This window comes from Eucalyptus grandis, chromosome 6 (genome assembly GCF_016545825.1).
Source record: "Eucalyptus grandis isolate ANBG69807.140 chromosome 6, ASM1654582v1, whole genome shotgun sequence".
Classification (NCBI taxonomy): domain Eukaryota; kingdom Viridiplantae; phylum Streptophyta; class Magnoliopsida; order Myrtales; family Myrtaceae; genus Eucalyptus; species Eucalyptus grandis.
The window spans coordinates 45,150,074-45,268,786 of NC_052617.1; the positions used below are offsets into that span (position 1 = coordinate 45,150,074).

At 39.9% G+C, this 118,713-nt stretch overlaps 10 protein-coding genes, 1 non-coding gene and 1 pseudogene across 18 annotated transcripts; 7 read left to right on the forward strand and 5 right to left on the reverse strand.

Moving 5' to 3' along the window:
- Positions 1 to 528: 528 nt before the first annotated feature.
- On the reverse strand, positions 529 to 4,421 carry LOC104450195 ((-)-germacrene D synthase). The gene is made up of 7 exons (XM_010064644.3): positions 3,928 to 4,421; positions 3,234 to 3,513; positions 2,516 to 2,891; positions 2,084 to 2,302; positions 1,596 to 1,734; positions 1,178 to 1,429; positions 529 to 1,071 (listed from the first exon to the last, which is right to left on the reverse strand). Exons 1-7 carry the CDS (start codon positions 4,066 to 4,068, stop codon positions 754 to 756), a joined length of 1,725 nt encoding a protein of 574 aa, XP_010062946.2. The 5' UTR covers positions 4,069 to 4,421; the 3' UTR covers positions 529 to 753.
- A 14,859-nt stretch (positions 4,422 to 19,280) lies between these two features.
- On the reverse strand, positions 19,281 to 24,116 carry LOC104450196 (annotated as a pseudogene).
- Positions 24,117 to 26,305: 2,189 nt separating this feature from the next.
- On the reverse strand, positions 26,306 to 29,822 carry LOC104450197 (scarecrow-like protein 21). The gene is made up of 2 exons (XM_010064646.3): positions 29,611 to 29,822; positions 26,306 to 28,464 (listed from the first exon to the last, which is right to left on the reverse strand). The coding sequence occupies exon 2, from the start codon at positions 28,323 to 28,325 to the stop codon at positions 26,607 to 26,609; it is 1,719 nt and encodes a 572-aa protein (XP_010062948.1). The 5' UTR covers positions 28,326 to 28,464; positions 29,611 to 29,822; the 3' UTR covers positions 26,306 to 26,606.
- Positions 29,823 to 44,462: 14,640 nt separating this feature from the next.
- LOC104450198 (calcium/calmodulin-regulated receptor-like kinase 1) lies at positions 44,463 to 50,051 on the forward strand. 2 transcript variants are annotated; one of them, XM_010064647.3, is made up of 8 exons: positions 44,463 to 44,880; positions 45,756 to 46,123; positions 46,696 to 46,849; positions 47,557 to 47,683; positions 48,325 to 48,410; positions 48,538 to 48,609; positions 48,832 to 49,035; positions 49,410 to 50,051. In XM_010064647.3, the coding sequence occupies exons 2-8, from the start codon at positions 45,810 to 45,812 to the stop codon at positions 49,743 to 49,745; spliced, it is 1,293 nt and encodes a 430-aa protein (XP_010062949.2). In that variant the 5' UTR covers positions 44,463 to 44,880; positions 45,756 to 45,809; the 3' UTR covers positions 49,746 to 50,051. The 2 variants fall into 2 exon arrangements, with proteins under 2 accessions (XP_010062949.2, XP_010062950.2); XM_010064648.3 differs by lacking the exon at positions 44,463 to 44,880 and adding an exon at positions 44,934 to 45,171 and having other exon boundaries at positions 49,410 to 49,745.
- A 1,655-nt stretch (positions 50,052 to 51,706) lies between these two features.
- Positions 51,707 to 54,460, forward strand: LOC104450199 (50S ribosomal protein L24, chloroplastic). The gene is made up of 4 exons (XM_010064649.3): positions 51,707 to 51,917; positions 53,312 to 53,350; positions 53,517 to 53,747; positions 54,005 to 54,460. Exons 1-4 carry the CDS (start codon positions 51,813 to 51,815, stop codon positions 54,203 to 54,205), a joined length of 576 nt encoding a protein of 191 aa, XP_010062951.2. The 5' UTR covers positions 51,707 to 51,812; the 3' UTR covers positions 54,206 to 54,460.
- A 2,063-nt stretch (positions 54,461 to 56,523) lies between these two features.
- LOC104450200 (putative anthocyanidin reductase) lies at positions 56,524 to 59,873 on the forward strand. Of its 2 annotated transcripts, none has more exons than XM_010064650.3 (6): positions 56,524 to 56,811; positions 57,492 to 57,653; positions 57,767 to 57,984; positions 58,095 to 58,254; positions 59,196 to 59,406; positions 59,492 to 59,873. In XM_010064650.3, the coding sequence occupies exons 1-6, from the start codon at positions 56,679 to 56,681 to the stop codon at positions 59,646 to 59,648; spliced, it is 1,041 nt and encodes a 346-aa protein (XP_010062952.1). In that variant the 5' UTR covers positions 56,524 to 56,678; the 3' UTR covers positions 59,649 to 59,873. The 2 variants fall into 2 exon arrangements, with proteins under 2 accessions (XP_010062952.1, XP_039170758.1); XM_039314824.1 differs by having other exon boundaries at positions 58,113 to 58,254.
- A 3,319-nt stretch (positions 59,874 to 63,192) lies between these two features.
- LOC104450201 lies at positions 63,193 to 65,775 on the reverse strand. The gene is made up of 2 exons (XM_010064653.3): positions 64,689 to 65,775; positions 63,193 to 64,125 (listed from the first exon to the last, which is right to left on the reverse strand). Exons 1-2 carry the CDS (start codon positions 65,350 to 65,352, stop codon positions 63,491 to 63,493), a joined length of 1,299 nt encoding a protein of 432 aa, XP_010062955.2. The 5' UTR covers positions 65,353 to 65,775; the 3' UTR covers positions 63,193 to 63,490.
- Positions 65,776 to 69,411: 3,636 nt separating this feature from the next.
- Positions 69,412 to 69,484, forward strand: TRNAA-AGC. The gene has a single exon. It is a non-coding gene; the product is annotated as a tRNA-Ala (tRNA).
- A 4,742-nt stretch (positions 69,485 to 74,226) lies between these two features.
- Positions 74,227 to 80,503, forward strand: LOC104450202 (kinesin-like protein KIN-14N). Of its 5 annotated transcripts, none has more exons than XM_039315482.1 (18): positions 74,267 to 74,383; positions 74,480 to 74,562; positions 74,689 to 74,946; positions 75,551 to 75,695; positions 75,790 to 75,899; positions 75,978 to 76,097; positions 76,199 to 76,402; positions 76,871 to 77,080; positions 77,170 to 77,244; positions 77,373 to 77,519; positions 77,603 to 77,738; positions 77,843 to 77,952; positions 78,207 to 78,368; positions 78,459 to 78,673; positions 79,013 to 79,094; positions 79,224 to 79,328; positions 79,422 to 79,526; positions 79,978 to 80,503. In XM_039315482.1, exons 3-18 carry the CDS (start codon positions 74,752 to 74,754, stop codon positions 80,155 to 80,157), a joined length of 2,301 nt encoding a protein of 766 aa, XP_039171416.1. In that variant the 5' UTR covers positions 74,267 to 74,383; positions 74,480 to 74,562; positions 74,689 to 74,751; the 3' UTR covers positions 80,158 to 80,503. The 5 variants fall into 5 exon arrangements, with proteins under 5 accessions (XP_010062956.1, XP_039171416.1, XP_039171417.1 ...); XM_039315483.1 differs by having other exon boundaries at positions 74,480 to 74,546; XM_039315481.1 differs by having other exon boundaries at positions 74,480 to 74,542.
- A 3,247-nt stretch (positions 80,504 to 83,750) lies between these two features.
- LOC104450203 (transcription factor ILR3-like) lies at positions 83,751 to 86,776 on the forward strand. Its single transcript, XM_010064658.3, has 5 exons — positions 83,751 to 84,067; positions 85,254 to 85,316; positions 85,697 to 85,774; positions 85,935 to 86,097; positions 86,291 to 86,776. The coding sequence occupies exons 1-5, from the start codon at positions 83,925 to 83,927 to the stop codon at positions 86,555 to 86,557; spliced, it is 714 nt and encodes a 237-aa protein (XP_010062960.1). The 5' UTR covers positions 83,751 to 83,924; the 3' UTR covers positions 86,558 to 86,776.
- Positions 86,777 to 91,561: 4,785 nt separating this feature from the next.
- LOC104450204 (transcription factor ILR3) lies at positions 91,562 to 94,809 on the forward strand. 2 transcript variants are annotated; one of them, XM_010064659.2, is made up of 5 exons: positions 91,564 to 91,855; positions 93,159 to 93,221; positions 93,720 to 93,797; positions 93,957 to 94,119; positions 94,321 to 94,809. In XM_010064659.2, exons 1-5 carry the CDS (start codon positions 91,707 to 91,709, stop codon positions 94,585 to 94,587), a joined length of 720 nt encoding a protein of 239 aa, XP_010062961.1. In that variant the 5' UTR covers positions 91,564 to 91,706; the 3' UTR covers positions 94,588 to 94,809. The 2 variants fall into 2 exon arrangements, with proteins under 2 accessions (XP_010062962.1, XP_010062961.1); XM_010064660.2 differs by lacking the exon at positions 93,720 to 93,797 and having other exon boundaries at positions 91,562 to 91,855.
- A 5,023-nt stretch (positions 94,810 to 99,832) lies between these two features.
- Positions 99,833 to 106,735, reverse strand: LOC104450205 (autophagy-related protein 18f). The gene is made up of 8 exons (XM_010064662.3): positions 105,844 to 106,735; positions 103,336 to 103,785; positions 102,828 to 103,256; positions 102,440 to 102,676; positions 101,410 to 102,234; positions 101,119 to 101,285; positions 100,550 to 100,894; positions 99,833 to 100,134 (listed from the first exon to the last, which is right to left on the reverse strand). Exons 1-7 carry the CDS (start codon positions 106,123 to 106,125, stop codon positions 100,552 to 100,554), a joined length of 2,733 nt encoding a protein of 910 aa, XP_010062964.2. The 5' UTR covers positions 106,126 to 106,735; the 3' UTR covers positions 99,833 to 100,134; positions 100,550 to 100,551.
- Positions 106,736 to 118,713: the final 11,978 nt, after the last annotated feature.

Below are 118,713 nucleotides of genomic sequence, written 5' to 3' on the forward strand. Positions count from 1 at the left end.
ATCACAAGTGAGCTTTTTTTAGTCACGTTCAATCAAGGATATTTTGTCTCTTGCTACCCGGAAAATGGAAATGAGTCAGAAATAAACCAAACATAAAATCAGATTGACCTGGATTTATCGGATTGAAGTGAAGTTTTACTCTCGAAAACATTTCTTTGGCGATAGGAAGAACCGTCTTGTGGAATTTTTGGGTCTTAGTTGACACCTTATAAACGGAACCGGCTTTTTTGCACTTACTAATCAATGGAAAGGGAGCATGTGATGTCACGTGCCGAATTCGGTACAATCGGATATGGGAGATGGAATTTTGGCTTGGACATCCAAATAGGAAAATACAGAAATAGAGTATAAGATGTGGACTGAGACAAAAGAAATTACAGAAGGTTCACTGAGACAACTATGAAATTCCAAGGGGCAGACATATTAGAATTAACCCAATTGCTTGTTGTGCCAATGAGAATAGTGAGAACGTGCATTAGATATTGTAATTTATGCTGGGCACAGTGTACTGAGACCGTTATAAGGATATGACAAATAAAATATCTTTGATATTGATAGAGAAAATGAACCACTCATATTATAGCACATCAATATATTCCATCATCACATTTTTCACTGACTCCTCTTGTTTTATTTTATTCGAAATCCACTAGAATAAAAGGGGCTCTCGGGCCAGAAAAGAGCAGTGACCGTGTGTTAACCACAATTCAAATTGTTCGGAAATGTCTGACGCGATCGATGATGGCTAGGTTATTAAACTTCATCTTTCAACACATCACATTGGCATGGATTGACGAGTAGACAAGTGACAAACTCCTTGAAATTGGTTCCAGCATTAACGAAGTTATCTGTTTCATCTTCATATACCGCATGAATGGCTCCTGCAAGATTGATAATTCGCATGAGGAGTACCATGGGAATGGCAGTCGGACGGCGCAGCTCTTGGTTAATGTCCTTCCATGCATCAGCCACTTGTTTACGGAGTTCCTTCTTTGCCTCTTCCTCTGTGACTTTGTATTGCTTCATGAAACACTCCACTGAAGATGCCACATGACCTCTCTCTTGCTCAAACTACAAAAAAATATATATCATCGAAATTATTTTTTCTCCTATTGATAAAACCTGCGGACAAAATTTAGATAAGATGATGTTGTTCACTGGTATAGCTTTTGTATACCTTGTGTCCAGCAATGTCGTTCATAAGCCGACCAATTACTTGCGAAGCCTTCACTATCTTAGGGTCGCTAAATAATAACCAGTCAAAAACATCTTTGGTTACAATATCTCCCATCCCCAGAAACGATGCCACCAATGCCAATTGATTACCAAAGGTTGTTAATGCGATGGGCATGTACTCCTCCATCGTCGGTACGTGACTATGGTGGAACCATTTGGCTTCGGCCAAGTACGCTCTCACTTGAATTTTCATCTAAGAATTCATTATCCAATGTAAACTACATCAATATTCAAGCTTTAATGTTTTTGGTGGACTTAGATACATGATAGTCTCTCATCCTTATCCAAAAGCTCAATGTTTTGTTTCAAGTGGATAGAGTAAAAATCACATGTGATTGATGTAATGTCAAATGGCTTACCGCTTCTTTTGCATAGAAGAGGCAGTATGATCTTCCTTTTCTAGTCAACTCGTAGCCAATTTCATCATAAAAATTAAGAAGTATCTTATAAATCACTTGCATGCACTCTGGCAATCCTTCTTTGGCATCGAGATCCCACCTGAGTTCAAGTTTAGAAAATATAAAACTTGATCCTAATAAATAGTTGGTCAAATTAAAATAAGTAAGTTTAGAATCGGTAATGTAACGGCCTAGGCCCCACTGTGTAATATTGTCCGCTTTAAACACTAAGTCCTCACGGCTTTAAAACGCGTTAGAGGGACCCAAGCCTTTATAAACTAGCCCAAGACTACCCCCCTAAGTGATGTGGAACTAGAGAGGGACCCCTTCCCCTTCCCTGTGCACATCTGGGGACCGAGGCGCAAACGCACCATCATCCCTCCTCCCCGCGCACCGTCGCTTGTGCTATCACAGGTAAATTGAGAAAACCCTCCGAGCGCCAATTGTACCTTTCAATTGCTTCTGTGAAGAGTTCTAATTCTTCAATTGTGCCATAGACATCATAGATGTCGTCGAGAATGGTCAGAATGGCCATCATTTTGGTTAATATTCCTCTAGAGATCTCGTACTCCGGCTCAAAATGAACTCCTAAATTCCAGATATACAGCTCCCCAAGCCTGTCTCTAGCAAATGGGAACTCCCTCTCTATATCTATATCCTTCCACCACCTACAATTTATCAACAAATCTCATTTAAGGGAAACACATCAATGATGGAATTATAGAAAGTAACTTCAAACCAATGATCCAAAGAGATTAACAGTCCTTGACAAGTACAATTATTTTTAGTTCAAGATAAATTGTGATTACATTAATCAGTTTACGACAATTTGATGTTTTTAGAACATTTAGCTACTTCAAACATGCTATCATCAAGTTAACCTGGCAAGGTTGCCAAGTTCCTTCCGGTGTTGCTCTTGCAATGAGTTGAAATCAAGCTTAGCCAAGGAGAGCAGGACTTCATTATGCGAAGGCTCCTCTTGGTAGAATTGAATGTAACGCCTTGCCTCTAGCCTTGGTAGACCCTTTTGGATTGGCTGATGTAGGGCATGACTCACTTGTTTTTCAAGATTAGGCTCACTTTTTCTTTTATCAATTGATTCAAGGTGAGTTATAGTAAAAGTGAGTGCATCGTTCAAAATATCCTCGCCATGATAACTTAGATGGCAAGCTTCATATAGACTTAGCAACCCCTGCACATCGGCAATGATTGATTTGCTGAAATTCCCTTCGTTGTCCTTAAACCTGTTAAAGATTTCTGTATGGCCAAATGGAATATGTGATAAAGATGCTATCATGAGATGCTGTGCAAAGCACCATGTTCAATTTCTAGATCAATTGGAAACAATGGAAAAGTGACATACAAAACCAGGGAATTAGAAGAAGGGACTTCTCACCTTTAAAAATGAGAAAATCTAAAGAACTTGAAATATGAGAATTATATACGGAAATGGGTTAATAAAAAAAATCAACATTAGAGTAAACTAAACATGTCAGTGATATTATTTCTTCACTCTAATCAATCAAATGGATTATCAAGCTAGTGTATGCAATATAATTTCCTCAACTCATTGATCAAGGAAATTGGAACATTACATACCACATGAAACATTGTAACCTTGTTGTCGTAATAAGCGAAAGAGAAGAGCAATAGTGTGTAGGTTGTTGTTGTTATCCTCACAGTGAAACGCGAAATAGCTTCTATGGATTTGTTCCAACTGCTCATCTATCTCATGTTCAAAATGGTCGGCAAGTCCCAAGCGTTGGATCCGATCAATCAAGTTCAACTTCTGTGATGGCTTATCCATAGCACCTGTCAACATCTTCCTCACTTCTCCTTTCAATCTCTTAATTTGTTCCTCTACTATGCCCTCAGAACTCTACGATCAATATAAAATTGAAAGTCCAACAAAAAAAAATTAGAGGAAATTGACATAAACTGAGTAAGAATGCAAGAAACATATTAGGTTGCCTATGACCCGTTCGACCATGATAAATATGAACTGAAATTGCCTAAAGATTATCCCATTAAGACTAGTTCTATTAACAGTAGAGAAGTTCTTTCTACATTTGTTAAGTCATATGTGAATCCAATAAGGTTCGCATAGAAATTTTGAATCATGTAAGGATCAACACTCGCATGGGGTTTCCAATAAACTAGAACTTTTTTTTTCTTATCAAATGCTGCGAGATGATCCTCAATAGTCCAAGATTATTTTTTACACTCTTAGTGGATATAATAACTAAAGAGTTTTCCGAAAGCAATCCAAGATAAAGAGTAACTTAAATGCTACCGTAGAGGTGGAGTCGGAAGCATATTTCAGAAAGTAATCCGTCCATATGGTTGGATGAAAAATTGCTGATCGGCGTTCAGCGACTGGGCTTGTTTCTTCGGCAGGAGAAGGAAAAGGGACTCCTGAAATCGGAAGAGACATTTCTTTTTTGCTATTTTCTAGATCTAGGTGTATGGAAGGATATAGCTGAAGAATTCTGGAGGGAGGGCAGAGGCTTTTCTGGGAATTTCTAAACGTTATGGATGGTTATTTATAGGCTATAGCATATAAGGAGCCGTAAAAGCAATAGTTAATCTGTTGAAGCATCTTCTTCTCGTGTATATAATATTCGTGATGACCGTCGTGTGCAGAGGACATTAGAATATGTCTCGAATTTCTGATCGTGGGATGAAACCGATCTGACAATAATTATGGACGCAAGACTACCGGTCAAGATTTGTGGGCGGAAATGCAATGGTGGCCTGTCAATTGCCATGACCATGACGCCACTCAATTGCCATGACCATGACGCCACTCCATCATGTGTAACTAGACTATGGAAAGAAAATAAGGAGAGGCCGTGATGGTCTTGACTAAAAGAGACATAGTTTCGTTCAGCTGAAGAAAGGGAACATAGATGTAAGGGGACCAAACCCACACCAAGACCAAACCGTGACGCAATGACGCCACTCCATGATGTGTAACTCCACTATGGAAAGAAAATAAAAAGAGAGCGTGATGGTCTTGACTAAAAGAGACATAGCTTCGTTCAGCTGAAGAAAGGGAACATGAATGTAATGATGGCAATTATTCAGCTGAAGAAATGGAACATGAATGTAATGATGGCAATCCATGATAGGGAACAATAGGGAAGAATACAATGTCCTTCACGATCTGTTGGGAAAGGTTAGCCAAATGCGAACCGATGCCTCTGCCGCACGTGGATTCATTTAATAACCTAATACCACCAAAAACCATATATCAATATCTATAACAAATGTACTCCAAATTAATTTTTGTGTCCCAAGAACTATTTAATTGATACACCCGTGCCACATTTATCTTTAACTAATATAAAAAACCCCAAACCAATATATCTCCCATATTTATCATAAATCGATATACTTGCACCACATTTATCCCAAATTGAGGTAAATCTGAGATTTTTTTTAAGTAAATGTGACACTTTGGAATGAATGTGGTACAGGTGAATTAGTTTAGGATTTTTTAAGATATAAATTTATTTTGGGATAAATGTGACCATGCATACCAATTCAGGAGTTTTTGTGACACAAAAAGTAATTTTACGTAAATGGAGTATGAATATATCAGTTTAGAGTTTTTGGCAGTGTTAACCCTTCTATAATTGTAGAAGGTACAAAGCTCTCAAATCTTGGTTGAAGTGTCTTCGTGCACCAAAGAAGAGGGCGGTATCTGTGAGCATTCTTCACGTGAGTTTATTTTGTTTGTTGCAATTACACTTGAGTGATTTAACCAATTTAATCTTATGTTAAGATTTCTACAATTCATTTTGTGAGATGGAAAGATTATTTCCAAGAGAACTATGAGGGCTAAACACTGTGTGAGATATTAGATGTAATTTGAGGCTAGAAAACATTGAAAGTATTCGAATTACTCGAGTATAGTTGTAATATTTGTGATATCACTTCGTCAATAGTAAAATTCTGTGTTGCTCTCCTCATGGACATAAGTCACAACAAACGAACCACATAATTTTGATATCCAATTTATTTCCTCATTCCGTGCATTTTATTCAACCACTTCTTATAGTTACGATAGAGTGAATCTAGATAACATCATTTAATTTCAAGGTCCGATTGATGCATCATGTCATTAAGGTGCTCATGAATGCGGCCATGGAAATAGGGGCAGCTCTCTTAAGAATTTAACCTGACTATGGTGCGGACTGTCATGTTTGTTGCTTCTCCACTATTCCTTTTGCAAGATGAGGCTCTGCTCTTTTTTTCTTTTTTCTTTTTATGGTGCCCAACATAATAGAGAAAATCTTAAGTGCGATGTCGGGGTGGTGGGTCCTCCGCTAGCGTCGCTCCAGGGTTTATCCGGCTACCGGCTGTACAGGGTTCCTGGGTATCAAAAAAAAAAAAAAACATAATAGAGAAAGAGTTTAACCTTTGATCGTGCCCCATTCATTGTGCGAGACGTGGAACAAACGTGAAGACGATGGCATGGACTGATGGCATTTCCGCTACAAAAACCTTTGATTAAAAATATGAAATCATTTATTTTAAATTAACAACCTTCTCTAGGCAAAACATAACACATGATAAGATGAAGTCTTGTTAGGTGTAATAGGATATTTATATTGTGAAATCGATTAAAGGGATGATAAATTGAAGTCAATTTTGTTGGTTAGTTTGATGAAAAAAACAATAAATTGAAGAGAGAGAATGTTATTCCAATTAGTAAATTGAAAAAATAAATGAGTATCTTAGTCAAAATGGGGGCAAATAGGGTCTCTTCACTTAAATTGCCTTTTCTTTATTATATAATTTTACTTCTGTTGGGTTGGCGCGTGCGTGTTACTGTAACTACACGATTAACTAAAAAAGTTCTTTTCTGTTGTTATTTTATTTTACTAGAGACTTAGTTTCGCGAAATTTTTTAATTCATTCCACGCTCATCATGTCGCATGATCTCCTCCATCATCCGATTGGGACGTCAACTTTCTAAAGATAAAAAATTGATCTCTTCCATCATTCGGAATTTTGGGTCGTTTCTAATTCTGACGTTGAACCAAAGCCAACATAGAAAATTGATAAAAAGTAACATATTAAATTGGTTTTTAAATGACCTTAAAAAGTACTAGTTTGTCTCACATGTAATGGTTAAAAACCTATCAGTATTTTTTATACAAATTAATACATACTCGATCTTTACTCTATATAGTATATATCCAATCATGCTACAAAGTATTTACATTGCACTACTTATACCGAATGTGTCGTCAATTTCCAGTTACAACCTATGTGTTAGCATCAAATATGTGTTTGTGACAAGAAGCAAAAATTTATACTAATTTGCATCGAATACGAACCAAAAATCTCACGTTAATTTTTGGTCTGTTAGAAGAAAATTTTCATCGCCACAGGGTTAACCGCCTGATGACAAAAAGCAAATTAAACAATTTGTCTCCTTAAATTACATTTTTTTTTTTGTTGATCATGGAACTACCGTACAGCCAGCAGCCGGCGGCATAAACCAGGGGAAGCACTAGCGCGAGGACCCACCTCCCACGACACTCCACTTTAGTTGCACAATGGGAGCACGAAGTCTCAAACCCCTCCCCTCCCAGATGAGGGGGCAGGGCGCGAACCAGCACGTCCACCGCGGGGTGGGTTTAAATTACAGTTACTAGCAACAGAACTTACTTTTGTCGGCTTAGATGTCATGCCCCAATCCTCGAGCGCGCATCCATCCCTTACCTAGTTGATTTATAGCGACGTCCTAGGACGCATCGCTGACCATTTCATTTTAATACATATGCGGAAGCATATAAAATAATCCCCAGATAATAAAATAATGAGATAGAAAAGTAGGAACAAAGTTTACACAAAAGTCATTTTTATAAACACACAGGTTTATACACGGAAGCCTACGAAAAGGAATCGGCTTTCAACAAAAGAGAAATGTCCTAAGACTAACTAGTCGGACATGCTCGCTGATTCTCCAAGCTTCACCTTCTAAACTTTGGTCCTCAGGCCTCCACTACTGTCAACTAAGGGCTTGAAAATGGTTATACAATAACCACCGAGACAACATCTCAGTAAATTCTACCCCATAAAACCCAATTAAAAAACCAATATGCCCTAAAGACTGCCTAAGCATAACACGGGTCAGAGGACTTACATTTTCTTCTATTCCTGCCTGCAAGTCAGTATATATATCAAATATACACAAACACATAAATTCACCCAATCAGATCGAAATATCGATCTATCAACTTAGTCGATTACATGTCACCACGATTTTCCCCTGGTTGGTACATTTAATACTATCTATAAGGTCTTATTAATTCAGGACTGCTCGTCCAAAGCTGATAATATAGTATATTATACATATGCTCGCCCGAAGCTGATAGATTAGGGTCTCCAGACCATCATAGTATATTATATATACTCGCCCAAAGCTAATAATATTTGCTCATCCAAAGCTAATAAATATATTGCTCTCCTAAAGCTAATAATTTATGGCCCCTAGGCCAAAATAATATACCACTTTCACCACACAATCAATTTCTCTTTTTTTATCTTTCCCGATAAAAATAGCCGTGTGTGAGTACACGGTCGGCCTTAGCCAAAATATCATAATTTCACTTCCATAAATCTCACCATTTTATATGGTTCACCAAAATACTTTTGGCATTGTAAACCAACGCTCAGTTATTTTTCAATCAATTACCAAAATTGATTTATTTAGGAATAAAATCCTAAAATCACCTTTAATTTAATTCAACACAAATTAAAGCTCAAATAAATAAACAAACTACATCATGATATTCAGCATAAAATTCCGGTCGTCGACTAACCTAGCCTAATTTCCGAAAAATAAATAATTAATTAAATAATTACATAAAATATTAAATAAATGCCATAAATCCAACTTAGGCCCGTTATAGCCTAATTGGAAGCCGAGACGAGCCCGGAAAATTCCGAGACTCATTCAATAATTAATAGCGCAAGTCTACTTGCTAATTACACTAACCTTTTGCCTAACATGCATTGATAAAGCACTAATTTAATTACTCTACTCTAATCTATCCACATAATCATACTTAATTCAATCTAAACAACCCATAAGTATCATTAGTCTACTAATTAGGGATTAGTAAGCAAAACTCACTGGATTAACTAATGGGTCGAATCAAACCGACGGGAACGTCGCGGGGGTCAATTCTCCTCAAAGCGGGCCTAGGTTTCGAGACCCGAAAACACCTTAAAACGGGCTGAACAGTACCTCTGAAACCCACTTCCTTGCTTGATGTTCACTGCTGGTGGAGGGCTAGTTCGGGGTCGGTTGAGGCATGCAGGGGCCGGTGAAGTTGTAGGGGGTGGTCACGGATCCAGACAGGACTCCGGTGACTTTGGCTGGCTCCGGCGACGGCCCACGGTGGACTAAACATCCATAGCAGCCTGTTGGATGCACGGCTAGGTGGCGACAACGGCGTGAGGGAAGCAGAGCAGCAACGGCACGACAGCGAGGTGACACGAGGCGAGGACAACGTGTGACGGTCACAGTGTGAAGGGGCGGCTGTCTGGCGTGGCTGAGGGGCTCCAGTCTGCTTCTCTTGGCTTGCTGGTGTGCGAAATGGAGGGGAAAGGAGAAGCAAGGCTGTCGCACAGTAAGGGAAAGAGAGAGGAAGGAGAGAGAGGGAAGAGGGGACCACATAGCCTTGGTTTTCTTCTCCCTTGTCTCCCATTTTTCATCCACAGCCAAGCAACCTTCCTTGGCTCTCCTTAGACCACCAAAGCACTTCTCATAACCTTTGAAACGGTCCAAAACCATAGGGGATGGAGGGACGTACGAATTTGCACGGGTTCTCCCCAAATTGGTCACTTACCGATTCTCAATTCAACTCAATTCGACTTCAATAAATCCCAATGTCAAGTCCTCGATCAAATCGATATTTTTCCTCGCCAATAGATCCATCTTGCATTCCAATTTCGTGATCAAAAACGGTTCTGGCCTTTTTCTGAATAAAAACGGCCCTAGGGTGACTTTTTTCCAAAAAGTCTCAAATTGCAAAAAAATCTTCTGAAACTGAGTCAATATTCTTAGAATTTATTGTGACATGACAGAATCTTCAATTTTTGAAATCAAACTTGAATTCGTGGTTAATTTCACTCATGCGCATTTTTAGCGTAACCTAAGCTACCGAGTAAGTTTCATAAATTTTTAGTGCAAATGACCCATGATCGATTTTCTTCGAGCCACAATGAACCCACTCGACACATTGGCGACTCTCGATTGTCATGAAAATCTCAATGATTCAAATACGGACACAGGGTACCAAAATGATAGATAAATCAGTCTAGTGTCGATAAACGAGAATTTTCTAATTTAATGGTGTCACCCACGATTAGCCACATATCTCAGTCAAACAGACCTATCTTTGATTTCAAATCGATTTTATACTGTGCCGTAATGGCCTCTAAAGATGAGCACGGTCGAGAAGTCAATTCCTAGTCGAATTCTCAAGTCTATTGCCTTAAAATTTCTTAATGGCTTCTCTAGATAGTCTAGTTATCTCAAGAGTAATCAGCTCTAAGAACAGCCATATAGGCATGTCGATTAAATACCCGATTTATTCACTAGAAAACAGGACTGAAAATCTTGGATGTCACATTAGACATGCCCAAAAGTAACGGAAACAATGATTTTTGTCGCCTTTGGATAAAAAATTAAAAAAAATTAAAAAAAAAAATTAAAAAAGTTCACTAGGTTGTTGCTTTATGGTAGACCAATGAATACAAATTCTAAGATTTCTCATTTTAGGATCGATCAGAGGGAACCCAACCTTAACTTCCTCACGTTAGGTCATAGCCAAAGGCAAAATTGATTTTTGTTGCTTTAGGTCTACCCCAAGACGACAAAGTTTTAATTATGTCACTTAGGCCTATACCTAACGCAACAAAACCATGATCTTGTCGCGTTAGATCTCAACTAAGACAACAGAATTTCATATTTGTTGCCGTAGATCCAAAACTGGACAATTTGTCACATTTGGTCGACCCTAAGGCAACAAAATTCTTAGACATGTCATTTTGTTTTGTTTTTACAATTTGAAAGCAAATGTTTACCTTGCCAAATGAACAAAAGTATGCAGATTTCATTTATGAAATCAAGTTGGTAAATATGTCTTCATTAACAAATTATATGAATATAATACCACAAAATATAACCAAATTTTGACCAAGTTGATTGAAACATTTTACCTATACGTATAATTTTAGTAGAAATTGAAAATAAGGATCATTTATCTATCAATTTCAATTTCGCAGAAAAAATCAAGCGAGGCTCATTATTTGGTTGTATAATTTCTAATTAAACTCTTTTAAACAACTCCTCAAGAAATTGTCCCATTCATCTATATGAAATAATAAATGGAAAAGGAAAGAAACTGAAGAAGAATAAAGAGTAGTTGGGTAAATCAAAATACAATTTTGGCCCATAAGGTAAATCAATTACGTGGCCACGTGTCAACATGGGATGAACAACAATATGAATGGAAATAATTAGTAAAAGGAGGGCTTGATGAGTGACATTTTCGCGATTTTTATTAGCTAGGACTAGTTTAGCAATCTTCTCCAATCTCTACCCAACAGCATAAAAAGAAATATAACTTAGTTAGTGTTTCCTTAATTAAAACACATGTCAAAGTTAGTATTCCTCGGTCATCGATTTATTCTTATCATATAAGGAGTATCGCTGTGACTTGCATTCACGGTCCGGTGCGGAGCAAGGTATGTTGGATTTCATCTAATTTTATGCATTAGTTTAGCTTTATTATATAGCTTTTTAAATGTATGTCATTCATTTCTTTTTTTTTTCTTTTTTTCTTTTTTATCTATCATACTCTAACTTTCAATTTACTCTCTAACTTTTGTCTTACCTCTTTACAGAGCGTAAGAGTAGAACTTTACATCTAAAATGAAATGTCCTCACCTCTAGTCCTTCCTGAGAAAGTGGAGAATCGAACTTCCCACCTCCTCCTTTCATATGGGAAGGGTGGCCACTAAGACAATCCCCGTGATTAAATGTATGTCATTCAATCATTAAATCTTAGGTTGTTTTGACTATTTGCTTGCATTATCCTAGATGTATTAGGAGCCCAAAGGTCAGTTCCTTAATATCGTCTCATGCATTATTCGTTATTTTAATGTTTTTTTTTTTATGAACGTGATTGATTGAATTGAATTGCGCGTATATTTTAGGAACAATTTAATAACCATTATTGCACGTCACACGAGGCATACATATCTATTGTTTAGGGCACAATCATCCTTTGTTATTTAGGGCAAATGCATGTTTGCTTTTAGAATGCATATCAATTTAGGATAATCCATAGTTCTCACTAAACAAAAACCAAATAAAAAATGTCATTAGAATCACAAAGATCGCATGCAAGTTTAAAGTTAATTAGTCTCATAATATGCATGTCATAAATTGGACATCATTTAGAGAGTCATGTGATTTAAAGTCAAGGCTTTATAAAAATCACATCATGTAAATTAATCAATAATTGCATTATATGCATTTGCATTACCCGCATTGCATTTAGTTCACAAAGTACTTCATCATAGAATATGTTCCTGATCTCCCATAGGTTATTCATATATGCTAAATAAATCCACATAAACAGCATATTATTAATTTGCATATTATGGGCATTCTAATGTAAACAAGTCCCTACATAAACTGCATTTAAATTAGCCTAGCGCTGAATGGGTTTAAGCAGGACATCAGAACTTAATTAAATATTTTGGAATAAGCCCGCAAGAGCATGAAATTCGGCCATATCCTTAACTCTCTCTTTATACTGCCGAAAATTTCACATGAGATGCGCGTCATAGATGTCATCAATAATGGAAGTCATGGCAATCACTTTTGGTCAGTAATCTTCTAGTGAGGATGAACTCTAGCTTGAAATATACTCCCAGAATCCAGAAGTAGCACTCCACAAGGCTGTCTATCGCAAATGGAAAGTTCATCGCAACATCCAATTCCTTTCACCACCCGTAAATTATTTACCAAATCTAATTAATGTTAGGCACTTCATTTGTCATATGGACCGACGAATTCCATATGACTCAGTTCCCTTTGAAATATGTAATTGAGGTGTAGCCACAATCTACAGATGGAGAACAGTTTGCGCCACAAAGACAACATAGGAAAAAGGGGAAGAAGAGTTGGGAAATATGAAAAGTTTGCACTCCATTCAAGAGTTGTAATTGAATAGCTCAGGCATGACGTACCCTGACTGTGGTGCCTACCGACAGAGCTAATCCATATTGGTGATTGCTCCTGCACAACCCGCTCTGCAAGAAGAGGTTCATTCTGCTTTCGTTCGTTATATGGAAGACATTCATTTTATCTACCATCAATTATGTCCACTGTGACATCAATATCCCCTAAATTCTTTTTTATGTTACGAGTAGCCCCAAACTTATATCAATTTGATCAACTTCGCCTAGTATATCTTTACCCCAAATTTTGCCTAATGCAACACCGATACATCAATTTTTCCACATCACTATTATCCACGAACATATATTTCAAAAAATGATCTTGGTTACTGAAATCCGGATGATCTTTTTCTATAAATCATCCAAGCTAGTCGTAATCCATGTCAGAATTTTAACGATTAGAGGGTATTTTTGTCACACTAATACAAATTTGAGATGTTTAGTGACATCAAAAAAAGGTTTGAGATATCGATGTTGCATGGGATATAGTTTATGACTTTCTATGATATTTGTGTGTATATTCCAAGAGAGGATATTTATTGTCATTACAAGAACTAATCTTATCATTCAAGGTGTGTCACTAGATTAAATATATCATGACTTTTATCGACATGAATGAATAAAATCTCCAGCAAGTCTCATTTTGAGGCTATTCTCGAGAGGGAGATCGTCCCGCATTGATTTGGTCTGGTGTTGAAAACCCTTTTACATGCTGATAATTCTTTTGAATTCCTTGTAGCCTTGAGGGCTCGGCTTTAGAACTGCCTATCGGAATGGATAATTGATAAGACGAACTCCCTTTTGGTGGAAGTTTATACGTGGGCGTGAGATAAAGTATTTCCTCGGACCATGTGAAGTTTACATTTATGCACAGCACGATTGTCGTCCCTGAGAAGGGTATCCATCCGGAATTTGAGCGTATCGATAAGTCCAGCTCGAGTGCAGTGACAGCGCATTGGGAAGGATAATCTGAAACAAACGAGCTCGGATCATCCACTAGTTTCTGCCCTTTACTAGTTCATGGTCAGAATAGCTACCGACCTTCGTGGTGTCCGAGGTCGCTTCAGTGGTCCCCTTCCATGTTCGAGAAGGGTTCTATCATGCAGTGGGGTCCCCGTCTGGAATAAAACCGGCGCATGTGGAATAATTTCAGAACTTGTAAATGACCGACGCGACATGGGTGATGCTTTGTAATATTTTAATATTTTTAATTCTTTTCTTTTATTTTTATTCTTTTTTTTCAACTTTAGATCAGCAAGGTGGTTAACCGGCCCTCGCTTCCCAAACCAATTGAGAGTTGTCGTCCAAAGTTAAAGAAAAAACATGGAAAGAAAGAAAAGAAAAATAATACTAATAATAAAATTCTAGAAAATTTTTAAAAGTTACAAAATTATCCAAAATTAATATTAATCGTGTCACGTAAAATGATTAGCATTGACTAGATGGCTATGTCAACAATTTTCAGCCTAAATTGGCAAATCTTAAAAAGATCTTGGACTAAATTGACACAACTAAAAGGTTTTGAATTGAATTGGCCCCTAAGTTTAGGATATTTTTAACAATTTTTCCAAATCTAAAAAAGCATTTTTAGGAAGTTTTTAAAAATATCCTTTTGATTTAAAAGCTAAATCTCGCAAAGATCACGCTTTTAATTGTAAAATAATTATCGTTATGTTCATTGTCGGTGTAAAAAGGTTTTTACATATTCATGATTGGATGAATGACATGTGGATGAATTTAGTATAAAATTGTCATTGTCACTATTAATACGATGTATTCACTAAAAAACTGTCTTGTGATGAATTATACCTTTGGTCCCCCCGCATATTTGTTATAGATTTGTCGTGATTATTTCCCCCTTTCCCTTCAACTTGATTTGTGCCATGTTTCTACCTTGAAATTATGTAGCTATATTGCTGCACCTGTCCCCTCAAGATGGCATTTCTGCCGCACCAGGGGCACACATTACCGTCAGTTTATCACTAACGATCCCACCATTGAGCGCGAGTGGTGGGCAGAGTTTTGGATAGAATCCTCCCATATGCTTCGATGAGAATTTGCCAAGTGGCAACGCGGCTAGGTTTTTTGAGTGGGAGGACTTTAGGCGGGGACTTGCAGAAACCTGGGGAGACGTTCGTTTCCTTTTTTGTTTCCCCTTTTTTGAGATACTAACCAAAGCGAGTGAACATACGAAGAGGAAGAAGAAGATGATGTGGCTTGGCTACCATTATTGTTTTCTTTTTTGCAAGGGAAAAGATAGAGCTATGAGTGGCCATTTATAGACATTAGATTGGAAGAATTACCAAAAAAGTTATAAATCTATTGTATTTATGACTAATTCAGTCATAAACATTTCAATTATGTCAATCTAGATATGGACATTTTTACATTTTATCAATAAAGTCCATCTAACCAATATTGATTGGAAATTGTTGATGTAGATGTTAACCATCCTAGTAATATTGCCGATACTAACATGGACAAGATTTATTAATTCTTTAATTTTTTTAACCTTTTTTTTCTATTTTTCTTTTCTTTCTTTTTTCTTTTTCCTTCTCCCTCTATTAGTTGCTAGGCCTCGGCGATAGCCAACAATTAGCCAAATGCAACTACCGGCAAGGGTCGTGCACGCTGAAGGCCAACGAGGCTCAACCTCTCCGGTCATAGCTTGTCATTGGTTGCCAACCATTACCGAAGCCCAATGACCAACAAAAGAAGAAAGAAAAAAGGAAAAAGAATATAAATATGGAAGTTTAGGTGTATATTGTCCCCAAATAAAAGAAAATCAATAACTTCAAAAAAAAATATGCGAATATTAATATCTTGTATGCTTTGAACTTCTAATTATTTTAGGATTTTATAATCAGTTAGCACAAAATTGTGAAAAGAATACCACAATAAAGTTCTATCATAATGATACTTAAAGCATCCAAATAAAGAATCCAATCGAAGGGAAGAGAGTGGGTTTATCATGGGAAAATCGATTCAAGGGTGCGTTTGTTTCACAGAAAACTCAATGATAAAGGAAAATATCTTCCGAGAAAGCATTTTCCAAGAATACGGTTTATTTTCCTTTGTTTGGTGATGTATAATTGAAAATGTATTTTGCCGTTTGGATCCCATTAAAAAATAATTTCACACTTCATCACAGGAATTTTTTTTCCAGGCTGGCTTACAAAGGGTGAGCTCCAGCTATCGCCAGAGGCGTCGAGCTCGCCAGCTAGCCGCTAGAGGCTACGAGCTCGCCCAATCTGGTGAGGCTTGAGCCTCATCACTGGAGGCCATGAGCTCACCCAATTTAGCGAGGCTTGAGGCTCATCGGCCTTGGGCAAGCTCAAGCCTTGTTGTCGAAGGCCAGGAGATTACTCAATTTGGCAAGACCAGAGCTCACTAGCCGTGCTTGTGGCCGGTGACAGAAGAAGAAGCAAAAAGAAAAATAAGCAAATTTGAATTTTTTATTTTTATTTTTAAAATGTTTTCCAAATTTTAATTTTAAAAAAATCAAATTCATTTTTTAAAAATACATTTTTATAAGAATAATTGTTTGTAAACCAAGCATCAAATTTAAACTTTGGTAGATTTGGAAAACGTTTTCCGGTCCTTTTAAAGAGAAAATCATTTTCCTGAATTTAATCTTTGTTCGGAAAAGATTTTCCGTTAACTTGAAAAATGTTTTCTGTTTACTCATTTTCCTGAGCAATCCAAATGCTAGAAAATGAGGAAAAAAATTTCCCTGAAAATGTATTCCACGAAAACAAACGCACCCCAAGAATCCAATTGAAAACCACCCACTAAAAAGCATTTAGAAAGCTAGATTTTTGTATAATGCATCACAAATACATTGTTGTTAACTTATTATTGTCTAGGTTGATATTAGATCCAATACACTTTAATTTAAAACTTAAGAAACTTTGTCACTAATGATTATGGTTAACACGACGTAATTTTCTCATCTATTTTCAGCTTGATAGTAGTTTGCTAAATTAATACATCTGGACTTCATTTGTAGAAGAATAGAGCCCTGATCACTTGATTATGGTTAACTTCTCGATCCCCAGCCCTATGTTGCTGTCTGCTCAATGCAAAATCGTCACCGTCACTCGTCAACGACTCCCACTCTAGCTCGTCGCCCAACCAGGGGAGAGGGCTGGCCTCGCCAGATCTTGTTTGGGCGAGGCCAACACTCGCCTGGGCAAGGGCAAGCCCCGGTGAGGGCTCCCCTCACCCAAGCAACCCTCGTCGCGCCGCACCTGGGTGAGGGCTCCCCTCGCCGAGGCTCCTCCTCGCCCGGCCGAACCTCGCCTGTGGCGAGCAAGGCCAGCCAGCTGACTATGGCTGGTGGCTGGGCCAAGAAAGCCAAAAAAAAAAAGAGTAAAAAAAATAGAAAAAATAATAAAATTTCAAAAAATTATTTAAAAAATATTTAAAATTGTCCACATCAGCTCTGGCAATCCTACGTAGCACCACTAGCATCCACGTCAGCATTTTCTGGCCAAAATTGGCCGGATAAACTGAATTGACAAGAAGTGAAAAAGTTTAGGATTCAATTGGCAAAATTAAAAGATTTATGACTAAATTGGCAAAAATGTAATAGATTTAGGACTTTTTGGATAATTTTCCCTTCAAGGTGTGTCACTAGATTAAATATATCATGACTTTCTTCGACATGAATGAATAAAATCTCCAGCAAGTCTCATTTTGAGGCTATTCTCGAGAGGGTGATCGTCCCACATTGATTTGGTCTGGTGTTTTTTTTTTTTTTGGTCGAAGATTTGGTCTAGTGTTGAAAACCCTTTTACATGCTGATAATTCTTTTGAATTCCTTTTAGCCTTGAGGGCTCGGCTTTAGAACTGCTTATCGGAATGGATAATTAATAAGACGAACTCCCTTTTGGTGGAAGTTTATACGTGGGCGTGAGATAAAGTATTTCCTCGGACCATGTAAAGTTTACATTTATGCACAGCACGATTGTCGTCCCTGAGAAGGGTATCCAATCCGGAATTTGAGCGTATCGATAAGTCCAGCTCGAGTGAAGTGGCGGCGCATTGGGAAGGATAATCTGAAACAAACGAGCTCGGATAATCCACTAGTTTCTGCCCTTTACTAGTTCATTTCATGTTCGAGAAGGGTTCTATCATGCAGTGGGGTCCCTGTCTGGAATAATACCGGCGCATGTGGAATAATTTCAGAACTTGTAAATGACCGACGCGACATAGGTGATGCTTTGTAATATTTTAATATTTTTAATTCTTTTCTTTTATTTTTACTTTTTTTCAACTCTAGACCAGCAAGGTGGTCACCCGGCCCTCGCCCAAATCCAAGCAAGGGCCAGGACACACTCACCCGTGGTCAACAAGGGCCATCACTCACTCGCCCAAATCAAGTGAGAGTTGTCATCTAGAGTTAAAGAAAAAAAAAGGAAGGAAAGAAAAGAAAAATAATACTAATAATAAAATTCTAGAAAAATTTAACAAATTACAAAATAGTCCAAAATTAGTATCAATTATGTCATGTAAAACGGTCAGCGCTGACTAGACTGCCACGTTAACAATTTTAAGCCTAAATTTTAAAATTTTAAAAAGATCTTGGACTAAATTGATACAACTAAAAGGTTTTGAATTGAATTGGTTGCTAGGTTTAGGATATTTTTGACAATTTTCCCAAATCTAAAAAAGCATTTTTAGGAAGTGTTTAAAAATAACCTTTTGATTTAAAAGCTAAATCTCACAAAGATCGCGCTTTTAATTGTAAAATATTATTATTATGTTTATTGTCGGTGTAAAAAGGTCTTTACATATTCATGATTGGATGAATGACATGTGGATGAATTTTTTACAGATTTGTCGTGATTATTTCCCCCTTTCCCTTCAACTTGATTTGTGCCATGTTTCTACATTGAAATTATGGGCTATATTGCTGCACGTGTCCCCTCAAGAGGAAATAGGAAAAAAATCGATGGAAATAAGAGTTGAATTGTGAAATATTTGGCATGAAATCAAGATTTTCTTGTCAAATGATACGACGCTCAACTTTAAATCGAGCAGGAGTTTTTTTTTTTTTTTTTGGTTGCAAATCGCGTGGCTGAAATTATTTTGGGAAAACACACCTTGTTCGGCGTAAAGAAAGAAAACAAAACTGCAATGAGCTGGGAATCATTTCAAAGTGGAAGTGAAGGGCTTTCCATGTTGTGGCTTGGAAAACTCTTCGGTGTAATCATCTGTAACTATTATGGATATATAATAGAATTTCACGAGCGGAGACAAATATGATCAAACTTGATATTGATTCTTTTATAAATGCAATGAATGCAAATCTCGTGTGCGTCGAAAAAAGAAATATGGAGAGGGAGGAGTGAGGAGAGGAGGAAATGACGAAGAAAATGGACGAGAAACTTTATTAAAGAAAAACTAATTAAGCTCGATCTTCACATGGGTAAGGGATAAATCAGCAGAGAAGCGACATAATTTTTTAGCTTGGTCCCGGCATTGGTGTAGTTATCTTCATCCGTATATAACACATCAATCACTCGTGTAAGATTGAGAATTAGCGTCAGAAGTCGCGCTGGGATGGCAGTCGGAGCAAGACACTCTTCGTTGACGTCCTTCCACGCTTCGACCACTCGTCTCCATAGTTCTTCCTTTGCTTCTTGTTCCGTGACGCCGTGTTGATGGACAAAACACTCCACAGCCGATGCCACGTGCCCTCTCTTCTGCTCGAACTGTGAGTTTGTATAATGACCAACAAATATCAAACGAAAAGATTCATTTAACTGGCAATGCGCCCGCATGGGCAAATTACACGGAATATACTCTTCTTGGTAACACACCTGGTGAGAGACGATGTCATCCATGAGCCGACAAATCGTGGTCGAGGCCTTCACCATCTTGGGGCCACTGAGCAACCAGTCGAAAGCATCTTGTGTCGCCAGATCTCCCATTCCCACAAATGAAGTGGTGGCTAGCATTTCATAGGCAGAGGTCACTAATGCAACGGCCATGTACTCCTCCATCGTCGGTACGTGACCTTGATGGAACCATTTGGCTTCAGTAAACTATGCCCTCACAAGGTTTTTCATCTAAGGAAGAGAGAACAAGAGAATCCAACGCGTTTTAGTGGCTCCTTTCTGCATCCTCATTTCACATCCATACAAAACCACTTGCCCGAAATGAAAAAACTTTGTAAATGCAACTTGGACAGATTTCTTCTCACTTTTTTTTTTTCTTTTTTTTTAGTTTCTCTTTGGTTCTTTTCTTGAGTCAACATGGTAATTAGTTTATATGATTGCCTAATACACAAGATAATTCAGTCAAGAATGACGTCTCTTCAATGGACAACTACTAGGAAAAAAATGTGATATGAGCGAGTTTGATAGTCGGTTACATAATCGAATTCTCATACAATGGAGATGCTAATAAAAATCTTATATTTTCACTGCCGGACTGAGTAAAAATCAGTTGAATGGATGCAATATGTAAAGCTCTTACTGCTTCTTTCGCATGGTAGAGCCCGTATGATGTTCCATTCTCGGCTATTGCTTTCTCAATATCATCATAAACATCAAGAAGGGCCTTGTAGCATACTTGCATGTACTTTGGCAGTCCATCTATAGCATCAATGCTCCACCTGAAATCATGTTGGAAAGTTGTAGATGAGTATATGGATACCATTGAGAGCTCATATTTCTTTTTCTGGGGGGAAAATTATCAAAAATTTATAAACCTATTGTAATTATGCTAATTTAGTCCTAAACTTCTTTTTTATTTTTTTTTGGTCAATTCAATCCTAAATTTTTGTTTTTGTCAATTTAGTCCTAAACATTTTGTAATTATGTACATTCGATCCATCCGGTCAATTTTGAGTAGCTAGCGCTAACATGGAGGCTATCCATTCACGTAGACATTAATGTGAACAATTTTTAATAATTTTATTTTTTTATTAAATTTCTTTTCTTTTCTTTTCTTTTTTTTTTTTTTTTTTCCTCCTTCTTCCTTCTTCTTTTGGTAGCCGACCAGAGGTAAGAGCTAGCAAGGTCAGCCTCTCAACCCAATGGCAAGGCTCACCTCACTGGCCACTAATGAGGGCGAGCCTCGCCTAATGACAGCAAGGCCACCCCCACCTGATCTGGCAAGGCTCGTGCTCACCATGGCTGGCCAAGGCCTCGCCAAATTTGACGAGGCTCAACCTCACCCAGCCATGGCGAGGGTCAACCTCACTAGTGGCCGACAATGGCAAGCCTCACCAATGTCTAACGAAGCGACCTCATTGGCTCTCACTAACCAGCCAAAGGAAAAAGGAAATAGGAGGAAAAAAATTAATAAAATTAATAAAAAAATCAGAAAAAATAAAAATATGAAAAAATTATTCACACCAGCACCAATCAACCAAAATTAGGTGGATTGACTAAATTATACAACAATTTTAGGACTTAATTGACAAAAAAAAATTATCACTAAATTGACATAATTGCAATAGGTTTAGGACCTTTATCTAGATGAGCAAGACCTCAGTTATTATCTTTCCATAGCTCCAGTAAAGAGTTCTAATTCTTCCAATGTGCCATAGACATCATAGATGTCATCAATAATGGAAGTCATGGCAATCACTTTCGTCATAAATTTTCTAGCAAGGACGAACTCTGGCTCAAAATATACTCCTAGAATCCAGAAATAGCACTCCACAACCCTGTCTCTCGCGAATGGAAAGTTCCTCGCAACATCTAATTCCTTCCACCACCTGCAAATTATTTGCCAAATTTAATGAATGTGAGGCTTTTCATTTGTCACATTAAGTTTGTTAGATAATATGGACCGACTATTCCTATGACTGAGTTCTCTTTGAAATGTAATTGAAGATTTAACTACAATCTATAGATGGAGAAGAGTTTACGCCCTAGAGACAACATAAAAAAGGGGAAGAAGAGTTGGGAACTATGAAAATTATGCACTTCAATTAAGAGTTGTAATTGAGGCTAGTGAATTTGCCTTGACTTGTTATTAAGAAGTTGACCTTGCGATATGGCCAAGTTCCTTCTGGTGTTGTTCTTGCATCAAGTTGAAATCTAGCTTGGCCAAAGAGAGTAGCACTTCATTGTGGGAAGGCTCTTCTTGGTAGATTGGAATATATTGCATTGCTTCTAGTCTTGGCAAACCCTTGTAAATTGGCTGCTTTAGGGCTTGACTCACTTGCTTTGCCAGAGTGGGGCTCACTTGATTTTTGTCAATTGATTCAAGGTGAGTTACAGTAAAAGAAAGTGCTCCGTCCAAGACATCTTCTCCATGAACCCTTAGATGGCAAGCTTCATAAAGACTCAAGATTCCTAGTATATCAGCGGTGAGTGATTCTCTGAAGTTCCCATCACTGTCCTTGAACTTTTCAAACATCTCTGTTTCGCCAAACAAAATCCGAGAAAAAAGCAATTAGCTAGATACTGAAAGATTTTCTTGGTCATCATTTTTACGGAGCTTATTGTATAGATCCACAAATGTTTCTCCTCGAATTTGAATGGATAGAAAGGGGTTTCTCTTATTAGATTCATTATGAAAAGTTTGGAGGAAAAAAAAAACGGTGAAGAATCTAATCTAAGTCAACTAAAAGCTTATTTGGTAACATATCAACGGTGCCTGATTTTATATTTTTGTTCTTCGGAATAAAAAAAAGAATAAAAATTCGTTTAATAACATTTTTATTATCGAGAACAAATTTGTTTGGAACATAATCAAAAAATAAAAACAAAGAAAGTTGTTTCTTTTTTCTCAGGAACCACTATGGAATCAAGCCAAAACAAATTTTCTTTTTCTCTTTTCTTTTCTTTCTTTTTCTCTTCCTCTTCTTCTTCCTCTAGCTAGTCACGGGCCATGGCGATGGCCGATGACTAGCCAAACAAGGTCTAGCGAGCCTCACCTTGGCCAAGCAAGGCTTCGCCTTGCAAGATATGGCAAGGCCAACCTCACGGTGGCTAGGCGAGGGTCGACCTCACCAGCTCTCGTTTGGCCAAAAGAAGAAGAAGAGAAGGAAAAAGAAACAAATATATATATATATATATATAATAAAATTATTTAAAAATAGAATAAATTCTAAGTCACAAAAAACTTTAAGGATCATATTAAACACATTTCTATTCCAAAAATAGAAAGTTTTTGTAATTATCAAATGTTTTTGAATGCTCATAAACTCTTCAAGAAACAGAATAAATAAATAAAACTATTTTTGAGTAAAAATTGTTCCCAGAAAATGATTATCAAACGTATACCCTAAACGTCTATACATTAATTAGTACTCCGATTCTCTTATTTATATTCTCTTGGTAGACATACACCAATTAAATGGACTATTCACAAATGATTCATGAACATACCACATGAAATCCCGTAGCCGCGTTGTCGAAGCAACCGGAAGAGAAGAGCAACCATGTGAAGGTCATTGTGGTCATGATCACCATCATTAAGTTCGAAATAGCTCTCGTGAATTTGTTCTAGTTGCTCCTCTATCACACCTTGAAAATGGTAGGCGATTCCCAGCCGTTGGATTTGATCGATCAACTCCAGTTTCTGCGAAGTCGGCACGATAGCGGCCACCATCTTCCGCACCTCCTCTTTCAACTCCTCGATTTGTTCTTCTACGCCGTGGAAGTTCTGATGAAATGCATGAACCACACACCGCGCACGAGTTACGAGTTTTTCGCCTTTTTATTGTTCCAAAGTAGACAAATGCACGAATGGCTCGTAGCATTAGGCACCTCTGAATAATGCCAGTCATCGCCGGACTCGAGGGTCCATAAAATAAAGCAAAACGTTGAAGTAGAAAAGCAAGGAAAAATGATTCTCGATGATCCATGCAAACGCTATCACTATTCACACGAAACGCGAGGGCTCTGATATTGCAGAAGCAACATGGTTGATTTAAGCCAATTAGTAAAGTTGCTACCGTGGAGCATGAGTCGGAAGCATATCTGAGGAAGTAGTCCCCCCATATGCTAGGATGATAACTCGCCGACTGGCGTTCGGCCACAGGGCTGGCTGCTTTAGCAGAAGGACGAGATGGGATTGCTGAGATCTGAAGAGACATTTCTTTTTCCCTGGTACTGGATTTAGGTGTCTGACCAAAAGATGGAGAGCACTAGAGGGTGGAGGCCTCTTCTGGGAGAGTTAAAACCTTGTTGAAGGGTATATATAGGCCATGGCATCTTACGTTCGAAAGCTCGAGAGAACAAGGAACAGGAACACGTTTTTTTTCTCCGAAACGCGTTCTCTACTGTTCTCGGACTAGTTTTGTGGATAAATTTAATTTCAAGGTCTGATTGACATATTATTCCCATGACTGTGGTGGTGCCTATTGTCGGAGCTAATGCATGGCAGTGATTGCTCCCTCCCCCACCCGTTTTGGCAAGAATTTCGTTCGAAAGCTCGAGAGAACAAGGAACAGGAACGCGTTTTTTTCTCCGAAACGTGATCTCTACGGTTCTCGGACTAGTTTTGTGGATAAAATTTAATTTCGAGGTCTGATTGACATATTATTCCCATGACTGTGGTGGTGCCTATAGTCGGAGCTAATGCGTGGCAGTGATTGCTCCGTCCCCCACCCGTTTTGGCAGGAAGAGGCTCGCTCTGCTTCCGTTTGTTTTACGGAAGACATTTGTTTCGCACGTTGATCGTGTGCGCGGACTGATGGCATTTCTGCTGCGCCGGGGGTGCAGATTACCGTCAGTTCATCACTAACGGTCCCACCATTGAGGCGCGAGTGGTCGGCAGAGTTTTGGATACAATCCTCCCATATGCTCCGATGAGAATTTGCCAAGCGGCGACGCGGCTAGGGATTTTGAGTGGGAGGACTTTAGGAGGGGAAGTTGCAGAAACCTGGGGAGACGTTCGTTTCCTTTTTTGTTTCCCCTTTCTTGAGATACTGACCAAAGCGAGTGACCATACGAAGAGGAAGAAGAAGATGATGTGGCTTGGCTACCATTTCCTGTTTTCTTTTTTGCAAGGGAAAAGATAGAGCTATGAGTGGTAATTTATAGACATTAGATTGGAAGAACTACCAAAAAAAGTTATAAATCTATTGCATTTATGACTAATCCAGTCATAAACATTTCAATTACGTTAATTTAGACGTAGACATTTTCACATTTTGTTAATAAAATCCATCCAACCAATATTGGCTAGAAATTGCCGATGTAGATGTTAGCCATCTTGGTAGTACTATTGATACTAACATGGACAAACTTTATTAATTATTAAAAAAATTTAACCTTTTTTTCTCTATTTTTCTTTTCTTTCTTTTTTCTTTTTCCTTCTCCCTCTATTAGTCGCTAGGCCTCGGCGATAGCCAACAATTAGCCAAATGCAACTACCGGCAAGGGTCGTGCGTGTTGAAGGCCAACAAGGCTCAAACTCTCCAGTCATAGCTTGTCATTGGTTGCCAGCCATCATCAAAGCCCAATGACCAACAAAAGAAAGAAAGGAAAAAGGAAAAAGAATATAAATATGGAAGTTTAGGTTAATATTGTTCCCAAATAAAAGAAAATCAATAACTTCAAAAAAAATATGAATGTTAATAGCTATTATGCTTTGAACTTCTAATTATTTTAGGATTTTATAATCAGTTAGCACAAAATTGTGAAAAGAATACCAGAATAAAGTTCTATCCTAATGATACTGAAAGCATCCAGATAAAGAATCCAATCGAAGGGAAGAAAGTGGATTTACCATGGGAAAATCAATTCAAGAATCCAATTGAAAACCACCCACTAAAAGGCATTTAGAAAGCTAGATTTATGTATAATGCATTACAAATACATTGTTGTTAACTTATTATTGTCTAGGTTGATATTAGATCCAATGCACTTTAATTTAAAACTCAAGAAACTTTGTCACTAATGATTATGATTAACACGACGTAATTTTCTCATCTATTTTCAGCTTGATAGTAGTTTGCTAAATTAATACATCTGGACTTCATTTGTAGAAGAATAGAGCCCTGATCACTTGACACGCGGTATGGTAGAATTCTTTGGAAATAAATGTCTTACCGCTTACCGGTTGAATTGACGAATACAAGGACCGAGTGCAATTGTATAAGGAATTTCACTGATCGAAAGATACGAATTATTTCAGAACCTCTGTGCGTCAACTTACATCCTGCTCATTCCGGATGTCCTGAACCCGATAATTACGATGTACAAAACCAAAAACCTTTCTCTACACTTGCCGCAAGCTTGGTCGAATATGTGCTCATATACAAACGTGAGTTTGATCAGCTCATTCTGGTTGAGTTTGTAAAATTAGGGGGGGAAACAGAAGAAACAACTCATTGAAGTATATAATCCAGCAGGAAACAATGAGCTCTTCTGACATTAGAACTTCATCACTTTGCACATCATTTGAAATTGCGCCTCCTCGCGATAAAACCTAATTATAGAATTAATGAAACTCATTTATACAACGATGTATACTGTGAAGTAAAGTGGATCCAAAAGATCACACATGAACAACAGGTAGCTAAACTAAAGAATGAACAAACAGAAAAGATACAATAGCCATCTGGAAGTTAGAACATGAATACGCCAGGGCAATCTATTGGATCACATGGTGAGGACGATCTGCGACTCCATACTATGTAAATCCAATAACTCCTATTACTACCGAAAGATGTTCAGTTTTCCAGTTTTTCTCCATGAATATTCAAACTCTGGCCCATTCTCAGTACCATGCAGAAGCAGAAACCAGGAATCTGTCTTTCCAGCCCAGAAGCATCCCACCATCCTTCTCTACCAACGTATAATTCTCGGAGTAGTACCTCAGCAGGTTCCTTATGACTGAATTAACATAACTACTTAGAGGGTATTGCCTAAACCCTGCCATCGTCAATCTAGACTTCCACTTACCAAACAGCTCATGCCGCTCCACCCTTTCCTTCCCCTCACATGCGATGATGTTCACAATGTCCCTTGCCAAACAGTGCTGCTCCACGTTTATCCTCTCCTTCCTGTCTCTGGGCAGGGTCACGTCAATGGACTCAAACATTGCCAAGTAGTAGTCGAGGGTCTCCACAAACCTTGTCAGGAACGGTGTAGTGTTCGTGTTCGACTCCTGCTCGATCAATGTGATCACTTTCGGAGAAAGCGATTTCACCATCCTTAGTAGCCCATCCCTTGGATTGGTGATGTCAACACTCTCGTCTGGCGTGTGGTGTAGCTGGAGTGGGAAGTTCACTGCGAGAGCTTCCCCCGGCCTGACATCAAGCATGTCACGAGTAACATCTGGGGCAAACTCCGGCAAACCGTTGAACTCCACCGGGATCTTAAATTTCTCAGAGATCACCGCCAACCTTCCTGCAACTGCTTCCAATCCGGCCCCACGAGCGTACCTGTTGACCGGGTCATCAATCCCTGTAATCCGCACATAAGGGGGCCCGCTAGGTCTTGCAGCAAGCGCTTGAAGGAGAGTGGTCCACTGGGTGCCCTGAGCAATTTGGAAGTCTATGATGTGTATCCGATCCTCATTTTTGCATGCTTCGGCAATGGCTCCATTCGCCGCCATGTACCCAAACTTCAAGTAGGGGCAGATCTCATACAGAATGTGCATGTAGGAAAGCAAGTCTTTGCCTTCAGGCTCTCTGCATCGAAGGGTATGGTAGATGTTAGAACCCGATTCCTCTTTCCTGGCCACAAGTCCTTCTATCATGTAGGCACCAAGACGCTGTATAGGTTCTCCACTGATGGATACAGCCCTCCTGGCTTTTTCAATCAACTTCTCAAATTTGTGCATATCGTTATCAGAAAGAGATTTCGCGCAGGCAATCAGCAGCTGCTTCAAATCACCTGGAGGAACATCTTGAACCAACAATTCTTCAATGGCTTCTTTATGTTTCTCTGCATGAACGCTTTTACCTGATTGGCTCTGAATGAAAGCAACAGAATCCTCAGGACAACTAAATTGTGAACCACGGGGATTTTGATCCCATACATGTTCCCCAATAGAAGTATCTGTGACACGCACTTCTTGTCCATCATCCATTAAGACGTCCTCTAGCTCCTGTAAAGTATAAGCTGTGTTCTGTGAATGATGCTCATTTTGCAGTGAGGTGGGCCTGCCAGAACATGAAAGTAAGCTGTCTCTACACCCGTCTTGTGACGGGCTTGACCTTTGGAAACCACTGGTGGTCTCAAGTGAAGAGTTGTAAGAAGAGCTAACTCCTGAATAATTGTCTGTAGAACTGTACTGCTCCTGATTATCACTTAACACGGTGAGTGTCTCGCAATCAAAGTTTGTCGAAAAGGGTGAGATAGGAGATTCCCTGATTTCAAACTTCGAATGCCCAAATAACCTGTTGGGAAGAGATGGAACAGTTGGATGAGAAGATGTGAAAGATAAGCCAGCACCTGTCTCACTGTATCTGTATAGTGGGTGTGATTCCATGCTTTAGCAGTACCATAAGCTTTCTTATCAGAAAACTCTCAATTAGCCCGTAATAGATTGCAATAGGACATGCATCCCCTGGGCTTTCCAATAGCTAGTAGAGTTTTAACAGTGGCTCAAGATGAATAAATATAACCCCCTGCAATTACATGAAGAAGCTAGTTAAGTCTCATGGTCATTGAGATGTACAGAGGCACCACGGATAAAGGATTATGTTCTCGAGTTGCAAAATAAAGAGGATCGAGAACAGAAGATCCAAGCTTCATGAAACGCACATGACAAAAGGAAGACCAAAAAAGCCAAAAAGAATACAACAGATGGGATTTGCCCCCATTGAATCTCATGTATCAACATGCACACACAGATAGCTATCCAAAAATCATGGTAGCATCAGTATCAGACACACCACCCCAACAGAGAATATCGGCATCAGACTTTTTGAGATTGTTATACAGATGAAATGCCACTGTCTTAAGAAATCAAAACTGATAAGAAAGCTTATGATTCTGCTAAAGCATGTCAATTCTTGCATCTCAACTCTTTGTCAGACAAAACCCGCGAAGCAAGCTTGCCAGGTGGATTACAAGCTCTAGGAAAAAACATCCTTGGCTCCATAAACTCTCATTCCTTATAACTCCACATGTGCTACTCTTCTCATTGTTCATTGTGAAGATCACTATTTTGTCCAAAGAAACTAAAAAATCCAGATCCCATCCATTATCACGGCATCTCCATGCTTTATACAACCAAAAACAAAGAAAAAGCCTCACTTCTTTTCGCTTAAAAAGAAGTTTTTAAATCTGCGGGAAAATTCACGGAACAGAAGCACCTCAATGACTCAATTCGAACGTGGTTCAAGAAAAAAACTTTGACATCTTAAACTCTAGGAAGCTTGACCATACATCATACCATTAGGAGCGTCTCGATATAACAGTAAGAAACCAACGGGTCAGTGGCTAAAGAAGAAGAACAATGAAAGGAAACCCATTCAAATATCCTCAAACACCTGTGCGGCAGTATCAGGAGAGGAGCAGCAGCGTACCAGAACAACGGCCTCGTCATTCATTCTTCGACCCCAGTACTTTAATCAAACCCAACTCAAAACCCGGAAAAATCTCCGACCCAAAAGGAACACGACGGGGCTCGACAGCGAAGGTGGCTATATCTCCTCAGTTTTATTCTTTTTTTAAAATTCCCTACGGCCCAAAACATCAAACGCGACACGAACTCCATCGCATGTAGACCGACCTTAAGGGCAGCACGAAGAAGAACAGGGATTGATTACCTCGGTGCACACGACGCCTCTGGAGTCAAAAATGGAGGAACTCTGACCCCCCCTTCCTACTCCTCCGTAGCGAAGTCCGACTGGGATTGCTCTTCCGTCCCTGTGTTTTTCACGCGATGCGACTTGGAATTTGTCCTGCCACGAACGAGAATCGAAACACTGCGAAGCTCCCAGCCGGTCGTTTATATAGAGAAGGCAGAGGGAGAGGGAGGGGAAGACGACGGGTGGATTTTTTTCTTTTTCCTGTACGGAGGGAGTAACGGTAACGGCGACGCTGGTCGGAGCGACGGGGACTGTGTCTTAACGGCTGGGACGCGCCGACCAGACACGGCGCCCCCCATCCGGAGCGACAGAGGTGCGAATGCGGAACGTTCCGCGCGCCTTCTTGCATGAGAAACACGCGCTTTGATTTTTTCCTTTTTCTTCTTTTAGTCTCTTTCTAAGATGAAAAATTGGATTTGCAATTGCAAATTACATTAGTTTTTTTTTTTCTAAAAGACCATGTGATGAAAAAGAAGGTCCCTACATTTAATAAAGACTTCATATTTCAATTCCATAAGGGAGCTTTCCCATTATTGTCGACCTAATAATATGTTTTTTTTTTTAATATGATATGCTAAGCGTTATCCACCTCCTTTCGTAACATTCAAGAATGTTAGTTAGGGTCAACAAGATTTTTTACCAGGACTGTACCTCTATCAAATTCCTTTTTAAATCCAGATTCCCTCAAAATAACATAGACAAAAGTTCAATTATATTCACATAGGGTTAGTACAAATAAAAATATATATATGCGCGTGCGTGCGCGCACATATATACGTCTTTAATTCATTATGCCAATTAGAGAAACGAGTCAATGATAAAATGTCAATTAATATCATTGGCATTTTGAATTTTTTTTTTTTTTTTGGTGCTGGAGAAACCGCTTTGGCCGACAGTCGCCAGGTAAACTCTCAGGTGATGTTAGCCCAGGACTCACCACCAGGGGCACCACACATAATACACCTAATGGTCTGCCAGCCTCTCTACAACTTGCGTTGCAGGGACTTCGAACACTTGACATTTCCCTTCAAAGACAGGAGCCTACCTAGCAGAGCCATCACGGCCGATGGTGGCATTTTGAAATTGTTGATTACGACTTAACGAATGATTTTTCCACCACTCTCCACTTACCAATTGTCTGTGAAAAGTCGAATCGTATTAAGGTTTTGATTCGTTAGTTATTGTAGCAAAAAGAACAAAAGCATAGATGGTAGGACCCACTCACGACAAAAGACTTCATATTATAATCTAGAAGGGAGATTTCCCATTTTTATCGACCTAATATATTTTTTTAATATGATATACTCGGCATTATCCACTTTATTTTATAAATTCAAGCCTGTTGACTAGGACTAACAATGTGGGCTATGGTTTTTGACTAGGACCGGCATATAAAGCACCTTTGACTCATAATGAAGACTAACCAAATGAGTTATATGGATGGAATGTTAGTCAATATCATTGATATTTGGAAAGTGTCGGTTAAAAGTAACAACTAATTTTTCCACCGTCCTCGGTTCATTAGTTGTTTTCTTCAACAAGTCGAATTGTATTAAGGTTTCAATTTGTTCACTATTGTAGGGAAAAGAACCAAGCATAGATGGTCGGATCCTCTTCGTGCCAATAAATTGTCAAATTGATATAACATGATTCAAAAGGGGAGGTCCAGTTAGAATGATCCTCTTTGCAATTAGCCACTGATATTTTGTTAAATACAAATTGAGAAATCATGTCAATTTTTATGAATATTCAACTTGAATTTTCTAATTCTAGACTTTTAGAAAGAGAAACACTGCAAGAAATCACCCATCGGTGGGCTGCTAAGTTGGTTGGGCTTTGGGCACTTCACCGCAGAGGTCTAAGATCGAAACTCCGCAGTTGTTAACACGTCTTAAGTGGGGGGTCATGGTGGTTGCCGATTAACGCAAGCAAAAAGCGAGCTTTAGCTTAAAGTACTTATTTGAAGTATTTTTTCAATCCAATCACTGAAAAAAGTTGTGCACGCGACCGTTGAGATTATGGAAATCCCAAGTCTTACATAAGACTACAATATCTCATTGAATGCCGAATGCATCATTACTAAAAAGCCATGGAATTTCCTATTTCAACACATCACTATAATGGTTTTGAAAAGCCTATATATCCACATATTTTTGAATAAGTGAAAAGATACAGTGATGTTTGATCAGATTTCTCATTCCAACATAAATGAGAAAAACTCACGAATTTAAAGCACGTAAAATTTAAAAATCATGTCATCTTCGTTGAGGATGTGATTAAGTTAGACTCCAAAGTTATTTTCTGCATAAAACTCTTCTTCTGTTTTCTTTTCTTTTCCTTTTTGTGTGTGTTCATCAAGACAATGAAGGAAAGGCTGACGCGGGACAGAGAAAGAGAACCGAGCGTCACTGGCCAAAAGTGGAGGCGGAGGCGCGCCTGTCGTTTGGGTTCGGCCTGTCTCCAGCCGAGCGGGACGCGGACGGTCACGTGACGCGAGCGTGAGCGAGGCCGGTCAGATTTGACCGGGGCCAAGACGGTGAGAGACGCGAAATGCGACGCCACGTGGCAATCGGGAATCTCGTACCTTTTGACTCCTTTGACCTTACGTGGCACGCGTATGTACCTCCAACCCCAAAAAGGCATACGTATCCTTCAAGATTTATTTAAAGAAAAAAGTGCGGTTGGGCCCTTCCCAATAAAAAAAAGGGGAACTGAATAGAGGAAAGAGGATTATTCTCTTAAAAGGGTCGTGAAACAGACGTGTAAAGATCGGTTTCACATTACCTAACCGGCCGTGCAAGTAAAGAGTCCATTGGATTCCCAGAACACCCAGGGAGGACCAATCCCATCGTCTCGAAAGTTAACAATTCGTGCTTCTCCTAATCAGGAACGATATTCGAATTATGTCTTATTTTACATTATCCCTTATCATGTCAATGAACGCGATCAACATCGACATCATCACAGTTGGCAAAACGAAGGCCGCAAGAACTTCACTTCAAATCAGTCTTTATTGCATTTGTGCCCCACGGAATGGTTTCCACACACCTTTCTTAAACACCTCACGAGAGTCTCCATGAAGCAACCCCTCATCTTCACACTCCGTTTACACCCAAGAAAATGACTAACTTTTTTTCTTTTTTCTTTTGTTATTATTGACAGGTGATGGACTTAATCGATGAGAGCAAAATTTGGTAAACAATATAAGCCATCGATAAAAAGACTTGTCAACAACTTGATGAGTAATGATATTTTTGGATATTTAAGCTCTTTCATATAAGTGTTGACAACTTGAAAACTCTTGGTGGCCTATTAGTTATCGACGACAAACATCAGTTATCTGAAATGAAGTCATTAACATCAACATCCACATCATCATAGCGGGCAACATGAGGGCAGCAAGAGCATCGCTTCCAATCAGCTTTTCTGCGCATTTTGTGCCCCACAAAATGGTTTCCACACACCTTTCTTGAACACATTGCCATAGAGTCTCCATGAAGCGACTCCTCGTCTTTACACTCCTTTTACACCCAAGAAAATGACTATTTTTTTTTTTTTTTTTTGTTATTATTGACAGGTGATGAACTTAATGAATGAGAGCAAAATTTGGTAAACAATAGAAGCCATTGGTAAAAAGACTTGTCGACAACTCAATGAGTAGCAATATTTTCGAATATTTAAGCTCTTCCATGTAAGTGTCGACAACTCAAGAGTCTTGATGGCCAATAAGTTATCGACAACAAACTCAGTTATCTGGAATGAAGTCATTAACATCAACATCCACATCATCATAGCAGGCAAAATGAAGGCAGCAAGAGCATCGCTTCCAATCAGTTTTTCTCCGCATTTTGTGCCCCACAAAATGGTTTCCACACACCTTTCTTGAACACATTGCCATAGAGTCTCCATGAAGCGACTCCTCTTCTTTACACTCCTTTTACACCCAATAAAATGACTAAATTTTTTTTTTTTTTTTTGTTATTATTGACATGTGATGAACTTAATGAATGAGAGCAAAATTTGGTAAACAATAGAAGCCATTGGTAAAAGACTTGTCGACAACTCAATGAGTAGCAATATTTTCGAATATTTAAGCTCTTTCATGTAAGTGTCGACAACTCGAAGAGTCTTGATGGCCAATAAGTTATCGACAACAAACTCAGTTATCTGGAATGAAGTCATTAACATCAACATCCACATCATCATAGCAGGCAAAATGAAGGCAGCAAGAGCATCGCTTCCAATCAGTTTTTCTCCGCATTTTGGGCCCCACAAAATGGTTTCCACACACCTTTCTTGAACACATTGCGATAGAGTCTCCATGAAGCGACTCCTCTTCTTTACACTCCTTTTACACCCAATAAAATGACTAAATTTTTTTTTTTTTTTTTTTGTTATTATTGACAGGTGATGAACTTAATGAATGAGAGCAAAATTTGGTAAACAATAGAAGCCATTGGTAAAAAGACTTGTCGACAACTCAATGAGTAGCAATATTTTCGAATATTTAAGCTCTTTCATGTAAGTGTCGACAACTCGAAGAGTCTTGATGGCCAATAAGTTATCGACAACAAACTCAGTTATCTGGAATGAAGTCATTAACATCAACATCCACATCATCATAGCAGGCAAAATGAAGGCAGCAAGAGCATCGCTTCCAATCAGTTTTTCTCCGCATTTTGTGCCCCACAAAATGGTTTCCACACACCTTTCTTGAACACATTGCCATAGAGTCTCCATGAAGCGACTCCTCTTCTTTACACTCCTTTTACACCCAATAAAATGACTAAATTTTTTTTTTTTTGTTATTATTGACAGGTGATGAACTTAATGAATGAGAGCAAAATTTGGTAAACAATAGAAGCCATTGGTAAAAAGACTTGTCGACAACTCAATGAGTAGCAATATTTTCGAATATTTAAGCTCTTTCATGTAAGTGTCGACAACTCGAAGAGTCTTGATGGCCAATAAGTTATCGACAACAAACTCGCTTATCTGGAATGAAGTCATTAACATCAACATCCACATCATCATAGCAGGCAAAATGAAGGCAGCAAGAGCATCGCTTCCAATCAGTTTTCTCCGCATTTTGGGCCCCACAAAATGGTTTCCACACACCTTTCTTGAACACATTGCGATAGAGTCTCCATGAAGCGACTCCTCTTCTTTACACTCCTTTTACACCCAATAAAATGACTAAATTTTTTTTTTTTTTTTTTTTTTGTTATTATTGACAGGTGATGAACTTAATGAATGAGAGCAAAATTTGGTAAACAATAGAAGCCATTGGTAAAAAGACTTGTCGACAACTCAATGAGTAGCAATATTTTCGAATATTTAAGCTCTTTCATGTAAGTGTCGACAACTCGAAGAGTCTTGATGGCCAATAAGTTATCGACAACAAACTCAATTATCTCGAAATGAAGTCATTAACATCAACATCCACATCATCATAGCAGTGCAAAATGAAGGCAGCAAGAGCATCGCTTCCAATCAGTTTTTCTCCGCATTTTGTGCCCCACAAAATGGTTTCCACACACCTTTCTTGAACACATTGCCATAGAGTCTCCATGAAGCGACTCTCTTCTTTACACTCCTTTTACACCCAATAAAATGACTAAATTTTTTTTTTTTTTTGTTATTATTGACAGGTGATGAACTTAATGAATGAGAGCAAAATTTGGTAAACAATAGAAGCCATTGGTAAAAAGACTTGTCGACAACTCAATGAGTAGCAATATTTTCGAATATTTAAGCTCTTTCATGTAAGTGTCGACAACTCAAGAGTCTTGATGGCCAATAAGTTATCGACAACAAACTCAGTTATCGGAATGAAGTCATTAACATCAACATCCACATCATCATAGCAGGCAAAATGAAGGCAGCAAGAGCATCGCTTCCAATCAGTTTTTCTCCGCATTTTGTGCCCCACAAAATGGTTTCCACACACCTTTCTTGAACACATTGCGATAGAGTCTCCATGAAGCGACTCCTCTTTACACTCCTTTTACACCCAATAAAATGACTAAATTTTTTTTTTTTTTTGTTATTATTGACAGGTGATGAACTTAATGAATGAGAGCAAAATTTGGTAAACAATAGAAGCCATTGGTAAAAAGACTCGTCGACAACTCAATGAGTAGCAATATTTTCGAATATTTAAGCTCTTTCATGTAAGTGTCGACAACTCGAAGAGTCTTGATGGCCAATAAGTTATCGACAACAAACTCAGTTATCTGGAATGAAGTCATCCACATCAACATCGACATGTAATTACCTAGTAATGATATTTTCGATTCTTGTGGATAATTGTTGTAGTCACTTCTTGTAATCTCAAATGGGATGAGGGAGTTATTCATCTGAATTTAGTAATAGCCTAGAGATGGGAAGACATAGCGACGTGAAGATATGTATACGAAAGGTCCATAGATGTGAAGATATGGCTAAAACTACTCAAGAGCTGCTTATAGTGTCATGAACACTATAAATAGTAGCGTTTGTTTGCAGTAGAACCCCGATGTTAAAATGTTTAAATAATAAACACACGTTCACTTAATATCTTAAGCTTTTAAAATAATTGACAGTGATCTCACAAAATCTCATATGATATCAAGACAGGAAGTCTTGAGTTCAAATATTTTCAATCCCCCTTTACCTCCCTAATTAAATATGTCAACGCTTAATACTAGGCAAAAAAATCAGACTAAGCGTGTCTTCAATTCAATTTTAACATTTATCGTTGCTATAGTTTTTGGATGTTTTGTTGTCGATAAAATTCCGATGTTGTACCTTTATATCGCATATTTTAACATCAATTATATTCTATTGAAGTGTATCTATTAGTTTGCTTGTGTTGTGTGCTTGTAATATTTTCTGTCCAAAACCACCGTAGAACCTGTCTCCTTTAATAAAAATTGAGAATGGATCTGGATAAAAACATTTTGTTATCAAGGCAAATTACAACGAGACATTTTTTTTGGCACCCCTAGTGGGATTAGTGTGGCCGATTTGAGGAAGTATAATGCCGAGAACAATGAATTACAACCTTGAGACATTCGATTATTCCATATCAATCCAACCAAATACGATGGCTTTTGTGTATATTTTTCCAACTCTTAGTTAATTGAACAGTGGAAATAATTTAGGCTAAGTAATCCCACCACATGGAGGATTTTACGAAGACCTAAAAATCCTATCTACCTTGATTCTAGAGAGCAGGAAGCTCAAGCCTATCGACCTATTTACCCTGAACCTAGGGGCAAGATGGGCAAGTGTGTCAACTTGTGAATCCCGATCAAGTGGTTGAACTCGTATCGCAACAATTAGATCCCGATAGAGGAATAGTCAGGCCAATAAATAGGAAGTCACGTCATGATTAGCTTGACACTATATCTTACCCAAGTGAGAACTCAAAACTCCTAAACTTGATGTATTCACTTCGCTAGCAAAGATGACCAACCGACCAGTAAACACATTCGTCAATTTATTGCCCTATGTGGAGAAGTAGGAACAAATAAATTTCCAAGACTTAGGTTGTTCTTTTATCTTTATCAAAAGCTACCTTTACTTGGTATACAAATTTATCTCCTAATTCAATTCATACGTGGACTAAGATGGACAAATAATTTCATTCTTAATTTAATAGAATGATAGCTAAGGTATTGTTTGTTGAATTTATCAATATGACAATGAATCAATCGATCAATTAGTTACATGATTCAAGAAAGCTAGGAATAGATGCCTAAATTCACTTTTAGATAAAGAAATCATGTATCCGGTTTTCAATGAATTGAAATTTAGTAAAAAAAAATCGAAGACCAAAGTCATATCAATTTATTTCAATTGGCAATGAGAATATCTTAGTATAAACAACTACTAAAGGATAAAGATAGAGGCCACGTGAAGACTTTATACAAAACATGGCTTTCGTGGGTCACACAACCCTAGCAAGGCTATCACGGCAAGATGTGGCTCGCTGGCAGCCACATTTGGCCTTGCCAGAGGCTTGTTGGTGACATCGCATGTGGTAGGGACATTTTTAAGAATTGTAAAAGTTCAATGAGGACAAAATTAGAAGAGAAAAAAAGTATTTGCATCCCAAAAATGCTCAGAGCACACATACGTTGAGCTAAAGGCCATTAGAGGCTAATTGCATCTCCTCAAAATCCTAGAAAAGAAAAAAAAATTGGTATATGTCATTTATATTTACCGGGCAACTCAATCTTTAAGGCCCCAAATTAATTAAAAGGATTATATTGAAATTTCACGTAAAAATTTAGAACTAAATTGGTGAGATTTAAAAGTTGCTGACTTAAATTGATTTTCACACGATAAGGTACAATGTGCTAATTTTTCCAGACTACTCAGAGTTGAAGAACGCTAGTTCCGATGTGTGCTGACATCAAGCAATTGCCCGGTCAACCAAACGGCGAAAGATCCAGCTAGATCTTTACATCGTACACACAAAGGTACGGAAACACACGTGCGAACACGTTCAACGTTCGCGATTAATTTTTCATATCGGGGTGGGGTCATCGAAATGATAAGGTTTCCATTCCGTCGCCAGCCCACTTTTGCGATCGCGGAAGGCCGACGGTCAAAGCCCGGGAGGGGCCTATTCATGTCTCCATGTATCTCCCTCGGTTTTCCCTTCCTTACCCTCTCGTCTCCCACGGAAAAGCCACGGGAAATCGACCGATGGGATGGCGTTCTCATTCCGGCGTTCCCATTTCGGAAGTTCGCCCACGTGCGATTATCAAAAGCGGGACGGGACCCGAGCAGTGCCAGTCCAGTCCAGGTGGCTTCGCTTCGGCGGATTCACATTAAGAAAAATAGAGTCGGTCGGGCCGGCAGGGCGGGCGGGGTCAAACGTTCGCCCTCTTTGATTTCGACGCTACCGCAATTTGATTTGACCCACCCCCGATTGTTTGAATGCAAAAGGGCGGTTGGAGGTCTATTTTAATGTTTTTTTATTCGACCTTCTTCTCCACGAAACCATTAATGTCGTTGACTCGGACTTACCATCCACGAACGAGTATTGCATGCGTGCCAAGTCTCGCGCCGGAAAAATCGAAGTTCTACGATATGGGCTCTCATCTTTCTCGTTGAAAAAAAAAAAAAAAAAAGGATTTTTTGTGCTCTTTCTATGTCAAAAACCTATGAAAGTGTTATTGGGTTCATAATTGGTCGTCACGTTCGGTTTGTTTTTGCTAAAAATGAATATTAAATAATTAATCGATAAAATAAATGTTTATATGATTTTCGTGAATTATAAGAATATATTTCGTCCATTCATTTTTTAAATCCATGTGAGGTAGTTGTGATTAAGAAAAGTATCTTTCAAAATCATTCAATTTCGGCCAAACCAATGCACCCTTATACTTATATGACGAATCATCTTCCTTATATGAAGCCGAACCGCCATTTTCTCATGATAGTGGCTCTTACGTGTTATGATGGAAAGCTCCATAGCCACAACTTGACATGGCCTTTTTGTGTACAATATGCAAAAGGGCTTGGTAGAGATTAAGGGTGTAGCCTTTCGAGCCCTTTGTAATTCAACCACGGCCCATTTAAAGGACTCAGCAGGGATCTTCGTCAAGCCTCTTCCAGGCATGGCCCCTCTTAACACATGGTCAACATCCCAACGTTTCTCCAGATCCATTCCCTCGTTCCGTTCCGAGCACCTTTTCAAACTAGATGGACCTTTTCTTTCCGTCACAAAAAAAAAAAAAAATGGAAACGGAACCCATTTCGAAGCCAACGGCACATCAGGTTTCGGTCTAGCTAAGCGGTACAAGATTGATTGATCACGAGGATCTGTTGCTGCTCACGTTCGCGGAATACCGTGCCGCGATTCAAGCAGATAACTCGATAAGACGGTCATGTGCTGGTTAAAAGAGGCCAGGGGCACGGTGGAGGGTGGGTCTCCAGCAGAGGCATTCTATTCAATGCGCCAACATGCGACCAGATCAGAATTGAGGAATCGAAAGAGCACATGAGACCACCATGTGCATCGTCACATGCCCCCCTGGACCACCCCGGGAGGTGGTAGATCAAAGGTGAGGAGCCAGTCTTGCTTCAAGGGACACCCACCCATGATGATCGATCTCCCCCCCTCAAAAAAGTTATTAATGTCTTCACCTACAAGTTAGCTCCCAAACGGGACCCCAATCTCAACCATCGACTGGCCGGTACTTGACCGGTGGGGGGTCATTGATCCAACCTTTACGAATTCATTCCAATGCAAACGTGCGTGCGGTCATCTCGCTTTTCGGGTTCGCCCACAAAATTTCTACCTACACTAGTCTTTCCATTCAATCCTGCAATCACATGGATCAACGTGTTAAGTCGGTGGAATAATCGAAAAGAGATCATGTGTCTATAAATTGGAAATGTGTTATAAGAGATATTTTTATATTAAGATCCATTTGCTTCTTAGGCGGGCTTACTGGTGCTCCACTCTTGCCTTCCATTGCGGATCGCATCGACAAAACCAACCAAAAAAGGATAAGAAAAAGAGAAAGAAGAAGAAAAAAGAAAAAGACAACCTAAGAAAATTGATGGAACACTTGCAATGGAGGGGGCTAAATGCGATGGTGGCCCGAAATGACGTCGTGGGAAGGCACGACTAGATATAATATCGACTGTATGAATGGAGGGGGAGGGGTCCACTTTTTAATTTGGGGTTTTTTCTTTTTTTGGGTCGAAATTTTTTTCTTAATTTGGGGTTGACTCCACCAGAGAATGAATGTCTGGACGGCGGTCTGCGTCGGTAGTTTATTCCACACGCCGCACCTCTCCTCCAGTCTCCCGCCGAGACAATAAAAAGGACCCATCCTGCCTCAACTCTGACTTTTCTTTAATTCCAGTTCGCTCCCCGACTCCAAATCTTTACAATTTAGTCCCCCTGCGCCATTTTGGACCTTCGACTCTAGTTCACATTTACCTTTGGTCTCGACAACTATTTAATATTTACACCATGACCCTAATCGGGACAATAGTAAAAATATCGATTTTGAAAGTCGGAGACTAAAGTGACCATCCAAATATGCATAGAGGTCTTGCAGGAATCGGTCTTCGATGTATTGCTCTAATTTTAAGTTTACTTTTCATAAATAACCATAATTTTCAACCACTGATCTTTTATTTTACAAGTTTTCTTATCTACTAGCCAGGGTTCTCCACTAGCGGCGCATGGGGCCAATTGGCTGGATTTCGAGGACGAATTTTCGCGACGCTTTTTTGAAGAAAAGGCGTTCCCAATTAGACCGTTTGAGAAATAATTTAAAAGGCCGGAAAGCTCGTGCTTTACCCCGAGTGGGGAGTTTTTACGAGGAAAGTGGGGTTAATCTCACCCGCCCCCTTCTTCCTTTTTCCCTCTTTTATTTCCATCCTCTTTTATTATTTTATCTTATTTTTCATTTATATTGATCGAATGCCCTAATTTTCGCCTTTCTTTTTGGTACATAGGTCAAAATAACCGGCTCCTAATTCGAATAAACCACCCTCCCCCACCTTTTTCAGCTTTTGCTCCATGCGATTTTCAAGATATTCCAAAATAGGGCAGTTCAATTGGTTACTCGTGTATAAAAATTTCGAAAGATTAGATTTTCTTACAACCATATATGGTTGCACGAGATATTGAATTTTTTAGAAACAATGACGTTATTGATGTCAACCGCAATTCACGAAAACCGTCGAAAGTGCCTTTAAAATTAATCATATGGAATGATAATTAGATGATTTGGGATTTTTGAATTTTTCCATCTCACTCACAAAAAAAAAATATATGAATGGACTTGAGATTATCTCTACGATTAGAGGTAGATACACTTCAATGATTACCTAGTGTTTAGTGAAGACTAATCGATAGTGTGTGAAGATGATAGAGTGCCGATTATGATAATAGGAGATATGTAAATATATTGTTTGTTCTAGGTCCACTACCTATCGTGACCTCCATCGCCTAAAATAGGGAAGAGTGGTCGCTCTTTCGGTTAATTTTCTCTCATCTATCGAATGCAAAAGTGTACATGATGGAAATGTCATTTAATAAATAAATATACCATGTCCTTTTAAGGGTTTCGCAACGTTCGATGCAATCACAGTACAAAAATACATTTTGCATCGAGCACGATCCTACGCATTCACGAAATTCTGCCATTGTTGCTCGTGCAATTTAATACCGAATATATAAAATCATAAAAGAGCATGTAGAATTTTTCTTGTCCCGGATGATTATCTTCTTTGAGAGGTTTTCATTTTACCAGTCAATCTTTGAAAGGTCAACTTCACGTCAAGATCTCGCCACGATATCCCTTCTTGTTGTTTATCCACTCGGACCTCATCACAAAAGTGTATTTGTTATTAGAAAAATATCACAATGAAAAAAAAAAATCTGAAAAATCATTTTCCTTTTTCCTCAAAAAACATTTCTTGTTTTCAAGTTTAAAAAAGTATGCATATTTTCTTCGACGGTGTATGAATTTCTCTCGATTGGTCATTTTCAACAAACTTATATGCGTGAAAATCAGAAAATCAATTCGCAAAAGCGTGTTTCACTCAAAGGAACACACCCGAAGATTATCATTCTTTTGTCCGCATCTCAAGCTCCATAAGTTTATCAAATCTCAAAGTAATAATTGGGGAAATGCAGTCCCACGTTATCTCTCATCTTATAATAATCATAGATAATGCAAAGATATCCCCAGTCAAACTGTGTTGGACAAGGAGGTTTTGAATCTTGAGGTATCTCGTGCGTTCGTATCCTACCAGCACGAGATCGATGTCGACATATGTACGCTCTAGATATCGATCGAATCCTCATCAAAGAGAGAGATTATCATTACAAACTATAATCAAAATTTCCCAAGTCGTTTTCCACGGTGCGTCATCCGTTTTGGGTGGTCTCGCCATAAATCTCCAAGCTTGTTCACTTAAACAATCTCTTCATTAATCTACTCATTTATGGGATTAGGTGGGCGTTCGGTTGACGGTCGCTTGCAACCCCACCTCCGATTTTTTTTTTTTTTTCCTTCCCCCTTTCTTACCTATCTGAGCTTCCCAACATCGACGGCTGCGGATTCACCACAATCCCGCTTTCTGCCAGGAGCTGTCGTGCTTTGCTCCTTAATTTACCAGAAACGATATTCGCGAGCGTTCTTAATGCTCGATCAGAATCCCCACGCACGCTGCCAACTACTTCAATTGGCAATGAAGTGGAGTGGATTAATGTTTGGAAAGGAAGAGCCTCTTTTTGACCATGATTTTGTCACCATGATGATAAGGAGGGTTTGGTGTTCCTGACCTTATGTTGGGTTTTGAGAAAGATTCAGAGCTTAATCGTGGAGTTGGGATTTCAATTGATGTAAGATGAGGACGGGCGATAGCTACTCCTTTCCTATTTTTGGAGAATATACTCTCGAGATATAGTATCATGATGCCGACCCTGATCGGCTTCCAAGTCGATGAATTCAAAGCATTTGCTAGATTTAGTAGAAAAAGAAAGGCATAGCTTCATTTAATTTCCCAAGCGAGGCTGATCTCATCTAGCATTAGAGTCAATAGGGCTTTGCCTTTTGTGCCTACCCTGGGTAGCTCAACTTTACACCAGCCCCAAAAATGGAATTCCCATCTACTAAGAAGTCTCGCCTCCCTATGAGTTCACGAAATTGGGGGTTAATGTCGCTTTCGGCTCATATCCCAAATTAAATGCCAAGCCTCCATGGACGATAGACAGACGATTTTTCTTGTTAGCTGTTAGCGCCTCATTTTGCGTGGTAAATGCCCAGGATGCACAACTTGATCTCGCTAATTATAGAAACTAATCAATTCCATAACACGTCGTATAAAACGTATTATAATATAAAAAGTATTGCGTTACATAAATACTTTAAAATCATTAAAAACATTTAGATTTATTCATTTGCAATCTAGGGTTCACCGACCCCATTAGGTTGAATTTGGGGTCTATTTTTTAGTTGCAACATTTTATATATATTTTGGAAAGAGTCGTCTATTTATATTAAATCATCCTGAAAATAGTTTTCGAGCTACAGTAGCACAAATTCAATTCAGTGCTCCAGTTGTACAGCTGCAAAAACATAAAAGGGACCACCCAACTTGAAAAAATAAAAAAGGAAAAGAGGCGCAAAATTCAAAAAATACCGAAGCACGGATCCCCAAAATTCCCAACAAATCAAAGAGGACTCAGGCGTCAAACCCGGAAAAGATGAATGGCAATTTGGGGAGAGCGAACGAACATTTCCTCCGGCGCGCTCCATACCGTACGGGGGAAGTTCGTACGGCGACGGGACCATACGGAACGCCGAGCGAGCAGGCCTGAGCCGAACCGGATTTGCATCCGGTCCAAAAGGCATGAGACGATGGAGATGAGATTCGCATTTCGATACTTAAGATAAAATGTCAAGGAGCCTCTCGTCATGATAGTTACGTATATTTGTCAAATCTCCAAGGATGCATAACACGAAAAAGCGAGAGGCTTGTGACCTAAAACTGTTCGTGCCAACCATCGTACTTTGCAACCCTTCAAATGATGTCTCAATATCCATGATAAGTACTGAATTAAAGGTTGGTTTTAGATTGCGACAACTATAAAGTTGGTCTTGGAGATAGATTAAATGTACGGAACGTTGATTTACGGTATGAATTTTTCATACGATCATGGCTTCGCCCATTTCTGTCATGTACCGATATCTCTCCGGTTCTTTTTTTAATTTTCTTTTCTTTTTTTCGGGAGGAAATGTTGATTTTAGTTAATTTTTTAATATCGCCAGCGCCCCTGCACTGCACGGGAGAGAGAGAGAGAGAGAGCAGCTTTTAACTTCGATTTCCCGTCTCCGTCTCTGCAAATGGCCTCGCGTGCTTTTGCAGCCCGGAACAGATCGAGGCCGTCGCCGCCGCCGTCGTCGCCGCCGTCTTCACCGTCGCACGCGCGCGGGCGCGCTCTCGAGTGTCCCTCACGCCTCGCCCCGTAGCCGATTCCTTCCTCCGGTTCGAGCGCTTCGAATCTCTCGCCTCCTCCCCAAGCTCCAGCCCGTCGCTCTCATCGATCCCTTGCCGGCTCTGCCTCTGCCTCTCTCTGTCTCTCTCTCTCTCTCTCTCTCTCTCCGCGACGTCATCTTTCCAAGGGGAAGGAGAGAGGAAGCGAGGCACGCGAGCGAGGAGCGAGCCGTTTCGGTCCGGGGGCGATACTTGTGCCGGCAGGTAAAATTCCGGAGTTTACTTTCAGTTACCTCTAGCGGTCGCCATTACGCTTCGCCTCCAGTGTGCGTGCGTGCGCGCCTTTGCTTTTGCTTCGCTTCGGCTCTTGGGTTTCCGGCCTCGCTTTAAGGCGCCTTCGATCTGGGAGCCTGCATCGGCGAGATTGCGAGCCCCGCGCGTTGCGGTTTTCCACTTCCCCGAGAGGCTCCTGAGGCTTCGCATGCGTTCGCGGCTCTAGTTCTGCGCGCATTCTCGTCTTCTTCGTCGGCCAATCGGAGGATTCGTCGCCTTGCGGTTGGTCCTCTCGTTCTCTTTCTCCGGCGCTAGCATTTTTGCAGAATTGAAGTGAAGTAAAATGTGGAGACGTCTTTATTCAAATTTTTGCCCCGTCTTTTTTTGGGGGTTCAGGCTGAGCAGATCGCAATGTTTTAAAAATTTAAGGTTGAACGAATGGAGCAAGAGTCTCTAATAGTGGATCTTATGTGAGTTAAAGCTTGTTCGGTTTCTTCGAAAAGACGAATCTGCGATGCAGCTTCTGCGAAGTTTACGAGCGCAGGAGTACCAAAAAGAAAAAAAACGTTAACGTCCCTGCAAAAGTCCCCTTTCGCGATGAGGAAGTTGTGCTAAGTTTTGTTCTCTTCCCAGCCGGAGAAAAGACTTTTTCTCGCCGAGTTCTAGATGGTGCCTCGTTCATCTCGCGGTCGAATTGCCTGTTGACTTTTTGTTTGGTGGCTCTTTGGTGGCTGGGAAAAATTCCCAATTATATTTCTGCGGTTTGACCTCTGAATTGTTGAACCCACGACTTATATGAAGAGACTGTGAATGCAAAGGTTTGACCTGACTTTGCTAAGAGCTCGAACGCCGTTTTTTTTTTGCAGCCAATGGATTGGAGACCCGAATAGGATTCGTCGAAGCACCAGAGAGGCGAGGAGATGAATGCGAAGTCATCCGGGTTGATCATCGGGCTTTCGGTAGGGGTTGTGATTGGAGTGCTTTTGGCTATCTTGGCACTCTTTTGCATTAGATACCAGAGGAAGCGGTCTCAGATAGGGAACAGCAGTTCCAGGAGGGCTGCAACTATCCCAATTCGAGCGAATGGTGCTGATGCTTGTACCATACTATCGGACTCGACAATTGGTCCCGAATCACCCGTGAAATCTGGACGCAATGGCATGTCCATGTGGCTTGATGGATTTAAGAAGAGTAACATGGTGTCTTTCTCTGGAATACCCGAGTATTCTTACAAGTATGTTGGGTTTAATATTTTGGTTGAAATTTCTTAAGTAGTTTTGGAGTATGTGTGCACGTAAGGAATTTGATGTCTTTTGCTATTTAAACTTTGTAATAACAAGACAAGACAGTAGATTCTGCAAGTTAGCTCTTTAGCAGTTATAAGCTGAAGCATGATTATCTTTCTACTCAATTCAACTCTTGCTCCTGCACATGGTGGAGATATTAAGAATGTAATGTTTTGAGATTTATAGAGTTCCACTGAAATTCTTTTATATATAACTCTGGTGCTATGGTTGTCCTGCTGCTTTTACTTGTTTACACATGATGTGCCTGATATTATCATCTGATCATCTAATTCTTCTTCTGGACTCGTGGGTTTACCTGCATGTCTTCGCTTGCAGCTCTCCTTTGTTGGGGCTTGTAAAAATGATTGATACTCCCGCTTCATATAGGAAATATTACACCTCAATAAATCTTCACGCTGAACTGTAGTTCATACCATGGAAAATGACCTTTCTGAATACAGTGGTTCATTGTGCTTTTTGGCCTTTTCGTGGCTGAGGTTGCTTTATGATGCTACTACAGAGACCTGCAGAAAGCAACCTGCAATTTCACAACACTCATTGGGCAAGGAGCCTTTGGTCCTGTTTACAAAGCTCAAATGTCAACTGGAGAGACAGTTGCAGTCAAAGTGCTTGCCACTGATTCCAAGCAAGGGGAGAAAGAATTCCAGACAGAGGTAGGGATTATACATGTTTATGCCCTTTAAACTTGGCACTTTACAACTGAAACTGCTTTGACCTCTGTGTCACTCACACCAGCAGATATGTTACTCTCTTGTTCTCTGGTGGACATGTTATAACTTGCATCTTGAGATGTAATAGATTGCTAATAGATTGCTTGCTACTTAATTACATGTTCAGTAAAATGGGTTCACAAAAGAAAAACCCGCTGGAGTGAGGTAGACAGATCTGGACAAAAGACAAGTGAGATAGACAGTTTGGTGCAGTTACGGGCTTTGGGTATTGTGTCACACATTCCCACCTTTAATATTTTATTCTCAAGAAATAAAGTAATACTTCTTTTCCCATCCTAAATAGGGAGCCCTCTTCAAAATCCTGCAACAACTAGATTTGAATCATCTATTTATTGTCTACACTCTTTAAGCTTCATTTGATGTTTGGAGCATGAATTTGACTAGAATTGTCGACTTAAGAAATCATATTGTTGGCAAGATTCAGTCAAGATACAATTTTTTTAACCAACCAAATTTGTAGATATACCTTGTCAGATGTTATATAAGTTTTAGCTTTTGCTGATGCTTGTCCTGCTGGAATCACCAATATGGATGGCCACATAAGTCTTCAACCTTTCTCTTTGATCTACCTCTTGCTCTAAGTAATATTGACATCTTGACCTGCGCCTATATGGGCATTTCTTTTGCAGGTTAAGTTATTGGGAAGGTTGCATCATAGGAACCTTGTGAATTTGGTTGGTTATTGCGCAGAAAAGGGCCAGCATATGCTTGTATATGTCTACATGAGTAAAGGCAGCTTGGCCTCTCACCTGTATGGTAAGCTTAAACTCTACTTCCTGCTGGAGGAGATTACATATCTAGAGAGCATTATTTAAATGAATGAAATGCATGCTAGAAAACTGGACTTCAGTACATGACAAGCATGTTCATAAGCTATAAAATTTCCCCGAGTATGTCTGAGTGTTTATGAAAAGTTGGGCAGTCTAGCAGTAAATCGATTCATTGCCATAGGTTCAGTGGTGAGGAGGCTCTGGGTGAGAATGTAAGAGACAGTTGTTCCTTCCTATATGACTGTTTCACATAAAGGCCTAACCGTGAATAAGCCTGTAAACTGCTATATGCTATTATTTTAGATGATTATGAATGGTTTGGCATTGGAGGGCAGTTCTTGGAATGATTTATTGATATGATTTGAGTGCTGGCCGCATGAATGATGAAGTACGATGATCTTTAGACCATCAATTATCTCACCTGACATGATATAGAAATTCCCCTTTTATGTGGTGTCAATTCTTTCCTGGAAAGAAGTTTTTGTGAGAAAGAGCATTCTGAAGGATACTGCATGATTTTCTTAGTTAAGTTACCCTTGTTAGGTAGAAGGAAAAATTAGTGCGTGATTCTACCATGGAGACTGCATTCTGCTGTATGATGTTGTAAGTAGCACATATTCTTTCCAGGTGATATTAAGGAATCACTGAGCTGGGACTTGAGGGTCTATATTGCCCTAGATGTGGCAAGGGGTCTGGAGTATCTTCATGATGGGGTAAGATTTTGCCTGTCACCCATGTTGTTTTTCCTTTCTAAATCTATTTCACTTTTAGTTTTGGTGCTTTTATGTGTTTTTTTGCATACTGTACTAAAATTTGGCCATTGTTATAATTTCATTTCAGGCAGTTCCTCCTGTAATCCACAGGGATATCAAGTCCTCCAATATTCTCTTGGACCAGACCATGAGAGCAAGGGTATATCTCATTTAAGATTCTAATTTACATGTTCTAACCGAGGGTAGACTAGGGCTGGATAAATATTGCCAATATTAGTTGCATTAGGGAATTAATCTTTTTATATGTTTGTTTCATTTCTTGAATGATTCTGAATTTGCTGCTTGCCGAAACCATGTCCATGTAGATATGCATGTCAATAACTCAATAAAATTGAATATTTGCTTATTCTGCTTCGATCAGGTTGCTGACTTTGGACTTTCAAGAGAGGAGATGGTAGACAAAAATGCTGCTAACATACGAGGAACTTTTGGATACCTTGATCCCGAGTATATTTCCACCAAGGCCTTCACAAAGAAAAGTGACGTTTATAGTTTTGGAGTTCTGTTATTTGAACTAATAGCTGGCAGAAATCCCCAACAGGGTCTCATGGAATATGTTGAGCTTGTGAGTTCTCTCTCTCTCTCTTTCTCTGACACTCTAGTTTCAGAATGGGAGAATAACATTTACCAATATAAAACTTCTGTCTTAAATTGACTGCTGAAGTGCTATGGAAAACAAAACATTTGTTGTTTTATGTATTTTTCACAAACCACAACACCTTCACCTCTCCATCACACGAGCCACTATTAAACGAAGAAGAGAAGTAGTGTTCTTTCATATTGCCTATATTTCCTGTATAAAAGAAGCTATGGGGTAATGATAATAGTCTCTCCTCGCATTTTTCTTCCTCGTGTGTCAAACATTCTGTATTTTCGTCAAGCTTGGTTTAGTATACGCCTTAATCTATTTCTTGTTCAACTATATGGTGCGATGCATAGGCGGCCATGAATTCTGAAGGAAAAGTTGGGTGGGAGGAAATTGTGGACTCTCGCTTGGAAGGGAAATTTGATCTGCAAGAGCTCAATGATGTGGCAGCTCTGGCATACAAATGCATCAATCGCATGCCAAGAAGACGACCTTCCATGAGAGACATTGTCCAGGTTTTGTCTCGGATCTTGAAGTTAAGGCACAGTAGAAATCATCACAGGAAGTCTCTCTCCGCCGCCACTGATGAAGCCACAATCGACATGGACCAACAAGAAAGTAAGACTCCAACCAGCAACCACCGGAGGGAGGAATCTGTGGACAGTACAGCCGACACGTTTGACGTCTAAATGAACAGTTGTGTCATTTGTTCATTTTTTTGTTTCTTTTTCTTTTTCATTTCTTTTGGTTTTGGTTTTGGCTTTGCTTTGTGACATCTATACAGTGGAAAAGAAGGTAGGAGGCAGGGCAGATATTCCCAATGCCGGCATTTTGCTTCTTCGAGTAGGTTTCGCAGCTAATGTCATGTAACATAGTCTGCTCATTCCATTTTCGATCCTCGATCTTTTTAACGAAGTGACCGCACCATCTGACTCTGTACATGGTCGTGCAAAGAGGGGACTGAATGTAAATGCCTTTATGTCCAGTTGTTAAAATGTTCCTTTTGCTATTCACGCGCTGTCTCTGTCCGAGAGGTGAACCTGAAGGGCGCGGTCCCTTCTGTTCCCCTTTCTGTTTGTGTTCTGGTAGTAGTCCGTTCGTGCATGCGGTAACGTGAGGAGCTTGCGGTTGTTGAAGCGGAATCAAATCATCTGGCGCGCTCTATTGAAGGTTTACCCGACATCTCATTTGATGATGGGAGGTGCCAAAATCTGGTGAGCATTCCTTTTCTCACTGCCTTATTTAACAGGGAATTGGGAGCAAATCGTGCGTCAATCACTGAGTCAGTATAAATTTAATCCCGGAACGACCGGGGAGAAATTTTCGTACGCATTCGGGGCATGTTTAGTTCTGAAAGACAATTTCAAGAGTACCTGGGACACTTGGGTAGCGCAAACGCATTCAGGGCATGTTTAGTACTTGGGACACTTGCGGCGATCCATAGGCAAAAATAAAAAATGAATAAATACAAAAAAGAAATTGTTGCGTTACTAAACGCATTTCTATTCTTTTTCTCTATTCCGGAATATAAATTTTTGTGTCCACTACCAAACGGTTCTTTTTACTCGAAATTGTTCTGAGCGAGAAATAAAAAGAATTATTTCTGAAAAAAACTCTTCCTAACGGAAAGAGTTGTCATGCGCAGCCTTGTTAACACGACTTTTATTTTTCGAATTCTGCCTGATGAGCAAAGGAAAGATTTTCCTAAGAAGTCGAAAGTGTAAGTTATCAATGTAGTGCTTTTTTGGCATCATCATCGTTATTATTATCTCATTAAATTTATTACAAAATAACTTAGCAATAGAAAATATTACCGGAGTATGTATCAAGTAATCAATGGGCCAAGGAAGAATTTTAGGAAGATCTATTTTCTTTCCTTCTTTGTATTTCCTTAAGTCGATTTTCCTTAGAAGTCGAAAGTGTAAGTTATCGGTGTAGTGCTTTGTTGGCATCATCATCGTTATTACTATTATTATCTCATTAAATTTATTACTAAATAACTTAGTAATAGAAAATATTACCCGGAGTATGTATCAAGTAATCAATGGGCCAAGAAAGAATTTTAGGAAGATCGATTTTCTTTCCTTCTTTATATTTCCTTAAATCGAAATATCATAATATTCTTTCTATTCATATAGATCGTATATACATTATTTATATATTTTAATGTTGCCGAAGTAAGTTACCACTTCAAATTCGAAGGGAGCCTTTTATTTTATATCATGCCCCTATGTTTTCAATTCTCTGTCCATCGTTCAGGCCCATTTCCTTAGAAAATTGCATGTCGTTATTCTAATAAGCATCTAAATTTCAAGAGATAATAATATAAATAATCTCTAAATTTTAGCTAAATATGCAATACAGTGCCTGAATTGTTAATTTATGTAATATGATTTATTGAATCTTAGTATATATTTACTTAATCCCTAAATTATATGAAAATGTTCATTATTTTTTTTCTGAATGTAAAAATCCATGCATCATTTACACATTCACTCATAATTCAGAACTATTAGGATTATGTTATACATTGGGTTAAAGTTCCGAAATTATTTGTATCATTTTTCCAAATTTCAAACGGCCAAAGAGCAGCAAATGCGTCGTCGTTTCGCAGCGCCCCCTCTCTCCATATTTATCCATATCGCCATCGTATCCTTCGCCAGAAGCAGGAGACTGAGCTTTCGCAACGCTTCTCAGTTTCAGACCAAATCATCAGCAGCAAAAACCGGGGAACAGCAAGCACGACGGCGGCGGCGATGGCCATGGCCTCTCTTCAGAGCTCACTGACTTCGCTCTCCATTTCCTCCAGCTCGTTCCTCGGCCAACGCCTTCCCCTATCCTTCCCACCCCCGCCGGTCTCCGTACGTTCCTCCTCCCCTAATCTCCGAGCCGTTTCCCAGAATTCCAAAAACTGCAATTTTGTTCAGTAGCTTAGGACCAAACTCAAACCCTAATTGCCTCTGCACGCCTTGACCCGCACATAGTTAATTCGGTGTTTTAGGTGGTGGATTGTTGAGGGCAGTAAACTGGATTTCGGGCGAATGCACAGTGAATTCTTATGAGCCTGATATTCGCCCATCCGCGTTATCTGTGTATATGATACGAGACCGACGGTTTTGTATCAGCTGTTTCGCTTGTTATATTATTCGAATCTCGATTATGCGAACTTTGGCTACTGAATCTAAGGCAATGCATGATTGTGTTCTCGTGGATTCAGCTGCAGAGTGAAAGTGATGACACCGAATTAGGAACCGTTGCCAGTGATTCTGTATGTCGGTAGTAATCATGTGACGGTAGTTTCTCCGATGTTGTTTGGAGATATATCGCCGAGGAAAGGTATCGGCGTGGCAGTGTGTGACTACTCATTGTCTACCTATGCAGCGAGAATAGAAAATGCAGGAAATTTCTTGTTCTGTGGTTGTGCGATTTAGATCGATGTGCTTTTGCAGTGTTTTCACTTGGCTAGCAGCTGCCTTATGTGGGTTTTGATGGATGGGCACCGCCTTTTAGTTGATTGAACTTCTTCTGTTGTTGAGCTGCATGGTCTTAAAAGCTGTTTGAAACTTGATAATTGATATATCTATTAGTTCATTCGTACCTGTTGAAATTGTCTCGGCAGATAATTTGATGTGAATCATCTTTAATTCGGTGGCTTTATCTGACTGCTTCAGTCTGAAATATGGCAGAGCCTATTTCCAATTTGGTATTACCAATAGGAGTAGTGAAGGGTCCATTTGGAAAATGGTGAGGTGAATCCTATATTTACTCCATTCTGCTCTCCTCCCTGGCCATAACTGGGTTCTGTTGTCTTGTTCTTGTTAGTATTCTGCAGGTGCTATATATACCATGCTTTATTGGAGTGAAAGAGGCCTCTTTTACCTTTAATTTTTTGTTTCAGATAAAAGTTAGTCGTTGGGACAGACATTCTGTAGGGGCAGCTAGGATTGGCACTTAGTAGTCGCTGCTTGCAATAAGTTCTTATAGAAAGTGAATCAAAGGTTGCACTCACGGTTACCATGAAACCACACATTCTTCTATTGGGGAGTGGACTCAGTATGATATATTCTGGTGTGTCTACTGATGAGCACCATGCTGACATTATGATGCTGGTCTGCAGACTCTTAAGCAGTATTTTAGCTGTTCTAAAAAAGAAATGCAGTAGTTTGTCTTGAATTCGTGTCTATTTTGTTCTGCTTACCCAACATGTCTAGAGGCATAACTCATTTCTATCCATTGGATCCCTTCCTCCGTGCAGGTCAATTCAGCAGACAAGCCGTGCCTCGTTGTTGCAAAAGTTAGCATTGCTTTTTCCTTTTCTTTTTTCTTTCTCTGACTGATCTCTCTCTCTCTCGGGTTTATTTCCTTTTAGAGTGCTGAAATTGAATTATGCTTACAAAAGGGAACTGCTTTTGCCATCAACTGAACTACATATCAACTGGTCTTTGTTTTCCCATTGGCAGCTTAAACATTGGGAGAGAAAAAAATGTAAGCCAAACAGCCTTCCTCTTTTGCATAAAATGCATGTCAAGGTAGGCGATACAGTGAAGGTAATAGCTGGACGTGATAAGGGAAAGATCGGGGAAATATCTAAGATCTTCAGGCACAATAGCACCGTGGTTGTCAAAGAGATAAACTTGAAGACAAAGCATGTGAAGAGCAGGGAAGAAGGTGAACCTGGGCAAATTGTCAAGGTAGTTCTCACTTAATCACTGAGAGTTGAGCTAGTTCCTTGAAGATACTGGACAATTACTTCGTGTCTATGGATAGAATCTTTTAGAGCTAAATATCAGTATTTTCCATTTACCCTACAGCCTTCTGGCGACTTTGATTGAGGAGTTTTATACTTAGAATGGCATCAATTATGTGTAATAGGAATGTCTACTTCTAATAAATTTCAAGTTGGTTTTTTGTTATGAGAACTAAATACTTGTCAAATTTTCTTATCCAGATCGAAGCGCCTATTCACAGCTCAAATGTGATGCTCTACTCGAAAGATCAAGAGGTGACAAGTCGGGTGGGTCACAAAGTGCTTGATGATGGAACAAGAGTCCGTTTCCTCATAAAAACCGGGGAGATCGTTGACAGTACAGAGAACTGGAAAAAATTGAAGGAGAGCAAGGAGAAAACTGAAGTAGCAGCAGCCTCATAGAAATGGTTCTGTGGCTCCATTAGACTGTAGTCTCTGGATCTCTTTATGTACATCATTCCTCTCTAGCAACTTCATCTGACCATTTTCGCAGAGTTGAAATTGTGCTCTTTCTTTCCACACCCTCATTCAGATGGTAGGATAGAAAAGCAAGTTTACTTATATTTAGACCAAAAGAAATGTGGGTCGTTTCACTTCTGGAAGATGAATGTCAGCGTTAAGATGCAAATTTTTGACAAGCTCTAGTTTTTTCATCTCCTTTAAACTGTTTCATTTATCCAATTTTGCAACCACGGTTCATCGGATTGGCCATGATGCCATTGCTGTTCTCCTGCGCGCTCATCGTGCTTATGTGATATGGTTCTTGAATTTCTTTTTTGGGTCCCCTTATTGAGAGCACGAGCTGACAGACCAGGGAAGATACTTGATGGAGTTTACGTGTATGTGGACAGCTCGTGTTTACATCACGTGAAGATCAGCCAACTCAGAACTTACTAAATGTCATCCTGCTTTCTGCTTTTTTAATTTAATTGGAGCCCCTTATGGCCTCTTTTTCGGAGTTTGCACTGCGGTTGGCTATTTTTAATGGTTTATAACCAGTTACCACAATTGTTCGACTGTTTCTAAGGAAAAGATCTGGTGCAACTCTCGTCCGCATGCCAACGAAAGTGATCTGTTAGTGAGGTCTGCAACTTGCAGTTAATATTGTAAGCTCTCTATTAGATATTTATGGGCGCATATTCTTGGAACATGCCTTGCTTCTGTCTCCTGTATTAAAACCCTAAAATATTTGCTTGACAAAAAACTATGAGCTTAGTTGCTGCTGGTATCACAGGAACGAAGGTAGATCGGAAAACGCCATAAACACGGATTCTCCAAACAACATTTGGTCTATTCTATCTGAGGAACATTGTTTGGATCAAATCCCTTCCTTCTTCCTTGATCAGTTGTCCTGTTCTTTTCCCACTAAAATGGAATGAAAATCAACGTTTGGAGATGTTGGATAGAACAGATGTTGTTCTGGGTGTGTTTAGTTTTGCTCACAGCGTGTGAAATTGCATCGATCTTGCATTTGGTTCCAGAAGCCTGGTGAACTTTGAGAGCACCTGGTCATAGCTGATTCCGAGACGTTCTTGCTTGTTCTGTTTACGTGAGCATTAGGTGGTTCTGACGCTTACGCTGCTCGAGAGTGTGCTTGCCGAGACTGTAGGATGGAAATGACCCCTCCATGACCCCTCCATGACCCCTCCATGGGATAATGTTGGAGACATTTCTCCACCCATGAACCCGAGTCACATCCCGAATTCGATGTCTGCGTCGTGGAGCGCAGGCAACTTTACTTGCATGACAAGACAGCATTTTCCTTCGAGAGAATGCAATGGATAAATCACTTGCGTAATTGGAAATTAAATTACTCGAGAGTGAAATGCGGGGCATGTGAAAACTCCCTCCACCAAGGTAGTCCGCCGTCGGGAATCAGGAAAATCAGCCGTGTAAATGCTGTTGTGTGATTAGAAGTTAGAACGCAATGTAAATCTCCTTGAAATTATAACAGATACACGAAATCAAGAAGGAACGATCATATACGTGTGTGTATGACGTGACATGTAAGGAAAAACCGATGCTTTTTTTGGAATAAAATGTCAAACACAACGCCATCAAAACATCTCACATTGATTATTTATGGAATTTATTTACTTTTCATATACATATGATCTTTTCCCCATAAATCTAACATTTTGAGTAAGACATTATTAAAAAAAAAAATCACACTCATTTTGAATATTTGTCAAGATAACTCAATGTCCAAAAAAGCAATAAAATAAATTTTAAGTAATTGAATGAAAACATGATTTAATATTTAATTACTTGAACACTCTCCCTCATGTGTAAAATAGACTTTGATTTATATAATTAGGGAGGCAAATATGAGTTGGAAATATTTGAATTTAGACTTTCTATTCTGATACCATATAAGAATTATACGGAATCATTATCAACTGTTTTAAAAATTAAAGTTTTCAGATGAAAATGTGATTTAATATTTAATTAGGCAATCGATATTTTTATGTCAGCATGTGCTGGCAACACAGTGCATCAGTCTCCCTTTGAATTGATATCTTTCACCTGTCAAGGTAAAGGTATAAATGTAAGGCACTCACAATTTTTTTATGTTTTGGTCGGTAAGGCACTCACATGGCTTGCATATGAAATAAATATATTACCATGTGACAGAGACAACCGTTATTAAAAGATTTCCCTTATTTGGCACAGTAAACATTTCCCTGCTATCTATATATATATAAATAAGGAGACGTGGCTGTCCATCTTTACTACTCAGAAACCAGACTTTCCATCCTTCCCCAGTTCCCTTAGCTATCGAGAGGAGCCAAGGGCCATCAATTTCGAAAGAGCTCCCTTTCTCAATTCTCATGTTTTGCAGAGAAGAGAAAGGAGGAAGAGAGACAGAACAGAGATGGAAGACGATAGCAAATATTCAACTGCACCGGCATACTGTGTCACCGGGGCGACCGGTTATGTCGGTTCTTGGTTGGTGAAGTCTCTCCTCCAACGCGGTTGCAAGGTCCATGCTGCGGTCCGCGACCCCGGTGTGTATCTCCATCCCTTTACCTCGTTTTTCCCTTCTCATCGGCAAATCCGAGTCGAGTTCGAACGCTTTGAGCCTATGGATTTTTTTTCTTATTTGCCTCCCCCCTCTTTTTTTTTTTTTTTTTTTGGCCTTCGATGCTCAACTTCCTCTAGTCGTGTTTCGGCTGTAGTTTGGTATTTCTGATAATTTGAGCAAAGTTGACGTGGGATTTTTTTTTTTTTTTTTTTGGGGGTCAAAAACTGAGATTGAGACGTCAGAAATTAATTTCATTTGCTAGAATGTGTAAAGTCTATTTGTTGATGACCTCCGCCCCCGGAGAGAGAGCGAACTGTATATATTGGTCTGGACGGGCTCGAACTTGGCCCATGGTACGTGAAGAGCCCAATCGGCCCAATTGGCCCATCGAGAGTAGAATTCCACCCCGGATTTTGGCGCTAAGGTCTGAGAACTCATCAAATTATTTTATTCTCACCAAAATTGTCCCATCTTGTTACATCCTAGGGAAGCAATCAAAGGATTAGCAGCAAGAATTACCATTGGCTTGGAAGTTGCTTTCACTGAAATGAAGAATGTCATGTTGCCCCCTGAGCTTCATTAGGGACTGTTCATTCTACTTTCGCTTATTTCAAAATTCGCCCTGATCACTTAGAAAAGCTTCCGGTTTTCCTCATCCTGCAGCTAAATCCTTGCGTCTGCTATTGACATGGAATGGCGGAGAGCGCTTGAAGTTGTTCCGAGCTAGTTTGCAGGATGACGGGAGCTACGATGAGGCCGTAAAGGGCTGCGACGGCGTCTTTCACGTCGCCGCCCCAATGCAATTCGACGTTCACGAGAGCACCGGTAGATTCTTTTATATTGTACAACTCAGTGGCAACTTTTTATGGTGACCATAGCGCAAGAAATCGTCGAATCCCATAAGAACTGCTTCCTTCTTTATTATTTTTTGTCAAAAGATGAATGCGTCCATTCGAACATCATCGATCCAGCGGTCCGGGGCACCGTGAACCTCCTGAAATCATGCCTGAAATCAAAATCAGTGAGGAGGGTGGTGTTCACATCTTCCGTCAGCACAATCACTGCCAAGGACAGTGCAGGGAATTGGAGAGATGTGGTCGATGAATCGTGCCTCACCCCAATCGATCATGTGTGGAAGACTAAAACCAGCGGATGGGTAGTTCCACTTTTCATTTGCCTTCAGTGTTCAAGAGCATACTAGTGATTTTCTTTTGATTTTTGGGTTAAAAGTGAGAAATTAGCAAATAGATGATGAGGTCGTGGCAGGTTTACGTGTTGTTAAAGCTCCTAACGGAGGAAGCAGCTTTCCAATTTGCAAGAGAGAAAGGGATTCACATTGTATCAGTGGTTTCCACCACGGTTGGAGGCCCATTCCTCACGTCTCCTGTTCCCTCCAGCATACGAGTTCTCTTGTCCCCAGTCACAGGTAGCCTTTTGCTAGTATATCTCCAGTTGATAATGATAACTTCGAGTTCATTATACATATCAAAATGGGTCTTAAACCCATTTTTAATTTGTATTTAATGAGCTGAATTAGTCATATTAAGTAAATGGATCATAAATGAATTTAGAAAGGTAAAATCTAAAATAAATCATAATTGAATGAGTGCACAACTTACTTAAGACTCAATCCACCTCTTTGACTCTCTCTCTCTCTCTCATTCAATCTCGCAATTGCTCATTCCATGCTTTGAACTCCATTTTAGTATGAGTCTTCCTAGACTAGGTCAGATATGAAAGTGTTTAGCAATATGGATTAGATTGTGTTGTATTAGGAGTGTGAGCACTAGAGTCGTACAAAACTGGTCGGTTTTGGATGGTCTCTGGTTCCTAAAATTTGGAGCTGACGATGATTGGTCCTATTCCATATGTGGGTTGGACTGATGGTTTTTCGTTCTTTTTTATTGCCAAAAGGCTGAAGAAGAGAACAAAAACAAAGTTCATAGATACACTAGCATTCTTCATGCGTGTTCCATCACCTGCGAAAGTTCAAAAACAACATCCTTTCCAATCCCTTGTTCGGTTCTAGTATTCTATTCCCTACCAGGAAATGGGAAAAAGAAAGAAAGAAATCACACCGGTTCTTGAACCCACTCGACAACAGGACTAGATCGGTTGATCCAGATTTAGGATTAGGTGGGTTGATCTTCAATTCCACAAACTAGGAGCCAACTATTTTGGTTAAGTTTTGGATTCGAAGATGAGAATTGTCCATCTTAGAAAGAATTACCCTTAATTTGGATTAATGTGGATCGGATCATTTTTAGCTTGACCCACCTGTTTGATAGGTCTAAAGTCCATTAGCATATGGACTTCATTCAATGAGCCACTTAACAAATGTAAAATTATGGTGATTATATTATGTAGATGAAGTCGACATGTTCCGAATATTATCTACCGTGAACTCTAGAATGGGATCGGTTGGTGTAGTCCACATTGAAGATGTATGCAATGCCCACATTTTCTTGATGGAGCGTGCCGAAGCAGAGGGCAGATACATATGCTGTGCTGAAAGCTGCCCCATGTCCAAGATGATCCGAAACCTTGCCAAAAATTATCCACAATCGAACATAACAAGGTAATTTTTCTGGATAATATACAGATGAAAATTGCATTGCTGCATGGACAATGTTCGCACATAAACCTCTTTTGCTCAATGTCAGGTTGGCGGATCAGGAGAATGAGTCGGTCCCAGCTGAGATTTCTTCAAAGAAATTGAGGGACTTGGGGTTCAGCTACAAGCATGGAGCAGAGGACATTATACGCGAAACCGTGACTGCCTGCATAGACTTTGGCTTTCTTCCTCCATTAGCAACTTAAAACTCGGTCTTCTGTCTTTCAATTTGTGAATCCAATGGGCTACAAAACTAAAAACTAATCGCCTGTGGCTGAAACGAAAAGGATGGAAGTTCTGGAGCTGGGTGAGAGCTGTCTTACCCTATATGTATTGCAAATACAGTCGACACCAATATACTTTGTAAATCGACTCTCTCTGCACCATTCGACCGTGTTCGTTGAATGTCGAACCAAGTTAAAGTTTTTGCTGTTGTCACTTGTCAGGACACATTAACAGCTGCTGCGGCCATTAATGATGCTCAAGTTTAAAATTCATGGGACTCCACGCGCTTAGAGTCATTAGCATTTGAATGCGAGCTGGATTTCGAAATGGGAACTGCACTGCATTAATGAATGGCAAGGTTTGACCATAGATCCCGGCAAATGCTGTGGAAGCTGTTCATTTGTTAACTCAGAACTCGAGCAAAGACCAAAGACAAAAGATTACTGAATTAAAAACATGTCCGTGCAGTAGATTTCAAAAAAATGGTCATAAAACAGAAGTTTCAAGAAGCAGAAGAGCATCATTTTTACGACTCGGGCATGATGACTAAGCTCGGCGAAGAGGGTAAAGTCAAAAGAGTGGTCTTGCCTCGTGAGTGAATTTGAACCATAACATTAAGATTGGACATGAACCCTCTGTCTCTGTCTCTCTCTCTCTCTCCCCACTTGAATCTTTCAAGAAATCCAAGCTCCTTTCACCCATCGTCATTAAAGACATGGATCGCGATTGGTTGCAGCATTTCAGGTCTTAAACAGTGGTCAGTAATCATTTCCCTTGTTCAGAGAAGATCCGAAAAGCAAACCCAATGCACTCATTACTCGGGGAGTTTTCCTCATCTGCTTTTCGATTTCTTTCTCGGGGGTTCGCGGTCGAACTTGAATGTCCTGATGAATTGTCGACATCAAATCCCGTTTCGTCCGGTGGCTCTTCCTCTGCAGAAAGCTACCGCCTCCATTAAATGTAGGTCCGTTCGGTGGTTCATCCACCCAGAAGCTGTAGGCCCTCGGCTCCTTCCTTTCTTTGGGGTTTTGGAGTACCAGAGATTCTGCACATCTCATTCAATTCATTCATGCTTTCATACATGCGTACATAAATTTGGTTAGTGACGCATTCATTGAGTGGTTATGATGTTAGGCCCCAGGGGGGCTTTCAATGCCGGGCCAATGTCACCGCGAAATGGTACAGAGCATTCGCTTGATCCTTCGGTGGCGAAGCATGACGTTCCGTCACCGATTAAATCGAGTCTTATGAACATATGCCCGAAAGCAACCTCTTAAGTAACAAAAGTTTCGATTTTGATGACACCGATCACATGCTTCACCGGAGCATTTGATTCGTTGGAAACTTCAGTTGGAGGGAACACAATGAAGAGAAATGGAGTGTCCTAAGCGCTCTTCTTAAGACAGCCGGTCGAGGAAACTTCGCATTTTTCCATGCGCCTATTGCGGTCGTGTTATGGACAAATTATAGCCCGAAAATCGATTTTTTAAAATTTGAATATATTTAATAAGTGTGTCGAAGCACTCATTGACACGATTCTTTTAATGAAGTAGCGGAACATGTTCTGCATCGCTATTATTGTTTTGGAAGTTCTCGGTTTCACCATTATTGCAATTTTCGGAGTTCAAACAAGTATCGACACTGTCAAATGTTATTTCGGTTGACTCTTTGTATCACGAACACTAAAACAAGATTCTTGGCTGTGGTATTTTCTTCCATGATTCCCCCACATTATATTAGAATCTTTAGAATCAGCTGAATTCTTTCAGCAGAAAAGGTGACTTTCTCATAAATAAATAAAAAGCAAACCCCCACATGCAAATATTCTCTTTTTGAAATTCCTAGAAAAGTCAATGAATCAAAAATTTCCACTATTTAACAAATGCATTAGAAGGATACGGTTATGTAATCCCTAGATTTTTATATACGTTCGATTAGTCTCTAGATTATATGAAAATATTTGACGTTGTCCTTGATCTTAAATTAAGAATGAGTATATTTAATATATATTAAAAGTTTGGAATAATATTAAACAAATTAAAAGTTTAAGAATAACATTAAATATTAAATTAAAGTTCATAAATTATATAGAATAAATTAAAAATTCGGTAATCACGTTGAATTGAAATTTAAAGGATATGTATGTCATTATTCGATCTTTTCACGAGAGATTATGGAATTGAGCACACCTTCGTCACATGGCATAATGAAAAATCGATACAAGTGGGTGGCATGGTAGGATGAAACAGAAAGAGACAAGAGAAAGGTACGACATGCAAGACACCTTCCCGAATTTTGTTCTCTTGCCCTAGAGCTAACCCTCTTTTGGGGAAATTGCTGCCCCTACGCAAGGACCCACATGCTGCTTTGGCTTATATAGCGTTTACCAATCCTCCCCTGTTTCTCTTTCTCCCCCCCTTTTTTTTTCTTTTCTTTTTTTAACTTTTTTGGCCCCTATAGGATCAAATATTTACTCACCTCGCATGTGCATCATGCCAGGTTATCAGAAATACCCCCCTCAAAATAAGAAAGTGTTAACGAAGTCCTGCTCCTTCCCAAATGGGGCCCATCATCTCCTCCTTTGCACTATTCTATATGACAAATTAGAAAAATAGACGGTGGCGTTTCTCTCTTTTTTCCCTATATTTTTAATTCCGCCACAAAAAACAAGGCCCTTTTTTTATCCGTCTTTTGCTCGTTCGTGCATGAAATTCAAGCCGGTCACTAAATTTTTAATAAGCCCTTCGGAATCCATCAAAGTTTTCAAAGTTTTCAAAGCACCGACAAGGTGATCGGCGCATTCGCAGGGTCTAACCTCAATTGCAAAAATTGATTCCCTCTCAAATTCTCAATTCTCCGTATGTCACGTGCACCACTCGTGTTCATTAATGGTGCTCCAGTCAGACCACGAAAGAAACAAAATCTGAACTTCTTTTCCTCAGATAAACTTTTGAAAAAAAGCCACAAAAAGCTCAAAATTAAATCCACAGTCATATATATCCAAAAATTAAACTTACACTCGTCAAGGTTCTGTCAATGGATATTATTAAAAAACAAATGGTCATGACACATCCCCTACGTCGCTTAATCAAAATAAAAACAAATTGTTTAATAACATAACATTAACAGAGGATGAATCTATACAAATTTAGAATTCTTTACGTCACAGAAAAAAATATAGAATAAATATGTTATAATAGGAATAGTTTATAATTTTTATGTTAAAAAAATTAAAATAAACAGGTTGTGATGGACATAATTTAAACTTAGTCTTTTCCCTCAACTTTTAAGATTCAGGTTTGAGGTTACACTCAATAATCATTCGAACTTTATCTTTTTGTTTTGGACCAGATATTAAATGAGCTGCAGGCCCTTCAACTCAGGAGAACGTGAGGCCAGACCATTCCACCCCGAAAGGCCCCTTTCAGTGTTTATTTTTTTCATCCTGTCCCTTGTCACCTACGATCAACTCGGTCTCTGATAAATGTCAGATTCTGAATTTTCCCCATCCTGTCTGCATCTGAATTTTAAAACATCCATACATTACTATAATATTCAAATCTTTTGAAGAACATAGGACACAGGCTTGCTTCTGGCCATTCCATGTTTGATCTAACCGAGAATGAAAAGATTCAAAAAAAAGCCCAAATTGCAGAAGAATCGAGTCAAAATATGTTCAAGAGGAGGTTTTGAAGCCAACAGGAATGATATGCCAGAAACCCCACAAAGCTTTCATTAAAAGCCCAAAAACAAACAAAAGAATTCAACTCAAGAACTTGCTAAATCCAAATTGCTCATCATTCCTTCTCTTTACAATCCTCCTTCAGGGTTTGCAGATCACCACAAAACAAGGAAGCAGAGCTCTAGGATTGAGCAAGTACAGCTCCTCAATGTGCGAATACAGACCCACTTTCCCGGCTAACGAATCGAACCCGGTCTGACCGGCCATTTCTTGAATGTTCTCCAGTGGCCTGTGAACCCTCCCTGCGATCACCCTGCACACTATCAAGGCCTTCCTCACCGTCGGGACGTCCTCGACCGCGTCGATGCTCTCGAACGCTCTTCCGCTCGTGGACGTCGTGAACACCCCGATCCCTCCCTTCGATTCCTTCTTCACCGAGAAGCCGTGCCGCACGATCCGGCACACGCAGCACCGCTCGGACGTGCACAGGCTCGACGAGCCGTCGAGCCCCAGCGGGCACGCCACGGTCGTGCCGTAGAAGCGGAGCAGCTCGTTCCCGTCGGCGAGGCACCGCGGGTGCTTCTTCGGGAGCTTGCTGGCCTTGACCTTGACCGCCTCGCGGTACTCCTCGAACCGAGCCAGGGTCTTCTGCATGTTGTGGACCTTGAGGACCCGCTCGATCCGGTTGCCGCCTTGGTTCTCCGATTTCAGCCACCCCGTGCGGCATATGATCTCCACGATCTTCCTGGACGAGTCCCCTTCCACTAGTTCAGTCACTGTTGAGCAAGAACACAATGGGGTGAGACGTATGCGATTATTAGTCCAAGCTTCATGTTATCGAGCAATACGAGAAAGAAGACGAATAGCGAGGCTTTCAAATTCCGATAAATAGCAACAGCTACAGTTCTCAACAGGCGCTGGGAAAGTTGGATATTTAGTAGAGCCAACCAACATTTTGATCCTCCAGCTCAGATATTGATGAAGCAAACGATGAAAAATCTGCAGGGACCGAAGACTAAGGAAAAGGACCCTTTTCTTTTTTCCATCAATGAACGAATTGGTAATCGCCCTCAAGAGGGCAGAATTGCATGAGAAACTTTAAACTTTCTTGCAAGAGCAGAGCAACAACTACAAAGTCGGTCCCTTTAAAGTTGATTCGCGAAAAGGTTCAAAGGAAATGAAGCAGATTCTGTAATATTCACATGCAAAAGTGTCCTCTTTCCCCCTGAAAAACAAAAGTTGGCTCTCCGGATTTGCTTTTTCTCCGAATCAGAAAATCCACAAGGAACGTTTTTTTTTTTTTCTCTCTCTTGGAAAAAAAGTAAAGTATTTCTCCTACCAGCATGCTTGGAGAGATGATGTGCCTCGGCAGCGTCCCATTTGGTGAACTGCTCTCCGCACTTGTGGCAATTTATGATGGAGATCCCATTGGCGTCAACATCCAGCGACACCCTACTGCTAGAACGGACGCCGCCGCCGCCGCCGCCGACTCTGCCACCGAGGCCACCAGACCCTTCTCTTTCCCCCGAGACAGATCCCCCCTTCCTTGGAGTTGCCCCGTTTGCTGAGGTTGTCCTAAACGAAGGATTGAAATAATGCATAGGCGTCCCCGGTGTCAGAGTCCCCACGAAGGTCGACCCGCCGCCGCCGCCGCCCTCGCCCCCTACGCCCCCGCCGGCGCCGGAGTCTTGGAACCCGTTGCCGTAGCCAGTGATCTTGAGCTCGCATTTGGTGTTGCTGAGGATGACTTCGTGGGTTAGAGGGTTCAGGAACTCGCTGCTCCCGATGGATCTCGGGCTGCAGCTCGGCGGCTTCTCTGCCATGTGCCTCTTGCTTCCATGGATGACGTCCTTGAGGTTGGCGATGGACCTCGAGCAACCCGACCGGCCTGTCTTTTTGGTCAAGATCGTGGTCAGTTGCTTTCTTGTTTTTGGGTCGTGGACATCCGATGGCTCTGATTTACAGTGTAGTGACTTCTTGAGAGCAAACCACACTGTTGGCATCTCTCTCTCTCTCTCTCTCTGCTCTTTGTGGGCTTCTTCCTTTTCCTCTTCTCTTGCTTGTGCTCTATCTCAAGCCCGCAAAAGCTTCATCCTCAGTTCACGGGCTGCCTCTCGGGTACCGAAGAAACGTTTGAAGATTCCCCATTGGAGAGCTATCTCCTGTTGAAGCGAAGCGTTTCTTTTGGAACTTTACTGCGGACAGGCCGACCAGACACACGGACCTGAGAACCAAAACGGGGGTTGTTTTCAATTTTCGAACCCAGGGAAAAAGATAAAGATAAAGAATGCGGGAGGAATACTAGAAAGAAATCTGTGTGTGGCCTGAGGGGGGGAGGGAAGATGATGACAGGGGGAGCTGCTTATAACAGAGGGAAAGGCTGTCTTTAGTGGCGCTGGTTAATGATGGTGACTGAGGAAGGCCACCACAGGACACGACACGACGCCCAGAAACACTCTCTCTCTCTCTCTCTGCCTTGTTATCGACGAACCTTCGTCGCCTCACAGTATCCTGTCACAGGTTCGTGGTTTTTCTTCTTTACCGAATTAACCCAAAAAATAAAATAAAAAAACTTCACGGGGCGCCTCCTAAACATCAGGGCATTCAAACTTTTCCACCGCTGCATTGGCGTCATTTTTTTTTTTCCAGTCAAAATGCAATAAATAATTCACCTATCAGAAAATTGTGTCAGCTTATGTGTTGACATTTGTATTTTGTGAAAATATTAGGGGTTTGGAGTTAAAGCAGGCCGAAGTGTGTTATTAAGTGGAGGTCAAGATTGAGTAAAAAGTAAAAGTCGATGCAAACATATCCATATTCATTGTAAATTAGATAATTGGGATATAAAGTGGAACGATTTTTTAATTGCACCATAATAATTCATAAGTGTATCATACATTGCATGAGAGTCGATTCATAAAGTAACGTGTTGTAATATAATTGAACTTTTAGACACTCGTTGCTTTGTGAATTTCATGCTTGTCTCGCGGACTTTTGTACTGAATGGTTCTTTTTACTATCTGGGACATCCGAACTTCATAAAGAGGGTGCAGATAATTTAAAGTTAAAGAAAGATGGCGAATAATAATTATTTATTTTCCCCCTAAACGGTGGGCAGTAAAAACGAAAGGCCTTTGTCCAGACAACGTGTGCCTCATGTTCCGGTCAAAGTGACTAACCTTGTCCCACAGACAGGGCAGGCAGCTGGACTAGAATCCTTTTCACCTGATGAAGTTACTTTCATCGAAAGCTCTCGAGTACATATCTATCTGCCTTTCATAAACTATCATGTATTTTACTGCGAAGTCGGACAAAAGAGGCATGCCATGCTGACTGAGAGAGAGAGAGAGAGACCCTTCGATGATTCTACCTTTTTCTTTTCCCCTTTTTGATTGGTAAAAATAGTCATACTGCCTCAAAACATACGCTTTGACAAAACCCTTTTGTGATTCCACACGACAATGCCTGGAGATTCTAACTATGGGGACTTTCTAGTATATGAAGATCTGGCCAATGGGCGCTGGGAAGTCCCTATAACTAGGTATGCAGACTTTCTTTTGCATTATTAGCTTCAACAAGATCGAGAAAGGTACGAAATCATGTCTAATTTGTCTTGTTTCCTATCCACGTTAGTCAAAGACTGAAGTGTCTGTTGGTAACATTTGGCAATTTCGCCCCAACTGAAATTTAAGAGGAACGAGTAAGACGATCTCTTAAATTTAAAGGGCGCATAGCACTTCAATTACCCAAAACGATGTAACCTAATAAAAGGATTGCTCGTCATCAGATACATATCCTTAGGGGAGATGCCGATGGGTGCGTTTGTTCGTTCCTCATCATCCAGGAAAAGGGACTGGGCAAATTCGGCCTATGATAGGATGCCTAGCTACATTTAAATACTCGATGTGCAAGTGAGATTACCAAATGCTCTAGGATAGAGTAGGGGGGGACATTGAACACCGGCCAATCCACCATCTGTCCCAAAAGGGGATGATTGCACTAGAAGATCTTATTGTCCGGAAATCAGCACCTGGTAATTAGTGGATCCGGAAAGGCCTCGATCTATATGCATAATATAATCCTAACCCCAAGAAGTGGTTGGGAAAAGAAGAGCTCGTCATTAAGCTTCGGACCCTCCCCAGAAAAAAGGTTCACGAAGCTTTGAAAATCTAAGAAAGGGGCATTGAAAAGGAGGGTTTAGAAAAGAAAGGGCAAATTGTGGCCTTTAGACTTTTGCCAATGCAAAGTCCGATTACCGATTGCCCTTCTCATGCTGTGCTGTGCTTCTGCTTCACATTTCAGCGAAGGGGGCAGACAGAGAGAGAGAGAGAAAAGGACAGTGCTCGAAAGCTACGTGCGTGCACATGCATGAGATTGGCGTATACTTTCTGTACGCGAATGAATTCGATAGTTAATGCTTTTCCGATAATGTCAATGTGGACAGGTTTTTGGGTAGAGAAAGGGGGCACGGTTGCGAAAGCGGCCTGAGGAATGGGCTAATCAGCATTTACGTAAATGTGCAGTGCACCCGATTCGACCCAGAATTGCACACCCTGTGTTTGTGGAAGTGAAGAACTACAAATTTGACTCGATTGTAACCCAAAAGCTAGTCCATACTTGTTGATCTAATGTTGCATTGGTCATGCACAAATTCTAACCCCTGCGAGACATTCGTCCGGCTTTGCCCAAGAATTCAAATGTAGATCCACATGCCCTCTCGCTGATCAATCGGAGCAAACTGGGGGCATCCACCTCCATGACCTCCAAATGTTGGGACAGATGTAACATATGGTAACATGGCTTGAAATCTAAAAGACCACTCCAGGAGATATGGATTACGCAGCGTCAGATTCAGCTTGCAGCAAGGAATGATGAAGAATCTGGGGAGTTTCTTGGTCACGTTACGACTATGAATGGAGGAGTCATTCTCAACACCCCACGACCTACTTTTGCCATACCTCAAAGGCCTCTCGAGAGGTGATGAAGATCGACCGGATCTCAAGGCTTTGAAACATTCTCTTCCGAACACAGGTACATGAGATTCTTCATGTGCAATTATTACTAATAGTTACATAAAATGGGAAGAAGGTTCCTGGTGCAATATATTTTCAAATCGCGATAATTTCTGAAGTCCATCTTATAATCAGACCCCTAGACAAAGCACGCTGGTTTTCCAATACCCTTGCAATGCGCGAAATGGTCTCGACTCGATAGTTGCTTCTCTCAACAGAACGATGGTTTGCTTTAATCTTTATGATGTTTTATGTCTGTTGCGACCAGCTTTTTTTAATAGAACGATGCAAACGATCCAAGTTGACCAAAGGATCTCGGGCCGCATGAGCTTTGGGAGTAGTCGAAGCCCGACTTCAGGAACCACGCCCGCCCAAGAGCTTTGGAGGAGCCGCTAGAGGGCTCGAATTCTGCAGTTACGCAATCATCCGGCCTAATTGAATGGCAAAACAGCCACATTTTCCAGAAATTGCAATATCAATGGTGGTGAAAAAGGAAACGCGACAAGCGCTGTCGCGTCCTTTAATCGAATACATGGCGACGAGTATAACTTTCAGTTAATTAATCAAGTCTATGTGATTGGAATATGTAAGCTATTTTGACCTTGGAGTTAAAATAGTCCTGATGAAAACTTTATCGGCTCCATGGAAGCTGTAGATTTATTGGTTCGATTCTCGTTTTATTGATTCCCAGAGAGCTTGACATTAATATGCATGGGATAAAAAAAGAATGAGACTGTCGAGAGCTCATTTTGGTCTCTATCATTCACGTTCAGCTTTCTATTTGCGCCAAGAACTTTACCCGACACACGCGCGTTTAAAGATGGGCCTAGAATATTCAATTCGAACCCTAGATTTCGAGAGTTTGAAAGAGCAACCATACACACAACTGTTTCAATTGATTCAAACCTTTTTTCATTTGATCAAAAGTTAATCAATTTGGTGAAGCGGGTTTAACATCCAGCGAGATTTCTGCAAATTCAGCCAAATGAAAGGGGACAGCGAGGGGGAGATGATCAAATTATAAATTTTTTAAGCAGGTCAAGGCATATAGGGGATGTAGCTCAGATGGTAGAGCGCTCGCTTAGCATGCGAGAGGTACGGGGATCGATACCCCGCATCTCCACTCCACTCTTTCCTCCTCTTTTTTTTTTTGGGGGTTGGAATCTGTCTTTTCCTTTGTCTCTTTTCGTTTTGGATCTAATCCACATGGGCCGCATCTACCTCTAGCAGCATTCCACCGAGCTTGGACAAGTCATTTGGAAGCATGCGCGTGCCTCCAATCTCTCTCTCTCTAAAGAAGAGCAAATGCATATTATTATTGCATTGGATTCTCTGTGGGTACTGAGAATAGGGCATGTCATGTGGATTTAGGGAGGGGTGGCCGTCTTCGTCTTTCCCCCCTAATAATGTTGAGAAACATTCCGCACGTGAGCGATCCGGACAGCTTTAGCATCTCCTTTTGTTTTGAATCTTGGGTACGTACACCGCCCATCATTATTAGGATTCATGGAGTCAGAATCTTTACCGTGTCTTTAAAAAAGGATAACGATTTTCCGTTTGAGTTCATGCTCATTGTTCTCAGACAATCGGGATCTCAATGGTCGATCCAAGAACAGAATTAATATTGATTCATAATTTCTCATTTGGAGTCATCCATCGAATAGCGGTTAAACTTCTCGATAATTGAAATAAATGGTAAATCACTTATGTGAAATTGACCAAAATGCCGATCGGGTCATACCCAAGAAAAGGAACCACTCACCCCAATCCAAAAAACATATTTGCAGTTCGAGCCACTCACGAACTAATCTCGGGCAAGGCCCATTATTGCAGCAAGGCCGATGATCACACACATGCACGATCCTCCTCTCGAGGCTCGATGCATTAGAGAGGTAAAATTCAGTTTGTTTCGCCAAAAACATGCTAAAGAAGCTACAGTTCCGCCGAAAAAAGGAAAAGGAAAATAAGGCTTTAAAATGGAAAAGGCTATAAGGGTTCACAGACAATGCTGCGAATTTGGCAGATTTCGTCCGTGAGATCATGACAGTTAATACTCCAACCGCGCTTGTTTTTACTCGCGTTAGTCCACAAAAAATGACACGGCAGCTGCACCGAATTCCCTTCCCGTGACCCGAAGTTGGTTTAGAAATTGAAGGGTCAACTCGCTACATGTCTTCCCTTTGAGACTCCCCCTTCGTCCGGCCTTTTTAGCATCAAGATTTCCGCCTCTCCTAATCCGCCATACGTGCATCTTCGGATGCGCGAGAAAAAAGAACCGAGACAAAACTGCTCCAAAGAAGAGACAAACATCTTGTGCCTTCCGACCACCGAAAACGTACCATCGCTTGTCCGAAAGCCCGCGTTTTGTTTTGCTCCTCTGCCTCCTCTCTCGCGCGAATAAGTGGAAGAAAGAAAAGGACCCTTTTTCAGTTTTCAAATTCATTTTGGAAGCATCGATCGTTGACTATGGAACGATTCCAAGAAGCGTGCGCGAAATAAAACCGGTCATGTGACTCACGTCGCCACCTCCGGATGAGGTTGTCACTCATTAATTTTAAAAATTATAAATAAGAAATTGTCTGGTTTGAATAGAATACGATGTAGAAATCGATAGGAATGAATCAATAGATCTAATGGTGAATCATTATGATGCCCCTTCATTTCCCACAAAGATTCTTAAGCTCTTCCAGAGGATCTTGTCATCTATTTATTTGACCAATTGAACAATCACAAAGCATCAACTATAGCCTGAGAGAATGAAAGGCACGACAATTCGGATCTTGTCCTCTGTCGGATGAACTGACGACGCGACCTCTTGGTGCACCCGAAAAATGTCTTTCCAAATCCTAGCAATTACGTCAATGATATGTTGAGTCCTAAAAATCAATCGCTTGACTTAGCTCTTGGGTCTCTTTCGGATCCAAGAGATTTGCTGACCTCAATTTTGTGCAATTTATTCAATGACTGGCTGAAAAAAAAAAGTTGATGGAGGCAACCCCGCCATGAAATTTCTGATTTCCAATCAGCATCGCCACCACCGCCATTTTCTTTAGTGGAAGTCACGTAATAGGACATGGCGCTCTCTACTCTACGAGTCTACTGCGCTCTCCGCATGTCGCCATCGAAGGAACCGAGCAACGACGATGCCTTGCGATTCAAACTCTCGATGCATCATAGCTCATGGTGGTCCGTCAATTTTGGGAAGGTTACACCTACAAAAGCCCCTGCTCTTTTTTCACATCACCGCAAGAAACATAGGCACGAAGCTGAGTTTCTCGATCTGGAAAAAGATGTCTGGCCTTTGTTCCATTTAGGTAAAGGAGTCTGTTTCAAGCTATGCCAACGGACTAAACATTGCTTATTTTCTTCACGCGACGAAACAATGACATGTCACATTGATTTCGACGTGTCGTGCCATATAGTATATACCATTTGATTTCGGTAAATATTGACGTAAAATTGGTCGCTTTTATCTTAATTTTATCTTGCGCTGTTCTTTATTTTTCGATAGAGGGGATAATCAATTAGTCGTGGCTAATTATGGAGGAAGCCTCGAATGAAAAAAGCAGGATATGAGAAAATGACACCCGACGAAGGCAGCCGAGCACCAATTGATGAATAGAAAAGGCAACAAACTCGTACCATTTTGAGGTCCATGCCGTGTGCTCCTTTTTTTGCTTATTTATTTAAATAATTTTGGTGCTTATGCTTTACATCACAGATAGACCAGAGAGAGAGAGAGAGAGAGATAGAGGATCAGAATCTCTTTTCTCCCTAGGGGGTAATAAAGTGAAAAATTCTTGTCTCCCTTTTGAAGCAACAGAAGCTTAACTAATATGTTAATTAGTTTATTTATTTATTGGAATCGAATCTAATGGCAATATCTGGTGATGGTGAAGCTTCCTTTTTGCGGGGAGGAAAAGAACACAATAATTCACGGGGACAGCAAAGTGACAAATTATGCTTGTGATTTAATTGCAAGATCTAAGCATCCGAGAAAAAAAAAATCTTATTCTCTTTTTCTGTAATTTCTGTGATTTTTCCGGTGACGGCGAAGTTTCCTTTTTGTGGGGAGGAAAAAAACGCAATAATTAATGGGGACACGAAGAGACAAATTATGTTGTGATATAATTGCAAGATCTAAGCATCCAAGAAAAAAAATATTTTTTTATTTATTTATCTTTTTCTGTAATTTCTCATTAAATGACGAGTAGTAATTATTTTAATTAAAATGGATCCTAGAGTTTTTGGGTTTGGTGCTCTATCTCCTTCGGATAAAAGCTATAGGGTTTCTATTCCCACCATCCTAGAGTCTGAGCAAGAAACATGATTCCGTGAATACTAAATTGTAGATGCAAACTTAAGGATTAGACCACGCTTTTCTGGCCCTTTTGTTGTAGGGAGGGTGCAACAAATGTGGGTAATTAGTTGTCTTTGGCATGATTGGCATATGCTCTCACCACCTTTCCAATCAACCTCTAATCATTACATTTCACATGCGGCTTTTAATTTATTTGTTTATTTATGAAGTTTAGTGCTAGGAATCGGTGAGAACCGTACTCATAATGTTCTTTTTTTTTACTGTGATTGCGTGACTCGAGAAGATGCTATAATGTCCATTTCTCCATCTATATAAGACATTTGTTATTGGATCGTTATGAGATTCTCGTGTCTCACTATTAACATCTATTCACTTTTACTTATGTCTTAAGCCCTTTATTACTCTTGTCTATAAAAATGTCTAGACTTATTCGTCATGGTGAAGACCTTATATTTTGTCCCTAGGAAGCTAGTATTATATATATAAATAAATAAAAGAACATATATATGAACTTTTGCATGTCTACGTACACGTGTGCATTGCATAATTGTCATCGTAAAAAGTACGCGAATAGTGAGACCACATATTAAACAAACCCGTCTTACTGTAGATTTTAATTTTTTACGCAATAGATAGTGTGATATCACTTGAGATTTTTTTCACAATTTTGCAAGTCGCGATAAGATAAGGACTCTTTCGAAGCAACCCAATGGATTGGTCTTTGGTCTCTATTGTTAAATCATTGAGACCCGTGAACTGACTAAGTTCGCTTCATCACTCCAACAGTCCAGAATTTTGTCATTAATTATGTTTAACAAGTGTTTTAAAGACATCTATTCGAATTACCTTACGTGAAAATGCCACAAAAGTCCTTATTAAGGACGTTTCAGTCGTTTTCTTCCCGTTTAATATCCGACCATACTTTCCATTTTTACAATTTTCGGATCCCGCGACGTTCACAATTTTATTTTAACAAGAAAATTAAATAAAATCACAAACGTTCAACTAGAGACAGTTTTCACAATTGTCAATACCTAAAAGAACCTATTTTCTGTTTAATAGAAAACCCGAATTGTCCGAAAAGGGTCTCTAGAAGGAGAGACGAGCACGTGTAGGACCAAGGGCATTCAGGTAAATATGGCGACCCAACGACTCGCTACCCATAATACCGCCAGATCCCCGATTTAAAATATTTCAAACTCCACCCCTCTTTTCTTTTTACCCCCAAACCCTAACCGCAGTTAACGCTCCCCACCTCCAATATATATATATTTTTTCCCAATTTTCTTTTTCAGAGGCACGCAACACTTAAAAAAAAAGAAAAACGGGCCGATTTTCAAAACAATATCCATCGCGGAATGACCGTACTGACCCCGGTCGGTCTCGATTTTGCGGGAGCACCTCAGCTCGCCGTCCCAGTCGAGGGCGGATTCCCCACCGATCAATTTCACCGCATCTCAAAGCAACGGCCCTGATCCGTTCAATCCCTTGGGACTCAATCAACGACCCCGGCCCCACCACAACACTCGCAGACAGACGCGCTCTCTCTCTCTCTCTGACGTCTCTGAGAAGAGTAAAAAAAACTTTTTCTCTGAGCTCTTGAAAATGGCGTCGAAGGCGGAGGAGGACCAAAGCAGACCTCCACTCCAGAGCCAAAGCAACACCGCCTCCTCCACCACGCCTACCAGAAGCCCTCCCACCGTACCTCTCTCTCTCTCTCTCTCTTTCTTTCTCTCTGATCTCTGCAAGTTTCTTGCGCATTCTGTCGGATTTGCATTCGCGGTTTTGGCTCTGAAGTGAGGACGAGGAAGCGCGGGCCGATTGCAGTCGGTGTGATGCGGTTGAGTTTAGGAGAAGCAAGTAGGTCCGATGTGCTCTAGGTTTTGGCTTTGCTCAGTGACTCTTTTTTTTTTTTTTTTAATTCTTTTTTTGGTTTTGTTTGGTTTCCTCTGTTTGCGTACTTGAGAAGTGATGCGAGCTTTGTTTGTTTGGCGCGCATGGTTTAGAAGAAGTACAGAGCCGATGAGCTCGGCGTGATCGGGAAGAAGAGAGAGATCCGCGGGCCGAGGATGGTTGGCACGACGACGGCCAGGGCGCGGAGCCGGGAGGCGTTCTCGGTCGTCAACAGCGGGCAAGATCTCTGCCCCAGCAGCGCTCCCGCGAGCAATGCCGGCTCCGAGTGCGGCGGGATGGAGTTCTCCAGGGAGGACGTCGACGCGTTGCTCAGCGAGAGGCCTAAATCGAAGAACAAGTTCAACTATAAGGTCCGTGTGTTTCCCGTTCCGGCATCTGGGGTTTGCTCGTGCGATTCGATACGTCGAATGTCGAGGGTTCTATTCTGTGGTAGTGTAGATGTTGCCGGGCCAGACTCGTGTTTTAGACTGAGTTAGAATCTCAGCGAAGCGTTTCCGTGATGAATGTTTTCGAAAGCGGGTTTTGGCGTGATGATTCGGCGTTCGGTTAATCCTGTGCATAGAAATCCTCTCATTCTTCGTTTCAACCATTCTATCATCCACACATCTCTCATATCTCACACAGCCATTTTTCATTCGACTAGTTTTCAAGTGTTAAAGATGAAGAAGTATGTATAATACTGTTTTTTAACAGCTTGAGTGTTTCGAGACATCTGCTGCAGTTCTAATTTATCAATCATTTTGCTTATGGTCCCTGGCTGCCATGAACCTTCTGTGTCTATCAGAATTGGAATTTTTCCTTGGGATTTTTCTCATGACGTGGGATTTTAGATTTCAATGGGATGTGGTGATAGAGCAGAGAAGATCAGTTAGATTAGTGGTCAGAGATAAAAACTAATTTTATTAGCAAACCTCTTCATTCATCCTCAGGATTAGTGTTGGTTTGCTTTTTCAGGAGAGATGCGAGAATATGCAGGAGTACATAAAAAGGCTGAGGCTTTGCATTAAATGGTTTCAAGAGCTTGAGGATAGCTTTCTACAAGAACAGGAGAGGTTAAGAAATGCCTTGAACTATGTTCAGCAAAGGCTTGATGAATTAGGTAAGGGCTTCCTGGGAAATTGTGGATGTTATATAATATTGGCTCCTACTTGATCAAAGCATTCAATTTGTTATGTCGATATGTTTTGTGACAGAGGTTTCATCACAAAATAAGGAGGAAGAGCTGAGTTCTATAATTGTTGAGCTAAGGAAGAATCTTGCATCGGCTCAGGAGAAACTCACAAAAGAACAAGCAGATAAGCTGGTAACTGGCTTATATTCGAGTCATATCTGAATGGTCAGCTTTCGGGAATTCTAAATATGTTTTGATCATAATAATCAGGCTGCAGTAGATTCTCTTGCTAAGGAAAGTGAGGGTAGACTCAACAGTGAGAGGTTGCAGGCTTCTCTTTCTGAAGATCTTGCCAAAGCTCAACAAGAGCTATCAAGTGCTAATCAGAGAGTATGTTCTGAAATATATTGGGTCAACATTTTTAGTTTTCCTTTTTTATGTATGCCTTTTTCTCTGGGAAGTATGCTGATGAAACTTGTTGCGTATTGCAGATTTCGTCAATTAATGACATGTACAAACGGTTGCAAGAATACAATACGAGCTTACAGCAGTACAATTGTAAACTTCAGTCAGATCTCAGTACTGCTAGCGAGAGTCTGAAGAAAAGTGAGAAAGATAAAGCAACATTTCTGGAGGAACTCAGCGCTTTAAGAGGTCATCATAACTCGCTGAAGGAGCAGTTTGCTTCAGTAAAAGTGAGGAGTTACTTTACTATGAATCTGATATTGTTTTCATACTGTGAACTGCTCTTGTTTTAAACAGCTAACGACAGATCAGCTCATTGTTTATCTTTCCTTGAATTGATGGCCACTATGCTGTAAAGTACTTTTTGGCCACTGAGAGTTTTGCTGATTATGATCCAGGTCTAAAATATGCAGGGAGATCAGTGGCTTCATTGGGATTTGAAATAACTATTATAACTTTTTTGATATTTTCTTGACACCCATCGATTTTTCATCGTAGTCACCTTCTGGATGAATGTTTAAAACAGAAGCATTATGCATGAGCTCGTACTTATATCATTGTAGTTTTAGACCATCTTTTGTTAATTTTTAATTTAAGGTAGCAAACCTGTCTATCTAAATGTAGGTTTAATGCTAATTTGCTAAGGCTAACGCCCTTTTTTGGGTTTAAAATGCTAACCTACTTGGTAATATTGTCAGGCTTCTCAAGATGAGGCTATGAAACAGAAAGAGGTTTTGTCAAATGAGGTAGTATGTTTGAGAGGGGACTTGCAGCAAGTTAGAGATGAACGTGATAGACATCGAGGGCAAGTGGAGGATCTATCAGCTGAAGTTGTTAAGTACAAAGAATTTACTGGAAAATCTTGCTCTGAGCTGGATAACCTGACGCTAAAATCAAATGAACTGGAGGTTCTCTCTAACACGCTCAGTTTGAACATACTGGCTCTATTTGTTACCAAATGATTGTTTGACTAATAATTGAGGTATTTTTATTGTAGACAAAGTGTTTGTGTCAGAGTGAGCAAATAAAGATTCTGCAGGACAGGCTGATGGTTGCTGAGACTAGATTGGAGGTATCTTATGGTCTGCTAGAAGTCTTCCTAATAGTGTGCAGCCTCATACGAGCTTTCTCGATAGATAATTGAAATTTGTCATGTTCATGTTCCAGTCCATTTTCTTAATCCCAAATTTCCTCTTTCAGGCATCTGATTTATCTGCCCTGGAAACGAGAGCGGAATCTGAAGAACGGAAAAAACTTTTATCTGAATTACAAATCCGTCTAGCAGATGCAGAATTTAAGCTCATCGAGGGAGAGAAATTACGTAAAAAGTTGCACAACACTATCCTGGTATTTTATTGTCACTGGCATGACAACACAATTTATATGATTTACTTCGTCATATCCATAACTGATTTTTGTGTATGCTACAGGAGTTGAAAGGAAATATCCGCGTATTTTGCAGAGTGCGCCCTCTTTTACCTGACGAGAGCAGTTCAGAAGCAAAGGTGATATCCTACCCCACATCCATGGAGGCTCTCGGACGAGGCATCGATCTTGTTCAAAATGGTAGAGTCTAAATTAAGCGCTGTAATTTTTGTTCTTTCCTTTTTCTTTTGCAATTTGCAACGTTGTATGATGTAGAAACTCACGTATCTTTCTGCTGTGAACAGGGCAAAAGTATTCTTTCACATTTGACAAGGTTTTTATGCCCGACTCTTTACAAGAGGATGTCTTTGTTGAAATTTCACAACTTGTACAAAGTGCTCTTGATGGTTACAAGGTAAATTGTCTTGCAAGTTGTTAGATACTGTTTCGCTTTATTATCTTTGATATGATGATCTACTGCCATATAGAAAACATGGACAAGATTTTTCCAGAGGTAAAATAGTATATTTTCCTATAAGTTCATTGCTGAACCTGCTTTCTTGTACTCAAGCTTCCATTTATATCAAAATCTGCAGAAGCAAAGCAAACATCCTCTTTTTCCATGATGTTAGTTTCTGCAGGTCTGAGTTCTTCCTGTTTTGGCTACAGGTTTGCATTTTCGCTTATGGCCAAACAGGTTCAGGGAAAACCTACACTATGATGGGTAGGCCAGGCCATGTGGATGAAAAAGGATTGATACCACGCTGTTTAGAGCAGATATTCCAAACAAAGCAATCTCTTCAATCTCAAGGCTGGAAATATGAATTGCAGGCATGAAACTTTTCTATGTAGTTTTTATGAGGCCGTGTGCTTATTTTCTTGTAAGTTGTTTGTGAAGTCTGCTGGTTCAAACCTTTCCAGGTGTCAATGTTGGAGATATATAACGAATCAATTCGTGATCTGTTACCATCCAATCGGTCAAGTACCGATTCGACCCGGACAGAAAATGGTAATGCAAAGCAATATGCAATCAAACATGATGCCAGTGGAAACACTCATGTTTCTGATCTGACGGTTGTGGACGTTCGTAGCACCAGAGAGGTTTCGTACCTTTTAAATCATGCTGCTCATAGCAGGTGAGAATATCATGTTTTACTTCTTTCTAATGTCCCCTTCCTGCTAAGCAAAAGAAAAAATGAAGAGAGAAGATGGAGGATGCTGCAAAAGAAGAAATGGAAAAGGGAAGAAGAGCGTGTCTATCCTGTTGTGTTGAATATGTTCATGATGTTTTTTTTTTTGAGGGAGTGCACTTGTCTATATTTAAGATAAGATTTAGGTATGATGTCGATAGCTAAAGAGTACACGAAACCAGAGCATGTAGAAGATTGATTTACTCTTTTATATATTGAAAAAAAAAAACAATAATTTAGTGACATGCAGTAAGTAATCATCTGTGGTATAACCTTTCTCTTCAGGTCTGTCGGCAAGACCCAAATGAATGAGCATTCATCAAGAAGTCATTTTGTTTTTACCTTGCGTATTTCTGGTGTAAATGAGGTATGTTCTTTCCCTTTCTGTGTGTGTACATATGTGCGCGTTTGAGGTGTCTTGGAACGTAACAATTATAGAAAAGAATGTTTTTTCCAATGACTATTGTAACCTGGAACTTGTTCTGTGATTTGATAGAGCACTGAACAGCAAGTGCAAGGCATCTTGAATCTCATAGATCTGGCAGGAAGTGAGCGCCTGTCTAAAAGCGGTTCGACGGGTGATCGTTTGAAGGAAACTCAAGTATATTTCTCTTTCGATTTTCGAAATGATTGTAGTTTCTTGTCCTTTGAATATCTCGTCTGAGCTATTTTTCCCCTTTCTTGTGGAATTTAGGCTATTAACAAGAGTTTATCATCCTTAAGTGATGTCATATTTGCTTTGGCCAAGAAAGAGGAGCATGTACCATTCAGAAACTCAAAACTTACCTATCTTCTTCAGGTAACTGAAAGTTCTTGGTTAGCTTTCTTATATCTACTTTTTCATGTAAAGAAGTATGTGATTTTTTCATTTCGCATATAATTAAAATTTGACTCTTAATTCATCTGAATTACATAGACATAGCTTGTGCTTTTGTTTAATAAGTAAATGGTTTCAGCAGAAAACTGGTAGTTAAAAAGTGGTTGCCTTTTTCATTAGAAAGATTAAGTTTAGCAGAAAGTGTTTGCGAAAATCAGGTGAGTATGAGAGGTTTGTGCCGATGGCAGTTTAAGTTGGAGGGATTGTATAAGCGGTTAAGTTGGCAGTTGTCTTGGACTTGGCCAGCGGATCCATATGGTGTGGGGATCATGTGTTCACTTGTCTGCTAATTGATGAGCAATTCTTTCTCTACCTTTCCTTGTATGATGGTTTATTTTGGAAAAGCACTGATCTTCAAAATTTTGGTTAACAGCCTTGTCTCGGTGGAGATTCAAAAACACTAATGTTTGTGAATCTCTCTCCCGATCCCTCTTCTGCTGGAGAGTCTCTCTGCTCACTTCGCTTCGCAGCACGTGTAAATGCCTGTGAGATTGGAGTTCCCCGGAGACAGATAAGCACGCGGTCCTTTGATTCTCGATTGAGCTATGGGTGATTTTTTACAAAGAGGAGCCGCGTTTTTTTTTTTTTTCTGTTAAAAGTTGATATATTTATACCTTTAACTCAAGCACTCGCAAGTGATATTAATGCTAACATAGGCCGGTTGTCTTCTGTATAGTGAAGCATTCACCTGGGTGTATCGTACAAAGTAATTGTACCCATCTTGTTTCTCCTGATTACCGAAAAATACGTTGCCTTGGGATTGAGATTTGACACTGTACAATGTGGCTACATCTCAAGTGGATAAAGAGCATTTAATTCCGCTCGAAGCTCCACAATTTGACTCGCATTTGGAAGTAAATCACTAATCTCTGCTCACTACTATGAGATTATTCTTAGTATGATTATCATTCTCGTTTTGGTCCATGTTGTACCTGTTTACTTGCTTGAAATCAGCGTTCTCACTATTTTTGGATAGATTTGCACAATATGATGATGGGTTGTGGCGGCGGTCAATGATGAGATCTGGTCTCCTCTGAATTGGCAAACTGAGAGCCATAGCAGTAAAATCGTGCTTTGAGTGCTTGCTTGCGGCAGCTCGCAGTTAGCTCCGATCCGATATTTGACAGTTCGTAAGATCTTGACGCATCAAGACGCCCAGGACAAGCAATGATCATTAAATGGAGTGGTTATGTATTTCATGTGATTTGCGCATTCTGCGGTCGCACGTGCTAGTTCCGAACTTTCTCATGAGTTAGGCCATTTTGTGCGGGGCACCTACTAAGGGGTGTAGGTTTTTGACTATTTGGAGAAAACGTGGCTCCATGGAGCCTGTAGTCTCTTTTTGACTTTCTGGGCCCGATTTGAGAAGAATGGACCCGATTCGTAGTGGGTTGTTCCTGGTGCATCCGATGCTGTCGAGAAAATTAAGACCTACATGGAAAATCGATAACAATCCCGTGAGGTCATCGGTTCATTCTTTCTTTAATAAAAAAGGAGGAATTTCCCGTAACATGTCTAGTTATATTCTATGGCAGAGTTGAGTGGACATCACGAGTCCAGCTGAGGCTGAGGAGAGAGGTAGGGTCTGACTAGGAGTAGTCATGTCTTGGACTTGATTTGGGGTCACATGTTGTCCTTTTCTCCGATCGCAGTTACTAGTTGCAACATTTTATTGTAAATTTTGGACTATCTTGGACAGACCTTATAAAAAAGTTATATCTAGAGATGATAAGGAAACGAATACTGGGAAAAGAAGAGGAGGAGGAGGGGATATAGCTTGATGTGAAATTGAATCTTTGGGCATGATGCTTTATTTCGATGGAAAATCTTCAATTTTATCAATAAAAGAAACCCGGAACAAGTTATATATTTACTTTTCTACAAAAGTCTTGGATGAAATTTAGGTAATATGCAATTCGTCCATTCCATGACCCTATTAAATTAAAAAAGCCGAGTATCGACGAATGGTTATTTGCAAGACTCGTATTGATCCCGTAAGAAAGCACTACCATTCACATTTCTTAGCAGGAATTTCCACTATGTATCCAACCCTTTTGAAGTTTGTCCCGATCGTGAGCAATCATGACGATTTTGACGAGTCATGTCCCGGCTATTGGAACTTCGCAAACCGTCGTGCGTGGTTTCGTCTTTCACGGGCAAATGACCGTTCCAAGGCTTCGAAAGGCCGCCCTTGTTGTTGTTAGTGATGTCCTCATCCGAGCTAGTGATGTCCTCATCCGAGCCTGTTCGACGACGCGGCTATGCAATCTCAATCTCCAGTTCGTACGCGGAACTGAAGAGGACCACCGAATCTAATCTCGAAATGGAGATCGCCCACATTGATGGATGCTCTGCTTTCGGAAGCGAAAAGGGAGAGATTCCCCCATAATTCCACAAAATCCCACCTTCTTCGCCAATATCAGAGGCCTCCGCTTATTGTCGGAATAGAGACTTAGGTTATTGCCCCCACCACATTGCGTTAATAAAATGAAATGGGGTGGGGAAAAAAAAAGATCCCCAGCGTTTCCAAGCCAATTTGTCAATCTCTTTATGCGTGCCATTTAACTATAAATGACTGAATATTTAGTGAATAATCCGTGATAATTGAATGTTAAAATGTTCAATCCAAAAGTTAGATGGAAGATGATCACGTGCGTGTGTAGTGAATATATAGATTCCGTAAACAAGTCACGCGTGATACTTTAACACGCAATATCTTGAATTTCTATCTCACATCTCGAGAAGTGCATTGTTGATTAAAAAAAAAAAACAGACTTGGATCGAATTTTCACTTGTGGCATAGCCAATAAAGAGAGAAGAAGATCTAAACAAAACCATGGGTGAAGAGGAAAAAGAGCAGGGGCAATTGGAGATGCTTCCCCCCTTGGAAGGGAAGAAAAGTCAAACTTCAACCAATTCATCTCCATCGAATTTGAAATCCGAAGGCACCAAAAATTTATGCCTCGGGGCTTTCCTTTCGGCATCGTCCCTTTTTTGATTGATCGAGGGTAAAAGATGCGATGAACCGCATCATCTCTAAGGTGAGGCATTCACTGGTCCAGGGCCGTTGATGTCCCACCACTTACCATTTTATAATAATCATTGCGCAGCCAATTGGACATCGACACGTCAGCTCCCGGTGTACCTCCCATTATCCTCCCTATTCTCCACTTGGTATTACATTAAATTGATTTGGGCAATTATTTAAGTAGCCGTTGGCTTAGAGAATAACAAAGCGAACTCCCTATTAATGATTTTGGGTTCAAGTCTCATCAGATGCTTGAGAAGTAAAATCTCGAATGCACCAATGATGGACACTACTCGGTCCTGTATATAAAAATAAAAATCATATAGAGAAAGTTTGTAAACTTTTTTTGAAAATTTTAATTTTCTCGTTATTTCTAATTAGTGTATCGAAAATCAAAACATTTTGGTGCTAGGACCCACACTTATTTACTTGATAGAAAGAGAAAACTTTAATTTAAAGATGCTAAAATTTTTAATTCAGCATAATGGGGCTTAATTTATTATAAGTGCGCCCATCACTCGCACACCATTAAATAAAAGTGCGGAATATACTTAGCATTGTGTTCCCGATATACGCTTTAGAAAGTTTATAATGGTATCTTAAACGATGAATTTTGGTACGCAATTTTCAAATGATCAAACTTTTTATCTTCCCAAAAAGATGCTTATGTCGATTCCAGTAATTTCTTATAAGCAAAATGATTTCGAAAGACAATTGAAGCACAAATATAACTAGTCGGTGAATTAATTGTGAAATTGTCAATAAATTCTCATTCTCCCCAATTACAATAATTTTTGTAAATATTAGAAGGGGTAGGATTTTTATTTTTGTTATGTTAATTGTTTCTTTTACAAAAAACGACACAAATGACCTATAAACTTTGATTTGACATGTAGTATTGCTCTTAAACTTTTAATTTATTTAATATGACTCGTCAACTTTTACATATTTTCATATAATAAGAGTTGAGGAATTACATAAAAAATATATTAATAATTCAGAAAACACATACACTAATTAAACAAGTATCATTAGTGAAATTATCCGGTTTATTTTACAACTCAAGAGTCTGACCTCATCTGGTCCAAGTTGGCTCCGGAATAAAGCCCCAACACTCAACAACCCGGTTTTACTCCACGACCGGCTCCGACGTCTGACCACCTCCTCGTTCCCCCAAATCTCTCTCCCTCTCTCTCTCGAGCGGCCTGCGAATTTTTTCCAATTCTCCGTCCCGGAAGGCGGTAACGGCCCGGAGATCCGGCGGCTGGTCTTCCCGGCGATCGTCGCCCGAGATGGTGTCTCCGGAGCACACGAATTGGATCTACGACTGCGGCCTCATCGACGACATCGCCGCCGTGGCCGACGGGGATTTCCAGGTCTCCGGCTCCGGGTACACGTGGCCCGTCCAGCCCCTCAACGGATCTTCCATCTTCAGGTCTTCCTCCGATCCCATCCCACCCCACCCCCTTCGTTTCTCTCTCTCTCGGTTTCCGCAAAATTAGGGCTTTAAGCGGAACGGTAATTTTCAAATCGAGACGATGTCTCCCCGGTCTTGTGAAGGAATTGGAATTGGTTGATTTCTATGTTTTTTCGAGGAATTCGTTGCCGTTTTGCTGTATCGGATTGGGGTTTAATCTCGGCCTTTGTGGGGGGGCCTGTGGAATTCCTCAATTCAATAGGAAAATCACTGCTCAGCGAAATTGTCGGCCTCTAACTTTGGGGGAAACGGTTAGTTCAAAGGTTTTTTGCTTGAATCCTAGCTCAAAAGGGGCTTATGCACGACACTCCTTGGCTTCAGACAGAGAAGCGAGGAGCTGAAGGTGCAGCTTGAACCCGTAATCATAGCTTAGGCAAGGTCATGCCCTGCCATTGAGCTATTTTCGCCAGCTGCGCGAGTGCTTGCTGGCGCAGCCATTAAGGTTGTCTTTACTGTGTAAACAAGAATTGAGTAGGAAATCTCCTTAGGCCGTGGCTTTTGCTGTGTTTGTATGACCTCACGTATTGAGTGTGTGAAGGAATGAGACAATATATGGTTCCTGTTTGGTTCGAGAAGATAAGCTTCACTTGCGCTATATCCTTAAAGTATCTGAAGAACATTGTTTTTAGTATGATTATTAGCCCAGTCCCTGTCGTTTGTATCATCAAAATATAGTCATTCAGGGCTGGATTTCTGTTGCCTTCTCTAGACTTGGGTTTTTCAGCATTATCCAAAGGAGCGTGCTCTGTCAGGAGTTAACCCTTGCAAATACATTATTGGTTGGTCGAAGTATACTTCCATTTCAACTCTTTTACTCTTCGGTTGCTTTCTGAAGCTGCACAATATCAGTGAATCTGTTAAATTCCTGAGATTCTGTTTATTTGAAATGACAGGATTCCAAATTCTTAGGACTAGGCACTGATTGGATCAAGATCTATAGATGATTACTTTCTAGTTGGGTTTGCTAATGTAAAGGATTATTTTGAATTGGATGGACCATGAAGGCTTGTGCTGTGGGTCTATTTATTTCTGTGGTATTGAAGTGAGTGTAGCACGTGAGCTGATTTTATATGAGTGAGAATTCACCGTCTTCTATATGCTTTATTATCTGTTTGATTTCTTAACACTTGTATTTTTTTTGTAGCACGGAAATTGATGGTTCCTTTGGGGAGTCAGATGGAGTGAAGGAAAATGGCTCAAAAAAGAGGTATATATATCTATGTTAAATTGCAAAGCGATGGTTGGAGTTAATTATTCTATATTTCCAGTTTTTCTGAGTTATTTGATATTTTGTGCTGAGCCTGGTCACCATGTAAGAGACCGTTTTGAGTACATGTGAGCAGAACGAAGTATATTTTGGTTCATGATTGCCAACTAGATATTCTTTCTACTGTGGTAATTGAAGACTTTAATTCTGGCTGAATTTGGGCTTAGGAAATGAAGATTGTCACATCCTTCTTTGAAATTTGAACTTGGGTTTTTTGTCAGTTGCGCGCATATCATGTATTTTGCTTTGCTTGAGGAGGCTATTGCAGGGATTGTTTTATGCAGGATTCTTGTTTATTTAATTTGGAGCTGTTACTGCAGGGTTAGAACTGAATCATGCGGCACTTCTAGTTCCAAGGCATGTAGGGAGAAGTTGCGCAGAGATAGACTAAATGACAAGTAAATCTCTCTTCCCCTGTGTACACTCTTGCATGTTTATGCACACACATTGTTCTCGTCACAATTGCTTGCATACATCTGCCCTCTCACTTAAGCTTCTTGCTGAAAGAAAACAAAACCATCTCATGCTTTTGACGTAGTACAATGGTATAACTGGTAGGTTTTTGGAATTGGCATCTCTCCTTGAACCTGGAAGGCCTCCTAAGGCTGACAAGGCCGCTATATTGATAGATGCTGTTAGAATGGTGACCCAGTTGCGTGGTGAAGCTCAGAAATTGAAGGACTCGAACAGTAGTCTGCAAGAGAAAATCAAAGAGTTGAAAGTGAGTCTGTTATAAACATATGGAGAATTGAATTTATGCATGTTCCCTGCCTTTGTTCAGTTTGAATGTTTTAATTCTATCGAAATAAATAGGCTTTTCCCCCCAATTCCAGGAAGCTATTTCCGCATTAACCATTATTTGAAATGGTCGATTGAAATTATTTAGTGTCTCACAATTGCTTTCACACTTGTAGGCTGAGAAAAATGAGCTTCGTGACGAGAAGCAAAGATTGAAAGCCGAGAAGGAGAAGTTGGAACACCAATTGAAGGCCACAAGTGCACAACCTAACTTCTTGCCTCCACCTCCCGCAATGCCTGCGGCATTTGCCACCCAAGGCCAGGCCCCCGGAAACAAGTTGGTGCCTTTCCTTGGTTACCCTGGTGTTGCCATGTGGCAATTCATGCCTCCAGCGGCGGTCGATACCTCACAAGATCATGTTCTCCGCCCACCAGTTGCTTAAGTTGCAACATTGGATCATATGGGCTGGCTTTCATTTGGTCCTCAATATTTGAATCAGTTTGTCATGTTTATTGGCTGTTTTAGCTTTCGCTGGAAGTGTACTGACTTCTTTTTGTTGGACGAGTACCATGTGTACAATCAGAACTATCATGACTTATGATGGTTTCACTTGTAAATTTCGCCAATTTCTCTAATGTAGCTATTTTCCAAGTTCTATTTCCTGGTGGATTCTTTTTTACATTTTCGTCCTGCGGCTGTCCTTTAGGCCTTTTAATCATGGGTATGTTTTTGATCGCATCTCAGTGAAGTCTTGGATGGATTTAATTACTAATCTTTGTTGGTGAAATTTCGTTGTTTGCTTTGAATTTGTGAATAAACTTGTCTCTTTTTAATTTTGAATCTGTTGTTAGCCTTCGTTATTCATCAATTACAGTTTATCTATAGCAAATCTAACGCAAATTTGACGGTTCTTGATGAATTTGTTGGCAATGTCGACACACTTTCTACAATGGCCACCAATCAAGGGAATCCTATCTTCAGCAGAGGCTTCGTTCCGCCACTGAACCTAGGCATAACTCAAGTCTCCAGATGATCCAAAATTTCCGTCACTGTCCAGGGCTTTGCGTATAATTTGCAACAGACATATTGATGCTGACTCTCTGTTGCTTCATTGACAAGATTCTTTTGAGTGGCAAATGCTGGATTTGAAGCATCCTTCCGATATAGTCTCTGACTTCATTTGCCAAAAATTAGGTTCTCTGTCTCTGCAATCCTCGTATAATAGACTTCGCCCTAGAGAAGGCATGAAACCCTTCCGGAACAGAGTATCAATGCACACAGTAAACTCTCTACGGATTCGATTATGTAAAGAATGTGAAAAAATTTCCTCCATGTCAACACCAAATATTATATGTTGAAGATTTGGGTGAGACTGTCCTTGGCCTTTAATGGTTTGTCCAAAAGCAAAACAGTATTGATGCATTGCATCTGCCAACTATTGGCATTCTCTAACTGATGTGAAGGGGTGGGCGATTTCTATTCAGCTTGGTGCCTTTAATGCGTCAAGCCTCTACTGCATTATGCATGAGTACAGATAACACATTTGCCGCAACAATTGGAGAAAGTGGATTGCCCTGTTGAACATCTCTTGAGGGTTGTAAGAATTGAGTTGAAGAGGCTCTCTATTCATTTGACGCTAAAATAGTTTAACCAATTCACCCAAACATCCACGAAGCCCATTTTCTTGTTGAGACGTCTCATTTGACCGTCATAAGCTTTTTTTATACCCAGAGAGTTTGGCATTTTCTTTTTCTTTTCCATACCCTCAATGGATTCACTATTTCATGCACTAACAAAATGTTATCCTGAATTTGTCTTTCTTCAACAAAAACACTTTGTTCCAAGGAAACCAAATACAGCAGCCAAATTTTAAGTCTAATAGCCAGAACTTCAGCAACAACCTCATATGATAAGACTACAATGGCTTCTAGGGCTGTATTGGTCAAGACTTCAGGGTTGGGAGGTGGCTGGCCAGTAGCTAGCTCACCTCCCCTTTTGGGTGAGGGCGAGCTCGTCCAGCCATTGGCGAGGCCGACCTCCCCTTATGGATTGGCGAGCTTGATCTCAATGTCGCTGGGCAAGGGCGAGCTTGCCTTGGCTCAGTGATGGCGCTCGTCATTGGTTGGTCACTAGAGCAAGAGGAAGAAGGGAGGAGGAGGAAAAAAGAGAGGAAAAAAAGGAAAAAGAAAAAGAAAATAAAAATTATTAAAAGGTTCTCCATTGGCACCGATCAATCAAGTTTGGCCAGATAGATTGAATTGATGTAATTATAAAAGGTTTATGACTTAATTGACAAAACATAAGAAGGTTTATGACTGAATTAGAAAAATTACAATAGATTTAAGACCATTTTTGGTAATTTTCCCATTGTTTGCCCTATCTTCAACTTTGTTGATAAATCTTTTTTAAAATTAAATGTTAGATATGATATTCTAAAGGCCGACCTCTAACTCCACTTGTCAATGATATTATTAGTTTTGGGCTATAGGACTCACCTCCTCATCCGCTCATGGTTTTGTTTCTCTGGTTTTACCCAAAAAATGCCTTGTTGGTAGTTAAGACTGGTATGTTACTCTACATTACCTTACCGTCTTTAGGCGATGTGGGATTTGGTCAATTCATGAGATTTTGTTTGGTTCGTCCCCGAACCAGGCATTTCTGGCTGTGCTTGGCTATGATACCGTTGTAAGGGTCGACTTTAGGCCTCACTTGTCAACAACATTGTTCGCTTTGGGCTGTAGGACTCGCCTATCACATGCCCTTACATTTTGTTCCTCTAGGCTTTGCCCAAAAAAGATCCTATTGGTAGTTAAGACTACTCTTTATGTAGCACATTATCTCATTGTTTTAGGTAATATGAAATTCGGTTCATTCCTGTCCCTTTCGCCACCTCGAGATAGAATCGCACTAGTTTCCCTCACAGGACTAGATCGTTACAAATATGATATGAGATTTTGTGAATTACAATTGTGAGGTTTGCCACACTCAAATTGGATATGATGTGATGACTAATGAGTTGCAATATGAAATATAGTAAAGTTGCACACATAATGCTTTGGTTATAGTGGAGATGAACCATCCATGTCAAGGGCTACCTTTTTCATGTGATAGATGGTAAATCCATTTAATCTCTCTGAGAGAAAGGACATCCACTGAAAGTGGAGATCAAATGGAGATTCTTCCCCATGTGGGCGTACCAGCTTTATGTGAAGTGTTTCTGGATACTCGAACCGGAGTGAGTGTACCTGGTGGTGAACTGTTCATTTCAACCTTTTCAAATATATGGAAGGCAAAAATAGGAAAATCTCTTCTGGCGTAGGACCTGGCCCGAGATGGAGGTCTCTGATTCTGGTGAGTTGGCTTTCATGCCTGACCTTGCTTGTTAAATGGGTGTTTCGCGTTCAAACTAGACCTAGTGACCATATTCTCCGACCCTAATTTTCATGTAAGAGACCCATATGCAAATCATGTTTTGGCAATTTCCATCAAACCTACATCTCAAAGACTGGAGATAAAGGATTTGAATAACTGGAAGTGAAGTGATAGACATAACGAGAATGGTCTACTCGAGCTGAAATCAAAGATAAGTTCCATATATAATATAGGCTACGGAAAGATTCCCTTCCCCAAGCCTCCCTAATGGACAATAGCATGCACAAGCCATTGCCTTCTATGAGACATAAATAGGTATAACCCTATGTTTATGCCAAAGTTTATCATCCTCCCCCTCACATCTCATGAATTCCACAGTGTCACTTTCTTTTATATTTTGTAAACATGTAGGTGACTTGGAAAAGGAAGAAAGAGAGCATCCTAAGGGCTCAAATGATGAAAATAACTTGTGTCTTGTTATAGTAGGATTCAGTGAAGAGGTTTGAGGTGGGGCAAAAGGGGAAAAAAATAACCTAAGGGGAGCATGAACCGAGTTCATCCCACTTAACTTTCGTGAGAATGAAGGCGATAGTAATGTTTAGTTGCAAAACTTTTCGATAAATCATTTCAATGCCACTTGGTAAAAAATATAAAAATGACCACTTAAGTATCAATACTAATTTGAGATATCGAATATCTAATGTAACAATATTTTAACATTATTTTTTTCAATCAACATAGTTTGTCGGAAACCCGATGTGGTAAAGTTTAATGAAAAGTAATCACTTGAGGGCCAATTTTTATTGGAAGCGATCACTTATGTTTTTTAACTTCTTAAAAATGATTTGTTGATTTCTCTTTCTTAAAGAGGATTGGATCACTTGGTTGGCAATGCACATTGCGTACAAACTTGGAAATGCATACAAAAACAATTACTCCATCAATAATTGCTTGGATTTAGGTCAAACATCATTGTATTCAGAATAAGGATGTTTTTACATCAACAAAAACTCCCCAATAAGTCAAAAACCTCCCCTACTAAATGCAGCAACACCAGCGAAAAACAAATCAAAAACCTCCCCGACAACGACCTCCCATCCATATGCAGCGACATTGCGTACAAACTTGGCTTCTTTTTTCTACGTAAAAAAGCCACATATTTAAAAATGTCACGTAGGACATTTTGTTTGAGTTTATCGTAGAATGTATTTAAATGACCATTTTTATTATGACACTCGATAATCTGACAAATTTTTTTGATATTAAAATGAGCGACGTGCGAAAGTTTTTAGTTGATTTCCAACATTTTCCCATAAATTTTCTGCTAAATGCTTATTATATTTCCTTTTTATTTCTTATTTTCTCGCGCAATGGGCGGAGTTTAGTGCTAATTATCTCATCACGCTCCACTTGGTAATTAAACAAATACGCAAATGCACAAGGTGCCCGCACTCCCACCACAGGGTGGAGTGGTGGGAGTGCATCAATCCTTAATAAAGAGATTATTATAATTTAGAAATTCTCACAAATTTTGTCCGACATGATCAACGGACGTAGAATCATCGTAAAGTACCCAAACTGCAGAATAAAAATGTCGAATATACCCAATATTATTTTGTACCCGGCACATGATTTCGAGGTCATTAAACATTTCTTTCTCCAGATACGATAAGATCTTTAGTTTTATAAGCAAAAGTAGTCTTGTAAGTGATGAATTATTATATTGCCATGTCGATTCCAACAAAATTTCTTAAAGGCAGAATAATTTACAAAAATGATAAGGTTTTATAAAATATTATATATATTTATATTACCAATTCCGTAAAGTGTCGTCGTTTGCACCACTTATGAAAATATCTTTGGGTATGAAAAACGGATACAATTTTAAATTTTGGTTATTTTGCCTCTCTCTCTCTCTCTCTCTCTCTCTATATATATATATATTATTATTTTATTTTTTTTTTGGAGTGAAAAATGAAACGACTGGAGAATCCGACCCGCATTTCATTAGAGTGGGCCCCCAAAAAAGGCCCATATTCTCCGCAACCCGTTTACTTCCGCGACCGGCTTTGACGTAGGACCACCACCACCACCACCGCCACCGTCTCATTCCCTCCCAATCTCTCTCTTCCTTCTCTCTCCCCTGCGTAAAACCTTTGCGCAAATCCTTCCGCTTGCCGCCGGGGAAGGGGCGGGGAATTCCGGCCGTCCGGACCAAGATGGTGTCACCGGAGCAGGCGAATTGGATCTACGACTGCGGCTTGATCGACGATATCGCCGCCGCCGCGGCGGACGGCGGCCCCTTCCAGGTCTCCGGCTCCGGATTCTCGTGGCCCGATCAGCCCCTGAACGGATCCTCCATTTTCAGGTACTCCGCGCCGACACGTTCGCCCTCTTTTCGGTTCGCGAATTAGGGCTCGAAACGGAGTGGTGATGTCTCCGGTCCATGCGATGGGATGCCAATTGCGATGATTTTGAGGAAATCGTGGCCGTATGCCGTACTGTGTTGGGATGGGATTTCGGGCGCTTGCGGTTGGTAGGTTGGAGGGCCTGTGTTTTGGGTACAGTGAGCGCTTTAGAGAAATTAGGAGAATTGCTGCGAAGTAGAGAGAAGTAATTTTGCAAAACGCTAGGACATATTGTAAGGATGGTAAGCGATTATCGATTCGATAGGGAGATCGCTGCTCAGCAAAACTTTAGGCCACTGATCTTGGGGAAGGTTCAAGATTTTTTGCTTATGTCCGTTGCCCTCGTCTCTAGAGGGGCTTGTGCACTCCACTCCTTAGCTTCAGATGAGGACCAAGGAGCTGAAGGTGGGGATTCGAACCCTTAACTCTAGCCTGGACGAAGAAGGTTATGCTCTGCCATTGAGCTTTTCTCGCCAGCCACGCAAGTGTTTGGCGGCGCAGCCATTAGGGCTGTCTTTGCTGCGTAAACAAGAATAAGTAGGAATCTTCCTAGGCCATGACGTCAGCTGTAATTTTCAGTGTGGGAAGGAATGAACAAACATGAGGTTCTTGTCTGGTTTGAGAAGATGAGCTTGACTTGCATTATATCCGTCAAATATTCAAAGGACATCAGTTTTATATGATTATTGGCCCAGTGCCTATCCTTTGTGTTTAGCAAAATTTTATTGTTCTGGAGTTGCATTTCTGTAGCCTTCTTTATACTTGGGTTTTTCAGCATTATGCAAAAGGAGCTCCCTCTATCAGGAGTTAAGCCTTGCAAATACATTACTGGTCGGTGGAAGTAGACTTCCATTTGCGACTCTTTGAGGGTTTACTAATATGAAGCAGCATTTGGTTGCTTTTTCAAAACTGCACAAAGTCTGTGAGTCTGTGAATTTGTGAAATTCCCGAGATTCCACTTAGAATGACAGGATTCCAAATTCTTGGGATGCTTAGGCAGTAATTGGGTGAAGATTTGTAGATGATTACTTTTTTTTTTGGGCTTGCTAATGTGAAGTATTAATATACACGGTTTAGACCATGAAGGCTTGTGCTGTGGGTGTTTGTATTTTTGTAGTATTGAAGTGAGTCGTCTGGTGAATGCAGTTACGATGAATTTTTTAGGTTGTAGCACGTGAGCTTGTTTTTTATGATTGAGAATTCACTAACTTCTATGGATGGTGTTTATCTTTTTGATTTCTTACACTTGTATTTATTCTGTAGCGCGGAAATTGATGGTTCCTTAGGGGATTCAGATGGAGTGAAGGAAAATGGCTCAAAAAAGAGGTATTTGCATTTATGTTAAATTGCAAATGACAGTTGGAGTTAAATTGTTAGTGTTTCCACTTTTTCTGAGTCATTCGAAAATTGTGTTGAACTTCTAGAGTAGTGGAGATGGCCACCATGTAAGAGACTAAACTCCAAATGTGCTGCATCGCAAGGATTACTTGTTATGGTTTCAGTAATAGCCTGTGAGCACGTTCAATGCTAATGTTGAGGGCATGTGAGCAGAACGCTGTGGATTATAGTTGATGTTGACTAATTATCAGTTCTCTCTGTCATGATTGCCTATCTAAATTTGGTTTCTACTGTTGGTAATTGATGACTTCAAGTCTAGCTGAATTTGGGCATAGGAAGTGAAGATTGTCCATTCCTTGTTGGAAATTTGAACCGGATTTTGTCAGTTTGACAAATTTTTTGTATTTTGACTTGCTTTAGGAGGTTATTGCAGGTTATTGGTTTATGTATGATTTGTGTTTATCTAACTTGGAGATGTTGCTGCAGGGTTAGAAGTGAATCATGCAGTGCTTCTAGTTCCAAGGCATGTAGGGAGAAATTGCGTAGAGATAGACTAAATGACAAGTAAATCTGTCTTCCCTCTGTGTGCACTCTTGTATGCATATGCACTCACATAGTTCTTCTTACAATCTCTTGCATACCCTTGCCCTTTCATAAGCTCTTTGCTGAAAGGAAGTAAAACCATTCCATGCTTTTAACATAGCACAATGGTATAACTGGTAGGTTTTTGGAATTGGCATCTATCCTTGAACCTGGAAGGCCTCCTAAGACAGACAAGGCCGCAATATTGATAGATGTGGTTCGAATGGTGACCCAGTTGCGTGGTGAAGCTCAGAAATTGAAGGACTCGAACAGTAGTCTCCAAGAGAAAATCAAAGAGTTGAAAGTGAGTCTGTTATGTTATATAATCATTGGAAGAATTTAATTAAGGCATGTCTTCCTGCCTCTGTTTAATTTGAGCATTTTAAAACCATCAATATTTGAAGGCTTTTCTTCCTCAATCCCATGAAATTGTTGGGCACTGATCATAATTCGAATTGGTTGATTAAAACTATTCGGTGTCTTACTGTTGCTTTCACATTTTTAGGCTGAGAAAAATGAGCTTCGTGACGAGAAGCAAAGATTAAAAGCAGAGAAAGAGAAGTTGGAACACCAATTGAAGGCCATGAACGCACAACCAAGCTTCTTGCCTCCACCTCCTGCAATTCCTGCAGCATTTGCCACCCAAGGCCAAGCCCCCGGAAACAAGTTGGTGCCTTTCATTGGTTACCCCGGTGTTGCCATGTGGCAATTCATGCCTCCAGCAACTGTGGATACCTCACAAGATCATGTTCTCCGCCCACCAGTTGCTTAAGCAACAGTAGATCATATGGCCTGGCTTTCATTTGATCCTCAATATTTGATTCAGTTTGTCATGTTTATTGGCTGATTTAGCTTTTTCTGGAAGTCTACTGACTGCTTTTTCGTTGGAGTATCATGTGTACGATCATAGCTATCATGACTTATGATAATTTCACTTGTAAATTTCGCCAAATTTTATAAGGTAGCTATCTTCCAAGTGTCTTTTTCTAGTGAATTGACCTCTACAATTTTGTCGCACAGCTGCCCTTTAGGCCTCTTTTATCATAAATATGTTTCCGGCAAGATTTTCGGCTACGAAACGCATCTCAGTGAAATTTCGATTATAAAAAACTTCTCTTTCAATCTCTTCAGCCTTCGATATGCGTTCATGCTAGTGGGTTTGTTGCAAATCTCTGTAAATTTGACAGCTCTTGATGGATTTACCTTTTCACTATCACCCCCAAAAAATCAAGCTTTGCCTTATGTAAAGTTGTTAGAGTATGATTAATATTTAGATTTGAAATCATTGTTTATATATCTGGTACTGGTCATAATTCATTCACGGGAACATTCTGTAGTTCTTAATAAGAGGGAGAAGGATTAAGGATTTACTTGATGTGAGATATCATATTGTCCAAAGAACCCTCAATGCTGTAGGAGTAAAGGATTGTCAATAAGGACGTTCTAGTGGTACATTTTTATCCAAGATTTCTTTTAAGAAACTGTCAGTGTCTAGAAAATCTGCCTCTTCTTGGCGCTCTTTGCAAACTCCAAGTGATAGATCTCTCTGGTACCCTATCGGGACAGCTGCCTACAGAGATGGACAAGCTTGATTCTTTATGAGTGTTACGCTTAGCCGGCACCCGTCCCTTAGTAATATATTAAAGCTGGAACTGTTCCAAGATGGATAGGCTTCCTTTCGCAGTCCACAATGGGTTTTCAATCAGAGAAGTAAGGGGAGATTTGGAGTGGTGGAACAACATTAAATGGCCACCTATGACATTAAGATCAGCCTGCAGGAGAGGTTCCAAGTGTTCATTGCTACTCCACCAAGAAGAGGAGGTTGGCAGGTAACAAAGAATTTCCTCTCTTCAGCTTTGTCTGTTACTGCATCTAATTCAATACTCAATGATATATGGTCTCTTCCACTACTGTGGTATTGCTACTCCACCAAGAAGAGGAGGTTGGCAGGTAACAAAGAATTTCCTCTCTTCAGCTTTCTGTTACTGCATCTAATTCAATACTCAATGATATGGTCTCTTCCACTACTGTGGTGTTTCATTTTCTTCTTCTTCTTCTTCTTCTTCTCCTTCTTCTCCTCCTTCTCCTCCTCCTTCTTCTCCTGCTTCTTCTTCTTCTTCTTCTTCCTTCTTCTCCTCCTCCTTCTCCTCCTCCTCCTCCTCCTTCTTCTCCTGCTTCTTCTTCTTCTTCTTCTTCTTCTTCTTCTTCTCCTTGTTCTCCTTCTCCTTCTCCTCCTTCTCCTTCTCCTCCTTCTTCTTCTTCTTCTTCTTCTTCTTCTTCTTCTTCTCCTTCTCCTTCTCCTTCTTCTTCTTCTTCTTCTTTTTAAAGCCTGAAGAGGATGACGGGCATTTGTGCAGTCGTTACCAGTTGATTCATTTCTTCTTCTTCTTCTTCTTCTTCTTTTTAAAGCCTGAAGAGGATGACGGGCATTTGTGCAGTCATTACCAGTTGATTCATTTAGAGAGATTGAAGACAGTTGTAATATCGAAAACGCCGACATTCTTCAATGAGCTCTGCAAAATACGTCAATAACAAAAATGAGCAAGAAAGGGGAATGCCAAGGTTAGTGATCAACTAGAAAGCCCTTTCAAAGGCCCTCCAGTGAATTAGGTAGTCTGTACCTAATCGACAAACAAACACTTTTTCATTAGCCGCCTTGTCTACGAAGCTTTGCTGCTATGCCTGCAGCAGTTCCTTCTTCTTTCATTCTTGAATAGGAAAGGCCTTCATCAATCAATCTTGAGTCACATTCCATCCCCAAGCAAAGCACTTCATAACTTGCTCTGGTAAGATTGGCTCATTAACAAAAATAAAAATAAAAATGGACTCATTTCATTGGATCAGCTATGACCGTTGCTAGGTTAGGGACAACTCTGAAGAATGGAAGGAAGACGGATCAGTTTCTTTAAACAGCTGTCTAGACTTCCTCGGCTGCTCCTCCTCGATTGATGCATCCCTATTACTTCCTTATTCATTATAAGAGAATCAATGGCTTGCTTGCGACAATAGGGAGACCCACGGGAGGGAAGTGGCTTGGCTTCTATATATTCTATCATTACCGAATCCATTTCTTCCATAGAGTCGGATCCCCAGCTGTGTTAAGAGAACTGCTCTCTTGCTCTAGGAGATACAGGGAAAGGAAGAGTTGTGTGAAGAGAGAAGAGATTATTAGGAGATAGTAACTTCTTTCTTTCCAACCTACGTGTGTGACTGGAGTGATCAGATATAGTACTTTTATTTTTGAGATTTGGGAAAGGTAGACTAGAAAAAAAGATGCTAATGTCACGGGTCGGTCGATTACAATGGATTAAACACCGTGTGGTCTTAGGATTTGTGGTCCCAAGTCAGACTTTTCACGCACACGCACAAACACAAGGGTCGGCTGCACAAAGGAGCAAGTATTTTCACTTAAGCTCAATGAGAGGGAGGGACTCCTATTTATATAAGCTCAGGTCTTATTTTAGCCATTGATCGTCCCTTCGATCCAATGGTGGAGTTCGAATCTTGTCAAGTCTACATAGCAGGCCTTTCAATGGCTGTAGGCATTAAAAAAGCCCATGGGCGCATGCCAGAAGCAATATTAGGTCAGTACGGGCGCTTGACACGGAGTAGGTGAACAATTACAGATTGCCCAGGGCTAGCCAAACATTGATCATGAGTTGGTCACTGGTTGTGCACAGGCCTACGCCCGTATCGCGCATGGACGGATCATGCACGGTTCACAAATTGTGCATGGATCAATCGGGGCTGTCCGTGGGCAAAGCCCTTGTGCGTGACATGGCTGGATCATAGACGGTTTTGGATCATATGCTTCATCCGTGGGTCGTGTCACTAGGTTGTTGGGAAGTGCTTCTTTCTTATCCTCTCTTCACTACTTGAAGCGAGGGTAAATTGAGTTGAAGTTTTAGGCCTAGGTCAAATCAAAGAGTTAGACTCCAAGATGCGGCCTATCTTTGAAGTCCATGTTAACACTCTAGAGATCACTCTTTCGATCACCCAATCTCACTAGCCATCGAAAGCTTTAATTTCTCCATCCCATCCATAATCCATTCTTCGCGCCATAAGCTTCTGATCTCCTACTGCCTTATCCCAACGTGATAGCCTGGCCTATCGAACCTTTCATTCCTATCCTAATCCTTTCTTTTTGGCACCCCCTACTCCCTAGAAAGCCTTCCCCGCCTTCTTCTATTCTCTCACTCAAAGCTGCTATGCTATGTCACCCATCTTCACGGAGCAGCGCATCTTGTCTTCCTTTCTCAAATTGCTCATCTTCCTCTACTCTACTCTACTCTACTTCACTTCCGCTTCTTAGCTTTTGCTTGATTAGTTTCGCTCCTTCAACCAAAACCAGATGATGCTCCATGAGCGCGCCCCGGTATATCTCTTTATGACCAGGCTTGTAATCTTTGAGAAACTCTACAAGGTCCCGTCAGCAGTAGGGAAGACCCAATCTTTGTGAGGCAAGAAATTATTATTTTATTTTTTATTTTTTTTATCAATGGATATAATGGAAAGAGTAAAAACAAGGAAAGTATTCTTATTCCCCAAATATCCAAATTTTTATGCCTAATACTCCTTAGATCATTCAAACTCCATAGAAACAATAATCAAATTTTGCTTGAATAGTTTTTAGAGGAACCCTACCTTCTTTGATCCATTCGACACGTTCAATTTCTTTTTGGTCGATGCGACTTGCAATTTCTACTTGAATTCCTTTTGTATGTGCCTGTTCGGTTAATTCAATAGCATTTTTCATTGTTTTGCGAAATGAAACTCTATTCTTTAATAGAATTATAAATTCTACAAGAATATTAGGGTGTCCATAAGGGTTTGTAATTCTTGTAATTAGCAATGTTGAGTTTTTGGTTAACAAAATGAAGTTCTTTTTGTACATTCATTTGTAATTCTTCGATTCTTCGCGTCCTACCTTCTATTAAGAACTTTGGGAATCCCATATAGATTATGACTTATTACAACTGTAACCACGGTCACAGAAAAAAGAAATTTCTCTTTGACTTCAGCACTTGAACTTGACTTTCCAACTTGTTGGGAGTAGGCGCTTTCATGAACTGAAACCTTATCTTCTATTCAACTCCCTTAACTTAAAGACTTTGAGGACTTACTTTGTAGGGTTTCCACTCATGCTACCTGAAAGGAACTAGAAGTAAGCCTTTCTCTAAGCTAAGCCTGCTAGCCGCCAGCCAAGCTAATGCACCATCCCTATCCCTTCCCAATGAAGCTTCCTTTGAGTTGAGTGAATGAGGAATGAAGGCGCGTGCAAGAGAAAAGAGAGCCCCTATTTGGGCATGAGCCCTAGTACATTGACCTCTCGCAGACCTGAAACTCCAATTTTTTGGCTATTGAAAAAGAAAATCATAGAGACGAACAAAGCCATATAGATTCTCAATAAGGGAGGAATGAAGGTTACTTAAATTGAAATTACTTACTCTTTGGGCATTGGAAGGATTGAAAGAGCATTGCAACTATTCAAGGACGAAGAAAGCAAAATTGAAAAGACATTAGGGTAATATGAGTCGCTCTCAGGATTCCCCTAACTCAAGGCACTCGCTAGCGAGATACTTGATTGGAAGAGAGGAAGAAAGAAAGCTTGAATTGATTTGTTAGGATTGAAAGAAAGATGAAAGTCCGTTTTCGACATGCTTCAATGAGCTCTAGGCCTACAAAATAAATGCACAAGTGATTACAGTCTATCTCTGCCCGAGATATAAAAATTTTGTATTGTTACCAAAAGTGTATTTTTTTTTAAGAAACTCATCCAAAAAGCAGAAATATCCAGAAATTGTGTTAAAAAACAAAATAGTTATCATTTGCGCCTAAATGTTGTAACTTTACTATTATATAGTAATCTACACGCATTGATCCTATTTACGTCAGCCAAGTTTAGATGTTTGCCAGCAGGCACCATACATGTGCCCTTTTCTCTCGTACTTATTCCGTGGCTTCCTTTTTGTCAAAAAATCGAGCTCCACATCACAGTGCTCCCCAACACGACATGATTAATGCAGTCTCGAAGAACTGTGATTTCATCAATTACTCCCAATTGTCTGGAACTCCAAATGAATCAACACAACACAACTACAAGAACTTGATGCATCCAGCAAGAGCAACTAAAAGAAGTGGTCTTATATATATGCTACAACTGATTATATACCGTCAGTTATGTACAAAGCCTACTTAGAATTAGAAGCCCACATACATACTATGTACAATTTCTTCGGTCATTTGCCTCTGTCTTCCACAACCCACAAATATTAACAGTGAACAAGTCTCCCAGAGGAATAAAAGAATAGTTTCCCACCTGCATATGATGAAAAGTGAATACATAAAATTCTGGAATTATCTGAGAAGCAGCAGCTAAAAGAGAATTGATTCCAAGAATCAAGTTTTGCTATAACTCCTCCAATTGACGGACCTTGTTTTTCCCAATCCAGCATAGTGTAGAAGGAACAAATAGTTAATCTCATTTAAGTAACAACCTAAATCAACTGCTTTTCTTGGCGTCAGTGCTAGTGTCATACGATTGATTATAATCTTTCACTAATAGGCCAAGCTAATGAACATTAGCCTGAATCAAGGAGACTCAAAAATTAGTTCAGAAGAACATTCTGTCCGAATGTCAATGAAGCTACACAGTTACAATGACAAGATCCGTCACTAAAGTTAAATCATTGTAAACAACTTTCAATAATCTAAGCACAGGAGGGATATTTTACCTCTAATCAAGCTCATCGCCTTCATCTTCAAAATTATTCTCCATCCTCAAGCCTTCTTTGTTGCTATTTACATTTTCAAGAGGATCCTCCAAATTCATGCCCTCCCTTTTATTTACAGTCTCAGGCCTGGTCTCAGGATTCATGCTAACATTACTATTTACAAATTCCTTACTTTCTTTGGGCATCATGAGACCATATAGAGCAGTCTCTTCAATGCGATCCTGTTGTGCGACTGCAAAGCCACTGCCTTTAAGGCTGCTCCTGCAAGAAAAACTGCCTCTCTCTGACAATGCGGATGGCTGATACTGTACTCGTCCATTACTGTTACTGTTTGTGTTAACCATTCTGAGTAAGAAAATCAATCTGTCAGAAAACCTACCCCTCATGATAGTTAGACAAAGCACCAACCAAATGATAAACTCTAAAAAGACGAGCAATGCACATGACGCAAGAAGCTTTATGATACATCCATTCTAAAACAGATGACTGATAGCAAGTAATGCGCACAAAGAAACATATAGAAGGTTGTGATGCAAAATTTGGAAAAGAGGTAGGAAGTCAATGGAAACCTGGCGTGTTGATTCTTGGACATTTGAAGATAGTCAAAAACTGGAACTAAGTCCTTTGACCTTGCTTCAATTACGTGGGTTGAGATCTTTTCAATCTCACTCTCCCCTTCTGAAGCATTTTCTTCATACGAACTGACGTCTTCTGCCAACATTACCTGGAAGATGATCTGGCAAGATATTTAAGGAACCAACAAGAAGTTACAACCTCAAAGCAAACAACAGAGCAAAAGTTGAAAAACCAAAAAAAATTAGCAGCAGCCAATCATCAAAATTCAGAAGCATGCACAGTACCCCGGGTTTTGCCCATGATGGTATCTGAGCTTGGTGCATCTGAAGTTCAGCTTCTGAAATATAAAAATGATGCTTTTCCTCAGAACTAATCCTCATCTTTGCTGCCGCATCTATTCCAACAGAATTGCAACTTTCCTTGATGATTCCTTCAGGGTATATCTTCTTGCTATCTGCACTCCCATTCTCACCATATATGTCAAAGTTGTCTTCCCGTTCTCTCCTGGTATGTTTCTGACATATATTCCATTTCTGAATAGCCTCAACCACCATTCTACCATCACAATCTACTGCTGATTCATATGCATTCCCCACTTCGGCCAGTGTTGAAATGGGATCTAGTCCAGTTGATACTTGCAATGCATACTGTATCATACAACCAGAAGGGGAGAATACTAGTAGATGGTACTTAGACTTTGAGGAATTTCGATCTGCATAAGAGTCACTCCTTTTGCAAATGTGAAAGCATGAAGCAATAGCCCCTGGCAGGGAATGAAACCTGCCCGTTGCAACTGCAGCTGCACCACTTACGGTGCCTCTCCATCCATTGCTTCCATTTCTTATTCTGCTTATAGCAGAGAGTGTAACTGGATTGCCTGCCACACAAACATTCTGTTGACTAGGCATTTGTAAGTCTGCAGTAGGTGGCCAGCGAACTGCTGACTTAGTCGCAACCAATCCACCATTCTGAGCAGCAAAAGTTGACTCGGCCGACTGAAAACTAACTGATCCTCCAGAAGGATCTATAGCAAACAGGTGACTTGTTCCCCTTGAGGAGCTAATCATTATCCAACAGCTGTCATCACTAAAACTTATATCCTGGATAACCTGAGAAAGGGAACCATCAAATTAATATTGGTGAATACAAACTCCCTATTTCCCCCTACCTTTTGGTTAAGCTGGTGATTCATACCTTTTTTTTTTTTTAATGGTCAAAGATTCATACTTGATAATAGCTAAAAGTGGTAGGTTAAGCTAGTAAATCATACTTGCTAATGGCTGAAATTCAACAGAAAGAAATAACATTACTCACAGCATTGGTGAAACCACGTTGCAACCGGTAGAGGTGTACACAAGATGATCCCACATCAAACGAAGTGGAGGTTCCAGCAAACACTGGCGTTATTTTGAAGACATTTATGTTGTGACCCGTGACTGAAGCAGTTACTAGAATGGTCCCACTAGGATCAAAGCACAATGCAGAAACATGGCTCTTGTGTGCCTTAAACTGCGCGACCACGGATTTACTTATGATATCCCTCACAATGACCTGGAAAACCATAATGAAAAACAAGAGGGGAAACGACATATAATCATTGGGCCAGGAACCATCCATTGAACAATTAATCTGTTAAACAAAAATAGAGAAGCTAATCCAGATATTAACCTACAAGAAAAACCATGAGAAAAACCGTACATACCATCCCAACATAATTGGCATCTTGAGGATAACCATTGACCACTCCCACGCCATTCCGGCCACAATTCCCGGACTGTGGAGAGCTGCTATCAGGTAGAAGGTCAGAGTAATATCTGGATAGCTTCTTATAACCCATGTCTCCAAGAGTCACAATCCCAGCTGCAAGATGCTTGCTTGATTCTTTGGCATAGTGCGCCGCCAGGCTGCCATTTGAAACCAAACCAGAAGAGCTCGTAGAAGATTGGAGAGGCTGTGGAGTGACACGTCCACTGTTTGAAATTACAACTGGACTTCCACTATAAGCCAACCACCTTGGGCCCACAGCCAGAGGCCCATAGCCTACACCACTAAAACCAGGAGAGCCCGAGACGACAGGATTTGTAAGAATAGTATATGCCCTTTCTAGAGATGTGGCGTGAAAACAGTGTATCTGCAATTAATCGAGTTTTTTATGAGGGTCGGTAATGCAAGAGGCTACAGTGATTATATTTCTTATTCTAGAAGCGTACCTGAGCTGCTTGAGAAATAGCAACAACCCGAGAGCTGCACCTCACAGAATAAACAGCTGATCTGAACTTTAGAACATGTACATATGATTGAGACCTCAAGGAATAAAACCGAACAGTAGTAGGTACAAAAGTATTATCATTATTGTTAGGTATGTTTCCATTATGGTGAGTGGTGAACCCATCCTGGAAGTTAGTGCCTCCTGAACTGTCACCACAGAGTACCAGCAGGGGTCGGCTCTCACAAAACTTGTCCTCCAATTTAGTTGATGAAATTGGATTGGGCAACACTTGCATGAATGAGACAGGACCATCATGTCTAGATACTAGGTCGCGCACATCATCAGCTTCTTCGACATCCCAAACTTGGAAGCCAGATCGGTATCCGAGCAGGAGAACTCTCCTATTAACATCACCTTTACCCTCTAACTTGTCAAATCCAGCCCAGAGCACCTTTATTACACCAACCAACAAAAAAAGAAAAAAAAAGATGAGACACTCACAACTAAATTCTCAACTTACAATACAGAAGCTTCCAATGCTAGCCACAAAAGAGGCAATGATTAAAACTAGAAGTTACAAAGAGAAAGCGAAAGGAGATTAACGTAAGCTCTTTCAAAATAGGAAAATGAGGTCAGCATCACAGGCAAAACAGAGCCAGTGTCAAAACTTCTTATGGCCCAAACGTGATCATCAAACTTTGTTTTTCCTTCACAAATGCAGAAAAGCACAGTCGAAGCATAGCTTTACAAGATTCATTAAAGATCAAGTAGTAGCTGTCATTCTCCTCAGGCATGAGATATCTCCAGCAGCTACACATGATGAGAAATACAAGTAGGAAATGACAACTCCAGTAACTTCTCCCAGCAAATTGCTGGAACTGTTAATTCCCTAAGAAATGGTTATATCCATAGTTTCCAAATAATTCTAGTGATTTTCACATGACAAAGAATCAAACAAAAATCTCCATCTCAGTAAATAACATGGCACCAATTACTAGAATTGGACATCTGCATTTAATTCTATGGAGATTTTATCCACAAGAAGTCCTCCTGGTCCAACTCGTCACTTAGAATTCAGCCTAGAGGAGCTTAGAACTAGCCCTTCAATCAGGAAAAACGTAGTAACAAAAAATTAAGACGAGGTGTCACCATATATACACATCTTCTAAAACTTTCACCTCAAAAAAAAATCTTATCTTGCTTTATGGTTTTCATGTTTTAAAAAACAGGCCTCAAAGAATTTCCACCTCTCCTCACCACCTAGCAAGTAAAGAGGCCATCTCCTCCAGCAAGTGACAGAAACCATACACATCAGCCCTTCATTGGTGAAATAACCAAACAAATTTAGATGCAGAACATAGTGCACTCTTTTAGTTAAGAAGGCAATTGACCCTAATGTGCTCCCTATTACTATTACCAAGATATGATCTATTTAAGCTCTTTGCCGGTACACATGTAGCCCTGGTACAACTGAAGGAATGCTCTTCAAGAATTGTGAAATTGAAAAGGAATAGGGAGCCGACGAGCATGCTATACAATCCTAACATCATCTACATCCATGCTTATCATTTGGCACAAGAAAAGCAGAAATGACATCACAATAACAACAAAAAAATCTCTGGCCAATTTATCTCGCAGGTCATGCGGATCATCTGCAGCCCAAAATCAAACATTTCCCTTCATTATTGACTAGAAAATAAGCACGCGCCATGTCAAAAAAAGACAAACCTATTACGAGCTCAGCGTACAGCACAAGACCTTCGAATAAACAAAAGATAAATAACAAAGTCAATTATTGTTGGCATCTTCTGATTGTCCGCAATCTGAATTCTTACTTGAGATTAACGATAGCAACTAATGACAAAAGGGCATGTGTTTTGCAGAGAGGACAATGCCCTCTTCTTGCATCAGCTAGATATTGCAACCGGAGAATTATATTAAATACAGCATGTAAGGAATCTACAACCAAAAAAGTCAAAGTAATGACAGGCGGTGGCCGCTTTCCCAATATAGATGAACATACCAAAAGAAGTAAATTCTGCATCCTAGTTCAACTATATCTGTCTCCAAGGATACTAAAGCTTCATTTACCCAAATTTATGAATTCTAAAGAACTAAGATGCTGCATGTTCATCCGATACAACCACAAGATCAGCTTATTCCATCTGCATGCTCTCGAACTTGACTTCGAGTCAGCAACTGGCTCCCCACTTTTCTCGCAAGGTCACACCATCCCAGGCAACTCCCTCCCAAAAATTTTGCTACCCCTTCTAATGGACAACATCCATAGTAATATAACACTACACCTACTACAAGGTAGCCACCGAGCACGAGAATGCAGCATTTCCAAAGGACATCGTTTTTAACCTCGACATACTGATTATACGTGACCCTATTCGTCATTACTCCTCAATGATAAGAAAATCAGATGGCAGTACAAAACCGTAGCATGGACAAGCTAAAAGCTTCGATAAAACAAGCAGGCTAATGTAAATTCAGCAACTTTTACCAGATCATGGCCAGAATCATCATCCCTATCCACGATCGACGACGCCACCGATGCCGCGGACCGCGCCACAGTCGACGCCCCCGAGGAAACGATCCTCAAGTAACTTGAAATGGCGCGAAACGAGCTAGGGATGAAGCCACTGACACGGCCCGATCGCGGCGAATTGTCGCCGCGGGTCTTCTGGCCATCGCTATTCCTCATCCCCGAAGCCGGCGAGATCAAAGTCAACAACAACCAGGGCAAAAAAACCACCGCCGATTCTCCGAGTTCTGCTATAATCATAACCCCGGGCTGTTTCTTCTTCTTCACCACCACCCAAGAAAAAAAAAAAAAAAAAAAAAACCCTAAATTTCAAGAAACAGCCCAAAGGGATTCAATTTCAGGTGACTAATGTCTCCATCCCTCCTCAGAATCTTCGACAACACACAAATTTAAAGAATGCCAAAAAAAAGAAAAAGAAAAAGAAAACCAAAACCAAAACCAAACCAGGTTGAATCAGAATCGAAACAATCGGAACAAAACCCAAGAAAAACGCTTCGGGATTTCTGTCGCGTTCCAAAACAGCAGCACGAAAATCAAAGCTTTTCTCACGACCAAGTCTCTCTAGCTTCCCCTTTCTTCACTTCGATCAATCAATAGACAATGAAGAGGATATGGTACAAATTTCAATCAAATTAATCAAAAAATCATTCGAAGCAAAAAGGAAAAAAAAAAATAAAGGCTGGGCTTTGGTCGGGAATTGTGGAAATGAATATAGTTTTTTTTTTTTAATAATCAGATAAAAGGCATCGAAAATCGGAAGGCGAGAGAATATAGGAATCGTCACGAAACAGGGAGAGAGAACACAGGAGGGAGAAGAAGAGAGAGAAACAACGGAGGAGAGAGAGAGAGAGAGAGAGAGAGAGCGAGGGAGGCAGAGAGAGGATAACGAAGATGGGTGACGTCATAAATAAAGAAAATAAAAAGCGGGACTTTGGTTTACGTATCGCACCGCTCCGTTTCTCAACATCCCTATTCCTTTCCTTCCGGCGTAAATATTACTATATTGCCGAGAAAACCGGGGCAATTTATTTTCATTTGCGTTTTTATATTATTATTATTATTTTTTAATTTATTTTTTTGGTCGGTATTATTATAATTATTATAAAAGAGGTTCTTTTGTGTTTCCATTGATGCGTAGTTTGCCGGTGGCGAATGGATGATGATGGGCTCCTCGTCGTTGAACCAAAAACGACGACTTTCCTGTCGCACGTCTCGTAGCTGTGCGGTTTGGTCGCATTGAATCACAAAAATTCTACCTTGACATCGATCAGATGTACGTCATTTCTACGTCGATCAAATGTACGTTTTACCGCTCCCGACTCCGGACCCGTGTGATTATATCAGCAATTTATACCGTCGTTACTCACACCAACTCTAGAGCCAAAGAAAAAAAATTCAACGCCAGAGAAACAAAATGGAAGGGAGCAATGGATTGGGAATATACCTTCTAATGGGACGGTTTTGCACGGAGAAATAAAGGGAAAAGATCCAAAGAAAGAAAATACAAAACTAGAAATTGACGGGTCCGTGTCGTGGGCATGGACGAAAACGACGATTGACATCAAATTAATACACGGTCGCAAATCCTACGGCCTTGATCACGGGAATACAATGACCATGATGTTCTTCCCTTATCTCCTGTGCTGCGTACGGATTTGACCATTTTACCCAGACCGTGAAGGAATCCGAGCGGGAAGGAGGAGGAGAAGACATGTACAACTTTTCCTCCAAGCAAAAAAAAAAAAAAAAAAAGTCCTTCCTTGCCGCTCAAGCGTGTGACCGGGACGACGTGCACATCTCGAAGCTATGTCCAACTTGCGTGCCACGGCAGAATCCCGGCATCGCAAATCGCGTTCGGACTCCACCAAACTTCTATCGAGAATCTCGGGCTCACGAAATATTTCCGCCAAAATTACGTCCCGAGCTTTTGCCCCCTTGGGAGCTCGATCCGCTTTTCAAACGCCGTCTTCTTAAATGCCGAGCCAGTCTCGCGGGATTTACGATGGCGAGCGCTTGGCTAATCGATTTTGACAGATCGCGCGGGGGGAGCTTTACTATATCTAGGAAATTCAATGCTAAAGATTTGTTTTTTTTGCTTTTCACGGACATCGGACGTGCAGAAAGGAAGCTTGGCCAATTAGGCCGGAAGGACCCGCCACGATTGGGCCCTTCCTTGAGAATGTCCGCAAAAGGAAACGGGAGGAACGAAGGAAATCCGTGGGATTTGCCTCGATGGATCGCTTGCGGAACGTGCAGTGCGTGTTGACGACGAAACGCAAACCGCACGCGTGTTCCCTGCCTTCGCCCGATGTTTGTCGCCCATCTTTTTCTCGTGGTTGTGATCTTTTGGCAAGAAAATATGGTTGATTGTTAAGTCGTGTCGGCTAAACCCCATTGGGCAGTTCGATGAAATCGATACTACTTGACAAGACAATGTAACTAGACATTTACCACCGCTATAATTCACGACTTTCGTATATTCCGTACACTTGTGAACGATTTTATCTATCGTATCGATTTGCTCTTATTACGGGAGATCTACTATCACATTTTGTTTTTTTTAATATTTGGTGTATCTCTTATTATCGATTATGATTTCCTTTTTATTTTTTAGTTAGCATAATATTTGGTGTATCTCTTAGAATTAGCTAGGGATATTGCATAGATTTTTTTTCCTTTTCTTTTTTGTTAAGCAATATATTGTATAAATATTTGTATTATACATTAAGCAATAAGTAAATGACAATTCATTTCATGGTATCAAAGTAAAGAGCTTAAACACGCTTGACAATTCGATTCACATCATTAGTGATATGGCTACGGCTCGTCAACAAAGAAGATCGGCCTTTCCTCACCATATCATCTCAACACCTCTACCAATCCTGGAAGCATACTCGTGTTTGTTTGTATTACGGGCAAAAAAAAAACTCGGGTTTATTGATGGATCGCTAGAGAAGCTAGATCTAGAGGCACCCGAATTTAATGTTTGGGACATTTGTAATTCCATGGTAATTTCATGGATCTTTAATTCCCTTGACAAGAGTCTACAAGGAAGTGTAACATATGCAAAAGAAGCAAAAGTACCATGGGACAAGTTGAAGGAGAGATTTGCTCAGGGTAACGGACTTTGCATCCATGAGATCAAAACTGAGATCAGGCTCCCACAGCAAGGAGGACTCTCGGTGTGGCTGCAAGATACGCAAAGACGAAGGAGGTGGAGAAGATCCACCAGTTTTTCATGGGCCTTAATACTAAGACTTATGGGAATGTTTGTTATCAAATTCTCAACCTCAAGCCATTCCTGTCCCTCGGTAAGGTTTATTCAATGATCACACAAGAGGAATGCCAACGATCAATTGCTTGGGGAAGAGGAGAAAATCGAGGGTGCTGCTTTTTTAGTTGGAAAAGCAAGCTCAAGGAAAATACCATTTGAGAAATCTAAATATGAGCATTGTCCGAAGATTGGGCATGAAAAAAGTCATTGCTGGGAGTTAATTGGATATCTTCTGAATTGGGAGCCAAGGCAAGGTGTGAAGGCACGCAAAGGGAACCCTTCCACAGTGGTTGTGCATTCTGCACAGGCTAGTAGTGGTGGTTCTGACACTATTGTTGATATCAATCAAGAAGGCTTGAAAGAGACTGGAACAACAACAATTAGTAGGGATCAATATCAACATTTGGTCAATCTACTCACAACGATGAAACCACCCACTTTGAATGATCAATTCACAGGTAAGGTCAATTGGCCCAATGATGTCTCCACAAATTGGAATATAGATAGTGGTGCCTCCGAACATATGACAATGTAGTTTTCTCTTCTAAATCAACCAAGGAACATCAGAGGTGGATTTCCTATACGAACTCCTAATAGAAAAGTGATTCATGCCATCAAGAGAGGCAATGTTCATTTAAGCCCTAATATTATTTTGCACGATGTGATATATGTTCCAAACTTTGAGTGCAATCTTATTTCTATCGGAAAATTGAGTTCAGAGATTTGCAATGCTCGATAACATTCTTCTCTTCTTGATGTGTCATACAGGACCTACCCTTGAATAGATCAATTGGAGTGGGTAATCTTCGAGAAGGCGTTTAGCATGGGTGCCATGGGTGCACATTCAGCTTTTTCAGCAATCAAGGGACAAAATATTAACATATGGCATCAACGATTAGGGCACCCATCATGGCAAGCTTTAAATTTGATCGCCGGTATTTGAATAAATAAAGAAGGGTTGATTTGTGTGATGTTTGTTCTAGTGCAAAACAAACCCATTCCTCTTTTCCTTTAAGTAATAATAAAGCCGGTGGATGTTAATTTGTTGCATTATGATGTTTAGGGGCCATATCAAACAGGATCTCTCTCCGGTTCACATTACCTTTTTACCATCGTTGATGATTATAGTTGAGCAGTTATTTGATGAAGGAAAAATTAGAGGCATACAAAGTCTTTGTTAATTTTAATCATATGGTAAAAACCCAATTTGGTCAAGTAGTTGAAATAGTGCAGAGTGATAATGGTTGTGAATTTCTTTCTAATTCTATCAAGGATTTTTTCTCCAAACATGAAGTCATATATCAAACGTCATGCACCTACACGCCACAGTAGAATGGGCGAGTTGAAAGAAAACTCCAACACATCCTCAACATAGCACCGGCACTTCGTTTTCAAGCAGATCTACCAATTCATTTTTGGGGTAAATGCGTATTAACGGCCGCTTATTTAATTAGTTATACTCCAACAACACCGTTATTGTTTAGAAAAATGCCTTTCGAGCTTTTGTTTAGAAACCTTCGGATTATAGTCATTTGCAAGTTTTTGGTGCACTATGTTATGCCCACAAAATGTTGAGGGGCAAAGATAAATTTGAAGAAAGGGCAAGAAAATGTGTATTTTTGGGAAATCCATACGGTACAAAGGGTTGGAAGGTTTTTGATTTGGAAACTAAAGAATTATTAGTATTTCAAGATGTTTTCTATGAAGAGAATTTCTCGTATGCTCAACAACCAGCACATGAGAATCAATAATCTCTTCCTCTTTTGACACCAGCTTGTGAGCTGGATCCTATTGATGAAGGGTAGAATCGATCTCAAGGGGAGGAAGAAAGGCTACCAAGCCAAGTTTGTAAAGAAAAAGGGTAGACAATGATGCAAGATTGTGATATTAGTACCGCCCATGTTGAAGAGCAACCCAGCGAGTAGCCTGATGACCAAATTCCAATCCCAAATTGCCCTACACGACAGAAAAGATAGCCAACCCATTTGTGAGATCATGTGTGCCACACGGTCCAAGCGAAGACCCCAACTCCATAGCCCACTTCATTGATATCATTAGGTATGGTCCATCCAATCGAGAAGTTTATTTCTTATTGAGAGTTCTAGTATGAACAAAATAAAGGAGTTAAGGAAGAGAATAAGAACACAGAAATTATAGTGGTTCGGCTTAATCCAAGCCTACGTCCACTCTCCCACGCTAACAGCCTTCTTGGCTGGATTCCACTATGCAATCAACAAGAGATTACAACTTCGAGTGCAAACACTTAGTAGTAGATCACACTATCTCACTAAGTCACTCTTTTGGTATTTCTCTCACGATTACAAATGTTTAAGCTCTCAAGAGACAAGTATATGATCGAAAGTCGCTCAGACTTTGGAATTATAAATTCTACGCTCTGTCTCTTACTTGCTCATCGGTCCATGATCTCCTTAAATACTCCTCCACTTCCAAACTACCCGTTGGACAAAGATCCCGGAGAATCGTCTTCCAATATACCCATTGGACAGCTCAGTATCTTAGAAGATTTGGTAGCCATTGAGTGACAAAGGTAAAATCCCAAATTGATTCCGATCGCCCATATAAACGAAATCTTGGTTTCCATAAGTAAAGCTTCTTCGTGTAGAAAGTTCTTGTTTTCAAGATCCAATCGTCAATCAATTAGATTGAATCAATCAAATCAATCTTGATGTGGAATCCAAACCATATCACTAGCCGTTGTATGATTGGGCTTAAGTTACGTTCACAAATCTGGATGTAAAGTCTCGATAGCCATAAACTTTACAATGCGAGTCCAGAGACTTTAAAATCTGGGTCTCAGACTTTACAATGGGTCCGAACATATCTCGCATCGAACAGATTTAGCTTTAAGGTCTCAGAATTTTAGCTTCAAAGATAGAGTCTGTCTTCTCCGGTTCGAACAAAGATAGAGTCTCTCTTTCCGGTTCATCATTCACGTTCGATCCGGAATTAGTCGAGTGAGCAGACTTTTGATGTAGAATGTACTTTGACACTAAAGTCCTGCGGTCTTCGACTTTGAGTCTTGAGTCTGCGGCCTTCGGACTTTGATAATATCCTTTACATGTTCTATCATCTGCATGGTCTATTACTTAACCATTAAACATGTTAGTAGCCTTTGATTTATTTTGTCATCTTCAAAACATCATAAGGGATTTCCCTAACACTTATGAACAATTAACTAAGCCTCACCTCGTTTTTTTAGTTGCTGTGAATTCTGATATTGAGCCTGGGAATTACAATGAGGCTATTAAAAATCCTTTGTGGAGAGAAGCGATGGTGGTAGAAATTAAAGCCCTCTAAAATAATAAGACTTGGACTCTAGCAACTTTGCCAGAGGGTAAGAAACCCATAGGGTGTAAATGGGTTTACAAAATTAAGCGTTGAGCTAATGGTAGTATTGAGCGATATAATGCTTGTCTTGTCGCCAAGGGATTCACTCAAATAGAGGGCGTAGAGTTCCATGAAACCTTTGCACCAATGGCTAAATTAGTCACTATATGATGTCCTCTTACAATTGCATTGGCTTGTAATTGGGAGCTGCATCAGATGGACGTCAACAATGCATTTCTACATGGCGACTTTGATGAGGAAATTTATATGAGGCTTCCATTATGTTTTACAACAACGGATTCAAATCGGGTATGTCAATTACAAAGTCTTTATATGGTCTTCGACATGTAATGCATTGAGGGAGTACGGTTTTGATCAATCATTAGTAGATTACTCGTTATTCACATGTTCTCATGGTGGTACTTTTCTAGCTGTGTTAGTATAGGTTGATAATCTTATCTTGGTAGGCAATAATTCCAAATAGTGTGCGGCATTCAAAGAGTATCTTGATGGCATTTTCATATCAAGGACCTTGGGCAATTAAAATATTTTTTGGGAATTGAAGTAACAAGGACGAATTCAAGATTATTTATGTGCCAGAGAAAGTATGTATTTAACATCCTATCGGAATGCGGCATGCTAGTAGCTAAACCGACAACTTATCCAATGGGGCAACAGCACCGGTTAGCTATAGCAACTGGACCTACCCTGACAGACCCAAGTCATTATCGTTGATTAGTGGGACATCTACTTTATCCCACCATCACTCAGCCTGAATTATGTTATTTTGTCCACATACTTTCCCAATTTATGCAGGAACCAAAGGAGCAGCATTGGGAAGCAGTTATACGAGTTCTTCAATATATCAAGAAAAATCAAGGACAAGGGATTCTATTATCAGTCTCGACTTTACTCAACTTGATTGCTTTTTGTGACTCTAATTGGGCAAGTTGCCCAATCACTTAGCGATAAGTTACTAGTTATTTTGTCATGCTTGGTGTTTGTCCCGTGTCTTGGAGCACCAAGAAATAGACTATAGTTTCTTGGTCCCTTGCTAAAGCTGAATATCACACTATGGCAACTACCATTAGTGAACTGATTTGGTTGCACACTTTACTTGCCTATCTTGGGGGTACTGCAAGACAAACTGATGAGTATTTATTGCGATAATCAAGCTGCCTTGCACATCACGGTGAACCTAGTATTTCATGAACGAATAAAGCACATTGAGATCACTATCACTTTGTTCGCAAATATGTGCAATTAGGCGTCATTAGAATTGAGCATGTGCCCACTAAACTTCAACTGGTAGACATTTTTACTAACACACTGGGTCAAGATCAATTTGTATTTCTTGTTAGCAAGCTGGGCACTTGTAACCTCCATGCGGCAACTCGAGGGGGAGCATTGCAGAAGATATGCTAGAGATCACATTTTGTTTTTCTAATATTTGGTGTATCTCTTATTATCGATTAGGATTTCCTTTTTGTTCTTTAGTTAGCATAATATTTGATGTATCTCTTGGAATTAGCTAGAGATATTGCGTAGATTTTTTTCCTTCTCTTTTTTGTTAAGCAATATATTGCATAAATATTTGTATTGTACGTTAAGCAATGCAAGTGAATGACGATTCTTTAGCTCTATTTTTGGATAAAAGTGATTAGGGCGACCCTCGGCCGAGCCTGGGTTTTGGCCAAAGCCCGCCCACGACAACTTCCTATATATAAACGTTCAAGTCAGGTTAGACTTTCTTGTTGAACGCCTGTCCCAAAGCTCATCCAAAAAAGCATTTAGGCCCTCATAGCTCAGGTCGCCAAGTCCACGATCAGATTTATCTTGGGGCGGAGAATTACCAAAACCCGGCCTTGTAAACAAAATGATCCATTTTGTCTTTGGAGGTAGCGAGGATTTTGTCTTGGAGGCAGCGAGGAGAAAAATGGCCGATTCATCTACCGTTCAAATTGTCGCCAGTCGTTAGAGGTTAGAAGGATCGCAAAAACAAAAGTGGGACGGTGTCAAGCACCTTAATTATCTCTACTGCTCTTCTCGCATGCTTCCACCCCAGCCAGTTTTTGGAGATGAGCGATTACGGATTCTGTACAGTTTCCACCTAAAATCTAATACATATCGCTTGAACATGCTCATTGTTTTTTGAATCCTAGAACCTATCCATCACAAGTTTCAAGATCAGTTTCAAATTTTACTCAAATTCCACTTGTGTTATTAATTGAATGATTGCAATGAATTTTTACCTATAACGACCATGTTTCCTATTACAATCCACTTACCATAACTTATATATAGACACACCAAGAATATAAAACATCAATAAAACAAAAGTTTTGATTATGAAATGGAAGCTTGGACTAATGGTTTCAAATTATACACTCATCATCGGACGATATGGAATACCGTAAGATTATGCAAAGGTATAGATTAAGAAAACACAAAAACTTGTTTTGGGTTTGATATTCCACCTACTTAGAATTTGAAATTACCTATCGAAACAGATACCCCAATTTGGGTACTTTAAAACCTAGAATTGGATAGTGTCCCACCGATCCAGTTAGTCGATTCTAAATTCTATCCTGAAACCATAATCACCCTTATCAGTTTTGGCTTGCACCAGGGCCATGCAAGCTGACTAAGGTCTCGTAGCTAGTTGAATATAATCCATTTTTCATCACAAGTACTGAGTGAATTATTCAATCTATTCCTGATCCGCTTCTTTAATATCTACTTACAATTGGCACACGCCTTGTAGATTAATGCCATAAACCATTTTCTTTTTTGTTCCCACGATTACTGAAATTACAATTAAAATGAAGTTGCGTACCAGTATTATTGTTTCATGAACGACTTTAGTGTTAGGATTTGTGTTCTTTTTATTTTCTCTTTTGCAAGTCGCTGCTCTAGGTCGCTGGCATTTGCATAAAAAGCTTTCTTTGCCAGCAAAATGCGTTTCACCTACTCTGTGCGTCGCCATAATTAATCATTATGGAAATTAATTAACATCGGGGGAGTGGTATGGCATCAGAAATGATTATATGTCGTAATTCCAATTTAGACACATGTATCCAATTTTCAAATTAAATTAACCCCATGCAATCAAAGGCTTAAGGCTTTTCCTTTCACATGCCTGTTAGAAGTTCGAACCAATTCCAACTCTCATTTGCTTCGCCAAAAATGAATGACTTAGAGCTTTTTAAAAATTATCGCACAAAATAATTAGTTAATAAAAAATATCTTTATTATCAACGATAATTTATATCTAGATATTTTCATGGACAGTAAAAATAGTTTTCATTACGAGCAATTATTAAAAAATTATTCTTTAAATTATTCATCTTCTACAAAACAAACGGATTCTCTATTAAAAAAAAATCATCTCCCTTACTGTCTATACCATGTCTCAAGAGGGATAAACATGTGAGAATATTCTTAGAGCACGAATACATATTTTCTAGTTCACATAATTAAAAAAATATAATTATATTGACAACTATCTACATCGAATCATTATCTGGTCACTACTCTTTAACACAATAGTCAAAAAGATAATGCCCAACATCAAAGTTCGGTGAACCTATGCCTTTTTCTCTCCCCAAACAAACAAATAAAATAAAAAAAGGATTTTTCCTTATCCTTAATTAGTGCCGTGGCCCATCACCTTTCGCAATTTCGAAAACAAAATCTTTTTAGCTGTTTATCATCATCACAATCATGAAAGAAAGCAGGAAGAATAGGCGGAAAGACTTGACACGTTCGAGCGGGCCATTAGAAAGCGATGGCTCGCTTCCCTGTCCTACACCGTAAATGCCAAGACATCGACCAAACTTTAAAGATAAAAAAAAAAAAGAAAAAAGGACGAAGCAAAGAACGTGTTTGTCGACACAGAGGCTCGAGGAATGGATACGCGTGTTCGATTTGAATAAACTAATTTCATATCTATACTACATATTGAGCTTTGCACATTTCTTATTATCAGACGAGGCAAGCAAAAGATGATTTTTGTATCATCCGAACATTGTAACAAAAAAAACAAAGTTCATGGTAACGAGTTTACAGCATCTCGTGAAACTCGCGAAATCAGGCCGTCGATTTTATTTTATTTTATTTTTTTGACTTTTTGTATTTTCCAGACCAATTTTAGTCCTGCATATGTATTTTATGCTACCCGGTACACTTGCAATGGGGGGATCTGCAGACTATGCACATGGGCTTGAGCTGGGCTCAGCCTGACGGACATGGTGGCCCGGTGGGGCCCATCTGATTTTTGTCCATTTGCGTTGATTAGGCCCGAGCCTTCATTACCAGCAAGAGGCAGCCACTTTTGTCCTCTTGTTTTTCTTTTCTTTTCTTTTCTTCTCTTGTTTTCGGAATTTCCTGCCGCCCGGAAGGAGGCGAAATATAATATTCCTTTTCATTTTTATGTTGGATTTTCAACATTTCTTTCTTTCTTTTTCCTTTTTAAATGACACTAGGGCTTACTAAAGCAATTACCAACGATTTGCTGGAGTAGTTGGTGTTTACCATTTCCTTAAAATACTAAGTACTCCATCATTTACTAATTGCTTAATTATATCGATAGACATATGTCTCAATCTCCGATGCCATAACATAAAGGAAGATTCATTCACAACACATCACTTTATGCCTGTATTATCGTGAATGTGTATCGCATTATGAATGGCATTGTCTTGTAAATTAATTCAAAAGAAACCGTTAGACAAAATATCACTCCCAACAATTTTAAAATTATACACTAAACTTAAAGTTGAATTCGAAAATTCAAAGGAGTATCTCAAATGTACAAATCTTGAAACTGAAATTAAATTCATAGAGAAACTAGGAATATAAAAAGTAATTTCTAAATTTAAAACAAAACTACTATTGACAACTAATCTGCATATTCTAATAGCTTCTACATGTGAGCACATCTTGTTTCCTGAATAGATACATTATTCATTTCCCAATAGTTTTTACTGCTATTGAAAACTTTGCAAGGAATTCGAAATATGGATTGTAGAACTATAATCAATACACCAAATGTTGTGACCTATATCTACCATATTAAATTCATAATAGACACATGACAGTAGGTTACCATTCTTTTTTAGTCACGCCTTAAATTTAGCGTGATCCTTTTTCATGTGCCCATTCTTTTTACAAAAGAAGCACTTGGATTCTTTCTTAACGTTAGCTTGGGGATGTAAATGCATTTTACCTTTTCCCTTTTGCTTGTCTTGTCCTTTATACTTATTCCATGTTACCATATGAGCACTTTCTCCTTTTTCCATCAACAGTTTCTCTTCCTCTTGAGCACACATGGTCATGTGTTCATAGATTGATTATCTAGTGTTATGTATGTTGTAAGATATATTGAAGGGAGCATACTCTTGTAGGAGAGTATTCAAGATATAGTATACAAGAAATGATAATGATATCGCAACCTCAAGATTCTTTAACTGAGCTGCAATGTCCTTCATGATGTGCTCATGTACACCTCTTATACTAGTAAGCTTCAACGATGATAATTTTACAATCAAGATCATGGCATGCGCCTTCTTTGAGAACTTAGATTGTGTATCAATAGCCTTCAACAATTCATTGGCATTGCTATACTAAATGACTGAACAACGAATGTTCACAGAAAGTTTTATTTTTATGTACATCACATTGAGATAGTTAGATTGCTTTCATCGTGCATAAAGTATATTTAGCTTGAATGCTATTTGTAACAGGAACAGATGATTCGTCTGATTGAGAAGCATAATCAATATCCATGCACCTCGACTAAAGAAGAATTAACTCCCTCTATTTTTTTATAGTTATTTCCACTAAGCTTGAGAACAATTATACCAGAACTAAACGTAAGTGATAACATTGCATCATAATCAAAGAAAAACTTATGTATCAATATATTCGAGGCAAATAAGCTTAAATCATATTTTACCAATGTAAGACATATTAAAAAATATGAATCTCATAACATCAAAAACTGCCTATGGGCTAAGTTTCTAATTTAAATAGAATTATAATTACTTCATGATGAAACTATCAAATTATATTTTTTTCCTCAATCTCTGTGGGTAAATTAAGAAAGAAAAAATAAATTTTCATCATAATTAATCACATTAATATATTGAAAATTCCTGTGGGATAATTTTTATAATATTAATGTGACTAATCACAATTAATGCATT

Bases quoted from the DNA above. Each gene is read 5' to 3' on its own strand.
- LOC104450200 (XM_010064650.3), top strand. From the start codon at position 56,679: ATGGAAGACGATAGCAAATATTCAACTGCACCGGCATACTGTGTCACC. The intron at 56,812-57,491 runs GTGTGTATCTCC...CTCATCCTGCAG, and splicing joins TGCTGCGGTCCGCGACCCCG to CTAAATCCTTGCGTCTGCTA. The intron at 58,255-59,195 runs GTAGCCTTTTGC...TATATTATGTAG, and splicing joins TCTCTTGTCCCCAGTCACAG to ATGAAGTCGACATGTTCCGA.
- LOC104450205 (XM_010064662.3), bottom strand. From the start codon at position 106,125: ATGATTATAGCAGAACTCGGAGAATCGGCGGTGGTTTTTTTGCCCTGG. The intron at 103,786-105,843 runs GTAAAAGTTGCT...GGTGTAATAAAG, and splicing joins ATGATTCTGGCCATGATCTG to GTGCTCTGGGCTGGATTTGA. The intron at 101,286-101,409 runs GTACTGTGCATG...ATATCTTGCCAG, and splicing joins CATCATGGGCAAAACCCGGG to ATCATCTTCCAGGTAATGTT.
- LOC104450199 (XM_010064649.3), top strand. From the start codon at position 51,813: ATGGCCATGGCCTCTCTTCAGAGCTCACTGACTTCGCTCTCCATTTCC. The intron at 53,351-53,516 runs GTTAGCATTGCT...TCCCATTGGCAG, and splicing joins CGTGCCTCGTTGTTGCAAAA to CTTAAACATTGGGAGAGAAA. The intron at 53,748-54,004 runs GTAGTTCTCACT...TTTCTTATCCAG, and splicing joins AACCTGGGCAAATTGTCAAG to ATCGAAGCGCCTATTCACAG.
- LOC104450198 (XM_010064647.3), top strand. From the start codon at position 45,810: ATGAATGCGAAGTCATCCGGGTTGATCATCGGGCTTTCGGTAGGGGTT. The intron at 47,684-48,324 runs GTAAGCTTAAAC...TATTCTTTCCAG, and splicing joins CTTGGCCTCTCACCTGTATG to GTGATATTAAGGAATCACTG. The intron at 48,411-48,537 runs GTAAGATTTTGC...ATTTCATTTCAG, and splicing joins TGGAGTATCTTCATGATGGG to GCAGTTCCTCCTGTAATCCA.
- LOC104450204 (XM_010064659.2), top strand. From the start codon at position 91,707: ATGGTGTCACCGGAGCAGGCGAATTGGATCTACGACTGCGGCTTGATC. The intron at 93,222-93,719 runs GTATTTGCATTT...ATGTTGCTGCAG, and splicing joins GAAAATGGCTCAAAAAAGAG to GGTTAGAAGTGAATCATGCA. The intron at 94,120-94,320 runs GTGAGTCTGTTA...TCACATTTTTAG, and splicing joins AGAAAATCAAAGAGTTGAAA to GCTGAGAAAAATGAGCTTCG.
- LOC104450201 (XM_010064653.3), bottom strand. From the start codon at position 65,352: ATGCCAACAGTGTGGTTTGCTCTCAAGAAGTCACTACACTGTAAATCA. The intron at 64,126-64,688 runs GTAGGAGAAATA...CTTGCTCAACAG, and splicing joins TCATCTCTCCAAGCATGCTG to TGACTGAACTAGTGGAAGGG.
- LOC104450197 (XM_010064646.3), bottom strand. From the start codon at position 28,325: ATGGAATCACACCCACTATACAGATACAGTGAGACAGGTGCTGGCTTA.
- LOC104450202 (XM_010064654.3), top strand. From the start codon at position 74,288: ATGGCGTCGAAGGCGGAGGAGGACCAAAGCAGACCTCCACTCCAGAGC. The intron at 74,384-74,688 runs GTACCTCTCTCT...CGCATGGTTTAG, and splicing joins CTACCAGAAGCCCTCCCACC to AAGAAGTACAGAGCCGATGA. The intron at 79,329-79,421 runs GTATATTTCTCT...TGTGGAATTTAG, and splicing joins ATCGTTTGAAGGAAACTCAA to GCTATTAACAAGAGTTTATC.
- LOC104450195 (XM_010064644.3), bottom strand. From the start codon at position 4,068: ATGTCTCTTCCGATTTCAGGAGTCCCTTTTCCTTCTCCTGCCGAAGAA. The intron at 3,514-3,927 runs GTAGCATTTAAG...TATTGATCGTAG, and splicing joins CTTCCGACTCCACCTCTACG to AGTTCTGAGGGCATAGTAGA. The intron at 2,303-2,515 runs GTTAACTTGATG...GATAAATTGTAG, and splicing joins GAACTTGGCAACCTTGCCAG to GTGGTGGAAGGATATAGATA.
- LOC104450203 (XM_010064658.3), top strand. From the start codon at position 83,925: ATGGTGTCTCCGGAGCACACGAATTGGATCTACGACTGCGGCCTCATC. The intron at 85,317-85,696 runs GTATATATATCT...CTGTTACTGCAG, and splicing joins GAAAATGGCTCAAAAAAGAG to GGTTAGAACTGAATCATGCG. The intron at 85,775-85,934 runs GTAAATCTCTCT...TATAACTGGTAG, and splicing joins AGAGATAGACTAAATGACAA to GTTTTTGGAATTGGCATCTC.